A 144,179-nucleotide genomic window follows, 5' to 3' on the forward strand; every position below is an offset into this window, starting at 1 on the left:
TGTTCATTTGCCTGTTTGCCCACCTGTACGGTACTTTAAGAGCCTAAACGGCACCAGACGATACTTCAAACTGCCGACCCCATCAGCAGCGCCCACCAATATTGCTCATACTTTTGCGATTGTCAAGTAAAAAGCAATTATTGCGCATATCTAAGCACCATAACAACACGTCAATATTTTGTGTGTTTGTCTTTTACTAGAAAAGTAGTGGGATAATCATAAGATGAACAAGTGCCTTAGACTGCCTAGCCGACGTCCGCCGGCCAGTCTGAGGCATTTCACATGTTCATCGTATGATCATCCCACTACGTTGTTTCCATCTGTCGGCTCGCATCAAGATTTTGTATTAACTAGAAAAGGCATACATAAGTAATTCTAAGGGCCGTAGCGTTTATCACGCTGCGCTGACGATGCAACGCTTGCACGAAAAGGCAAGTGTTTCCAACGCTTTGCTAAGACGACACAGTAGTGGCATCTGCCCGTCGCCTTGCGTTCTATACCTTATCGCCTCCGAGACGGGTGCGCACGCTGCGCGCTTCGTTTTCCAAGATAACTGACTGCCAGATAGCGCTCATGTCTTACGTATGACGTGGCTTGATGCGCTCGTTCGCCTCCGCTGCACGCTCGAGGCTGTGTAACACAGCGCCTCCAGAAAACCATTCAACAATTTTCTTGCGCAGAACATCAAATAAACGTTTTGTTCACTCTCTCCAGGCGCAAGACTATCGTCTTTTGATGACATTTGCAGTGTAACATACAGATACGGGGCCAATTTTTATTCATATGCATGGTTGTCAATTTTTTTGGTCACAACCGATGACGCTGACACCTGAGTTTCTGCGAGACGAGCTCTTTTGCGTCATAATTGCGTTAAAATTCTGCCCGCACTGCTGCCCAGACTGTTTCCTTGGCTGCGTGACCTCGTCCACCATCTTCCGTGTCGCGAAACAATGCACTGAAAATACGTTCCCTCTCTGCCGTTTTTTTTTTACTATTTACGCGATGACAAGCTGTGAGACGATGCTATCCGCAACGGACGGCCAGAGGCCTGCAAAGTGATAATACAGTGAGTCGTCTCGTTGCTGTCACAATTTCGATTTCGCCGGACTAGAAGTTCCTCCCAGGCTCCTTTCCTAAATTCAAATATCGGTAAAGACATCCAACTCTCTCTCGAATGTTCTTAATCTTTGCAGCATTTTCTTGCGTTTGCTGTACATTTCGCTGACGGAATCATTCGCCCTATTACTCTTTTGTTGTAGTGGATAAATGCGATATTGCTTGGCGCAAGCAAGCGAATCTCGTGCTGCTCGGGACACGTACGTGCAGGCACGACACTCGTTACGTTTCAGCGATCGGCGACGGTTGACCTCAAGCGAGCTGTAGCCGAGTCTTTTCTCCTCTGATTCTTCAAGCACTCCGACACAATGGGTAAGTGCACAGCCACCTTTCGTACAATTCGTCAATCTCGACCGGCATTTTCGCGATCTCTCCAAAGCAGTAATTCAAATTGGGACTCGAGGAACAGCAAAACGCAGTGTGGCTTTCGCGCGCGGTGGTTTCCGCTTGAGGCGACGCCTTTCGTAAGCCAGCAAAGTAACATCAATTATGCCCCGGCAATGAAGCTTCTTTCAGCAGATAAGGTGGTGGACCTTTCATGCAAGGTGGAAGCTCTTCTTACAGCGCGAGTATTCACACTTCGATGAGTTCCTGGTGTTCGAGCATCCTAAAAATTTTGATAAGCAGACAGATGTCTGAATAATCACGGTGGCACATTGCCGGTGCATTCAATAAAAGCGCGTGTTCTATTGTAGCGTAAAGAGGAGGATTAAAAAGTCGATGCTCAGAGAACAACTTTTTCTTCGCCTGTGCGGCGTATGCGTCCCTCTGTTTAAGTAATTAAATCCATTTTTCACAAAGTATCGTGTCTCCGAAGAAAACAATTACAGGCAGTTGCGTGGTCTCACGCATTTTATCTGCACCTGCAATGTAAGGCGGCTATGTCAATCGTAGTAAACGCAGCTGCTGAATTAACGCTCTTTTCTGTTTTTTCTTTTCTCGTGTTGTCATCGTCCGGCATTTATGAGGGAGTTTTTTTTCATTAAATTTAATGTTACTTTGACTCATAATACATGACGTGATGAGCCTGTTGAATTTGGCGATTGTTGAATAAATGTATTTTGCGTTCTTTTAGCATACTAGATCGACGACGAACCGTCGCGCCAGTTGTTTACTTGACAAAAACATAGCCAATTTTTTTTGGGGCAAAGGGAGGGCATGGCTCAATGAACCTCTATGTATAATTGTTCGTTCTTTCTATGCGCTGGTGCATGGGCGCACATGCAAGACTATATTATTCTAGGTGGGAGGAGGGAATTCATCGTTCGTTCTTTCTATGCGCTGGTGCATGGGCGCACATGCAAGACTATATTATTCTAGGTGGGAGGAGGGAATTCATCGTTCGTTCTTTCTATGCGCTTGTGCATGGGCGCACATGCAAGACTATATTATTCTAGGTGGGAGGAGAGAATTCAACCACCACTCTGAATTCTTACCCTGCCTGTGACAATTGCGCGTGATATAAAATGTTCTAATCTCACCATAGTTCCATGCCTGTCTCTCCTTTATATTTCTTTAATTTATTCTACCGACCTTACATACTTTTAAATGCGAAGCATTTCTTAACGAACTTCGGTGACTTTGAGCGTCTCTATCTATTTATATTTATCTGTCTAGACGCTTACGTTTCGGTGCTCTCATGGTCACCCCCTTAACTTGGCGTGAACCAAAATTAGCATGGGAGGGTAAGATGGCTTGACGAATATGACGCGCTGGTCAAGACATGAATAATATCATCAATCCGTCGCGTACGTCGTCACACACTTCCCGCCAGACAGTTGCAACACCCACTGGAGGGTATGTGCCGCTGGTATGCGGGTATGTGCCACAGGTGATTGACCCTCAGTATCTACCCAGGAACGACTAGAACACACGTAAGCAATTTTAACGCGCGAGCGTTATGAAATACCCAACATCGGTAGCGTTGACCCGACAAATGGCAAGAGTAAATGTCAGGGTCCCAGCTGGAATCGAGGCCAACTATTCTGCGTGGCATAGAAGCATTTTACTACAGAGCTACGCCAGGTCTCGGAACTAATTTTCAAATCGACGCTAATCTTCATGAAACATCAATAGTGGTTGCAGTGCTACCTACTCAATTTTATAATCATTACATATGTACGCCTTCACGTCAGGTTAACGTCAATTGTGATTAGTTGCCATGCGCTGAAGTTTATTAATGTAGCAGTGCCCAGGACCAGCATCCTGGTGAGCTTCATATCAGCTTATGGTGTTGCTAATACGCATGTTTCAGTTGGCATCTTTGCTCAAGTGCAAACAACTGCTTATATAAACATATAAAACCCTTCAACAGATGTCTGTGCGTGCAAAATTTCTACATATAGTCAGCGTCATTTCATGACGTGTCGCTCAATGAAAAAATTGCAACACGATCACCTTCCCTCCACATGCTTCGCATAACGTTGATTTCCAGGTACATGGGATCTGCCTAATTTCCTTATACTTTCCACAGCCTTTGACGCTCTTTATGCCCCCGTTAATAGACTTAAGGGTCATTGCCAAACTCAGTTTCTGTACAGTTAATGCGTCCTCTGAACAAAAAAGCCGAGTAGGAAACATTAACGGCACCAGGACACTGCAATAACGGCTGTAATGTAGTTGAACGGCTTCACGGACCAATCAAGATAGCAGAGATGTGGGCGATTACTATTATCACGCAAGTTTTCCCAGTCACCTACCCCGGCTCACGCCATCATAGATTCGGATCACTCGGACACCACTCTCTCGCTGAGGTTGCTCTCTCTCTCTCTCTCTCTCTCTCTCTCATTTTGTCTGATGAGAGTTGTGCAAAGGACGCGAATAACTCACACATGCCTAGCCACGCGGTTGGAGGCTCTCCACAATATTCTGTCTAAAACTGACTAAACGGCATTGTCTCACTAACACTCGCCTTGCGTGTACAACCTTTTCTGCAGCCTCCACACCATCTCCAGATTCTTCGATTTCCCCGGACAGCGCTATTTCGGGAATCAGCAGCCCATTTGGTAAGCAAGCAAGAATACGAAGGCAGACTCACAGAATTGTGAAGCCAGATTTGACCCAGCACTGTCAATAAAACGTAGCTCGCTGCCAACTCCAATCAAACTCAATTCAGCGCTATGAAGTATTTAGGAATAGGTATGGATCATGGAGTGCCCCGCCGCGGTGGTCTAGTGGCTAAGGTACTCGGCTGCTGACCCGCAGGTCGCGGGTTCGATTGCCGGCTGCGGCGGCTGCATTTCCGATGGAGGCGGAAATGTGTTAGGCCCGTGTGCTCAGATTTGGGCGCACGTTAAAGAACCCCAGGTGGTCGAAATTTCCGGAGCCCTCCACTACGGCGTCTCTCATAATCATATGGTGGTTTGGGGACGTTAAACCCCACAAATCAATCAATCAATCAATGGATCATGGAGTTTAAGACTGAATGGGGCTTTCTTTGAATGATAACCATGAAAGAAAATTAAATTTAGTGTAGCATCGATAGCATTGGAAGAAAATTGTCATTTGAAGTTTAAGAGGCATGCATATTTGGCAGATCCGATGAAAAAGCGGGAAAATTGGAGATGTATTTAGCTATGGCTAAGACTGAAAGCCTTCATTTCAGACTCTAAATAATGCAAGCTCTTTTTATTAGGGTTAATGTTAGTAAACTATTGTGTAATCTATTGATTCTCAAGAAACTTTCTTCATTAAATGATAGTCACCTTTTTTCAATGGGTGAACAACTATTAAGCATGAAACGCTTAAAATTATCTGATGCCTGTCTGCAGGAAATAATCCTTTGGTCCACTTTCCTTTTTTTTCGCATCTATCTTACAATTACTATCAATAACACCTGCTATACTTCCCTTGACCACAATTTTTCTTAATATTCATCTTAGAGTAATAGATAACGTTTTGATTCACGATGTGGTTTTTTGTGTGTTGCAGGTGGTTCGGAGATGTCCACGTGTAAGCTTTTGTCTATATTCATATGACCTCTTTTGTACTTGCTGAAATATCACTTTACAACTGCAGAGTACATTGATGCACTCCAACGTTTAAATAACTAAAATAAATAAATAAATGAAAATATTAACATTGTGGAACCCTCTTTGTAAGTTGTGTAGGTGATGTGCAAGCGTGTAGTGAATAAGTTGTGGCTTTTCCTGGACCGTTTTTCGTTTTGGGCGTCGTAGGCATGGCACGGTTTAAAAATTTTCGCTAATGTTCGTCATCGTCTGAATTATAGTGGCCTACGATTGGGTGCCCCTGTGGTCACCTCCTCAACGTGGTATATACCAAGATGGACACAGGAGGGTATGAGTGAGCGACTAACGTGATTGACCGGTGATGAGATCAACCTTATGTTAGGTACCTTGGTCCCGGAACAACTACAGCTTGCAATCATAACTCATAATATTGCAACCATACTCAACCCGTACATACACACAACCACATTAAATAAAAAAACATCTGCGTGACAACTTTTTAAGTCATCACCCTGCATTCTTGCACGAAGTGTCATTGTTACGTTTTAGGTGTACGTGTGATGCATGCTGATTTGTATGTACAGTGCTTTCGATGCGAATGCTATGTACGAAAACACTTGGTTACCTGTCTCGTATATGTGATATTGCCATGTAAGGGACCCTGGGCCTTCGTCAAGCTGCTGCGACAGCTTTCTGCTCAGGCGTCCCTCCAGTTTTTTTCTGGTAACTAAATTGAATTGAATCGAGCGCAATGTCTGTCACGTACGGGACGAAATTCACCCTTTATTCCACTCACGTGTCGCGTACTCACGTTCTACGGCTCATAGCATGCGGCTCTGCACCGTAGCTTTTTCTATTCACATCAACGGAGGGATGCTGTAAGACACTCCGCGATTGAAGGATTAGGAAAACGTGACGTCAGTTCTAGTTGGCTATATTAATGCAGCACGTGAGCACTGACAATCTCAACAGTCGTCCACAATCATACTATCTATCAGGTAATAGAGAAATGCTCAGAATATAACCAACCACTATACATAGCCTTCATAGATTACGAGAAAGCGTTTGATTCAGTAGAAATATCAGCCGTCATGCAGACACTGCGGAATCAGGGCGTCGATGAAATATATATAAAGATCCTGGAAGAAATCTACAGGGGATCAACTGCTACCATAGTGCTCCATAAAGAAAACAATAGAATACCAATCAAGAAGGGTGTAAGGCAGGGGGACACAATCTCCCCGATGCTATTTACCGCGTGCTTACAGGAGGTTTTCAGAAGCCTAGAATGGGAACAGTTAGGGATAAGAGTTAATGGAGAATACCTTAGTGACTTGCGCTTCGCCGATGACATTGCATTGCTGAGTAACTCAGGGGACGAATTGCAACTCATGATTACGGAGTTAGACAAGGAGAGCAGAAAGGTGGGTCTTAAAATTAATCTGCAGAAAACTAAAGTAATGTACAACAACCTCGGAAAGGAGCAACGCTTCGAGATGGGTAATAGTGCACTTGAAGTTGTAAAAGACTATGTCTACTTAGGGCAGGTAATAACCGCAGAGCCGAACCACGAGATTGAAGTAACTAGAAGAATAAGAATGGGGTGGAGCACATTCGGCAAGCACTCACAAATTATGACAGGTAGATTGCCACTATCCCTCAAGAGGAAGGTATATAACAGCTGTATCTTGCTGCTACTTAGCTACGGAGCAGAAACCTGAAGACTTACAAAGAGGGTTCAGCTTAAATTGAGGACGACGCAGCGAGCAATGGAAAGAAAAATGGTAGGTGTAACCTTAAGACACAAGAAGAGAGCAGAGTGGATTAGGGGGCAAACGGCGGTTAAGGATATCATAGTTGAAATAAAGATGAGGAAATGGACATGGGCCGTGCATGTAGCGCGTAGACAAAATAACCGCTGGTCATTAAGGGTAACTAACTGGATTACCAAAGAAGGAAAGCGGGTTAGGGGGAGACAAAAGGTTTGGTGGGCAGATGAGATTAAGAAGTTTGCGGGTATAAATTGGCAGCAGCAAGCACAGGACCAGGTTAACTGGCGGAGCATGGGAGAGGCCTTTGTCCTGCTATGGACGTAGTCAGGCTGATGATGATGAGCACCGACAAGCTATAATCTATAGCATTGTTCATTCCCACATGAATTCGCCAACGAGCACTATTTAGATTTTTTCGCAATGGTGACGCCTGTGTTCTAAGGTGAGTGTCAGCGTTACGGCATGCGATAAGCTACCTTTTGGGGCCCAGTGTCGGCGAGATGGCCGGTAAGCCCAAGCTTTGCTCAGTACTCAAACCGCATCGGTCCACCTCGTATGTATATTGCTTGAAACTTTCGCACATGCAGCTCCAGCTGACTATTTCGCTTGAAATTGGTTGCCACAACGAGTGAGATCTACCGGAATTTTTCTCTGTACACTAACTGACTTGCAACAGAAATTTTCTTTAGAGACAGAGTACATCCCATAGCAGATCATGTATTATTATAATATACATCGGTCTTACGGTTTTTTTATGCATCATTTTGATTAGGTGGGATATATAACTTGGTTTCTTGACTTTTATTCCCAGCTGGAGCTGCGTAAGTTTACGACTCTTTGCTCTTACCTCGAAACAATTGTGCCTGTGTGCTTGTGTGTGTGTTGACGCAACAAACAACTAAATCACAGAGCTATTCCAGCAACTGACTGTATGTATAACCTGCTGCGAAAATTAACTACACGAAAGAACATAAGCTTGTATAAGGGCGGTGCCTTTTTTTTTTTTGTCGGGAGCTCTACCAATCTCTCAGCTCTTGCTTTCAAGCTTGCGCCACGAGTTCAAAGAAGCCTCGCTGCTGTCTTAGGATTTGCAGCCCTTGTGGGAGTCTGGCCTAAGGTTTTGGACATGCAGAAGCATGATGATGATGACAACGACGACGACAACAACAACGATGATGATGATGATGATGATGATTATGATGATGATGATGATGATGATACAGTGAAACCACTGTACCGAACTCGGGTAAATCGAATTAACTTTATATCAAACTGTTTGCGAACACTTGCAATATTTATTGTGAATTTGTCGGAAGATCTTGGGCAGCACCAACCACAAATAGCCGGAACCCTCCATACACTCACCATCGGGCAGGAGTAAAAGCGTGTTCACACTTGATCTCGAAGGGGGCGAAAGCGTAAAAACTCATGAGAAATTCGCTTGCTTCACCGCCTGAGCGGCCGTAAATTCACTCCTCCAAGCCGGCGCGAAAAAATTAGCCCGATACCAATTTTTTCGCCACGCGATAGCGGATTGCCTTTCCGCTTCACGACTTTGGCTGCCGGAACCACGTGATATAATCCACCAACCGCAAATTCAACATGGCGGCAAAGGCGTCGGCAGTGGCTCGCGTCTGTGCGCTTGCAAACTACCCGTGGAGCACGACAAAGTTCATGACCTCGACAAGGACGAGTTCATAGAGAGCTTGGTTCGGATTACGATCGCCGAGAACACTAGACGTTGAAGAACGAGCAGCATTGAGTCCCTAATGTATCTCGTTTTTGCACAGCTGGTTCAGTCCACCGCCAAAGCTGCAATATATCTGTCCGCTCGTGTCATATCTGCCGGTGTATCTCCCGAAACAGCGTTTAACAGGTGGGAACTGTTCCTTTGCAGTGCTTTGCCTCTTGCATTGCAGGTTGGTCAGCTCTTGCGTTGCAATTTATTGACAATCGGGAAGAAAAGGGGCCTTCAAGCACTGCAAACAGTGCGCCAAGGACGCAAGCCAAGCATGTCAACATGCAACACGGCAAAAAAAAAAACATTACAGGAATGTCATCTGCTAAAACAGAAGGCGGCTTCACCGCATAGCTTTGATTGCTAGCCAGGCAAGATTGCGGACCTATGCGCTACTCTGGTCTCATAGAGACCGTATACAGTTACTCTAAAATTAACCGCAGGGGCCTATGGGTGTGTCGTCTCTTTATATGCTACCATATATGACATGCCTTTGAAGCCCCGCCGCGATGATCTAGTGGCTAAGGTACTCGGCTGCTGACCCGCAGGTCACGGGATCGAATCCCGGCTGCGGCGGCTCCATTTTCGATGGGGGCGGAAATGCTGTAGGCCTGTGTGCGCAGATTTGGGTGCACGGTAAAGAACCCCAGGTGGTAGAAATTTCCGGGGCCCTCCACTAAGGTGTCTCTCATAATCGTATGGGGGTTTTGGGACGTTAAGCCCCACATATTAACCAATCAATCAATAACTAGAATTTGGTATGAGAGTTAGGGCTCGGGAAACGAGCAAAATGAAATGAATTCTGAAAGTAGCGAAGGCAACGGTGCCGCTGGTATGCACGAGGGGCTGAACGACTGTGATCATTAGGGAGCTTCACAATAACGTTTGCAGATGTTGCGGGCGTTGCTTTAGTTGAGCGTGCCATATGAGTTTTAGAATAGTATCTGCTCCCCCTAGGGAAATGTCTAGGGACTTTCACCCCGACCGGAAACCCAAATGCACAGAAGCTTCGCGGGCCGCGATTGCCGCACGCTATTTCGGATTTCCTGCGAGCGGGCCACGAACGTGAACGGCGGCTCACGTTAAGACGCATGCGCAGTGGCAGCCACCGCATGCCGCAAGGGCTCGCGGTGCGCTATTTGTCGACACGTGCCGCCGCCGTTTTCCGGCTGCTTTGGCGTTTTCGCTTCGTTTCTCAATTGTGTTGTGCCATAAATGCACCGAATGACTTAGGTAGCTGAAGTACAGCCACCAATTTGTTTAACCTGAGCGCGCAAGCATCGACTGCCTAGTCCTAAGCACCTGTTGCGGGCGTCTTGTTGTCCAATTACGGGAATTCTAAATATAGCAGAGGACAGCTGCACAGAACTGTTCGTCGCAGGCATGCACGTATTCTCGTTTATTTCACCACCGTGCCTCGTTAAACGCTGATAATTAACTGCACTGTCGACGCTCGCGCGTTTTGGTCAAAGAAGTGGGTGGTTGTGCTTTTCACGTAGGCCAACACGCGTTCCTGACTCATATATGTTAGCCCCTGCGGGGTGATGCACCAATAAGTTTTTGTGTCTATTTACGCCGCTGTGTGTATTTTACAGTTAGCTGGCGTTTGTGGCGTCGTGACATCTCCCTTTTGCCCAAATTTGCACGCCCCGGCTCTTTAAAGTGACCGTGAGGAGACAAAAGGAATGTTCGCATATGAGCAAGTTACCACTTCACAATACCTGAAAAACCATTGCTACAGCTGGAAGCGATTTGGTAAGTTTACATGTGAAGCCGCGTACGGATACGGGGCACAATTGTAACTTTACAGGACAACCTTAGTAGGGGGTGCAGTGGTTGACCTGTTGCTTCCTTCCTTTCATGTTTTTATTCCATGCACAACTTCACCCGTAAACACACAGCATAAAAAGGGCAGGTTGCGACGCGACCTTCGAATTCCCCAACCAAATGCCCCGCATTAAGCCTACTTTTATACGTGCGGACATGTTATCAGTGCATTATCAGTGAATAAAGAGAAGCTGCACTTGTCACTTGACCCTTTGCGTCCTAGTGTCGCAGATTCGTGACATACCGAAAAACTCCTGTCAAGCAAGTCACGAAATGCGCTCGGCCTTTAATGCCGGCTGTCAAACACTCACGTGGGACGTAGTTTTCATTGTGAAAAATCTAGCGCCATCTCGTGTAATGTATTTTAAGCTAGAACCACTCAATTTGTAGCTGATTACGGAGACGCCAAGTGCGTGCAAAAGCGCTCACTTCGTTTATTCTGGCTTGGCTGACGCAAGTCCTATCATCCTTAATTTTTGTTTATTCAGTGCGCACGCGATCAAGACGTGGCACATCACATGTTGCCTAGTTCTGAAGTACGTTTTCCATTTCAAGGTCCTCACTTATGTAGCATGCGGAGAATTCCCAACAGATCGATAGATATATATGTGGGGTTTAACGTCCCAAAACCACCATTTAGATAATTAGAGATGCCGCCCTGGAGGGCCCCAGAAATGTTGACCAACTGGGGTTCTCTGGCGTACACCAAAGTCCGAGCACACGGGGCTAGAGCATTTTTGCCACCATCAAAAATACAGCCGCCGCAGCCGGGATTTGAACCCGTGACCTTCCGCATCAGCGGCCTAGTACCTTAGCCACCAGACCATCGCGGAGGAGCGAGAATACCCGATATACATAAAAGTATGCCTTGAACTTCTATTTTAAATTGTGTAATTGTAGAATGATTGAAAGGTTGCGATTTAAATACGGAAAATGAAAAGAAAAAAACAATTATCTTCGGCAGTTCTATAGTTCAGGCATTAAAAGGTTAAATACACACTTGACGTACTTGCACATATAATACCAGATTTCCTAATTTGAGCTGTCTCTTTTATTTCTCTTTTTTTATTTTGCCACACATGAGAAAGGTTGCGGGATGAACTTGTGGAGTGCATTTACACTTGCCGCAGCGATCTCTACCTGTTGTCCTACTGAAAAGCAAGATGCCATCAAAAATGCTCACGTGCTCTTATATCTAAACACCGACCCGTCTGCCCAACGTACTATTTGCCATAGCTCAGTGGTATCTTGTATACCACGTGAGTTACACAATCGGCGTAGCAATCACCATGTTTCTTCGCACAGGATTTTTTCTTTTCATTGGTCAGCATACGGCAAGTCTGAGTTATAACCTACATGCTGCTGAGAACACCACTTCGACGTCATACCTGTTAGCATTTATAAAAAATTGTAGGTGAATCTGGGCTTGTGTGGCATCATCCGTGGTCTCCGTCGTTTGTTTTCCTTTCAGTAGTCAGGTACTTTTTTTTTCTATGTCCTGTAAAATTGATCCACACACAGCAATGAAAAGCGAAGATGCAAAGCCCGCACCTTCTAGATGTTGCATCTGGTTATACTGTCTGGGGTTGTGGATAGGTAGCTTTTTGCTGGTGAAGGTTTCACACATGACATCGCAATCCCCTTTGATCACGTTAGGTGTATGCGCTGTCATGATGTAGAAGACTTCTTTGTCGTGGGGTTGTATATAGCAGACGTTATCATTGTTGATGGTTGGCTTGAGCTATAAAAATTACATGCTGTTGTTACTTCGTCTCTCACAAGTAAATGTGATTCAATGGTAAAAAAAGCATGTGATTATCCCAATTATATCGTCAAGATGTGTGGTACTCAAATCGGGTAAAGCTACTAAGTAGTCGTCTGCATATTATAAAATCCTAAAGACAACAGAGCCAGCAACCCGAGAATTTACCCGCCACTCAACAGAGGCTAAAAATACGTCACGAAGTATCGGTGAATCTGATGACCCTACGCAAGCTTACTTATTTTTACTTACCGTACATACCCTGTGCGTACTTTCTTGGTATATATCAAGGCATGTACTAACAAGCCCAACAAATGGTCCTTCCGAAACGTTCCCACATGTGCCACGAACTGGAGTGGGGCCCGTGTACACTAGGATTCAGGAGGCCTTTCAATGCGTGCAGCTTCGTAGGATCACACTGAAGAGCTCTCTACATCGATACTGTATTTTTCCGCGCATAAATCGCCACCCTTCATATAACCCGCACAAGAACTGCAAAACGCAGGGAATTTTTTTCAATTTGCGTTGTCGTGACACTGACCTTTTTGAAATGTCGTAAAACATTGCCAACTTAGAGTTTGATCTGTACATTGTTGTACAATCACGTATCTCTCTCTGCCTTGCAGTGACGCAGGTTCGGGCAAGAGCAGCCTATGGGTCATAGGGGCCATTTGCATCGTGCTTCTGGGACTTACCGCACTCGTCGTATTCGTCTATCTGCTAGGTAGGAAGTTCATGCTATCGCAGTATGATAGAATGCCTGACAGTGAGACAAGAGGCGCGAGGCCTACGGTTATTACGCAGACAGATCACAGCGAAAGCTCGAGAAGTGGTCTTAGCATAGAACCAACCATTGTGGCAAATAACATCGTCATTTTGTGAAGTAGGAAAGTGCGAAAAGCGAACGTACCCACTAACATGTGTCAAGCATTATGGGAATTTTGTTGATGGGAATGATAACGATGTAGAATGAAGGGGAAGCCCTTTGCAATTAGTGGAAAGCTTTAAACGGGCCCTGAAACACTTCTTCAAGCAACCACGGAATTAATTCAGTGGTAAAGCTTATTGCCTCACGAAATTCAACGCCACAAAAATTTTAAGAACCTGTCCAGTACGAGTCGAGTTACGAAGGCTTGTCGCATGCTACCATTGCATTCTCTCTTCTCTCGTCCAGACGAAAGCGCCGGAAGCTATGCAGGGAGGAATGGCAGGGCCACAAAAAAAAAAATAAGTCACGCGTGCCTCGAGACCTTGAGCACATTTTTTTCTTTGAATGCGCGATTTTTTCAGTGTGATCGCGGGCGCACGCGTGGACAAGTAGCTCCCTCCTGCGGCGATCTCTGTAACGAGTGAGCGCGCCATTTTGAAATCAGCCAATGGCTGATAGAAGAGTTTGCAAAGTGTGATTTTGGGGCATATTGCGTGATTTGTCGAAAAAAGAGAAAGCAATTTTTAGCTGAATTTGATAATTTATTGTGAATTCCAGGCCAGGTGCTGCGCTGAAATATTTGGCTCACGTGTTGTCCGGAGCCACTACTACCGATCGGCAGCGTTTTCTGACCATGCTCAAAAATTATTGCAGGGCCCCCTTAAAGAACTTGCTCACTGTGCTATTCGCACAGTGGGACACCTAGTTGTTACTTAATTGCGACACGTTGTTAACACAATTCAGTGCCTGCGATGACTCCTTCACAAGGCCTACTTCTGGAGGTGTTTCAAGCACCGGCACGGCCCTTGCAGAACAGTCGAGTGCCACTCAGAAGTTCAAAATTGCACTCAAACTTTGCTAGCTCCGTCTGGTGTTGCCTTAAGGTGTTGACAAAATTTCACTCCAAAGCAGCGCGCGAATGGGACGCACGCGTAGCAAGGACGCGTTGCAGAATACACTCGCTGAGGCCAAGGTTACCTTACTTACCTTACTTTACCTCTTCCATAGGGCGACACCATTCCGCCGACCAAAAGCACTGTGAAGGGAAAGTGTGAGATATAAAAGGCGCATTTGTAACGCATCTAGAGAGTGCAACAATGGCGCAGTAGATAGCATGCCCGGAATATGTTCCTATGCACTGAGAGGTTGAGTGTTCGACTCGACATGAAGGAACTTCTCTTCTTTGTCGTTGTGTTCATTGCGTACATTCTCCATGCCGTAAATACATCACTCTAGCTTGGCGAAGCCCGGCATAAAGAACATCGAGTTAAAAAGCGCGGAATAAGAAGAGGCATTATCCACCCGGTGCTTGTTATTCAATCGCGTCACGTCGGGCAAGCAATCACGTTAACCTTCGTAATCCAGCATGGAAGAAACTGAAATGACAACGAGATGCCATGCAGTGCGAATCGCGTAACGAGTGGGCTGTTAAATACTTCCAACCATTTACAAAGGGCTCAGCCATGCTTCGTTTCGATTAACAGCATCAACAAGCATCGTCACTGGCCGATGTGGCCTGTGACCTGTTTTCCAACGATGCCATAAGATGACCAGACGGTATTCCGTCGAACCCTCGTCTATACCTTACAGATGTGGAGCGTGTACATCACTTCGGTGCAATATGACGAATATATTATAATCAGTGCTTCCTAACGTGACAAAAATATGATTCACAGCGTAGCAGGTGCTTGGCATGTGTTCTTCTATTGGTTGCCCTAAGATAATTTACAATTGGTTAAAAAATGCAATTACACCAGCTTTGGCTGTGCCTGCTTCGCGCAGGCCTGGTGTTTTTACCCGCTGTCCTCGCCAGTATCCCCCTCCCCTTTGATGGTCTGCTTTTATTGATTGCCTGCTTTCTTCGCTAGGATCCGAAGCAGTGGATGATACCGTCACTGAAGAGCTGCTCAAGGCTGGTGGTGGTGGTGGGGGTGGTGGCGGCGGCGGGGGTGGCGGTGGCCCTGTCGCGCCTTCCCCTGTTGTGACCCCGAGTCCTGCAACGCCAAAAGGCCCTGTGAGTAGGCGCGTTCATAACCTCTCTTTTTCCCTAGCTGTGCGCAATGACGGTTCCATTTCGCCCCGAGATCGGGCTAGAGGTGGTAGCTCCGTAACAGCTCTTGTATGGATAGGCGGCTGGTGGCACACACAGAATTGTACGCCGCGGTGCGTTTTTGTAAGCGACGCGAGCCGAATATCGGCGAAGAAAATGCATTGATTCCAGCCTACTTTTAACATATATGTCGTCCATGGCCGACTGGATGCATAAAGCTCTTCTGACGTTACTGTTGTGAGACAAACGCCATCTCCCATTGAGAAAGATGTTTGCGCTTGGCGACTGCCTGCGCTTTTGCACTGTGTCACGCTTCTTGCAGCTGCGCTTGCCCGCTCAATGACGCCAAATGAGCCCAGAGAGCGCCACACCAGACGCCGAGTATTGTCGAGGTGACCGGTCACTCTGCGGGGCTATGTAGAGGTTGGGTTCAACCTACCACGCACTGCTTCAATGCGACTTAGCTTCATGCATACTAGCCTTGATTACTCAAAAGCACAAATGAATAAACCTTATACTCTTCAGCGATAAACTATAATAACCATGAATATGCATCCACGTTTGTTTCTATTGAGTTCTTCATGAGGTGAACGTAAGACAGCTGACAAGTTTTTTCGGGAAAGCTACTTTGCTGACAGCATTTTGACGCACTTGTTTTTACTCCAATGACAGTTAAAAAAATTGGAAAATCCTTGAGCTTTGCCTTTAAGAATTGAACGCGACAGCAATATCCCGTCCCTGGTGCGTATTTCAACCACGTAGTGCATCCTTACTATTTTATGTGTTACTCGGGATATTTACAATATGGATCACTACAATGTAGTCAATGAAATTTGCTTCTGTCAGTAAAGGTTTCGCATATGGCCGCATTGTTTTCGATGGTTAGTAGGGTTTAAAGCACGAGAAACTATGCGCGGGGAATTTTTTCGAACTTGCTATGCACCCGTTACGTGGTATTGAATGGACCTAAAGGGGAACTATATATGACTTCGTTTAACTTGGCAAATTTTACTTTGAGAACTCTAATGCTACATGTTTCACTGTTGAAAGTTCATTAATACAGGAGAAAGTTAAGGGTGAAGTTTCGTTTCTAAATTTTGCGCCATAGTTTCCACGCATGACGTAATAAACTTCCACATGTATATTCAGTATTTTTGTGGAGTTGGCTCGATGAAACTTTATGAAACCTCGTACGCTGAGTTATTCACAACCACACATTACACTGTACTTATTTTTGATCGATAGGGAATTTCGTGAGACCCAGGAGGACGCCGACAAAACGTCTGACGTCATGGTGTTTAGTGCGGGATTTCGAAGTGGCGTTGCCATCCCCATTTTTTTCGCGCGTTCTCTTGCTGGCTAAGCGCCATGTCTTTGTTAAAGTGATGTTTTCAGGATTGTGAAATGGTACTTTACGAATACAAGAAAAATCAATTTTTTCTTTAGTGTCCTATTAGGGGAATACGCGAAGTAACGAGCGTGCTTTTTGTAATAGGTGGTCGGGTCTAAACCACAAATTATTTTCAATAATCACATGTTTTGACACCCCATAGCAATGTACGCTTGTACCACACAATAGTACTTCGATATTACATGTTGTAGAGGAGGGAAGCACGTATACAAGATGCTTGTATATGTAAAAAAAAACGAACGTTATTTTACTGCATTTTTCAGCAAATGAAGTACTGCCTTGCCACGCAGAAACGTAGCTGTGTATTAAAACGCCTAGGCTGCTTGCCAGACAGCTGACCTGGGTTAGATCCTCACTCGAACCCTAAAATTTTTATTTTTATTTTATTTGAATCTGTCTCGATTTTGCGGTCACCTACAAGATGGTTTTTCGCTCATAACTAACAACGCTGAGTCTGACACCAAAATTTCTGTGTTACGTACAAGATGGTTTTTCGCTCATAACTAACAACGCTGAGTCTGACACCAAAATTTCTGTGAAACGAGGTCGTTAACGCTATCGTGTTAAAAGGTTATAGACAGTTTATAGTTCAGCATGCAGCTTTCTTCGATAGATTGTCCACGTGACAGTGATGCAACAAAAGTTGGGAAGTTTGATGAGACAAAAGCTTTTGTTTTCCCACCTCTCTCGGAGGAAACTGCTGGACTTCAAATAAAGTTCATTCATTCATTCACTCTTTCATTCATTCATTCATTCATTCATTCTTTCTCAGGCAAACAGTGTCTTGTGTTTCCGTCAGTATATAACATCATAAAGGTGCTCAATATAACGTCAAAATATATATAAGTCGTGCTTCGCATGAAATTATACGACATGAATGTGAGACATGCTGCTTGGATTAATATTGACCTAATAGTGCAAATCTTTCGGCAATTTGGTGGTCCATTATCAAATCAAATCAAATTTATTCAGCCTTCGAAGAAAGGAAAGATAGGAGCTGCCACAAAAGGCTACTACAGTGAGTAGCTTGACGAGGCGACAGCGACTCTTGAGTAGGACAGCATCAGGCAGTAATAGGACAAATAATAATAACAGATTGCAAAGGTACACAAGAGCTTTTGACACATGTTATCGGAAGCTGTAAAACATTGGTATAACGACGAAAGAAAAAAAAACCAGGGTGAAATAGTTTTGGCTGTGTGAAAAAGTATTATAAAACAACAAAATTAGGTAACCCATCGCGAACCTTGATAGGATGTGTACAATTAAGGGTTATAATATTATACACAACATTTAAACTTATTTATATACATATATCGCGGAGCTCTTTCATTGATAACTTTGTAATATCGGCACCATTTGTTCTCTGCAACTGGTTTAACAGTGATGGTAGCTGGCAACAAACCATTCAAGTAACATAGCATCTAACTGCACAAGAAAAAAACAAGGACAAGACAAGAAGCGCTTATCTGTGTTTCTTTCTATTCTTTGCCCTTTCCTGAGTTGCTAAAGACTATCAGTTTGACAATCTGAATTATTTAAAGTAAACCCTAATCAAAGCACATGGGTATGCCTGCACACGTTTTGTTCAATCTCAAATTGCGCAGAACGACTCAACTTTAATTACCTCCACTTCATTCTATATGCTTTTCATTTATCGGGTAATTTAAGCACAGAAATGCTAGAATTTACTAGACCGAAATACTTGCCCGCATTAGAACCAGGACCGTGTCATAAAAGGTTATCTTTGACCCTCGTTGCACAACCGATGATCGACATCGCCGCAGTTAGACACCCAACGGTAATGCAAGTTTTTTTCTGACTGAGTCGATAAGACGCTGCACCCACGCAATATTTAATACTCCTCGTGCTCAGCACCACGCCAAGTGCACTCACAAAGTGGCACACTGAAATGGTCCTGGCTACAATACGCTGCGCTCTCGGCAAGTGCATGAACTCATCTTATTGCAGTGCGTATACAGCCGAACAAGGCCAAATGTGTCTGTACACTCTGCTAGGCAAATTCACAAGCTTAGGTTAAGCTTTGGCTAACGGAGTGGAACAAACCGCCCTTTGAGAATGAGCATGGCGTTACGCGCATATGGTACACTTATGTGTCCAGCCAACTAAGCAATAATCAATTTAAACTAGGCGCGCTTCAGCCAGTGGCCACGAGGCGGCGACTCCTCTCGACCTGCATGGGGGCGAATACGAGAACCTTCGTTACGTCAACTGCGCATCACAGACGCGCAGACATCCACCCTTCTCTGCTTCAAAATGCTGCTCTTCTGTTTTAAAAGATGGCTGTTTAGGGTGCTTGTGCCCTCGTTGGCGTCGAAGTAGTATTAGTATTAGTAGTAGTAGTAGTAGGAGGAAGAGGAGGAGGAGGAGGAAGACGAGGATGCTGAGGAGCATTAGTAGTAAGCGCCCCGCAAGTCATGTGACCCGAGAAGAAGTGTATGTAGTAATAAGTAAAAGTAAGTTACAAGAATCATGATTATTATGTATAATGATGGTGATGATAATTGGAAATGAAAATAATTATTCAGTCTTTTTGATTACTGCGTCACCATATGGTGTCATTATTCCTCGTGAAAACGTTCAGGCCTATTTATTCGAAAACAGCGGGAAAGATTTTAGGCAAACTAAATCTTTAATCGGTCATAAGAAAAGGCGTCTGCGGCACACTGGGCCACCGGACGTTGGTATCGGTACCTCGAAAAGCATCATCGAGCCACAGACAAAAAAATTTTTCTTCATTGATTATCCAATGTGGCAAACTTTTAAAAGATAATGAATTCCGTAATCACGCCGCAGGGAAATTTATATCCAGTAGTAATACAGAATGCACGTGAGAACGGCAGTAATGTTGCCTTGTTTGATCTCCACACTGGAAGAAGGCACCGCGCATGCAGAACCTCACGTTAATTTCTCCGGCAATCCTGAAACCTCTTTTGTTATAACCAACTGTTTCTCACCATTTCCGTGTCTCATCTAGAATCCGCCAGCTACGCCACCCACCCCTGAGAGCACTGCGAGACCTCACCCGCCACCTGTGACCCCTGGTCCAGCAGTGCCGGCTCCTCCACCAGGGGGTGAGTTGGTTAAAAAAAATCGGCCCCAGATATGCATGTTACATTGCAAAAGTCGTCGAAAGATGATAGTTTTGCGCCCGAAGAGTGTGAAAAATTGCCCGCAGCTTCCCTCGGGGGAACACTGAGGAGGATGCGGACCATATAATTGGTTAACGGGGTGTTAAAGTGCGACTTACTTGGGTCGATGGCTAAATTGGTTAACGTGGTTGTGAAATGGGGTGTTAAATTGCGACTTACTTGGGTCGATGCATTGGTTAACGTGGTTGTAGGAGGGGGTGTTAAATGAGTGAACACGTACACATGTATGCGAAAGGGCGGCGCTGGTCGAAGGGACGTCGATCATTGTGTTTGTGGATTCGTTGGAATTCATTTCACCGCGACCTTGGACGTCGACGCGCCGTACAAACCAACCGACGAGCGGCAACTGAGCGAGCGAGCGCCGACCTTGAGTATATATACAACTCGACGGCGCATGCACTGTCAGCTGTTGAATGTTCTCGAAGCGCGACGCCACATGCGCGTCCACTGGTAGTAGTAGTAAACAACTTTATTAAGGCAGCTGACGGTTTCCTAAGTGGCGAGGGCTGTCAGGCCATGCCTGGTCGCCACCTCGTCAGCGCGTTTGATGGCCCGGAGCTGGGTGTCCAGGCTTGTGGTCGTGAGGATTCTCTCCCAGGCCTCACTTGAAGGTGACTGTCCTAGGAGGTTTGGTGGGGGAGGGTCCTTGCTGCATCCCCAGATGATGTGATCCAAGGTTGCGGTCTGGGTCTTGCAAAGGGTGCACGTAGATGTGAATAAGGCAGGGTATATGTGCCTGTATATGTACGGGGAAGGGAATGAGTTCGTTTGAAGCCGCCGCCAAGTGATTTGTTGAGCTTTGTTTAGTTCCGGGTGCGGGGGTGGTCTGGTTTGCCTTGATAGCTTGTAGTACTGTGTGATGTCGTGAAAGGTGATGAGTGCTTCAGTTGCTTCGATATCGTGGTCCGAAGTCTGGCCCACCGCTCGGCATACGAGTCCTCGAGCTTGTCTGTGGGCGGCTTCGTTGCCCGGGTTTCCTGCGTGCGCTGGGACCCAGATGAGTTGGATTAAACGAGGATCGTCATCGTCGGTGCTGCTGGCAGTAGTGTCGCCTGAGGCGTTGCGTGCCGCTCGGGGCAGAGGACGGAGGATGCGCGCCGTGGTTGGGGAAACAGTGCCCCGGGCAAATCGGATGATAGCAGATTTGGAGTCACTGATAATTGTTTCAAAACCGGCCATTGCGGCGAGTGCTATGGCAGCTTCTTCGGCCTCGGTTGGGTCTTGTGTGCGTATGGAGCCGGCGCACCTCGTGGTAGGCTCTATATCGACTGGGGTACGTTTCGACGAGACGTTGATTGCAAAGGCTTGTTTGGGGGTTGGGTAGCTTGCCGCGTCGACGTGAGCCACTTTTGTGTTCGTACCATAGGTATTGTGAAGGTTTCTGGCGCGGGCTGATCGTCTACCGTCATGAATGCCGGCCAGCATGTTTTTCGGCAGCGGCTGCACAATGAAGCGCTGTCTGAGGAGAGGCGGTAGCGAGATCAAGTCTTGTCCGCTTGGTGACGAGGGAATTCCGATACGTTGAAGTATCCATCTTCCGGTTTTACTACCACGCAATCGTTCAATTTGTGCAGTTCGGTGAGCCTCGATAAGTTCATCTATTGTATTGTGAATTCCAAGGCTGAGGAGGTGCATGGTCGATGTGGTGCGGGAGAGGCCCAAAGCGATCTTGTGGACTGTGCGAATAAGTCTGTCTACTTTTTCTTTTTCAGCCTGGAGGAGTCGTAGGTACGGTAAGGCATAAGTTATTCTTGTGGTTACGAAGGCGTTTAACAGCTGGAGAAGTTCCTTTTCTTTCATGCCGTGTTTCCGCGCGGAGATTCTTCCTAACAGACGGGCAGTCTGAGTGACGGTGACCGCAAGCCTCTCTAGTGCGACGGTATTGCCCCTGCCGGCTTGTACGTGAAGGCCGAGTACCCGCATGTGCTGCACTATCGGTATTTCGGATCCGGCCATTCTGAGAGTGATGGTTGGTAGTGGCGGGTGTTTAACCTTACGGTAGTCAGGAGGACGAAGAAGGAGGAGTTCAGATTTCTCCACTGAGCATTCGAGACCTGCACACGCGACGTATCCGGCCACTGTGTCCACAGCACGTTGCAGTGCCTCCTCGATCTGTCCGTCGGAGCCAGTAGTGGTCCATACCGTCACGTCGTCCGCGTATAGGGTGTGTCGGATATTGGGTATGCAGTCTAGTAACTGTGGGAGTTGGCTCATTACAAGGTTGAAGAGGAAAGGTGAAAGAACAGCTCCCTGTGGCGTGCCTTTGTTGGATAGGGCAAGTCTCTTCGTGGCGTTGCTGTCAATCAGGGAAAGTTCCACAGTACGGCCTTGGAGGAAAGAGCACACGTAGTTGTAAATACGTTCCCCAGGGTTTGTTGAAGCCAAGTGCTGGGCTATCGCTTCATGTGTTACATTATCGAACGCCTTGCGTAGGTCTATGCCTAGCATTGCTCGCGTGCCCGCACGTACGGGGTCTTTCAACAAATCGTGGTAGATTTGTACGAGGGCGTCTTGAGTAGATAAGTGGGCGCGAAAACCGAGCATGGTTGGAGGGAAAAGGTCTTGCTCTTCTGCAAGTGTTTCTAGCCGAGCCAAGACCACGTGCTCAAATAGTTTGCCAAGGCATGAAGTTAACGAGATGGGGCGAAGATTTGATAAGTCTGCCTTTTTTCCGGGCTTTGGTATAAACACTATTTTCGCGTGCTTCCATTCTTCGGGTATATTTCCGGCATGCCAGCAGTCATTGAAATATTCAGTAAGGGCAGTTACTGACCTTGCGGATTGTTTTGTTCTAGGTTGCGGATTGTTTTGTTCGAGACGCCGTCTGGACCTGGTGCCGAAGTTGTGCGAAGCTTTAGAATGGCTGCATACACTTCGGCTTCTGTGATGTCGGCATCAAGAGTTGGATTTGGTTTACCTTCATAGGGTGGTAGCGGTGTCGCTGGTTGATGGGCTTGGTTGATGTATTTGTCCGCCAGTTCAATTAGTAGATCTTCGTCTGATCCGGGGTGTTGGTGGACAAGTCGCTTAAGTCTGTGCCGTGCGGCTGTTTTCGAGTCGTCGGGATCCAGTAAGTGGCGTAACAGGTGCCACGTCTTCTTGTTGCCTAGCTGTCCGTTGAGTCCGCTGCACAGCTGGCCCCATTGTTGGCGGGCGAGGTAGGTACTGTGTCGCTCAATTTCTTCAGAGAGGGCCTGTATGCGGCGACGCAATTTCTTATTGTAGCGCTGCTTCTGCCATCTGCGCAGCAGGCTGGCGTGTGCGTCCCACATGTGGAGAAGACGAGAGTCTGTGGCAGGCGTTTCCTCTGCTGCTTTACTTTCGCGCGTTGTGCGTCGCACGTGGTCGTTTAGGGAGGCTGTCCATTCCTTGAGGTTTGTTATGCGTTCTGGGGCTTCACTTTCACGGATGTCTCTAAATTTTGGCCACTCCGTGATTTGAGCGAGGGCGTTGTGTACTCTCTTGCCAGCGGACGTCTGTACCTGGATGGCAATGATGTAGTGGTCACTACCAGCGAGTTGACAGGTGTTCTCCCATCTGGCCTGCGCAATATTCTTGCAGTATGTGAGATCGGGTGACGTGTCCCTACACACGCTGTTTCCTATGCGGGTTGGTGACTGCTGCAGGTCATTTAGTAGAGTGAGCCGGAGGTCCTGACCGAGTTGCCATAGCTTCTTGCCTCGTTTGTTCGCCTGCAGGTAGCCCCAGTCAGGGTGCCTGGCGTTGAAATCGCCCAGTATAAGCAGTTGTGCGCCTCGAGAAAGCGATGTGGTTTTCTGGAAGAGCAGGTTGAAGTCGTCGGCGCGTGCCCGGGGTGCGCAATATACGTTGAGGATGAAGACTGATTGGTGCGAGCGTTTTCGCGGAAGAATTTCAACGACCGTGTGTGGAATGTCCGAGAATTCTAAGTCGTGTTGTTTCGCCGTGAGGCTCTTGTGGACGAGCGTGCCTGTACTTGGGGCTTCTTGGTTGTGCGAGTCGGTGAATTGTTGGAAAGCGATGTAACCAGGGAGTGAGACAGAAGCCATTGTTTCTTGTAGTGCGATGACGTCTGGAGGCGTTTGGCAATTGGGCAGTTGTGTTTCTTGTACGAGTAGCTGCAGGTGGGCTTTCTTTTTACGAAAGCCCCTGCAGTTCCACTGCCATATAGTCAAGTGGGTGCTGGCCATGATGCAGCAGCTGGAGCATTACTTGAGGCCGTCGTGGGTTCGCTGTGCTGGGTGGAAGAGTGAGAGGTCACTCGGTTGCGTGTGATAGCTGGTGCTCTGGCCATGCTTTGCTTGATTACTGCAAAACTGGTGTCTGTGGCAGTTCTGAGTGCTTCTAATCCGGCTACGGTGTTGTTTACGGTGGCTTCCATGTTTGAGAACCGTGTCTCTATGTTCGTTAGGCGTGAGTCTACGGTTGCGAAGGCTTCTGTTACGGCGGCACGAACGGCGTTGACGACCGTGGTTTGGACTGTCGTGCGGAGGGCTTCAGCAACGGATGCGTTGACCATTTCAATAATTCGCGCCGTCATGTCCTCTTCGGATTGCAGCGTTTCCGTGGAAGTCGTTGCTTTGCGTTTGGCTGCTGCGGGTGGTTGGGGCTGTTGAGTTGAATTATGCACGGACTGGCTGGCCTTTGCCAGTTTACTTTCTAGGGAGCGGTTCTGCGCAAGGAGCACTTCGATCTGAGCTTGTTGCGTCGCCATTTGGGATTTTAACGCATTGATTGTTTGCGTAAGTTCCTTGACGAGCGGGTCATGCGTTGAGGCGCACGGTTTCGATGGCTGCGGGGGAGATGATGGCAGCGGAGACGCTGCGCTTGGCGCCCATGCTACACTAGGGTTGCTTGGTGGTGCTTTGGATATATCAGCATGTGGGATGCGACTTGATGATCGGGTTCTTGATTTGGACCTAGAGTGGGAGGCTGCTTGACCCTGGCGAGATCGTGACTTCGATCGGCTGTCGCGTTTCGTCGGCGTTTGTGATGTCCCGAAACTGGGGTAGTTACGCTCGTCCAAGGCAGGCGGGCTATCGTCATTTGAGGTTTGCTGCGTCGCTGGTGACTCGGTTTGTAGCGTCTTTCCTGCTTGTGCTGCGTTAAGTGGTTCAGACTTTTTGGCGAAGCGGTACTCGCATCTTGAGCTGTTCGTCATGTGTCCTCCTTGACAGACGATACAGCGTGCTTGGCATGTTGGTGGCGTTCCTTGCGGCGGTGGCTCGTGGTCTTCTCCGCAACGCGGGCAGCGTCGGCGCCTAGGTTGAGGGCACACATCGGAGCGGTGCCCGGTCTTCCGGCAGTTGAAGCATGCGTCTACTTTGGGATGGAAAGGGTATACTCGAATGAGACCTCCACGGTGTAGAAGCCATCTAGGTAGGTGGTCCCCGAGCAGCGTTATAAGTAAATTCTTCGTTTTTCCCATGCGTCGGCCACCTACTATTTGGTAGTCAGGGTTGCTGTCTTGAAGGTCCTTCAGCGTCTCATCATCGGTGGGGAACGTGTGGGCGTAGAAAGAAATGCCTCGTATCGCGTCGTCTGGTGGCGGGGCGTACATGTGTAGCTCAATCTGCCGGTCTTCTCCGAGGAGGATTGATGTGATGCGTTGGTACGCGATTGCTCGGTCGGTGGTTGCCACACTAACGGTGAAAGTGTTATTCCTTGGGTGTATGCGTAGTTGATCACGCTTGGCTGGGTCCAGGTCACACAGAGATGCCGCTTTAAGCAGTGCTCTCTGCAAGTCTCCGGGTGATGTGCGCGTGAGGTCAATGGGTGTCTTGGGGCGTCCCACGATGTGGTACGTGTGCGACGGCAGTCTTGGCAAGGGATGGCGTTTCAGTTCCGGCGGCGGCCGGGGGGTTGGTGGAGTTTTGGGGGCTTTGCTTACTTGCGCGTCGTTCATTTGGGCTTGTTGCTTAAGTGCCTGGTGACGTTTCGCCTGGGCTCGGAAACCTTGAGGTGGTGTCCAGGAATCGTCTGACCATTCTTCGAGAGAGATTTCGACGCCGTCGACCTCGATTTCCATGTCGGCTAGTGTCCCAGCGGCCGCGACAGCGGCGTTCGGTGTAGCGTCGCTAGGCTTAGGCGTCCAGTGGCGGATCTTGCCGGCGTGGCGTGAAAAGATGAAAAGCTTACTTGAAAATTGTGACCAATATCTGTCGGAAAGTTGTATCCTCGGGACCGGTATGATTTGCAGAAACCATTCGTACAAGAAATCTTGAGCTATGGCACGTCTTCCTACTGAAACATCGGAAAACTCCGGAGCTCGGTGCAGACGCGTCCGATCGCGTCGATTGCTCCGCACCTTCCGCGTCCACTGGAGAATCAGGAGAATTGTAGATGTCGAACGCGGTGTGTAGAGGAGGAAGGGTGCACAGATGGTGGAGGAGTGAAGCGCGCGCGGTGTGTAGAGGAGGAAGGGATGCACAGATGGTGGAAGAGTGGGCGACGGCGCGACGGCGCATGCGCGCGCGTCAGCTGTCGAATGTTCGAGAAGCGGTGCGGACGGCGCACTACAAGGCGCGAGTATAAGATGCTCCGCATCTAAAAAAGATTTATCAAGTTTTATGTTTCGCGCAAGAAAATTGGTGAATGGTATTCTGGAGGCGCTGCGTTAGAGTGCCTGGAGCGTGCAGCGGAGGCGAATGAGCGCCATCTGGCAGTTATCTTCAAAAACGAAAGAAGGCTCGCGCACCTGCGGAGAACGATGCATGCCATTCTCGGAGGCGATAAGGTGTAGAACGCAAAGCGACGGACAGGTGCCACCACCAGGCCGTTTTAGCAAAGCATTGGTAACACTTGCCTTTTTGACATCGCGTTGCACTTTCATCGCAGCGTGTTTAACGCTACGGTCCTTGGAATCACTTGCGTGTGCCTTCTCTAGTATCAAGGCACACATACAAAACATCGATGTGTTGTTATAATATTTCAGATATGCGCAACGGTTGCTTTTTATTTGATAAGTGCACAAGTATGAATGCGAAATCTTGAGCAATTTTTGGGTGCTGCGGATGGGGTCGGCCGTCTGACGCATCGTTAAGGGCAACAAACAGGCAAATGTACATACAGACAGACAGACAGACAGACAGACAGACAGACAGACAGACAGACAGACAGACAGACAGACAGACAGACGGACGGACGGACGGACGGACGGACGGACGCACGGACCAAAAGTTTTCGTCGAAGGTCCCCAAGGAAGACTATCTTCTTTAAAAAACACGCGTCGCAATGGAGGCTGTGTAGGGTCGCGAAAACCGTTCTTCAGGCACAAAAACTGCACTAAGGGGTGCTGACAGGAAAATTTTAATTGTCGTTTTAACACAAAAGTAATTCATGCCGAGGTCCACCAAGACTTTAGTGACGCGTTTCTGTCACGTATATTACGCATTGATAAACTGAATTCCAACAGATTTCACTTTGTCCAAGAATTCCAACAAAGTGAATTCCAATTCCAAAAAAAAAAAAAAAAAAAAAAAACTTGTAGAAAGCTCTCTACCAGAATTTGAACCTAAGACTTCCTGGCCCCGACAATACGTGCCCGGCTTCTCAAGAACAAAGTAGCCGAAGCAGATGCACGTCTCTACAAAAAGGCACCTAATCTATCTTCCGCATGCGCCAATGACGTTTCGCCAGCGACTGCTTCGAGTGCGATAGCGTCTACTAGTCTGCAAAAGGGCTGCGATGTCGATGGGCCAAAGTCATGCCTTGGCGGAGAGGGACAAAACGTCTTGAACTGGGTTATTCAATCTATGCAAGAAAAATATTGCCCTCGATCTATTTAGTCTTCCCAGTGTCCTTTTCTATTCGGCTCAATCTTTCCTGCATGGAGAGAGGCTACGACCTTTAAAACGTGGGAAGCCTGCTTGCGTTCGCGGCTCAAGCAACGAAGCTCTGCCAGTCGTGTCACTGAAGCGTAGTTGTAGCGCACGCATGAGCACAGGTGTATGTTAAAGGGGTACCAACACCACATTTCGAAGGCGAGTTTAAAAACCTTCTCGCAAATCTTCTGCATATAAAAAAGGCTCTTAGTTTATAAGGGTCAGCAAATGCTACGACATTTTATTTATATATTACAATCAATTTTTTTGTCGCCCACGTATTGACGTCGATACTGGCTGAACGTCAGGCAATGGTACTGTCTATGGTGACTTCACGCAGCATTCTGGCGTGTTGAAGTGACGTCAGGTACCAAAACTTCTAGAATGGCCGCTTGCACCACCAAAACGTCCGAATTGGTCGTTCACACTCAACACAGTACACTTCAACACAGCACACTCGGCACACTTAATTGGAGTAATAGGTACTGCATGTCAAATTTGTGGCTGCGCTTTCAAGACACGGACACGCCCGCTATGCGTCCTGTCTCTTTCCTGGATATATGGAAGAAAAGAACTAAGTCCTTTCCAGAGCCTTCCCACATGCCTGGCTAATTCCTCGTCGGCACCGGGAGGTCAATCCTCTTAGTCCGGTTATGAGCGTACTGGACAGCCAGGACTTGAGAGATTTGATCGTGTGGATTTACCATCCCTAAAAACCATTCACGCGAAATGGCAGGGCCAAGTGGCCCACTGCCCGAGCACATGCTAAAGCGTGAGTACGTTTTTCTTGCATGCCTTGTGAATAGCATCCATATCTGTTATGTGGTGCTATTTTTTGTCTGTGTCGATGAGTGTTAAAACAGTGTCTGCAATTGTCCGTGCCTTCGAAAGCCCACCTCCGTCGTCGGTGTGCAGGACAGTAAACTCGTACGATGTACGGTTTTCCTTTATCCTCCTCCTCTATTTTTGCTGGTTCCCAACTATGCATATACAAACTCGCCCAAACCAAAGCTTTGCTCGACAAGCTCATTCGGTGCTATGACCACAGGGTACAGCAGGAGCCTGAAAGAGCTTTCAAAGGCATAGTGTAATTAACTTTTTCAGCGCGCACTGATGCTCATCGGGACAGAGCCTAACGTTTAATTTGAAGTGAGAAAAGAACTAAAAATTTTCGTAATCAGTACCATCTAAATATTCAGTTACTACAGCGTAAAACTATGATCATGGGTGCTAGTCGTCTCGATAGAGATAGGACACTAGGTGTCAACGTGGGTGCCTTGACGTAAAACGCTGCTATAGTTGCCAAATAATCCAATAGACATTGTACAAGCCCCGAGATATCACTACGCAAAATTAGATCAGGGTTTTGGGAGGAAACAACGCAAAAAAAAAAAAAAATGAGAAGGCAGAAGAACACTTCAGAGCATTTCAGTCGGATCAGACATGTTTTTATCGGGTTTTTTGTATAAATTGAAAGGGCGTGTCGTCAAGACCCTGAAAAATACACCCGTTCACGTGAGTGCACCCTGAAAGTGTAAATGTCGCGTGCTTTTAAGAGATAGTGTCCATTCCTATTGTATACTCATATCTCGCAAAGTGGCATGTAACCTTAAGCTGTACTTATGTGCCCCAATATTCGCAGTACGTACCCCAACGCACAAGATATTGACATTTCCACAGTTCGTGGCTTGGTTGCTGATGCACAAGTCACCACTTTGAATGTTTGAGCTGACGGACAAGGCGCCATATTTAATATTTTGCTGCCTAACATCATCACAACTAGACACACTGGTGTGCAACGTCATCAATGTTGGCACAACTTGAATCACGATAAGGTTAATGTCAGCAGATGCGCCACGTGAAAGTCGACTTTAATGCCGAAATAAAGTCCTATCAGCATTCACTCATCTTCAGACTTGCTCAGTCATCTCTAGACAGAGGAGATTTGTTGGCTGAGTAAACTCAGCTTCACATATTGGTGTTGATATCATTTCTTTGAATACTGGCGTAGAATGTAGCCAATTAATCTAAAGGGGACGCTAATTATGCTTTTTTAAGTGTATGGAAGCAATTCTTCTGAATAGAGTAACAGTTTTGAATAGAGTAAAGCGTGAGGAAAGACAGCTGGCCGCCAGCAGCGACTGAATCGGCGACTGTCACATCGCTATCGAAGCTATGTTTATTGCATTACAGCAATGGTAGTCCCCCCCCTCTCTCTCCACAGTATATTTCTACATTAGGATCACTGCAATGTAAAGAAATCGAGTATTTGGGGAGTCTTTCTACTACACAACAATAGTCATCTATTTCGCGTACTTTCCTCGCGTTATCATCACGGTTCTGGTAGATCGTCATCACGCAAGGCGTGCGCGTTATCAGTGTGACATGCATTCTCGACAGTAAGGTGGCCAGCGCCGTACTTTCAAGAAAGGAAACGTGAGCAAGTCAGGAGAAGATTAACGTTGTGCAGCGTAAACACTCTGCGAAAACTCGATTTTTTCTAGAGTGTATGCATTATTCGTAAAAGGTACAATAACGTACCTGCCTTTGCTTCGCTTCATTATGTGCTGGTTTTTGTTAAGGTTTTGGCAAGGGGAAAAACGAGCGCTTTAAACTTTCCTGAACTTCATTCCAGCAGTCTATTATTGGGGCCTGCTACACTTTTCCAAGTAGACATTGGATGGATTCACTGTAGGAGTTTATTTGTCTCTCGAATTCACCGCCGCATTTTTTTTTTAATCCGTCCAGTACGCGCGAAGTTGCACTCTGCTTCCTCTCGTTCCGATGGAACAGTTGGAGGCTAATCGGGGAGGGACGTCACGAGAAAAGAAAATACGTCTCGCGCGCCTCGTGACCTTGAGCACTTGTTCTCTCTCTCTCTTTTTTTTCTTCGAGTGCGCAGCTTTTAAGTGCGATTTCACGCGCATGCGTGCACAAGTACGGCGCAGCCTCCCGCGGTGGCCCCAGTAACGAGTGTGCGCGCCATTATTAAATAAGCCAAATGGCTGATAATTTGCCTTCGACACAGCCTTTCTTTAGTGCGTAACATCCCTTCTCGAGAGGAGAGAAAGCGATTTTTAGCTGACGTTGATAATTTATGGTAAATTCTAGGCCACATGCGGCGCTGTGATATTTCGTTGGCGTGTTCTCTGGAACCTCGACTACCAATCAGCAGCGTTTTCTCATGCCAGAAAAGTGGTGCAGGGCCCCTTGAAATGCTAGTACCGCCCCATTGTGAAAAGTAATTTCGTATGGCGTACATATAAAGCGGCGGCGGTTAACACAAAAGGTTTCTTGTGCGATAGAAACACTACGTGCTCATTTCATGAAACTGTATTAATAGTCAACATTGGCCGATATTTAGGCGAGAATTGCTGTTGATGGCATTACATGTCTGGGAGCTCCTTACTTCTGACAAAATTGACGGCTGAAATCACTGTGTATTGTCGTTCGTATATCTTACCAATTATAATTTTTTCGAACAGTAGCTTTCAGGTCCTAATACGCTACAGTGGTAGATTATTTCCTGATTTAAACGCTGATCACATTTTTTTCGTACATTAAGTAACCAACACTAACTGCTTCGGAAAGTTCAGTTTACAGATTGCCGCTCGCTTAACGCTAAAAAAAAAAAAAAACACGCTCATCGACGATGTGAATAATGACGATATGGTGACGCACCAAGCAGCATACCGGAAATCGTGTGTGAAATCCCACAGTTTGATAAACGTTTCCACGCTCTCAGCCACGGGTCTGCTTCTCGGCGTTGTCATATTCCTGCAGCTTCTCGAGTTCTCCGCTCATCAGACTGGCGGCGTTGCCGCTGAGGCACTGCATGGAGCGCCTTGCGTTTGCTGTCTTCCATGGCGGTGGCACCACTTCGGGTACAGCGCATAGAGTTAATATAAAGACAAATATAGAGTCAATATAATAACTATATGGGAGAGCGCGCCTATATACCAGCAACCACTGGTGGTATTATTCCGTGAGGGAGTTGATCGATGCGGTTGTTTTTTTTTTTTGCGTGGCACCGCGCAGATGGCGCACCCGTGCAACATCTGATTAGAGCACTAGCATATACAGTCACTCTACATCTGATAAGGTCATTATGCCAGAAGAGACAGAGTGATGAACCACGAATTAATATTTCGTTATAGTAACATAGATTTCATTGAAGTAGATGAGACATTAGGCCAACGCAAAAAAGAAAGTTTCCTTTCGTTTTTTTTTTTCGAGCTTTGTGGCGCAAATGTCACCACACCGTTATCAAGGGGACGCCTTATAGCATCCATCCATACATCCATCTATCGCTGTACATGCCTGACGATGGTTTATGAAGATACAGTTTGAGGCCTTGAGGTGCTTCGCTCATGAAATTCGGGAATAGTTCTTCGCGTCTTAAGCCTTAGCATGAAGGACTAAGTCGCATATTACAGTGTGGACCTTTTTCCAACCGCAGTACCCAGTTCACCACCAATACAGCCGCCACAGCCGCCACCACCACAGCCGCTTCCACCACCGCCCCCGGCACCACGCCCCATGCCAACGTTTCCACCGGTGATAACGACTACTGAAACGGGTGAGCTGCTAAAAAAAAAAATAGGTCAAGCCTCATTCAGCATTGGTTTGCGACAGGTGTCGGGAACATCGTAGTAGCGAACAGACCTCTCACTTCCAACGCTCTTTCTTGTATGAAAGCAATATTAATGAGAACTGAAAATGATGCCGGGGAAACTTTAGGGCGTGTTATTAGAAGTAATTGAAATGTAAAAGCGAAGAAAGAAAAGTTGACAAAAAGATCATTCGCCGCCGGCAGGGACCAAGTCGTACTGGCCATAATGATGGCGCTGACTAACACGCCCAGGTTTAACAGCACATATATAGTGGACGGGAGGATGACCGCCGCTGTAGCTCGGTTGGTAGAGCATCGGACACGTTATTGGACGGCCGCAGGATCGCTCATTAACAGTGGCAAAGGTTCTTTTCGTCCACATCCTTTCTTCACATTTACATTATATAAGTATACAATCACCATAGACTAACAACGTCGCCTGTACTTTTCTTGGTATCATTGCTTTTAGTTCTTATCCTAATAATGTTCTCACTAATTTTGTGTATAAAAAAGTACAACGAGGGCTTAAATTTCTTCTTTCATTGATATCGAGGCTAGCCGAGAGATTTCAGTTCAGCTGCCAGCTCTTAATAAGATCACGTGCTACGGGATGCCAATGCGTGGCAAACGCCTTCCACATCCACGTTCTCGCTACTAGCGGCGCTGACTAACACATCCAGGTTTACATGCGCATACATAGTTCATAACGTTCACAGGGGGTTGACCCGCCGCTGTAGCTCAGTTGGTGCAGCATTGGACACGCTGTTCGAAGGTCGCAGATTCGGAGTCTGCCAGCGGCAAGTTAATTTTCTTCGCATTTACAGCTGCTAAAAAACTTGTGAAAATGAAATAAATGAAAATGTATTGATGGTGTGGTTCCCGGAATGGCCTGCCTTTTGGTCCCCGTTTTTTCTGGTGTATTGGTGAGAAGTACACGCACAATTCATTATAACAAAACTGTATTTTACATGAAATTAAGTTCGCTATGTCTGAAAATTTGTTATAATGGTATATCCTCGGCACTATGGCCATGGCAAGACCATTAATCGTTTATTTCGTTATATCCAGGTTCCTTGTATCGAGATTCGAGTGTAGCTCATTCTTGAAATTAAACTTCAGGGCGCTTCGGCCACAATTTTCATGAAAACATTGTGTGGTCATAAGCCTATTTTTTAGACAAAAACAGAACAGAGTAGAAGTATCGGGCAAGCTTTGCGTCAGCCTAGATGATTGGAAGGGAGGAAAGGAGGGCTGTCCTTACGCCACCGTGCTGACGCCTGTGAGCACAGATGCAGATATAAGCGGATAACCCCGGCTTAAGCTGCTATATACTTACAGCGCTGGCGAAGGCCCTGCTTTAGAAAGGTCTGCAGCGAGGAATTCGTGCGGTACAGCAGAAAAGTGTTGGCGTTTGGTCTAGTGTGCCTGTTCGCAGCAGTTCCCGGTCATTCTTTTCATGCTGCTGTCCGTTCGCGTGCCGTTTTCGCGTATGCTGACTTGAGCGTGGCCTTATCGCTGAGCCCTTGCTTGTGTCTAGCCAACGCATGATGGGAACAAAGCACACTGACACAAACTGGCCTGCCTTTGTTCGCCCAGTCCCCACGACTCCGCCACCGCCGCTGCTGTGCTCGGTGGGCACGGTTGCGACAGCTGTCAAGACGCTCCTACCTCCCGACGGCGAATGCGATATCCTGATCTACGCGCACGTTCAAGTTTACAACCAGTCAGTGCATGCAGTCATCAACAATATAAGCTTGACGACGTTCTTGGCTGTCTGTGCCATCTACAGTCGCACGACATGTGGCCTGTCTTTCTCCATGCGGTGAGTCAGCGTGTAGGTCGGTGGTTCGTCTCGCTATAATGACTGCCAGATCTTGATTATATAATATGGTATGCAGATCGGTATTGTGTTTAAACGTTAAGATGCACTTAAGTGGACTTAGACATATAGGTGTTGGGGGAGGTGACAGGGGAAGGGCGGGGACCCCGTATGTCACTTACTCCCTTCGCTGCCATGAACACATCCACGAGTAGGTTTTTTTTGCGATATTAATTATATTGACAGCTTCGGCTTGTTTTTACCGTTGCCAACGTTGCCATCATGCACCGTATATGTATACGTATCTATATAGGAAAACTTAAGAAAGAAAAAAGTCACAGCTTTGCCGCAAAGGCGAAGCAATTAACGCGATACCAACAAATTGGTAGGTCACGCGCAGAATAGCAAGCAGATGGAAACGTTCCCAGTGTTTCTCACGCACAAATGACGCACAAAACGAACTCACAGGTACAGATGAACGGGAATAAGAGTCTCAGTTGGTACTCTGCTGTGTCTAAAAAGCGCGCCCTTATCGCAAGCGGAGGCTGTGCAGCAATTCCAGTGACCTTTTGTGCCCCGTAACTACAACAAAATCGTTCCAGTGCACGCTGAATGGCAGCCAAGAGGTATGATTCTCCCCACCGGTAGATAGAAGCGCGCGAAAGATCGTCCACTCCTCTCGTTTCTGCGGGCCAAAGCACGCATGAGAGATGAGGGCCGCTGCGCGCTCATGGCGCCATCTTGCTGATACTGCTGAAAATACGATAGCTCCCCCCCCCCCCCCTTGAGACACCCGCCAACAGCGGCAAGTGGTCGATATAAATAGCTTGCCGTTTTAACGTTGAAGGTGTTGTCTTCGGAGGCTCAGTGGTTAACGCATCACATTCACAACGCGGAGGTCCCTTGTTCGATTCCGTGCGCCGGTCTTTTTCTGAATTTTTTCATTGCAATAGCAATTAAATGGACACTCCCGGCTGAACTTCACCGCCGGCATCGGCGTCGATGTCATGCACCGCATATATATACGTATCTATGTATATGAAAACACAAGAAAGTAAAAAAAAATCCAGACGAAAGACTCCGGCGCACAGAATTTAAAGTGCGACCTTCGCGTCTTGAGTGCGAGGCGTTAACCACTGAGCCACCGAAGGGTTTTTTTTCTTTATTACCTGTTTTTCTTTACAGGTGTTCACACAGAAACATGAATGATAAAATACACTTGAACCAATACTTGATCCGAAGTGCTCACATTAAAATTTTTTTCCGGTTGCACAATTCCTCTAACATTGTTTGCCAGCTGGGAGGTTCTTCTTGTTGTTTATACACCTCAATGATATACCGCATATTTGCAATGAAGTTCTCCCGGACAGGACGTATGTTCTGGTCAACATGTCTGTAAGCCATTGTGGTCTGCCATATGCTGTGAAGGCTAAAATTAACATAACCATGTCGTATGGTATGCCGTCGTCATCATCCACACAGAGAAAACGAATGCCATGGCTTGTAATGGGGAGATCTTTTTTCAATGTTCTTTGAAGGATGTCCCAAGGAAAGACAGCGTCCCAGCAATGAATAAACATATGGTCTATTTTCTCAGGTGTTTTACAAAGTAAACAATTGGTTGTCCATGGTACATCGATTCCCTTGTCCACTAGCCACTGCTTTACAGGGAGAGTCCCGGAATGCAACTTAAAAAAGAAAGTTTTTGCCCCTGCTTTTACTTTCATCCTTTTGACCCTTTTCAAAACGTCCTGTCCGGGTCCTCCATTGAACATAGATCTGTACAAAGGTGTTGGGAACAAGACATCACGGAGATCCCTGTACAGATTTTTTCGCTTAAGAGTGGCAAGATACTCCAGCGAAAAGCGCACTTTCAAAAACTCAAAAGACTGCATAACTTCTCTCAAAAAACCAGTCACATATCGGCACATATCACTGTTTGTAGACACAACAAAATCTGGGATGCGTGACGGCAGCCTTACTTTTATCACTGTTTGCAGAAATTGGTTTCTTTGATCGTGAAGGAAAATAAACGGAGAGACACCTTGTCTAATAAATAAATGACATAAACCGAGTCCGCCATTGCTAACGGACTGGAATAAATTTGACCGGCTTGTACGTTCCCACGGCGATTTCCAGACAAACACAGCAAAAATCCTGTGAAGCTTCTGCACATTGACGCGTGACATACAGATAACTTGCATGACATACCAGATTTTTGATATCAAAAACATGTTGCACACAGTTGCACGTGGAATATAGACAGATACCGACCACCCCAGGCATTTGTTTTTTACCTGAGGGTTTCTGCTTCACCTTTCCAGTAATCCGCGTTGTCGCGATAGCAGTCCAAGGGTACACCGAGGTACTTTAGGGGTTTGCTTTCCCATTTTACGTTAAGGTATACCTCGGGCCTCACATCCCAATTGCCGTAACAAAAGGCAGTTGTTTTATGCCAGTTAATTACACTGCCCGTCATGTCACAAATTTTATTTGCCATGTAAACGACTTCACATATACCTTGTCTATCTTGGCAGAGTACTGCCACATCGTCAGCATATGCGAGTAATTTTATCTCCGTGTTCTGTGACCGAAAGCCTTGCACACTTAAGTTTTGGATGATTGATAAGCAAAAAGGTTCTAGGTAGATGGCGAATAACAATGCTGAGGCCGGGCATCCCTGTCTGATAGAACTTAGTATTTCAATTTCTTCACTAAGCTGCAGTCTTAGCCTAGTGGTAGAGTGTCCGCTTCGGCTGCGGGAGGTCGTGGGTTCAAATCCACGTGCCGCCGGATACTCACCGGTATTTCCAAATGGAAACAGGCGTCCCCCGGCCCGACACTCGGCTACCTACAGGGGTGAAACGTCTGGGAAAGGCAGCCTACGCCATTCAAATCCCGTCGAAACATGTGAGCACGATGAGTTGAGGTAAAACTCGCTCGTTAAATCAAGAAAATGGTAAATCAAACGGTAAATCAAGAAAACTATGAACTGCGTTACACACTGTGAATATGCCGTCTTCAAACCATCAAAAATTACGTTACCAACTCCCACATGCTTCAGCACACTGAACAATACTTCATGGGAGACACGGTCAAAAGCTTTCTGTAAATCTATCTGCATAATTGCTATTCGCTCTTCAAGGTGTCACAGATCTCTAGTGCACTTCTTACTATATGTATGTTCGTTGTGATGCTACGACCCTTTATGCCGCATGTCTGGTGTGTCCCTAAAGCTTTTCAAATGTTCTGAATTCTCCTGGCTAAAACCTTCATGAATATTTTATAATCAGTGTTCAAAAGACTGATAGGTCGATATGACGTTACAGATTGAAGTTTGCTGGTGTAGAGAGGAAGAAGAGTATGTGCCTCAGTGGGTCACGCTTTTAGCAAGAGGAGCCAAGCGCGAGCGTTTGCCCCGATTGCTGTGATTCCTGAGTCCGTTGCTGCCGCCCACTTTCCGCATCAATAGACCTACTGTGCAAGTGCTACTTGTGCCAATAAACCCCGTTTCAGAGTGGTGGAGGTACAAGTTGCACTTGCACAGTAGGTCTATTGATGCGGAAAGCGGGCGGCAGCAACGGACTCAGGAATCACAGCAATCGGGGCAAACGCTCACGCTTGGCTCCTCTTGTTAAAGGCGTGACCCACTGCGGCACATACTCTTCTTCCTCTCTACACTGGTATCATCTGTCTTCAGAATCAAGGCAGTATGCGCCTGCGTGTGTGAGCGTGGCAGTTTTTTCTTTTTGTATGCTTCTACGATAACTTCGTATAGCGCAACTGCCACGTCTTCTTTATAAACTTTATAAAACTCCGCCCCGATTCCATCTGGGCCGGGCATCTTGCCTGTACTTAGATCATCAATAGCTTTATTCATTTCCTGTACGCTGATAGGAGCCCCTAATATTTCTCGTGTATCGGCGTCAAGCTTGGGCATCGTATCAAGAAAGACATCACTAAAACCCGTGACCATCGGTACTCGTTTTCCGAGCAGATTGCGATAATGGTCCACAAACGTCTCCATTATCTGACCTTTTTCACTCCTGAGTCTGTCATTGCGTACTATTTCTCTGATTTCATTTCTTTGTGCGTATTTTTTTTCGTCACCCAAAGCTCGTTTCTTGGGTGTCTCACCTACCCAAAGTTTTTCACTTCTAGCTCTTATTATAGCGCCTTTATGCTTCTCTTTATCTGAAATCTCCAGTTTGTTTTTAGTATCTGTTATTTCATTGGTAAAGGAGCCGGGTTTCATGGTTTCTTCCTGCAAGAGCACTTGTAATTGCCTTCGCAGGTTCCTTTCTGCCTGTTCCTTCTCGAATTTATTTTTGTAGATCGTTCTATCGCCTTCATTTTAACCTCTTGTTTGATAAATTCCCACTTTGTTTCCCAGTCATCTTTTTGATTACCGTATAGTTTCGTGAGGGCTTCGGTTACATCTTTACCATAAGAATCATCTTTCAAGTTATGACTGTTTATTTTCCACATTTCGGAGTCCTGCGTTTAGCGCCAAGTGTGAAACTAATCATACAGTGGTCGCTGAAAGACACTGGTGTAACAACATATTCATCACAGCACATAATAAGGTACAGTGATATGTACGCTCTGTCTAAACGTGCGTGGCTTAGACCCTGAAAGTGCGTAAACTGAACACTGCAATTAGGCATACATAAACCAACATCTTCCAGGTCATTTTCTGCAATCATCTCATTTAAGAACAGTGCACATTTATCAAATGACAGGGCCGGCTTGGCACGTTTCTTCTTTCTACAAACACAGTTAAAATCACCAAAAAGGACTACATATTTGTCACATTCCAGTAAGTTACTTATTTCTTCAAAGAAAACTTTCCTTTCACTGTCTCGGTTCGGAGCATAAACGCATATGACACGCCATTCGAAATTCAAAAAAGAAAAATCACACAATACGTAACGTCCTTTATCGCTGCTTGCTACACTTCTTTCAACAACGCCTATCGATCTTCGTATGAAGGGCGCACACCCTCCTGATAAGCCATCAGCATGGGATACAAAAATGTTATACATTAAGCGAAAAGGTAACGTCATATGATCAGTATCTTTCTGTGTCGCTATTTTAGTTTCCTGCACAGCAATCACATCCAAGTCATGCTCCGAAAATAGCCTACTCAACTGGTACTGCCGCCTTCTTGAAGCTAATCCGCGTACATTTAAGCTGGCAAAACGCATTGCTCTTTTAAGTTTCAGGCTCATTTTTTTTTAAATACAAGTAGCTGCTCACCATACCGTCTTAGCCGAACTCCACCGATTTAGTCGTCCGGTGCACCTTCTTGGTAGAAGGCGACACAATGTGTTGTCAAGAGGCCGGTTTTCCCGCCCTCTTTTCCCCTTCTGTTATATTATGTTAGACCGCCACTCGTTGCCTCCGAAGGAGAGCTGCTTTCGGTGGCGGTTCTTGATTGCTCATATCACTTGATTCTGTCGAGGCTGCGTCTCGTGGTTGTTTCCCTCCAGTACCTGGTTCCTCGGCGTCGTGCCACTCCATGGCACCACCCTCGGCAGGTTCCTGGACACTTTGAGTAGATGATTCGCTCTCATCTGTTGCAGCGGTTGCGTCGTTTAAAACATCAGTCTCCTTTGCGCTCGTCAGTGATTCTGCGGTCGCTTGCATACACGCAGGTTTACTAGTTTTTCCTGCTTCTTTCACATTAATCACGCCTCCTGTACTGAATGTTTTTTCGCAGAAGTCACCTGTGATGTCGCCGATGCATCCGCGACAGGTTGCACTCCCCCACGGTCAGTTCACCTTGGCGGTTCTTTTTGCAATCACGTCATGCCTGCTGCACTAGGTGTTTTTCCTTCACAAGCCGTTTTGGATTTCACCGATTCTTCTACTTCGGCCTCGTCCATAGTGAGCTCGGATTTATCCATGCTCCCGGTGTTCAGTGCAGCTGCTGCATACGTCTTCGTGCAGTTCCCAGGGGCGTGTCCGAAATGCTTGCAAGTGTCACACCGCGGGACTCGACAGTCCCTCCTAATGTGGCCAATCTGCTGGCAGCGCAAACACCGTGGCGCTCTTCCGGTTGCCACAATAAGTGCGAGCTCTCCTCCAACTCGTAACTGGTGAGGTATATCGTCCAGCGTAACGTTAGCCTTTAGCCGGAGCGTCACGGTTCTCGTCATGGTATTCTGCTGAGTGTAGCCGTCAATTCGCCACTTATCCATTCCTACGTCAAGCACTGGTGTGTCCCTACAAGTCTGGTCTGGTCAGTGCATTTCGTACGTCCTCTTCTCGTACGTGGTAGAGCAACCAATGCAGCTTCAGACGGACGTCGCGGTGGCTTGGGTCGATTATCATGCATTTGAGGCCTCTCACAGTCAATTGCACATCAGTTAAAAGTTTCTTTACACCTTCAGTGCTTCTGCACGTCACTGCCCACACGTGGTTCATTTGATAAGCGCCGAGCGCAAGAACCTCGGTGAGCTGAACACGTCGAAAAAGTGGCTCGCGAAAGTCTTCCGCGTGATAAGGTCTTCCTTTTACATCCGCATGCAGAAAAACAGTGTTCTGAACCACATACCCATTCGGCAGAGGGGGCAAAATAACAGCATAATCCTGGGGCATTTCAATCCTGGAACCGCGGCTAAGCTGAGCCGCCGATGCCGCTCCTACGGAGCTCATGATAACACGTCCGCACGCTTTCGCAACCGGAAGTGGAATCCCTGAGCCGCCGAAGGGTGTCTCCTCTAACGTTCAAACGGCATGCTATTTATATCTATCACTCACTGCTGTTGGCGGGCATCTCGGGGGAGAACTATTGTGTTTTCCAGAATTATCAGCATTATCAGGAATGAGCGCGGGGCGGCTCTCATCTCTCACGCGTATCATGGCCTGTGGAGAGGAGGAGTGAACGATCTCTCGCGTGCCCTTATCCACCGGTGGTGACGATCATAGTCTTGACTGGCGTTGGGCTTGAGCTGTAATGATTCTGTGGTAGTTATGGGGCGCACAAAGGTCACTGCAATCCTTGCTAAGCCTCCGTTTGCGGAAAAGGTGCGCTTTTCAGACACAGCAAAGTATTGCGTGAGACGCTCATTCGCGTTCATCTGTGCTGGTGAGCACGTTTCGTGTGTCATTTGTGCGTGAAAAATACGGGAATTGTTGCTATCGCGTTCATTGCTTCGCCTTTGCAACAAAGCTGTGACTTTTTCTTTTTTGCCTTTTTATAAATATAGATACGTTTACATATACAGTAAGTGAGGGTGACGCCGACGTCGACGCTGATGCCAGCAGTAAAATCCAGCCGAGAGTGTCCATGTAATTGGTATCGCACCAACAAAAGCCGCCCGCGCTCGGCACGAAGCTCGTCGCGATGCGCCAACGCGCACTTACCTCCCAAGCGTACTTACCTTCCACAAGGGTCAACAAGGCCACAAAGGTCAACTTCGCACGCTCGGCAGGCCCAGTTTGCGAAAAGAGCGCACTTTTGGAGCACAGCGATATAACAACTGCTACACTCATTAGTTCGCACTCCCTGTACCTGTGACTATGTTTCGTGCATAATTTCTTTACTTAAACAGCTCGTTGATCGTCGAGCTGTAAATGTTGTTAGCTCTCGTCCTGTGTTTGTTGTTTTGTGGGTCATTTGTGCGTGAGCAGCGTGCTGCACGTTTCTATCTGCTAGCCGTTCTCAGTGTTACATTCCAAGTTATCTGTATTGCATTCGTCGCTTCAACCTTGCGGCAAAACTGTGACGTTTTTCCTATACCCTTTGCCTCGTACCGCAGCAGCCCTATTTAAAATAGAATTTTGCTCTATACATACGATATATACGTGGTACTGTGCCCGAACGAACCTTACAAAGAATGATCAAAGTTTGTCTACCTGACTAGCATCTTCACTTCAATCTGCTTGCTTTTCTCCATACATCCCCTTCTTCTCCGTCCCTTTCTGAGCCAGCATGTTTTTATCATCCCCTGCAGGCATATACGAAACCTACATACGCCTGTTTCTTGCTCCACAGCCTGCATGCTGCCTATCTTTGTCTGCTTCATATTCACTCTATTAGCGCTTCTATTAGTGGACTAATTCGGCAGTGGTGGCATATTTCACGAAAAACCCGGCACCGGCAAAGATGTGGCTCTACACAGCTGGGCCCTAGAAGGTGCTCCGGTCACAGGCGTAACTGTACGTGCTCATTTAGAATAACTGATGCACTGCCTATGGAGTGCTTGTGAGTAATATCCAGTTTCTTCTTTTATTTATTTATTTATTTATTTATTTATTTATTTGAAGATACTGCTAGCCTCACATCTTAGGCTGTTGCAGGAAAGGGGGTATCTTCAACTAGGCGTGTACATAGGTAAGGTTGAATCAGACAATGCACATGTTCTCTACATTAACTATACAGGGGCTACTAAATGATGGCAGTAATAAACGGCATATTAAAATGGAGATACATATTCAAAATAACACAGTTAAAGTAGGCACTAATATATGTTAGGTTCGACTAGACGGTACATATGCACTAGGCAACAAATTATACAATCGCTACAAAAATGACAATATGACATCCAACACACTCAGTGTAAGGCCCGACAAGTACAGCGTAATTCATGAGTCGCGCAATTTCCCGGCATTAAAAAAGATACTGAGATGTGAAACATATTGTTATTGTGTAACGCAGAAATTTCGCTTGGAGATTATAATTCTAAAGCATAGCCTGATATCTTGGAGATAAAAGCTTCGAGTGATGTGTACTTGATAGCATCGTTTGTTAAGCCATTCCAATCTCGCATTGCTCGCGGGAAAAAAGAATACCTGAAAATGTCGTTGTGAAACCTGTATTCAGCTAAGTGCTTGGTATGTTTAGTTCAGGAACTAGTTGTATCCAAGTGTAGTAAATAGTTGTTCGCATTGATCTTCATGCTGCCATTAAGAAGACTGAAAAGAAACTTAAGGTGAAGCAGTCTGGCTTGATCTTGTATGGTGGGTAAAGCGGCTTGCTTTAATAGTTCAGTCGGAGAGTCGTGACAATGATAGTTATTAAAGATAAACCTAAGTGCCTTTCTTTGTACACCCTCCAACTTTGCTATGTAATGTTTACGGAAGGGAAACCAACATATTATTGCATATTCCAGTGTTGATCGAACGAGTGACAAGTATGCTTAGCGTTTAGTATCTACGGATGCACATCTAAGCGAACGTTTCAATGTGTACAAAACGGTCAGTGCTTTGTTAACAACGTATGTTACTCGCTTGTCCCATTTGAGATCTGACGAAGTTATGACACCTAAATATTTATATTCTTCTACTCTCCTTAAGATCTGTCCTTTTAAATAATCGTGGAAATTCATGGGCGTTCTTTTATTTGTCCCTGTCATACAAACTATTTTATCGGCGTTAGACATCATCTGCCAAGTCTGACACCACTTTGTTATATGTTCAAGGGCTCTGTTTAGAATCATCCGATCTTCGTGGCAAGTGATTTGCTTATAGATTATGCAGTCATCTGCAAACATTCTCACTGTTGCGTTACAATTGGTGTGCAAATCGTTAATAAAAAGAAGAAAAAGCATAGGAGCTAGAACGGCACCTTGTGAAACACCAGACAGCACATAGCCGATATCGGAAGAGTGGTCTTTGTAATGAACATACTGGCGTCTTCCTGTAAGATAACTTTTTATCCACTTGGTGATGTTGTTATCTCCGAGGTAATGCGTAAGTTCCTGAAGCAACTTAGGATGAGAAACTACATGCAAACGGAAATATATTTCCCTATGATCGATCGATCGATCGATCAAAGAAGCAGAAATCAACCAACTAACCAATCAACCAAACAGTCAATCATTCAATGAATAATCACTTCAGCTTTATTTGTTATGAACGAATAATTTGTTATTTGTTATGTTTGAATAATGTAAGTACAAGGATTATTCTGTTCATCAAAATAACAAAGTACTAGTGGTTGATTGATTGATTGATTGATTGATTGATTGATTACAGGAAAGTATGAGTCAAAGTGCACTAAAATTTATTATGCTAAAGGTTTTTGTGAGAGAATGTTTCAAAGAATCCCTGTGCGGGAAATATCAGTGACATGATCGAGCACTGGAAATTAAGGCCCCGTCACAGCGGTCTAATGGCTAAGGTACTAGGCTGCTGACCAGCAGGTCGCGGGATCGAATCCCGTCTGCGGTGGCTGCATTTTCTATGGAGGTGAAAATTATGTAGTCCCGTGTGCTCAGATTTGGGTGCATGTTAAAGAACATCAGGTGGTTGAAATTTGCGAAGCCCACCATCACGCCTCTCTCACATATAGTATTATGGTAGTTTTGAAACGTTAAACACCACATATCAATCATCAAATCAATCATTAGTAACACAGGCTTACGAAGGAAAAGCTTTGCACATTTTCTTCCTCTTGATATTTTGCCCAGGTCACATGTCATTTCGAGATTCCACATTGAATATTTGCATTTCATTGACTTACTGCAAGACCATCGTAGTGGCCAATAGGAATGGAAAGTGTTGCTCTGCTGAAAAGGTGGGCAAAGCTGCAATGCTCAGCAAAGATGAAAGAAAAATTTAGGAGAGAGCATTGCGTGATGAAGTATAAAGAAAAAAAAGAAAGATGGACAAAACGAAAGAAAAAAAAAGAGAAGTAGTGCATAAGGCACATGGACGGAAATCTTCGCTTGCACCCACTTGACCCTAGGTAAAAAGTACTTTTCTCTCTGTCTCTCCTTTTCTTTTTCGCACAAAGCAAAACATATTTGCGACATCTGGCTGGTGCCAGGTGCAATAAAAAAGGGCACATTGTGTGATGTGTGCGTCGCCTGGAGGCTCAGTCTCGCCTGTTTGCTAATTTCGTTTTTATTGCGCCAAGTCTACCTCTTAATCACAAATCCATTATATGTATACTATCGGCTAGTTTTTTTTTCAACGCCATTGTTGTAATAATTCGCACACAGTCCACAGTAATCGCTTACCTTAGCACGTCGTTCTTTCTACCCGCGATTAAAAGCAAACGAGTGCGGTCGAGTAACGCGGTTGCAGCCGATGAAACGAGTCAGGCCATCTCCGTTGCGCGAAGTGAGCTGGCAATGACACACGCGACTGGCCTGCCGTTCAGTGCTGCCCAAGTAAAGATGAAATGCTCCGCCTGTCTTCAAGAAGCAGGAAAGGCCGCGAAAAGGGAGGGGGGAGGGGGGGGGGGGCTATGAGTTGCAGTCGCACGCACTACCTCGGCAGGCGTCAGCGTATACGGCTCGTATAACCCTCTACGGCCTGCGCTCCTAACGAACGGGAACAGTCTGCGAAATCGGCTTCGCTCCCTGGAGTGGCCATGTTATCTTACACTAGTGTTTTCTAGAACTACCCGAGATTGGATTTAAAAGTGTCAGATGCCAGTCTTAGTTCGTATGCAGCAATAGAATTTCACTGCTATCGCATTCATTTATTCATCTTTGCGTTGAGACTGGGACTTTTCCCCACGATCATTTTTTTTATCGCAGGTTGCTTAAAAATGACACGTTCAGCGAGAAGGAAGTGCAGGACTCTGTGAAGAGTTTACAGACACGCAACCATATCAACCATCTCGGTATCCTGGACGTTTACGGCTCAAGATACGAGGTCGACAATGAGTCACTCCCACTCGTGCGACATGTACTTGCCGTAAGCGATTATCTCTTCTGGTATTTTGCGAGTGCGTCATAAGAGCAACCATTGAAGTCGTTTCGCGGCCGAGCAGGAGAATGTCTGAACTACCGCCAGGTGGCGTAGCTTTGCCCGCTTCCACTCTGTGGTCAACGCTTTCAGCAACCGCCTCAGGAGGACCACTGAAAGTTTGGCATAATTTTCTTAAAAAGTATTTTACTGTTGCTTAGGCTCTACCTCGTGTCGTGCAGATGTCATCTGAATCACTTCTGCAAAGGCCAATAATACTTGAATAGAAATTTTTTCATGTCTGCATTTATGTTGAATCATGGGTACAACGCCATCAAATGATTTACATATGTAAGTATTCATATTCTTCGTGTGCTCTGGAGATGCTCTCGAAACATTGGTAGCCCTTTGAGCGGGCCATATTACTTTTTGGCAACGTGATGATTCTTAGCAGCGAAAAAAAAACTGTGCTGGAAGCCGTCAAAGCTGTAGGAAAACCTGGCAGTACCACTGGACTTCAGTGCCCACCACAGAAACCAGGAGTAATCAGAATGCACGATAACTTTGTAAGTGTAACAGAAATTTGGAAATTCAAGTGGAAGGGAATAACAATGGATAAGTTAGGGTAGAAAAATTCTGGAATCGAGCAAGGCACACCATGTGTAAAGTGAAAACCAATACAAAATAAATCACAAAGCGGAGCTATAAGATTTCATTCGACATGAAATGCATGAAGAATAAAGACACTACGACTGCTGCGGGTACTCGTAATAAACCCGATAACATATCGCCTGCTTTTCCACATGCTAAAACACAGCGAAAAACGACAGCAATGCTCGATAATCACACATGGTTAAAAGGCAGCTCTGAGACTGCCTCTAAACACACCGACCAGAAAATTACTTCAGGTCGGTTCGCACATTCCGTACGACGAGCTAGACGCGGAATTTGTCATTTTCCAGAGAAAGCGTATAAACAAAAATAAGAGGATGGTTCCACTTCACCCTGAAGAGTACATTGGAATAGCGTAATTTGGTCTTGTTCACATCACCTTCAGAACTGCATGCTGATCTTTCTCAGTACTCGGCGCATGCCTCAACCATGCCGTAAAGAAACGAACTATTTTGAGCGTTACTTTGGCGATTTCGAAGTATAACTGCATGTCTATTGCAAGCACATTTGTTAACTACCCAATGCGCCGTAAATATTTCTTTTAAGAATCGACGAAAGGCCCGCTATGCCTCCGTAAGACAACATGCGAATTTACGCAGCTGTTTACTTTGTTGACGGTTCTGCAACTGACGATGATTAAATGTGCGTGAGCGCTTCCTGATGGGTTGGCCTTTATAGCGCCCACTCGTTCCTTCATTCACATCTTTTGATGCGTGGCGCAATGGTACGCATCTTTCACTTTGGTTCGATTCGGTTTTCGCCCCCAAAGCCTGTGCTAGGAATGGTCAGCGCTGATTGCGCTTCATTTTTTGAGGAGGACCGGGATCATTATAGATTGTTCTGTTCAGAATACTCGCAAGATGTGAACATTGGAGATCATTCCAGAAGAGCTTGCCCGAAGAGCAGTGGTAAGGCTGTAATATTCAACAACACATGTATAAATGCCGTCGCGCTTCAGCGCTTGTCTGTTGATCGACGGCCGAAGCTATGTCCACCGCTATCAGTGCCATTGTCTTGCTGCTTTCCCTATTACGCGGCCTCAAGTTCAGCTCAAATAAACAGCTTAACCTGAACACTTGGTCCGCTTCCTTTGTCCGCGTCACGACCCTGTGACAATATGCGCTAAAGGAAACTCCTTTACTACAATATATTCATAATGTTTCATTTTTACGAAGCAGTTTTGCCAGTCTCGTGGCCTCGTTGTTGAACACCTGCTTGCCACGCAGTCGACTTCGGTTCGATCCGAATCATGTGTTTTAAGAAGTAATCAATAGCAAATTCAAGCATCATATAAGTTGACACTGCCAGGTACGATTAGGAGAAAGGCGCACCAATAGCAACTGACTGCGGATCTGAAGATGGTCACGAGGGGCTCTCCGTAAGCCTTCTCGATTGTCACGTCCTGTACCGAAGCCGTGGCGCTTGGAGAGCAGAAGCATAGGGAAGAACAGCAACCACTCATATGGTCTGAGACTTCCAAGAAAGGTGCGGACATTGTAAGTGTGAACGCTGACCTGTAAAAGCCATGAAATTGAGGGTACAGAAATTAACTAAGACAGGGCCGGCTAGTCTGGTGCCTAACAAACGAAGTTCTTGATGCGAATTTGAGCGGATGCTTTAACTCGAGATCTGGTGAAACATGTGGTTGTCAGCAGACCAAAAAGCCCACTTTAAGCCCGCAAAAAATATTAAGAGACCATAGGGAGTTTCAGAATAGCGCACCACGAGCCCTTGCGGTGCGGCCGCCGCCAGTGCGCATGCGTCGTAATGGGAGTCGGCGTTTGCATTCGCGGCCCGCAAGCAGAAAATCCGAAATAGTGTGCGGCGATGGCGGCCTGCATGCAGCCCGCAAACGCTGGTTTCGAGGCGACGCTGTCGCTGCGATCGTGCGTTGCAGTTTGCAGCAGGGCAAACGCTATTTTAAAACTCACATGGCGCCCGCTACATCCGCACCGCCCGCAGTGCTTGCAAACGGTATTCTAAAGCTCCCTATTTACAAAAGGGCAACGAAAAGATTGGAGTCTGCGTCGTACGCTCACCTCTATAGCCAGCTAACGACCACCGCTAACGCAACGCCCGCAACGTCCACAAGCTTTGCGTGCAGTATTCTAAAACGCTATATATTCTAGCTAACCAGTGCAGTGCACGACGTAAGTATAGCCTCCCCACCATGCATTATATAGGCGACTCTACGGACTGCCAGAAAGTACAGGCTGGAATATTTTCAAAGCTATGGTGGCTAAGCAGCATATATTCTACGTTTTACCATGATGCTCATGCACAGTCCACCGGTTTGCCGGTGATAAAGATGCTCACTTGCGGCACGGAATAGTTGGTCGAAACCCTCCTTGTTTTATTTATTTATGCCTTGGTGGGTATTATTGGTTGCTTTTGGTGCTTCTAGTTTATTTATTGCATTTAATGATTACGACTGCTGTTAATTATAGACTTCGCAAACGAAAAAAAAATGGCGGAAGAATTGCGTAGTAAGATTGAAAATGAACCAAGTGCAATCACGGGGCTTTTATGAAAAGATTGTACTTTTTGTCCACTCAAGCAAATATTATAGCACTAAATAAGGACATCAGCGAATGTAACCTGAAATGGTTGCCTAAACGGGCTGTTTTTCGATATGCAGGCTATGCGGCAACTTGTCGGAAATGACGCCGAGCACAACAAGATCTTTGTCGGCGTAGGTTACTACTACTACAACGACACAGATGCCTGGACTTCTCTTGCGAAGACCGCCCTCACACTCGTGGCGTAAGTGTAAATTATAAGAAATTTGAACCCATTTAGCGCAGGCCTTTTTTAGTTGAAGCAGCCGCGAGATAGCGATTGAGATAGCGAGATAGCGATTGATAACGACCTAATCGATATCGATCACATTATTTATATCTCTCTCATCGTTTGTACGCTCCTGATGACTCAATAAGATATCTTATCAGAAAATGTCCTTTTACGACCATGTTTTGTAGACGGCTTGACACGCAAGGGCGCACATGTCGAACACTTGTAGTGTGAACAGATACGTGCATGTGTACAGAAATGGAAACGCTTATATGGAACACTGGAGTGACGTTTACCAAACTGCACTGACAACGTTTGCTTATTACCCCTGACTTAAAAAAAAAGGCTCAAGTTATAGCAAGAACGGCTGCTTAAGATGAATGTTTCAGCGCTGGCTGTCTCGAACTACTTGGAATTGCCATGCACGAGGCCGAAATGTGCGAGAACGTACCGTATAGCATACCTTCCCTGTATTTTAGAAAAGAGCACTGACAACTTTACGAGGCGTTTGAAGCTATCACCGCAGGTACTTATCGTCGTTACTGCCGTTACGTGAAGCTTATATATTCGCAAACAACCCACTACAATTACGTGTGTCTGTTGTGACCTAGTCATATATTGTGACCTAGTAATATTATTTAGGGCAGACATACTCTATTATCGGGTACACCTTTGGAAGCCTGCGGCATCTCCTCGTAAAATTCAGACACGCCGAAGAGTAGACCAATAGACGCGCACTTTATAGTGACGCGATTAGCCAGATGACCGATGACCCCACCTTGGGTGAACATTGCCGAGTGCACGGTAGGAACTATTGTAATTGCAGAGGCGACTCGTTGCTGGGAAGCAGTCACGTGGGCGGGGAATCTGAGAAATGATCAAGTTGTACCTAAGTATACTCAATGTAAACGGACACTGGATTATTAGGTGATATGCTACTTGACAAAGGCTACGTGCTAACTCTTAAACGAATCTGGAGTACGGTATGCATTTGGACTAGTTGGTTCACTTTCATCAGCGGGAAAACACGGGAGAAGGAAAGATTCAGACCACAATGCCGGCTTGTGTCCTGTTTGGTCTCATCGTTCTAACACTGTTCTTTTATTTCTGCCCTCGTAAACTGAAAGCATAAACTACCCCACTCGTACGGAAATTAACGTTTTACGCTATGATTCTGCGTGAAAAAAAATCTCGCCCAATACTTGCGCTAGGCAGGAACCCGTAGCCCAAAAAAATGAAACGTCGATATACCGAAGGATGATTTCCCTTGCCCTCTCTACTTGTGAGTCCGACATGCAACTATCGACGCTCTATTGACCACCGGAGAAGGCGATCCTACTAAAAGTTCTCCGAAGCAACAGTGTTCTCGATATACTCATCAACAACATCAAATTCACTCATAAATGGGGAGAAAGTTCTGAAGGTCATGTCGCAAGTAGCAGAAGAAATGAACTTGTCAGTACCACAAAGTTTACTGATTGACGCGTAGGTCATGACACAACCTTCGTCAGAATGATCCTTTATTTATACAAAGGCCGTGTCACGGCCAACCATGAACACACACCCAGATATTTCTATAAAGGTACTATGAGAATTGTGGCAGCATGAAGATCGGTTTTTCTCAATCAACTGTTCAATAGGCTCTGGTCATAACGAAAAGGGCTAAGCAATGAAGACACGCCTAGCTGAATAGCCTGTGTAATTAACTCCGGGAACGTGACGAAAGCACTCTCGGCCCGGTAATCTGCTTTCGTCAATGGCCTACATTGTTATCTTTAGCAAAGTAGCGAAAATTGTCTCACAATGAAGACCTACCTCGCTGAATTACTTCCATGATTAACTCCAAGGACGTGCCGAAAACACTCTCGGTATAGGAATCTACTTTCCTCAATTGGTGGCATGATTAGCTCCTGCAACGTAACCAAAACTGCCTCGGAATGACGACCTGCCTTGCTGAAAGACATCCGAGATTAACTGAGTGTGCGCGTGTGTGCTGCCGAATGTGCTGTGTTTATTTCTCTTCCCTCTCTGCTCTCTTTCTTTCATCTCCCCCATCTCCCTCCCATGCGCAGGGTAGCAAACCGGCTGCCTATAGGCTGATTAACCTCCCTGCCGTTCTTTTCCTCTTGTTTTCCTTCCTTCCTTCCTTCCTTCCTTCCTTCCTTCCTTCCTTCCTTTTTCCCTTCCTTCCTTCCTTCCTTCCTTCCTTCCGGGTTTAACTTCGGGAACGTGATGAAACGCATTCGGCATGGGAATCTGCTTCCTTCATTGACCGGCATGTTTAGCTTCCGGAACGTAACAAAAACAGTCTTGGAATGAATACCTGTCTCATGAATGGCCTTTGCGATGAACCCCGGGAATGCGACGAAAACAGTCTGGGCATAAGAACCTGGTTTCCTGAATTGAGAAGACTTTGAGGATAGCTGGTCCTCCAATTGCAGTACTTACATATTGATATTCTGAATTCGTCGCAATAATATATATATATATATATATATATATATATATATATATATATATATATATATATATATATATATATACATATATGTATATATGTGTGTGTGTGTGTGTGTGTGTGTGTATGTGTGTGTGTGTGTGTGTGTGTGTGTGTAACGTAAGAAAGTAGCGATGGTTAGGAGTTAGAAGTAGAAGCCGAGAAAGAAGAAGTCAGAATGGAATAAACGTGGCGTATGAGCCATGCCACGTCTCCCAGTCATCATAGCATCACACGAGTCGACAGGATGAAGACCTGGTGGTCACTTCATCAACCGGCCAGCATCATCTAACATCTCAGCAAGACGCAGTGACCGAACGTGGACCACACAAGTTCATTCGAACTCTACACTAAGATCAGCATCATGACAGCCCCATCAGAGGACCTTGACATCCCCAAGTACACCGGATCAGTAGAGGAAGGACCAGCACAGGACTGGTTCAACCTGTTTGAGCTCCACGCCACCGCTGCATCCTGGTTGGAACGGGAGATGATCACCAACTTCACTGACTACATATCAGGTGAGGCATTCAAATTTTACCTCACCCACATCTTCGAGAACGATGAGTCTTGGAAAAAGATCAAAGAAGAAATGATCACCCGTTTCAAAGAATACGATGAAGATCCGTCCATACATCATCAGCGGAAGGCTTTTCAACTCACCCATCACAGTTACGCAAAGTCTTCCCGCAGTAAGCCTATTTTCTAAACGAGACCTCAGAGAAAATATACCACCACTGCACCATCATATGACTTTTCCGAAGAAACGTCTCGCATTAGAACACGGACTGGTAACTTGCACGTCGCAACAGACAAAGTAAAGCCTCCGTTTACCGAAAGCAATCTAGAATATTTCGCCAAAAGACAAAACCAAAAGCCGGCTTTCCCATGAGCAATGAAATTGGCATTTTCAACGTGTTCACTGCACCACAACACTTCACATTTTACTGAACCACCCGAAACCTTTGATGCTTCGTGTCATACACAAGGCCTAGACGGTTTCGAACGTGCGACAGAATTTACGCGTGACGAGCTGGTGAATCCTGATAATACCAGCCCATACCCTGACTTTCCGGACCAGGGTTGTTCGACAGACATTCTGAGCCTAATCACGCTGCAAAAAGAAAAACATACACCATCAGAACCACCCGAAGCCATGTCTGTTGAGCTCTCATCGTCAAGTGATAACACACATGTGAGTCGAAGCACTGCAGGAATTTTGAATCCACCAACGCCGGCACATTATCAACTGACAGAAGCATTTACAATCAATGATGACTCACAACCATCTTGGGAGCTTTTTCATCAGTCTGTCACGATGCTTTCATCGCAAGACAAGCCCAGCAGTACAGTATCGACGACCAGCTATCTACTGATCACGTCACCATGCAAAGAAAAGCAGACTCATGTTCCTGAAAGATGCCCATCTGACCAACTTTCGCCACAAAACGAGCAATTTCAACAAAGGCAACTCCACAAACTTCAGGAATTACAATGGGCACACCAACAAGGACGACGGCTCAAAGCAAGCCTCTTAAAACAAATTCAAGAAGCGAGGCATCTTCGCATAAAGGATCTGTGCCAGAAACGCATTTGGCACAAAAGATCAAGACTGCGCCTAAGATTACACATCCGAAACCTCAGGAAACACCGAATAAGACAAGAAGTCACCAGTTCTGCCACGCAAGGATTCAGACACCATCCAATTAGTTTACGACAACGAGCACGCACGCAGAGAGGACTGTGACGCCGAAGACCGATCTACTGCAAGGCCTTCAAACGGCGTCCACGCCTCGCAATATTGGCAGTTATTTCATCAGTTTCTACGCTCAAGGTGTACTTGTGTTTTCCAGAACATAACAGTCAGCCTCAGCCACCAGACCTGTACTAAGCCCGGATTGCTGCCCTCTCTTGTTAAATATTTGTGTCACTTTACGGAGCTTTAATTTATGTGCAACTGCAGCCCATTTGGACATTTTTTTGTGTGTGTTCTAAGACTGTTCATCATGCATTGTAATATGCAACGCGCGCATTCTTTCGGGGGGAGGGGGAATCCTGTACGTAAGAAGGCAGTGATGGTTAGGAGTTAGAAGTAGAAGCCGAGAAGGAAGAAGTCAGAATGGAATAATAAACATGGCATATGGGCCAGGCCACGTCTCCCAGTCATGATAGCACCATATATATATATATATATATATATATATATATATATATATATATATATATATATATATATATATATATATATATATGGTGTGTGTGTGTGTGTGTGTGTTACGGCTCGCGTTTAGTGACGAGATGTTGTAACAATCTGCAGTTTTTTTTCAAAATTTTGCTTCCACTAGGCGCAGGCACCCTAAAGCTGCGTCCTCGAATGAGCAATCTCTCTCGCAGGAAGGACGTCGACGTGCTCGTTGTGATCAGCACAATCGTGTCGGTGCCCTCCCACAGCGAGTGCATGACGCTTGCCTTGAATTCCCTAAAGAGTTCGCAGGCACTCACTCCAAATATGGTAAGCTTGCATCGAAATGTATGGACGTACGCTGGATCAAACAATTCGGCAGTACTCACAAATGCTCGGATAAATATTGTGCACAGTAAAAATTTTTGCACCCAAAAGGGTGTAAAAAGGGTGCTTTTACGAGAAAGCACCCTTTGCAACACCCTTTAACACCCATAAATGGTCGATTGAAAAAAAAGCACCCCTTTGTTTGGGTGCTTGCCTCAATAGCACCCTAAAATAGGCTCTAAGGGTGCTTTTGTGCCTGAGAAGGGTGTAGGTGCCGATTCATCAGATGGAATATGCAGCATAAGAAGAGCACATAATTATAATATTTGGGATTTTACGTCTCAAAAACCTCGATATGATTATGAGGGTCGTCGTAGTGGAAAGCTGCAGAGATTTTCACCATTTGGTGTTCTTTAATGAGCGCTCATATCGCACAGTGCAAAGGCTTCTTCTACCTTTTCGCCTCCGCCTTAATTCGACTGCCACGGCCGGCATTGAACCCGCGACCTTCTGATTGGCGGCCGAGCAGCGCAGCTACTGCACGAGTATGTGGACCTTGCGTTAAATGACGGCCTAATTGACTTAGAATGTGTGAAGGTGCTCTCCGAATACAGCAGAATATCAGCAGAAGCAAATCGCGTTTCATCTATAATGGCAATTAACTGCAATCCATGTTACGAAAGCTTTCCTTGGCGTTCGTTATAAGCTGCATGTTTGCTATGGATTATATACACACAAATAATGTTCGCCCGAGTATGGGTGGGTGTGTGTGCGTGTAAGCGCGATTGTGTGTACACCCGTGCATGTGTGCGTGCGCGTGTATGTGCGAGTCCGTGCTCGTTGATTGATTTGTTGGGTTTAACGTCCCAAAACCACCATATGATTATGAGAGACATCGTAGTGGAGGGCTCCAGAAATTTTGACCACCTGGGGTTCTTTAACGTGCACCCAAATCTGAGCACACGGGCCTCAACATTTCCGCCTCCATTGGAAATGCAGCCGCCGCAGCCGGGATATGAACCCGCGACCTGCGGGTCAGCAGCCGAGTACCTTAGCCACTAGACCACCGCGGCGGGGCAGTCCGTGCTTGTGTTAAGCGTGCCTGTGCACATGTGTGCGCCCATGCATGCGTGCGTTTACGTCGCGTGTGTGTGTGGCCGTATGTGTGTATACGTGTAGGTGTGTACGCCTGTGAATAAGTATGCGTGTGTATCAGCCCGTGCGCCCTCAAATTTCGTGTGTGTGTGTGTGCGGGGGGGGGAGGCACTGCTTCTTATTGTTTAAGGTCCCACACCTGTTCAGACTGGGAGTCTATATGGGAGGTGGCTTAAGGAATGGTGGTTGTCAACGCACTGTGCATGGACTATTCAGTACATGGAAAACAGCTGCACATTTTCGTACCTGATCGTTGCTTACGAACTTGCTGTGGTAGCTGATTAGGTCCGCTGAGGTGCTTCTACGCTCGAAAACGTGGGTTATGACTCATTCCCACGGAAAGCTGTCACTGCACTTATGCACAACCATCGTTTATATTAACAACGTTTAACAAGAACGTGCCCTGCATTTGCTACAGGTGCTTAGCTAGCTCATTGGGTAACCATATGGAATTATGTGCTGATCATGTGGTCAGCAAAAAGTTTGTTATAACAACCTCGACATGTTTCGTGGTGCGTGACAAACCTTCTAAACATCCGCGACTGTGGATTAATTTTTTCCAGCTTCGACTACTCATTCAGTGTTTGCGGCACCATACGCGGAAGTGCCAGACACAGACAATGCAAAAAGAAATTCCCCTGGAAAAAGGTGTAGCGATGCTCTCCCGCTAATGCCACCGAGGACGAAATAATTATTGTTTCTGGCCATTCCTTGGTGCACTTTGTTTTCCGCAAGTTTTGCTTCACTATTTTTCGCCCACTGCAATCGCATTCCGTCAAGATACTCAAGGAACCCGAGGCTGGTAAATAACCTGCATCGCTGTGCGACTGGCTGGAAGGAGAGTTGCCATTTACAAGTAGTCATTCCGCGAGGAACGGCCGTCCGCCGTATGCGCCATAGCGTTTGCTCTTCGGCGCCGTCCTGGTGGGTTTCCCGCTCCTCCCCCCCCCGCTCACCCCGGCCAGCATTGCTCCCACAAAGGCGGCGTAGATAAGCGAATAGTTGCGTCACCGAACACCTGCGTCGACAGCTGCGGCGCCGCTGCGGGGCTTTAGCCGCCGCCAGTGCCTCCTCCTTCTCTCTCTCAACGTCGCTCTCTCTGTCTCATCGTCTTTCAAATGCGTTGCGTTGGTCTGGGGTCTTGGTCGCTGTGTGTGTTCTAGCGAACAGGCGCATATTCAATGGTGGTCACGCATGACACCGTGTTCGAAGTGACGCTCGGATTAAGGAATATTCATGGAGTGGCGGACACGGACAACGTGGGCCTGTTAACGGTGAGTGTACTGTTTTCGTAAATAGTAATCATACAGCGCTAGCTGGGCGCCTGCAGCAGCTCTGCCGAAGTAGGCTGCCAGCCATTTACAACAGCATGCGTTCGCGGGCCTGTTGCAGATGCCCGATTAAACGTGTGACTTTACGAGTTCACACTGCTATGCGCGATGTTGTGTAAGTGCCTGCATCACTCATACAGTGAGTTATGTGATCACTTAACAAGGGCGGGATTAGTCGCTGATCGCACATTGTCTCTACACTGCACAAAGTGATTGATATTGTTTTAAGATGTGGTTTGGGTTACATCGTAATAACATTTCTATTAATACTCAAATGTGCAACGTGCTTCTGTAGGTGTAAGCGCAAAAAAAGAAAGAAAAAGCAAAAATTATGTACAGAGGCGCACTGTACGAAATGGCTTTTTTTTTTGCTTAATGACGGTATAGTTCGAGGTGCTGATATGCCGCGATGCTCCCAGCACGTGCGTCTCGGTCTTTTAAGCTATTTAGGACAAGTGCCACCAGCAACAGGGAAAGATCTAGCAGACTTCCAAAGGCGCGCTGTTGTGGCCATCGCCGTGCGTTGTTTTCCCTCGTTTCTGTTTACTGTTTTCGTGCTTCGCTTTCATCTGCGATAATGTTCGGCGTTATAACAGAATCGAGAGAGTATAGTTGGAGCTATGTGCGGTAGCTCTAGCATAAGCCATGGCTGCTGCAACGTAGTCGGCGTCCGCGCGCGTTGGTGTCGTTCGAGCGCTCTTACTTGCGTGATTGTGTTTAACTGAGTATTTAGGCACGGGTTACGTTTGTAAATCCTGTAGTCAATAATCGCTAATAGCGTGCCCCTGATTGCCATCAGAGGATGGGATTGGTTGTCGAAATATGCCAGACGCTTTTTCTGAAAGCAAGCTTTGAATTTTTTTTAACAAAAGAAGTACTTTCATACGTGCAAGGCAGTGCCTATTGCAGGCCCGCAACTCTTTAAAAACTGGACGAGCTATCACATCTTTTATCAAAGTACAATGAATAAGATGATTGAATTACGAATTTCTGTGCTAGATTAGGTGCACAAAACACATGTTCGCAGCCCTACGTCTCGAAAGCAGGCAAATAGGAAGCACAGCGTCAAATTTGGATTAGGTTCCATTGACGGAGCGTCTTGTGAGAGTAGAAAGCACGAGAAAATTGTTCATTTTTGATGCCCTTATAGAGGCAGTCAGAATTGCACTGATTGGTGACTTGTAACAATTCCTCAGATTGTTAGAGGCGTGATTAAAGTCAGCAAATCTTTTACTTTTTTTTTTGCAGACCTCTTCGCTAGTGCCACGCCCAAGATCATTTGTTCTCATGTAAAAGAGAAAGCAGAGATGTCTTCACTGTTTGTACATGAAGAGGTAAGTTTCTTGTGCATTTTGATTAATGTTACATGTTCGGAACGTTGTACTTTAGGAATTGTTTTTCACACTGGCTCACTACCCTAGAAGGAATTTGATTCTTAGGTGAGTTCAGGCTTCCGTAAGTTCCATTTTTGAGCTGTAGTCTTACACTTCACCTCATTTCGGGAATTTGCTGTATGCTGGAAAACTCTTATCTTTATCATAAGAAATTATTGGAATGTATGGGTTGTATGCTTCGAGTTCAGTGTAATGTCAATTACACGCCATTTCGAAGGATACACACTACACATTCTTTATATATGGTGCGGCCAGAACAGCACGAACATCCTTTTATGAGAAGTCATATTTGCTCTTATTACAGGATGAGAGGGTGCCGCTGACGTCCGGCGTAGTCTACCCCCCGGCCCCAGCCTAGAGCAAGCCTACTTCCTGAACCTCCACATGGATAACCGAAAAATCTTCCGTGTCAGTAATGACGAAGAAGGAGTGACAGCACTGATGAGTTGATTTTTTTTTTATTTTCAACATTGTCTACGGCCGCAAAGCTTTTAACATCCACCGTGATTGAGCGACTTTTTCTCGGCGTGAGTTGGGAGTTTATCAAAGAAGTTGTTCAGGCAGTACGACGCTGAAAATTTTAGTGTCACAATGCCTGAACAACTTTTTCTAGTGTGGTCATGGCAGATGAACAAACATTGTTATTTGTGAAAGTTATTTTGCTTAAATATAGCTGGACCATTCCATGCCAAACGTCCCAGCCACTTTGGCGACCATTTGAATTGTATTTGAAAAAAAAAGTGCTGACTTACTGCGTTGAAAACAGTGAACTGCTAGAATATTTCAGCGAGAAAAAAAGTTTTGTTCATGTGGCTGGCTTATAACTTCCTGGCATAATGCCGTCTGTGTGCTGTTTGTAGAAAATTTCGTTTTAAAACTACCGCTTATTTTTTCTAAAGCAAATTCGGTCTACCTGTTAAGTAAATGTGCTTCTGTAAGGTATTTGAAGCTCAATAATAATGGTGCAATTTTTTTGCCACATTCGCTTCCAAGAATAAAGCCAAAATGTGTTATGTTTGCATTTTTTATTGCAATATTGCACTTTGTATGAATATCTGAGCAGTGAATACTTACTCCATAGAAGGTATATTTTGAGGAAAAAATATCTTTAGACCTCTCAAGCTGCTGAAATATACGAGAAAATATCACGAATTTCACAAAATTGTGATTTTTGTCCGTATTGAGATGCAATTTGCTCCATGTTGTGATACAATGAAAACTCATCATTATACCTGAATTGTAAGAAAATGAAATTTTTTCTGTAATAAAAATCTTATCGCAACAAGGACAGTAAAGAGCGCTGTCAACTGAATTTTATTGAAGGTGCTACGAGCGTTTTTATACTGAGCACAAGACCAGGGCTCATCTGCAACAACACATGTGTGACCATGACAAAATAATTTCAACCGAGAAAAGAATACTCTTTTTTCGGAAAAGATAAGTGAAGGTGTACTGATGCATCGATCCTTGGCCTTCCAGATAAAGAGTTCTAAAATCTCTCATTTTTCTGCTTGCTTTTTTTTCAAAAACCGTGTTTTATGAAACCTAGGACTACACTTACATTCTTTACTGTGCCCGGCCATGAGACTACTATAGCACTTCTTAACATTTAAAGCATGCTGTCTTGCTTGATCATTGAAGCATTGCCCAGTTTGTCCTATGTTTACTTTTCCACGTGTTAGCGGTATCTCATACACATTAGATTGGCATTCAGTAAACCTATTCTAGTGACGAATGGTGCAAGATTGACTATTCCTGTTGCTGTAAGTACATGCACTTTTGAAAGCTTGCAAGGGGTGGAAAACAACAATGTCATATCTGCTGGCTCTTTTCCTAAAATTGTGAGACACCTTATGTATGTAGTATCGTGTGACATGCAAAGGTGATTGGTCATTCTCTTTTTCTTGTGGTCCTGTTTCCTTTAACTTTACTTTCTGCAGGAGGGTTTCGCAAACAAGTGTGATGATGCTGTTGGGGTATTGGCTGGTGCTATCAGCCCAGGAGGGCTAAGAATGTTCTGCCTTTTCATAGTGGGCATTCAAAATTAGTAGAAAGAGGAATTGATACCACATGTACCCAGGCCACCCTTCAGAAGTCATGTTAGCACAAGGGTGAGGTCAGGTTTAAAAAACAGATTAAAAGACTAAAAGATGCTGGGTATCCCAACAGAATCATCACACCCGTTTGCAAAACCCTCCTGGAGAAAGCAAAGTTAACGAAGACAGGACCAACAAAAAACAATGACCAAAACCTTTGCATGTTATACCACTTCATGTGTCTCACAATTAAAAAAATAGCCAGCAGATATGATATTAGCGTGTTGTTTTCCACCCCTTGCAAGCTTTCAAAAGTGTGTGTACTAAACAGCAACAGGAATAGTCAATCTTGCCCCATTCGTCACGAGAATAGGTTTACTTAATGCCAATTTAACGTTTGTAGAAGTATTTTTTATCAGTTAAACCAATGATCAGTGCATCACTACACGTTCATTTATCCTTTCCGAGAGGGAGTATTCTTTTCACAGTTAAGATTATTTTGTAGTGCTCACACGTGTCGTCGCGCATGAACACGGTACTTGTACTCCGTATAAAAGCGCTCGTAGCACATTCATTAAATTCAGTTGACAGTCGGTGCTCTTTCCTGTCCTTTCTGTCTCTTCCTAAAGTTGTCGCGCTGTGACTAGCACACAACCACGATGAAGCAACTCTCCCAAATTAAGCTCTTGTTACGTAACACGTAGACCGAGTTTCGTATGGAAAGAAGGAGCGGTGCTTTTAAAATAAAATTTTTCACATACAACACCTAGACGGCATTCCGGGAAGTTCCGAGGGCAGCCACGTGACCAAATATTTTTCCTCTCCTAAATATTCCAGAAGTTCAGTATTCTCAATGCAGCACGAGTTTTTCGAATACATTTGAGATGGTTGCCAAAATGGCTGGGACATTTGGCACAAAGTGACCCAGCTGTGTCATTAGCCATAATTATGCATTACCTCTTTTGTTTTTTGTGTGTTTTGACTCAGTATTGTGTTTGTTTTTAGCTTATTGTGTTTCTGATTATTGTATTGGTTTCTTAAGTATTCGCTAAAGTTATATGTGCGAAAACCCGTATATGTTTGCATGTACATCATTTCTCATAACCAATTGTTATACATCCAGGAATACAAAGCTTAATCCACTGTGATTGTATACATTTGAAAACACTATCCATATATATTTTTGTGTGCATCACTTCTTGGGAACGATTGTGTACATGAAGGCGTATATAGTGAAATCATGGTGATTGTATATATTTGAAAGAATCATAAGTATATATTTGCCTGTATTTCATTCCTATTAACCGATTGTGTACATGAAGGAGTATTAAACTGGAAACCACTGGGATTGTAGATACATGAAAGAATTATAGGGATATATTAGCGTATATTTTATTTGTAGTCTTTATGTACTTGAAGCAGTATACTAAACTGAAACCAGTGTAATTGTATGTTGCAAAGAATTGTTAATGAAGTGAAAGTGAATAAATATAATAAACATTTGAGGTGTTGCATGTGTAGCGTACGTATACGTGAACGTATATCTGGTGAAAAAGTTGTGTGGCAGAAGAAAAGATTGTTTTATTTGCCTATTAAATAAACGCAATATGCAAGGGCAGCAAGGCTTCATTTTCTGTAATGCGCATTATGCATATACTGTGAAGTATATATAGATCCAGCACAAGTTCATACACGATAGTACGCGTTTATATTTTTGCCCAGACGCAATGAATGGAGCTCGACAGGTGGCGCACCATTGATAATCAGGACCACTTTCTTCAAGTAGTGTGTAATCAGTGCATGCCGATATCTATTAGTGCAGTCTAAAAGAATACTGACACCCCTGCCACGGGCACTCAACACCCTTGTGCACCCTTCTCGCACCCTCCTCAGAGGGTGCTAAAAAAGTGATGGACATCGAAGGCACCCTTCCTTAAGGGTGTTTTTGTAACACCCTACAGTTTTTTTACATGTACACCCTATTCTAAGGGTGCATGAAAAAGCACCCTTTTTGGAAGGTGCTGAATTAACACCCTTAGGGTGTCGTCCACGGGACAAGCTCATTTACACTCTTCTGGGTGTAAAAATTTTTACTGTGATGGATTTTGCAGCTTAGTTATTTGAAAAAAAAAGTATTTCACATCAGTAAAACGCCCTTTCGCACTGGCGAAACCATCCTGCTCACCGTGAACAGACGCCAGACAAAAGAGGAACCCCCCCCCCCCAAAAAAAAATAAGCGAGTGGTGACGTAACCTTGCAATTCCCGCAGAAGTCTCTATGATGCAGTATATTTTGACGGAATCTATTAAAGCTAATGTGGTTCCTAATGAGTACATACGAAGCACGTTTCAATCTCTGAAGGCGCTAGATTCATAGCATACAAATTAAAAAAAATTCATTAGCCCGTGTGGCCGGAATACGAAAAGAACATTTTGATTTTCTGTTGCCGTTTGCAGAGATTTTGACGGGGAGTGTAAAAATGAAATATTGAGATTAATTTTCTTTACTAGTGATGGGCGTGAAATGGATAAATCAAGAATAACATTTTATAGCATAATTTTTCAGCCAAAAGTGATTTTTTGTTTTGCTCTTATTTTTTCAATAAATCTAGCCGAATTCAGTGAGATTTTGGACCATGAGCTAACTCAAGATTCCCCACAAGATCAGGCGGCCATAAATGGCAAGGGGTGCTATTCTGTATGCCCACCTGAGCAATGTCCAACTGGGAAATTTCAATGCAACACCGTAGAACTCGGCCGATGCCTCCTAGCAAATGCTTCTTTTTGTGTTACATTTGTTTTGTACCGCGGATACAACGCATTCGTATTATGCACTTCGTGTTCTCATGATTCTCTAGAGCAGTGGTGAGGACACTTGCTGTGATTGTGTGCGTGTGTGGGGAGGGGAAGCGGCAAGGTGTCAAATCTAGCCCTAACGAGCACAATTGTTTGTTCATATATTTCTGTATTTATGGGACTTTCTATGGTAATGATTACATTTCTTCCGTCCCTCCGCCAAGTGTGGAAGCGGTTCAATTTTAATGCTTCAAAATGCTCCACTCCTCCCTAGGGGACGTTAGGAGTTGGTCTACGCAGGCAGCGGTGCTAAGAACCCGCAGGCAGCATTTGTTGGCAACAAAAGGAAAGCTATGGAGGCGGAGCTCATGCACAACTGCCTTTACGAGAGAAAGTGCTCATTTTGCAACGTTGTGTGAAGTGATGGCTCCGCGCAAGCAGAATCTCATTCCGACGCAGACGCCATCTAGCCTTCGTAGTAACGCGTGCGAAAACACAAAGTGGTAAAGTATAAAGTAAAATAAGCATGACAATAAAAGAAATAGAGCTTTCCTGTGAGACTGCAGCGCGAGAACACAAGTGCACAGCTTCGCGGATAATAAAAGCAATAAAAAACTTTAGTTCGACGTTGTTACGGCCCCCTACGCTTTAAGTTGGTCCGCCGCCAGTGGAGTGGTGGACGATTTTCTTGTTTTAGTTATGGGTTTTCCGTTCCAGAGCGGGACTTTCACGGTTACAGCACCATCTGGCCAAGTTTAGCCTCGGTAAATAAAATTACAGGTCCCTTTTACAAAGTTGAACAAGTATACATAACTCAAATGTTAACGAATTATTTGGACTTGCTTTTACAATGCGCTACCAGTCCATTTCGTCGAGTAAAAATTAAGTGTCAATTTGAAGATAGCCACGCGACAGTCATCGAGGTTGCATTCCGGAGCACTAGAGAGGACGTGCGCTGCACCTCCCTTCCGCTTGCAAAAACGGCAGCAACGCTCCGCGCTTCCCTTCGCCAGGCCCGTAAGCGGAGCGTAGGCCTCGCTCTGCCGCGGAGGGCGCTGGCGCACTCGAGTTGCCGCCCCACTTAGCTGCTGAGCGGAGCGTAAACCACACAGTACTAAAGCTCTCTAATATTGAGACGGGATCGGATAAAAAGGAACGTGACGCCCACGTATTTTTAACACCCCCCCCCCCTCTTCGCCACTACATGAGTGCGCGGAATGTGACCGAGTTAGAGGAGAGGAGGCCGGGGGGGGGGGGGGGGGAACTCGTGCGCGCTTCTGTTTTGTACGTGAGCCTAGCGACCTCTGCGAGTATACTTGGGAGCCACCGTGAGCAAACCAGCTCCTCTTGGTTATTGGACGGTTTCTGCGTCTTACACAGCAAATATGGGCAAAATTGTGACACTACATTAATTTGTGGTATGATACACGCTATTAGGCTTCATTGTCCTCGTTCTGTTGTCAACAAGATTTGTTCGCCAAGATAGCTTAATATAGCTTCACTGTAAGAGCGGATGACGTGGTATTCTGAACTTGTACTGTAGAACATCTAGTACGGGCGCGACCTTCTTTCATCCTGTCTTGGTGCAAAAAAGCGGGGATGTGCAGCGCGGGAAAGTATATGTTTCATTCTGTACAGTGGTAAATTAACGCTGCGTTGAGAAAAAAAAAGATTTATTTGCGCAACTCTTCTTTGCATTCTCCTGCGGTATGCAAGCATTGCAGAGTTGTTCCAGTGCTTTAAGATATACAATATACCGTGAAATAATAGCGCTACCCTCTTACCCTCCAATAATTGCAGCAGAGTGCATTCCCGATGGCCACCGAAACCTATGGGAGGAGCAGCATGATCGTAGCCTTTGCCTTGCAAATGGGCGTGGTCATGTACAATCTGACGACCACCTACAAGCTTGCCGCGAATGCCCTCCACGCACCATGCAACGCCTTCGCTCTCACTGATTACTCGCAGGTGAGTGCCACTAGGGATCTTTAGTTTATCTGAAGGCGTCCAAATGTAGATTATTATACCTATGTCATACGAGTTCCGCCATCTTCGGCTGTGGAGTCGATATTTTTTGTATATTGCGAGGTGAATTGGTAACACCATGAAACACCGTGAACCCAACCAACCCAACCGTTTTCAGGCGTATGCGTGTGTTGGAACACTGTTCGTTTATTTTTGCAAAGCACGAAGGTTAACCGTCCGTCGTGGCCGCACTGCAACGCCTCCGTAAAATAGCCCATAGTTAAAGCTGGCGGAATACTGAAGCCGCTCTTGGCAGTAGCAGAGCAGGAAACGGTATTTTTCGGTGTCCGGTTCACCTGAAGCACATAAGAGATTTTCTTCCGCTGTCGCATCAGTCTTCTCGTCACCGCCACTATTTCACGGCACGAGTTCAGCAGGCATGCCACTGCGGTATGAGCTTTGTTTGCACCTGCTGAGGTCCCTGCCCTACTATCAGAGGTCACTTCCGGCACAGTTGCAACCTGTAGTTTACCAGTAAAGTGGCATTCGCAAATGGTGGAAATATAGACACTGGTACTATTCGCACTCACTGAACAGAGAATCAAGGTAATAAATAAATAAATAAATAATAAATAAATAAATAAATAAATAAATAAATCACATACTTACCCACCTAACAGGGCTGGACAGAAACACCCGAAAAAGTATTCCGGAATACAGATATCGAAATACACTGTTTGTAAGCCTAAAATACAGATACTGAGATACATTTGTAATTGACCTTACAGGATATTTCACAGATACTTTTGCAAAAAGACCAACAAAGTACTCCTGAATACAGATACTGCAATGCAGATAAGGTAATACTTTTCTCTATGTCGGGGATGGTCATGGACATTTGTTAAGTGCAGCATAATATTTATAATGCGCAGCGCATGGAAACTTGCATTTAAATGTATTCATTATTCTATCACCGCACTCCGAGTGCCATTGAGGCATTACAAAGGAGGCTTACAGTGGGGATAATTGTGAACAACGACATATTTACAGATATGGGCAGTTATATCAGTTGCAAAAAAAAAACTAAGACGTATGAGAGCAAGAGTCACATGCACTCTACACCAAAATCGCGATACTTGGCGGCAACACTCTCAGGTATGCTAGAAGCAGCGTAGTTCAAGCGAGCGCTGAAACCATAAAAAAGGAAATTATTTTATTCACAGCGGCCAGCATATGTCTATGACTAAAAAAAGAAAGCAAGGCTTCTGAATTTCTCGATGCCGCTGTAAAGGCGGCGCTTACTTCAACTACCTTCTACTTAGTAGACTAGGGGCTCAGGCTGTTGTGTGTTTTTAGTTTTGCTAAAGTGGTCTAGCGCGAAGCAGAAGCGGAACACATACAAAATAAAGACGACGGCTTACTTCCAGTTGAAGTTTTAGTGTTTCCTAAAAACATGGAAAAAGCTGAAGCTAGAACGAACAAGAAAAGGAATGTGAAAGAAAACTCAAAAAGACCTCCTTCCTATCGCCTTGGGGCCTCGCTGGCGTCTTCCAGAAATGATTTTGATAAAGAAGCATTGTTATAAGGTGTAGAACGCAAAGCGACGGACAGGTGCCATGACCGTATCATTTTAGCAAAGCATTGGAAACACTTTCTTTTTTGAGCATCTCGTCGCACTGTCAGCGCAGCGGGATAAACGCTACGGTCCTTAAAGTTACTAGTGTGTGAATGTTCTAGTATAAAGGCACACATGCAAAACATCGACGTGTTGTTATGGTGGCTCAGATATGCACAACAATTGCTTTTGATTGATTGGTATGTGGGGTTTAACGTCCCAAAACCACAATATGATTATGAGAGACGCCGTAGTGGAGGGCTCCGGAAATTTAGACCACCTGGGGTTCTTTAACGTGCACCCAAATCTGAGCACACGGGCCTACAACATTTCCGCCTCCATCGGAAATGCAGCCGCCGCAGCCGGGATTTGAACCCGCGCCCTGCGGGTCAGCAGCCGAGTACCTTAGCCACTAGACCACCGCGGCGGGGCAACAATTGCTTTTTAATTGACAATCACGCAAGGATGAACGCTGAAGCTTGAGCAATAATGGTGGGTGCTGCGGATGGGGTCGGCCATTTGGTGCCCTTTGAGGTATCATTAAAGTGGACAAACAGACAATTGTACAGACAGACAGACAGACGGACAGACAGACAGACAGACAGACAGACAGACAGACAGACAGACAGACAGACAGACAGACAGACGGACAGACAGACAGACAGACAGACAGACAGACAGACAGACAGACAGACCAAAATTTTTTCTCGAAGGTCCCCAAGAAAGACTATCGTCTTTAAAAGGGGAAAAAATCGGAGAAAACAAGCACTGCTCGTTTACATGGCATGAGGGAACACATTTTAAAAACGATGCTGCAGGTTGGCGCCCACTGTGCAGTATTAACTAACCCGGTAAATGGAAAGTCTTGCACTGATAGCGGCAAACGGAGCCTCGGCAGTCGATCAACTGACAAGCGGCGAAGCACATCGGCATTTATACACTTGTCATCGTACATTCTAGCGTTGTCACTATCAGCGACGTTGGTTCCAGAATAATCTGAAATGTTCACGATATGGGCGTAATATTAAAAAAACTATCTACTAGAGCCTCGAAGCTTTTCAAACATCGTAGGTGCGGTTTCCCCTGAACCTAGTCTAACGGTGTGATGAAAAAATTTGAGGAAATGAACGTAGCAATACTATCGCGAAACTCTTGTATCACAATACTGACTAGGCCTGCCGCCTACCTACTCAACTGTGACTTATCAGACAGAGATTTATCAGATAAAACTAATTCACTACCTGACATAAAGTTCGAAAAACTCCATTGCCGAGAAACGTTACTCGTGCACTGTTGTCACTCTACAGTCCCTTGTTTTTTTTTTTGTCTATTCTGTACTTAAGTGCAAACCGGAAGTATACGAGTGGAAAAAGCAAGAGAACAGCACAAACCAGTACGAAGTGCAACCGATTTAAAAAAAAAAGCTATGGGCCCACATCATATATTTAGGTCGGCTACAAGATTTGCTCTGTAATCGACTGAAAATGTATAGTTTTGCAAAAGACGACGATGGCAATGAATCGTTTGGAATACGAGCCCGTAACGTAGTCAAGGACAACTCAGAAACGGACGAGCGCTTCCTATCAACTGAAAGTTCAGTCGGAAAGCTGTACAACAATGTGTACTGAGAGATAAAAGTTTCCTAAGCACATACGATAACGACACACCACTAGCCAAACATAAGTAAACTGATTAAAATATATTTATCAGCTCCAGCTTACCAAAGCCCACCTTGCTTACAGCTATTCCTGAGAGGGCCACTCACCAGGCTATCAAAATACAAAACACGAGCGAAGTATTCTCGCCCAGTGTTTGTTTTCCATCCTCCGCATTTCGTTGACGCTGACAGTAGTTCCCGTGACGTGTACAATACATGCTTTCGATTGGTTTGTATACGTGAAATATCAAATGCGATTTGTCTTAGGCACTGCTTTTGCTTCATTTAGTGTGTTTACAACTGCGCCAGTGGCGATAACGGCATGTAGACGAGAATCGTGATATGCTGATAGACTCTAGTCGACTTTGTACACGTTTATTTTTTTAAGATCTAAAGGGCGCCCCGCTGTGGTGGTCTAGTGGCTAAGGTACTCGGCTGCTGACCCGCAGGTCGCGGATCAAATCCCGGCTGCGGCGGCTGCATTTTCGATGAAGGCGAAAATGCAGCTATGTGTTCAGAGTTTGGCGCACGTTAAAGAACCCCAGGTGGTCAAAATTTCCGTAGGCCTCCGCTACGGCGTCTCTCGTAATCATATGGTGGCTTTAGGACGTTAAACCCCGCATATAAATCAAGAACTAAGGAGCTAGGAGGATGCAGAGCATGTGCGAAGGGTAGCGAAGGAGAAAAGAAAACCACCCCCTCGTCTCTGAAGGCCAGGTGATATGTGACTGTCCAAAAACGGAAGGACCTAATCGGACGCGCTCGTATTTCGTGCAATCATGAATCACCAACTCGCCCAACAAGTTCCGACAAATTACTCTGAACTTCGTGTTTTTAAATGCGAAGCATTTCTTAGCGAACTTCGGCGACTTTGAGTCTATCTATCTATCTATCTATCTATCTATCTATCTATCTATCTATCTATCTATCTATCTATCTATCTATCTATCTATCTATCTATCTATCTATCCACCTCTAACTTTTAGCTCTCCTGGCTGTGTCGATAATTATATCGATACCGAAATCGGTGTGTCATAACATGACTGTCTGACTAGTGCAATTGAATAGTCATATTATGAAAATCATGATATGTTTGTCATGAATGTCATGATTTACATTTCATGGCCTTGCAGTTCTTGCTGAGGTATATTTTACGTGACAATTTGCAAAGCTGCTATGGTATGATATGAGTGCATAGCGAGCATAAGTGAGAGACCTTAACATCGGAATCATGACATGATTGTAATGATCTTCATGTTAATACTTGTCAGTACCACACGCCACGCTCATAGTGCGCTCGCGGCCGTTTCGCTAACATCACATATACAAAATTTGGTGTTACGTGGTGTGTATGGACAACGAAAGTAAATGAAACGTCCTAACCTGATGATCATGATATGAGTGTCAGGTAAAACATGACTACCTGCTACACTTATAGTGTGCTAACGGCCATTCCGCTTGCTCTACATACACCAAATTTGGTATCACATGACGTGAATAGACAACGAAGAAAAATGCCACGTCCAAATATAATAATCATGATATGCGTCTCATGTAAAGGATGACTACATGATATGCTCATAGCGTGCTCGTGGCTGTTTGGTTAGCTCCTCATATACGAAATTTTGTATTAGGTGACGTGAATAGATGACGAAGGTAAACGACACGTCCAAATATGATAACCTTGATAAGCGTGTCATGAAAACTTGATTACATGCTACGCTCACAGCGCGCTCGTGGCCGTTTCGCTAGCTCCACATATACCAAATTTGGTATCACATGACGTGAGTAACCTAGCCGTGGTGGTCTAGTGGCTATAAGGTACTCGGTCGCTGACCCGCAGGTCGCGAGATCAAATCTCGGCTGCGGCGGCTGCATTTTCGATGAAGGCGAAAATGCTGTAGGCCAGTGTGCTCAGATTTGACCACTTTAAAAAACCCCTGGTGGTTAAAATTTCCGGAGCCCTCCACTACGGCGTCTGTCATGATTATATGGTGGTTTTGGGACGTTAATCAATCATGACGTGAATAGCTAAATGGCACCTCAAAACCTGATAATCGTGGCATGGAAGTCATGTATGGCATGTATTACATCAGTTACAAAACCTTGGGCTGATCTTAAGGCGATACATCAGTCTTCCTCATTCGTGCTTCGCATATCATCGATGCTCTCAGCACGTGGGGTCTGCCTTTTTTTGTTTCCTGACTTATTATTTTGGTTTTGCAGGCATGCCAGGCTAAGGCTGTGGAGGTGCGTGCGGAAAAGTCAATGGTCGCCATCAATAGTATTGATTCGGCGAGAATTTTGAACAAAACCGTTTTCCAAACTTTTGACACCGTTAAACTGATGAAGTACAAGGTAAGTGATTCAAAAATAAGTCAATGGTGCTCTAATTAGCTTTTTGCTATGCGGGGCATTACATTACCAGGTTTCTGTTTAAACACGGATGTTCTATTTAAAGCACAGTCATATTCAGTGGCACAGCCAAGGGGTGGCACACTGGGCCCGCGACCCCTCTCCCCTCCCCCACCAAAAGTTTTCCTCAGCGTTTCGCCGTGGTACACACAAAGCGAAATCAAGGAGGTGCCCCCCCCCCCCCCGAAAAAAATGGCAGCATATCCATGGAGTGAATGATGGAGAGTGGGGCGAAGCATTCGTCCGTCCATTCGTTCTTGCTTCCGTCCCTCCATGCGTCCGTCTGCGTGAACGTCCATGCGTCCATCCGCCCGTTCGTGCGTGGGTCTGTTCGCGCGTCCGTCCCTGCGTTCGTCCATGCATTCACCCCTGCGTCCGTTCATGCGTCCATCCATGCATCTGTCTGTGTGTCAATTCGTCCATCTATTCAACACTCCAAGTACCACCATCTCGCATCTTTTCATCATATATTTCCCATATAGAAGCACCGCCATCCAGCGGACATTCCAAGGACTAAACGAGAGGTGGCACACGCACACTTTCTTACGGCTTGCGCTTCGGGTCTAATTCCCAACTTTAACTACCTCGAGTTCATGGTATATACTAGTTCACTGTATTGATTGCACTGCGGCCCAACGCTTGTTAAACCTTTCTAAAGCTAAGGGGGTTACGCCCAGCGAGTATAACGTAGCAACCCTTCCTTGTCAGATAGTGCTCAATGTACATGCCAATGGCTGCTAATGGGAAATGAGAGACCGGAGAATTCGGCTTTTACTTTCTTACGGCTAGCGCTTCGTATCTACTCCCCACCTTTAACCACCTACTAAGTGGTTCTTAAGAGAGAAAGGAAGGGAAAAGTGATCCCCGTAACTGTCTGCTTCAGCGAGCGACACCTCAACAGTAGCTCACGAGGGATGGGGGTGAGGAAGAATTAAAAGGGTAGGAGTATTGGTATATAAAAGGAGAAGAGGCGTGAGGTGGTAAGCCAGAGAGCGACGACAAATCGAGGGGATAGGAGAGATAGGAAAGATGGAAACACGGTCACAAGAGTCCTAGTACGGGAGTCCGAGTACTTGCGAGAGCTCTTGTCGGCGTCAGTAGATGGCGTAGAGCAAGTCCAGTTGATCTAAGCTACACTGTCGTTGAAGGTCGTCGGCGTCAGGAGATGACGTAGGGCGAGCCCAGTCGGCCAGACCTACGCTGATGCCGGTGATCGCGAGGGCACATCTGGTCTGCACGGAATCCAGCAAGCGAGTCACCCTTTAACCACCTCGAGTTCATGCTATATACTAGTTCATTGTATTCATGGCACTGTGGCTCAACGCTCGCTAAACCTTTCTAAAACTAAGGAGGTTACACCCAGCGAGTATAACGTAGCAACCCTTTCTTGTCAGATAGTGCTTAATGTACATGCCAATGGCTGCTAATGGGGATTGCAGTATGCGTGTTAACTAAAAGCCGAATGCTCCTGTCTCTCATTCCCCCTTAGAAGCCATTGGCATGTACATTGATCATTATCTTTTATTGTTCAACAACGCACAGAACAGATCTCTCCGCCGGCACTACCCTAGAGGTGAAAATGTTATACTTGTTACATACTACAACAACTACGAGGGACGAACGGGTACCGCTATAAAGAGTTTTGCCCCTAAAAAGAAATTCTGTTAATGCTTTCGATCCTATATTTTGAGGCATAAGCGACGCGTATTTTATGTATCTTATTGTCACAAGCTGTGGCGAACAAGCAGGGATGCTCCATTGATGGGATGGAGACGCCGATTTCAGCAGCACTCGCGTTGTTCTTGTTCGTGTTCTGTAATCCTGGCTGAAGGTCTCCCCGTGAACTTTGTCAATACATTTCTTTCCTTCTTTTTCTATTTTGGATACTCTCACTCACGTGACATTTTGGGTGGCGGTGCTGGGTATGAACACGGTATAACGGAGCTTCGTAGCGCCCGACCCTTGATGTAACCCACGATGGCTGAAGAACATTCAGCCCCTGCGGTGGCCACCGCTATAGAGTTTCTCAATATTAACTAGAGGGCACTCTGGCGCTGCGATCGTTCAGCGACCATGGGAATGATGGGCAGTACACACATTTGCCTAGTCTTCGTACTTGCGGGTGGCGAATCGTACTTGCGGCTTCGTTTATTGCTGTGTTTCGATTTTGTTTTGAAAGAAAGATTCAACCCTTTTGAACTTCGTGACCCAATTTGAAAAGGTAATTCTAAAAAAGTAGGGGGGTGAAGCGCAATCGCTGAACATTTGCTGATTTTTGTTTCGTGAGAAAACAGCTTCAAGTTACACGAACACACACGGAGCCAAGACCAGGCCAGAAGTACGAAGCTTAGACAAATGTATGTACTACCCATCCAGAAGTACGAAGCTTAAACAAATGTGTGTACTACCCATCATTCCCATGCTCGCTGAAGCACTGTGCATTGCAGCTCCCATAGACACTAGCGCCAGAGTTCCCTCTAGTGTATATTGGGAAACTCTATGGCCACCGCAACGACGAAAGTTGTCCTCCCACATCTGAAAGACCTTGGCATGTTCTGCGGTGCAGACAATGTTGGCATCGAATAATGATTGACAATGTACGAACGCACCAGTAAGAATTATCACTGGGGTGGCAAGGTCATGTTGGTGAACGCCTTCCTTTACCTGAAAGGAACAGCCCGAATGTGGTTCGATAATAACGAAGCAGACAATGGCAGCTTGGATGCACGCTGAAAACAGATGTTGTAATGAATGGATGAAATTCGGGGTAAAGGGATGGATTCTCTACTGAAAATGAAAGTTCGGTAATATGAGCCGCATGCCGAAGTTGCTGCAGTGGGAAAGTGTCAATGTCTAGCAATGAAAAAAAAACAAAGAGAGTGCTCCTTGGTGGCTCAGTGGTTAACACCTCACATTCATGTCTCAGAGGCCCCGAGTCCGATTTCGTGCCCTGGAGTCTTTTTGTGGATTTCTTTTCTTGCGTTTTCATATATATAAATATGTGTACATATACGGTGAGTGACGGCGACGTCGACGGCGAAATCCTGCCTAGAGTGACAGTATCAGTGCTATTGCAATAATGATGGCTTTCCAGATTTTGTGTGCACCATCATCCGTGACAATGTAGTATGCTTATTTTGATGGCGGATGGGTGGCCTGAAGATGCAGAGTGAAAAGCTGAAGGGAAAAAAGGGCCTGGGACACGAGCAGTGAAAAAAAAAACTGCCAAGTCTGTGCGGAACGCACAGCACAGTCAAAGCGAAAGCAAGAAGAGTAGCCTCTGTAAAGCTTTTTTTTTTAATCATCTTGGAGCAACCACTACAAGCGTATTTGCCTTGTACCTACTGCGTCACAGATCACAAAATTTCGGTGTAGTGGGGGAGCGTCCTCTATGTCTTTATTCCATAAAGAATAATGCCTGAAGCTTTTGTAACGGGCTGCAGCATTCAACGTTCTATTCGTCACGCAGTCCGCATTGTCTGACGCCTAGTTGCTGCTTTACTGTTCTAAAAGAGTTCAATACACGCGTTAACGTGATTCCTTCACCACAATGAAGCATGCATAGAGTCAGTTTGCAACGGAGTTTCAATCTCTAAGAGAGCCTCAGGGGACTGGTTATCGAAAACTAGAAGCTCTTTGGTTTATTTCAGCTACTCAAGTCCTCGCCAAGTAAGACGAAGCCGTATAGTGGCTTTTACTTTCCAAGGCCAGCATAGTGACATGGATCTTGCCTTGGAGTCTTTGGATGTATCTGAATAGAGTACGGTTACAAGGTGGTCGCTCAGTTATAATGCTCATGCTTTTGTTCTAAAATAATTTTGCCACTGTTGACACCTATCATTTCGACACGTGGCAGCCGCATGAAATGAGCGTGCAACTGAATGCTGACGTGCACTGGAAGGCAGAAGCTCAAAGCATTGACCTTATGATCAGTGGCATGAATGCCACGAGAACCAAGTTTGTATGGAGAGTCCCGAGAACCTTAGAACCCACAGGATGTACAACACGAGTGATTTGTTCCTGATGGGCAGCACGGCTTTGTTTCCTGGCTGTAAATATTGTGCGATGTGGTGTCTCTGTCTTATCGGAGTGAAGCCAGTAAAAGAAAAAAATCGCAGCATATCCACGGTTTGAATGGTGATGATCGGGGCGAGTCGTCCGTCCGTGCGTTTATCTGTCTTTCCGTGCTTCAGTTTGTTAGTCCGTGCGTGCTTCCGTCCTTCCGTCCATGTGCCCATCTGTCCGTTCATTCATGCGTGCGTGCGTCCGTTCATTCTTCCGTCTATGCGTCCGCCTGTGCATCTGTCCATCCTATTGTACATGCTTCTCTTCCATCAACGCCACCTAGGAAATGAGACGAGAAATGGGGATAAAACAGCGCCATCAATTATACTGTTCAGAAGATACTGCCGGTTACACCTGATGTAGAAAAAGAGGGGCTTCGCCCCAAAAAAGATGATGCTCTTTACGCACTTCAGATATTCAAAAAGCATCAAGTTTTTTGGGTGCAACCAAGGACTTCTAAACGCGCTACTTTGACTTTGACCTTCAAGAAGCTGTAATTGAAGATTAGCAGAGAGCTACTGTGAAGTGCAGTTCAACTGATTCAAAAAACAGCGCGAACTGTTGAATAAGTATGATGCAGCCACTAGAACAAATTTCAAGGAAGTGTCGGTATGTGACATACGGCCCGTATGTGGCGTTCGCCTACAATTCATCTCGTCACAACACTCCCGGCTATTCACCCTTCTATCTCCTATATGGCTGGGACACAACTCTACCCTTAGACACTTTACTACCTGCGGCCACTGAATATGACGGGGAAGCCATTGCCCGCGCCGACCACGCGCGCCAAGTCACCCGTAATCGTCTACATGCTTCACAGGCGCACCAACAACAGCTCTACGGTTCTCAACATAGGGACGTGCACTTTTCCCCGGGTTCTCTCGTGCTCCTCTGGTCACCTACTGGGCGTGTGGGACTGTCTGAGAAACTGTTGTCGCCCTACACTGGACCATTCCGCATCTTTCGCCAGGTGACAGACGTCACGTACGAGATTGTTCCAACCGATCCAACAAAGTCATCGTCAGCTCCGAGCGACACCGTTCACGTGGCTCGGCTAAAACCATATTACCCACCTTCGACATCATCTGCGTAAATTTAGCCCCGGGACGGTGCTTCTACCGCCGAAGGTTATGATACATAGCAGCCGCTAAACACCGCTGCATGAAAGAGGAGGACGAAGTGTGTTTTCGTTTGATGCTTTACTGGCGCCATCTTGCTCGTCGATTTCTGTGCGCTGTAAATAGATCATTAAACACGTTACTCGTAACATTATTATTATTATTATTATTGTTATTATTATTATTATTATTATTTTGCGGATATTCACGTGCCAAAATCATGATAAGAAATGTTGACCATGTAGTGTTTTTTGAAACTCGAGATCACACAGTGCATGGGTTTTTACCGTTTCGCCTCTATCGAAATGCTACCGCCGCCTCCGGAATCGAACTTACGACCTTCGTGTCAGCAGCCCATTATCCTAGCCACTGATACACTGAGGCTGACTTGGTAATGATCGCGAACGAACAGAAGAAAAATAGGCAGTGGGACCACAAGCTGACGTCAGAAAGGTGATCTTAATTGCGCCTGTAGGCAGCCTAATTAACTAATGTCATAAATTTCTTACTGGCATTTTTGTACTGAAGAGCTGTAGATATATCTTGTCTCCACACAGCTGCACTTGCAAAAGTTCTTCGTCCACGTTCGGGGATATTGTGGTTTGCCTGATTGCGCACAGGAATGGCGCAAAGCTTTTTCATGATTGATACATTCATGATTGATACATTCATGATATTTCATGATTGCGTGCGGTGTTTAATGTGGCAATTTAATGCCGCAGGCACTTAAGAAATACTAGTTTGCTATCGGCTGGCACGTGACACCACAGTGAAGCTATAGGGTTGGTCTGGACTTCCTTGGATGCGTAACGCTGCGCAAAAGAATGAAATTTCGCAGCCGGATATTTCGACGCATGGACGTGCGAAAAGATTGCTCATAACAAGTGGAGCTGTGTAGAAAGACACACGACTGCCTACAATCTTTCCATTCAATCACTACCGCTCATTCCAGCGTGCTGATTCTTCCCAATTACTTATGCCGAGCCAGGTTCTGTTGCGCAAAAACGCCGTTACAGCGAACACAAAAGCAAAGCGTTGGTGCCGTGCAACCTCTTTCAAATCATAATGCGGAAGTATTTTTTCATAGAACTGATGCTTGCGCTGAATGCCATGTTTAGCATGACTTACAGATGAAGGCCACTTTGTTTATTTCCAAGCGGGCGTACTATTTCAATGGTTCCTTTTCACACCACCACATTTTCTTTCTTTCCCCTGTTTTACTAGGCGCAAATAAGAAACACTCTTCTCCTAAAACTGCAATCGGATTGTAGATTTTTATACCATGGTTAAGTAATGTTTTCAGCTGCTTTTACTTCGTAGCGTGCGATTTCCGATTTTTCACTTAGAAGGTAAGCGGGCAGGATGACTAAAAACATATATAAGTTTTAGTCGATAGTTACACGAAGGAGACACTGGGACCAGAGTGGTGGTGTTGTGATTTATCGGTGCATATATGTAAGAAAGTATTGCGTGCAATTATAGCCCTTATGTGCGTCTTACAGCAAAATTAAATTGTGCTTTGTGTAAATTTCAGTATTTATTGGGTTCCCTAACTCCTAAATTCTTCACCGTTACAAACACGTGACAGAGTAGAAAGGGCGAGAAGACATGCATCATTCAAGAAGTTGTTAACAGCTTGGTCCACTGAGAGAGATGCTTGCAGCAAAGCAAAGTCGAGGGAGGCGTTAAGTGAAAGGAAAAGCATCACATAAGTCCAGTTAGGAAAGGGAAAGAAGACAGCCACCCATTTTTAGCATGAAGCCGTAATAAAATCCATACGAATTTTCACAGGAAGAAAGCATGCTTAGTTGCCGAAAAATTTGTCCTGCTCCGTGGTTTAAACTCGGGACTAACACTTTTCCGGGGCGGTCGCTCTGCCAATTCAGCTAACCAGGAAGCAATCAATTGACAGTGGGAGGGCAAATTCATCGACAACTGTATGCACACGAACGCGAGTATTTCAAATGGAATCTGCGGAAACACGCAAGGTGGTGGAGGGGTAAGGAAAGGAAAAGAAGACAACCACCCTGTTTGTAGCACGAAGCCACAATGAAATTCGTAGGAATTTCTCGGAAGGAACAGCTTCTTACTTGCCGGCAAATTCCACAAGTCCAGTATGGGAAGGCTAAGGGAAGCGATGATGTAATGGGTGATAGTGAAGGAAAGGGAAATGGTGAGGGTGAAGCAAGGTGATTGTGCGTCAACGCAAGGAACGATCGAAACGAGGGAGAGGAGGCCGTTAGCTAAGCTTGAATTCTGCTTTGCTAAATAAAGCACGCTTTTATTAGCCACATGCCGAAGCTTTCCCTCTGCACGCTGGTCACTGATGTTTGCAAACTGTATCTCGTTTTGTTTGCCAGGCGAAGGTGATCATGAACAGGCCCGGCAGGAGAAGCAACTTCAGTTGGTTCCTCTTCAACGTGGAGCTGACGGACGTGACGGGCGAGTGCTTGAAAGGGGGACCCTTCGAACGAGTCAAGGAGTTCAAGAAGTTTTACGTCGACGAAGTACCGAAGGGGCCGGCGGGTTAGCGTGGCGCATTGTACCACCGTCAGCCGTGCTATAGGAAATCTACAAACGGCTCTTTCGTCTGCGTTTTGTATTTCATCATTTTTATGCCACGTTCACCAATGCTTTTTGCATCTTCAGAGCTAGCGAAGACGCAAAATGATTTCAAAGTTTAAGGCGCAGAATACGAGAAACAGGACATATAGTGGATACACGAACACAGTGCGTCTTCCTTCAAAGTGTGTCTCCACTTTGTGTCTTTTTCTTTTGTTGCGCTATGAACAATTAAATGGATTGCCAACAACTGGGCCACGCTTGCACTTTTTCACGCAAGACAGTGATGGCCGCTGTCTGTGTACATTAGAGAGATTCTCAGCATTCGTCATTGCCTGCGCTGCAGCTAAATGGTCCTTAGTTGCTCGTGCAGGGAGATTTAAAGGTCGCTTACCGTGATCTCTTTTTGACTCAACAAAATATGAAATATCGGTGTATACAACCAAAACGTACCGTAAACCGAGTCATATGCTAGTGCTTACGCATCGAAAACCTTTCCTCTGTGTAACATTAGAGCCATTCAATGCTGCTTGTCACTGTTCCGCTTTGGGGTATTTTAATACGCTGCCAAAAGCTGCCGCAACGCTGTGCTACTACGCCACAAAGGTTAGAAGAGACGCTATCGTTCGCGTCTGCAAACGGTTGCGTGGTGCGATACGAGCTGGTGGCTTTAGTGCATATCTCTCGATGTGCAAATAAAAGACGTCTATCTATCTATCTATCTATCTATCTATCTATCTATCTATCTATCTATCTATCTATCTATCTATCTATCTATCTATCTATCTATCTATCTATCTATCTGTCTGTCTGTCTATCTATCTGTCTGTCTGTCTGTCTGTCTGTCTGTCTGTCTGTATGTTTGTCTGTCTGTCTGTCTGTCTGTCTGTCTGTATGTCTGTCTGTCTGTCTGTCTGTCTGTCTGTCTGTCTGCCTGTCTGCCTGTCTGCCTGTCTGTCCGTCTGTCCGTCCGTCCGTCCGTCCGCCCTTCCGTCTGTCTGTCTGTCTGTCTGTCTGTCTGTCTGTCTGTCTGTCTGTCTGTCTGTCTGTCTGTGTGAATATGCTGTGCTGGCAAGGGCGGAGGGATGAACTGCCCTGGATCATAAGGAGCTTCACCCCTTAAAGAATCTCCCCGTACTTTCATTTGGCTGAAAGTATTACGTCATGTGAGAGTCTCGAGTCGGCGAGCGCCACGCTCTTGGAGTGAACAGACACAGTAGACGTGGTCGCACCGAACCAAACAAGAACACATTTATTTAACTACTTTGGATTGACGATATCATCAGCCAAATTATTATAACATCAATTGTGATCAACATGCTAAGACATACTTGCACAATATTAAACAACGCTCAACAACATGACAAACAAGGCGGTGTCGCTAACGCCTGACTCCCCACGTGGGTCCACCGCAGATGGCCCGCGGTGCCTTCCATTGCAGGCCCACTGCTGGAGGCAACCATCCGCGCTGCCGCCCCACACCAAAAGGAGACTCACTCAATTCTCTCTTCCGCCACCAAGGCTTGCCTTCCGCCAGAGTTCACCACCGGCGCTATTGATCTAACAACCATGATGATGATAGTGGGGGTCACGGATGGATGGATGTGGCTGTACCCTTTAGATCGGGCGGTGGCTAACGCCACATAGCCTTAATATTTAGTGAACTAACCACTAGATTTATCTTTTTTTAATAGTAAAGTTCAGGACTGGTACTTTGCACTGAAGGGTTGCATTTTCACTCGTGCTTTGACTTTAGCCACCATTCAGACAACCTTCTTCTAGTTAATTCCACCCGCTTGCAGTCTATTTTGCCCTCCCTGTCTCTGAACCCCGGTGTTTTGAAAAACTCTGCGCCATCATCTTGAAATATAGGGTAAAGCCCTTTACAGAACATCCTTTCTTGCTTGTCTCTTTACAAATGGTTCTTTACAAGAGCCGCTTGTAAATAGAGAAGTATTAAGTGTTCGGTAGTTTCTTCTTCCTCTTCACACGCACTGCATACCGTGTCTACCCTTTCGTATTTCGCCTGATATGTCTTGGTTCGTAATACTCCCGTCCTGGCCTCAAACAGTATAGAACTACGCCAAGAATTATCATAGATCCTTTCCTTGGCAATTTCCTGCTTAAAAGTTCGATAGATCTCTAGTGCGGACTTCTTAATCATTCCGATTCTCCACATATTGGTCTCAGCTTCCTTCACCTTCTTTTTTAACCGATAATTCTTTTTGATTTGGCCCCCTGCTGTCTTCTAAGTATTTACTACTCGATTTTCTGGTTCGCTTCCTCCATTTTGTATCGACATTCTTCATGTACAAATAGCTGAATACCTTGCTAGCCCAACGCTCATCCCCCATTTCTCCCAATCGTTTCTCGAATAGTATCTTGCTGCTAGCTTCCCTGCCCTCAAATGATGTTCATCTCATATCACCTTGTACTCCCTGATTTGGTTTATTCCCGTGAGCTCCTAAGGCAAGCCTACCTATTCCACGTTGCTTAATTTCTTATCTTGCTTGAACTTTTGATCTCATGCACAAGACCGCATTGCCAAACGTGAGACAGGAACCATAACCCCTTTCCATATTCCTCTCACAACATCATGCCTATTGTAATTCCACGATGCCCTGTTTTTCATCACTGCTGCATTCCTGTTACCTTTAGTCGTCACGTATATTTCGTGTTCCCTCAGATACTCGGTCCCATTGCTTATTCATACGCCCAGATATTTGTATTTATCTGTTATCTCTAGCATGACCTCCTGTATTCTAAACTCACTACCTTCGTTATCATTAAAAATCATGACTGCTGATTTTTCCTTACTGAATCTGAAATCTAACATATGTCCCTCATTACCGCAGATGTCCACCAATCTCTGCAAATCTTCCTTGTTGTCGGCCATTAGCACTATATCATCTGCGTACATCAATGCTGGTAGTGCCTGTTCAATGAGCTTTCCTTGTTTGATGAAAGAGAGGTTGAACTGCTCGCAAACACAACGCCACCTATCGCTCAATAGTTGTGACCCCCGAAACGTGGCTTCTTTGCGAAACGAACTCGCCACGCGGCGCAAACGACATTACAGGGGGTGTCAGCACCACCACAAATTGAAATTGACCTGGAGCCTCCCAGTCCGCCGTGCTGAATATTTATACGATGATTATGGGGTTTGAATTCGTAAACAATTGTGTACTTGATGCTGAAAGCACTCAAGGGACATCTTGAGCGAATTACCTTTTAACCCGAGTGTTCATTTCCGACGCACTCACTCGTGTGTTGTGCGTTAAAAGTATTACGTGAAAGTAAGGCAACCATGACGAAGTTTAAAATTCCAGAACACCGAGAGGTTCTTCCCCACACAACTATAGCGAAAGCAGCATTCTTGTCGCCTCTCACGTGCAGCTGCGCCTCTGGCGACAGCCGCTGGTCCTATGTGAAACTGAGGCGGCAGTTTCGTGACAACAAGAAGCATTGAATGTCTTCCATACTACGTATGCCAACTTCGGTGAATGGCACTTAACTACAATAGCTGACGCTAACCGGACATGTCACCTGTATTATGTAATGTACGCACTATTAGTGTCAAATGAAACTCAAACAGCGGCAAGCCTTCGCGATAGTATAGTGCACACCATCCAGGCGCGCGCGTCCTGTTCCGCAGGTCTGCGCATATATGCGTGCCTGTTCTTGGTGATAAGTGGACGGTACGAACTATACCATCACGGAGACTTGCCGCTCTTAGGGTTTCATTTGATGCTGATAGTACGTAATGCATATAAAGGCAGTGCAACACGTTTCACCGGCAATACGCCTGCGTATATGGTCTTTCTTTAAAGCAGATCTGGCGGGGCTGTGTGGTAGATTTCCACGCAGAAATCTTGGGTTGGATTCCTTGTGGGACCCTTATATTCTTTACAATCATCGAGTCAATTCAATCGAAGGCAGTTTTTCTTAACCCTCTGCTTATTAATCATCAATGTCCCTTCCCACCATTCCCAGGTGTCACAAAACGAGCGCTCAAAAAGGGCACGCCGCCGAATTCTCGCGACGAAGCGCCGGAGGGACGCCTCGAGGTCAACGATAAAAAAAAGAAAACAAGCATCCAAAGACTCCCCGGGCGCACGTCCCTCTCCCCTCGGAAGCGTAGGTTCGCCGACGAACCTCCTCACATCGGCGGCCGAGCAAGCCCTACAAAGTTCTCGATGGAAAGGGGCGTGGTGATGCAGGGTTGCGTCATCTTTCGCGGACGGCCCTCGTACCGTCTTGCGCTTTTCCCAGCCTTCGCTGCGTATCGCGCCGACGAAATGATGAGAACTTTCTGGAATCTCGCGCGGAAGGTATTTAATCGAGCAGCAGAGATCAGAGGTCAGAAGAAGAAGTAAGTTAGCGCCAGTGTGCGTGGGGTTATTCCGCCGCGTCTGTCGGGGAAGGTTTTGTCCTTAGTGAAAAAGCAGGGGAAGAAGAAAGTATGCGCCAGAGTGCGTAGGGTGTTCCGCCTTGTGGGCGAATCCTTTTGTCTTCCGTAACAAAGGAGGAGAAGAAGAGAATTTCCACCTGAGGGGTGAAGACTCGAGCTACAGGCAAGAGTGCGTGTCTACCGCTATCGAGCGAAGACGCGTGGCAACAGCTGCGTGTGTGAAGCCGACTTGTTTCCGGCGAAGAAGTTTGGAGCCTGGAGAGCGGCCAATTGAAGACGCGAGGTTTCCTGGAAGAGAAACTTCGAGGCAGCGGAACGACAACAACGCTGGACTTTGAGTGAGTGATTCTCGGAAGAGTATCATCCAGACTTTTGTTCCAAGAACTTTGGAATTAATAAGTTTTCTAACTCTTTAGTCTTTAAGTGTCTTGGTTGTTCGATGCATGCGACTGCATTGTAGTGCGTATTGTTGTCTGTGTCCGTTGTTTCGAGTGTGGCTGATGGTACTGCGTAGTACGTTGTTTGATTAGTGACATATTGTATTCAACTATTATCAAGTGTGCATACTTGTGTATCGTTTTTATCTGCCATAATTGAGGATATAATTTTGTTTTAATTATCGACTCTCGGCTCTGACTTGTTCTTCGGGCCACAGCCGGCGTCCGCTGGCGCGCCAAGTAGGACCACTTCTAAATTGTCCACGCTTTCGTGGTGCGGTTTGAGGGGCCGATACTTCGGCCCTTGGAATTAGCCCGGCGATCGCCTCCCAAATTAACGGGACCGGTGACACCAGGTAAATATGAACAGCTACCGATGGCGTATATTAGCGTACCGTGGCCCGCATCGTTCTTTTTATCTTTTTTATTCTCCTCTTACCTTTTTCTTCCTATCCCTTTTATTCCCTTTACCCCATCCCTGTGCACTACTGAGGTGTACTCCCCCTCAGAGACAGTTGTGCGGTACACTTTTATGTTCCATTCCTATTCAAAGCTCTGCGAATATATGCCTGCCTGTATGTAGTGATACGTGGACGGCGCAAACAATACCATCACGAAGGCTTGCCGCTGTTCTGATTTCATTTGACGCTGATAGTACAAGCAGGCCCCGGAAACTCGGCACTAGTTTTGGTTTCAAGGAACATGCACGCTCGTTGCCGGACATCCTAATATCCCGTTGAACAGAGTGAGGTTGGTGTGAATGTATACGCATCGATTGGCTTTCACAAGTTTTTACTAATAAAAATTTTTGATACCACTGTAGAGAACTTCTCTTTTGCTTATATGTGTTTTCTTATTTCTTATTCTGTGAATTTTTAATCTGGCCAAGAGCGGGAAGTGATTGACTTGAGTTTGTAGCACTTGCCTCCTCCCCTCCTCGCCCCTCGATCAGAGATATAAGAAGCTGGGTCGCGCTCAGTTATTTCATTTGGTTGGCGTGCATGCCAACCTGCATTATTGTTTCTGAACTATTTTGCTGTTCGTTTTCCTCTATTGTGATGGCATAGCTTTTGAGGGACTGATAGTGTCCTTTGGCCTATACCTGCAGTGGGTTGCAGCAGCTTTAGGTGCTGTTTTATGTGTTGTGCATCATGCAATTTGTTTGTATTACTAATTATTCCATGAAGGTATTCAGTCATGTGCTCTTCTTGATCAAACTATAAAAGCTGGATTTATCTGCATCTCTCACGTACTGTTTGTTTGAACAGTTAGTTACCTGTGAGCTTCAAGAGCATCTTTTGGTTAGGTGTACCTACAAAGTGGCTTAATTTGCATATGCTGACAGGTCTGTACACTACTTGTAGGAGTGTTTTAATTTGAATCTTGGGAGCCTTAATTTTTTATACGTGGACGTTATGCAACTGGACGATATGCATGGGTATGGTTCTGTGTTCAGACTGGAACATTTCACACACTGAAGAATCATAACTTCTCGATTCTCGCCGGTGCCTAAATGTGCGGGGTTTCAGTACAGGCCCTTGAGAGAGCAGATGACTAGTGAACACATTTCGTGAGGACTGTAAAGTTGATTTTAATGTTTTACATATCTTTGTGTTCTGGTAAAAGGCGATGTGTGTGTAATAATCAAATTGAGTTACTCGAATTGCCAGTATTACCCTTATTTTGAGAACAGGATCAGGTGTGTTCGGATGATCACATTCATAGAGGAGCCCAATCTAGACGATCGTTTCATGGAAGCTTTATAGTTTCGTTAGGTTCTGATTGCAAATAATGCAGCATCCGAACCTGTAAAGTATAATCGAAGCCTTTGTCGGACAAATCTAAGCCTAGTAAAGGAGCATGTATATCATCCTTGACATTATGCGCAAAAGGCATAGCATATTTATTACATACTCTTATGAGATATTGTGGATTGTTCTACTTGTGTTCCATAACACCAACCTGAAATAATACTATTATGAACACTATGGCAGGGAATACGGAAGTGCATGGCAAATAGACTCGAACACGCTGTTGCATTGTTCATGGCAGCAGCTGATGGAAACGTTAGAAAAGGTTTAAATCGAAGACATCGTTTGTCGATGAATAGGTTTTCTGGACGAATAGACTTGGAGAGATCAAGCAGTGAGTCTCAACGCTGCCATTTTTTCCAGTCAAAAAGCGCAAAGATCTTCGTGCCACGTTTCATCCCTCGTTTTTCTGTTTTTTAGCGTCCGCTACGTTCTCTGTTTTTAACAAAGAGCATCATGGTGCTACTAAGCCTTGCCACTGCCGCCTTGCTAGTGCTGATACAAAACAGCAGCTAATTGTATCTCTAGCTACTTGTGAATTTAATGTGACAATGAAGCATAGTGCAGCGACAGCCATTCCTATCCACTCGTGTTCTCTCTCATACTGCTCACGATAATACACTGGTGCTCTTGCTCTCTGCCCCCATCGAAATGCAGGCAGCATCACAAGAAGCAAAACTTTCCTCGTGCTTAGCAGCACAACACTTGGCCTGCTAATCTACCCAGACACCGATGTTACAATCATGAGTACAGTTGTCAAAGAGTCTGATACAGCAAGCAATTATTCTAGGTTTTCAATAATGAGTCATGGAACATTCCAGCACTACTTAGGCGTTTGGTTATGTACTGCACTATTTCCATTATGCTTGTAATCGGTATCACCCTTTTTCCAACCACACTTCTTGCCGGAAGCAATAAAAAAATACTGATTTTTTTTTCATATTTGATTCCATGTGTCTTTATAAAACAAGCAAATTTTTTGTGAATGTGCAGAGGATTGATTACACTTTATTGCGCCACAGAAAGTGCCTTACAGTCTCCAGACATCAGGGCAGAAGATGTCCAACCAAAATTTTAAGAAAAATGTGCAGGGAGCAGCGAGCCAGTGAATCAAGCCTGTGGCGGTTTGTTTACATCTACCAGCACCAACTAAAATTTAAAGAATAATGTGTAGGGAAAAGTGAGCCAGTGATAAAAGCCTGTGGGAGTTCGTTTGCATCTACCAGCATCCACTGCGGGTAGAAGTTAAAAATCAGTGAGAACTTTAATCATAAAGTTTAGAAAAAAAGGCTATTCTGTGTAGTTAGAGCCACACTCTCAGCAGAAGGGAAATTTGCTTTTTCACAACACTCGGGGAAGCATGCGTCTTATAATTCCCCTTTTTCTAAACATAGCTCCAGCTATTTTTATTTCGCAGTTGCCATAATTCATTCCTATCTTTATCGAAATGCACGCTTTGAGGGTATTTCTGTTGAACGCTTTGAGCGTATTTTCAAGCACTGTTTGAAAAGTTAGGTACCTGTGTGGTTCAAGTACATCTTTTGGTGACGTGCAAGTACTAGGTGGCTTAATTTGCGTGTGCTCACAGGTCTATACACTACTTGTAAGAGTGTTTTAATTTGAATTTTGGGTACCTTCATTTCTGATATGTGGACGTCAATTTGAACTGGACGACGTGCATGTGTATGCTTTTTGTGTCCAGACTATAACATTTCGCACATAAAAAAATCTTAACTTCTCAGTTCTTGCAGGTATGTAATTGTGTGGGTTTATAGTACAGGTATTTGTGAGAGCAGATGTCTTGTGAACAATTATTTGGTGAAAACTGTGAATTTGTTTTTAATGTTTTACATATGTTTGTGTTGTGTGTGTAAGCATTCAATTAGGTCATTCGAATAGCTGGACTACTATTCTTAGTTTGAGCAGAATCAGGTGTGTTCGGATGATCACAGTCACAAGGAGCCTAATCTAGACAGTCGTTTCACGGAAATTTTGTACATTTATTAGGTACTGTTTGCGAACTATTCAGCAGCCGAACTAGTAAAAATATAAATGAAGCCTTAGTTGGACAAATGTGAGCCCCGTAAACTAACATATCATCTGGGACATTATGCGCAAAAGCCATAGTATGTTTATAATGCGCTGTAAAGGAATATTGTAGATTATTCTCCTTGTGCTCTTTAACTTTAACGTTAACATTAACCCGAGATAAGTACTATAGTGAGAAATATGGCAGGGAACACGGAAGTGCGTGGCAAATAGCCTCAAACATACTGTTGCGTGGTTCGTGGCAGCAGGTGATGGAAACACTGAAAATGGTGTAAAATACGAAGACTTCGTTCGTAGGTGAACAGGTTTCTAGCACGAATACGCCTGGAGAGATCAAGCAGTGCGTCTCAACGCTGCCATTTATTCCAGTGAAAAAGCGCCAAGATCCTTGTGCCACGCGCCATCTTAGTTATTCTGTTCTTCTAGCGCACGCTATGTTCTCTGTTTTTAACAAAGGGCACCATGGTTCTATTAAGCGTTGCCATTGCCGCTTTGCTAGTGCTAATTGTATCACTAGCTGCATGTGATTTCAATGTGATAATAAAACATAGTACAACGACAGCCATTTCTCTGTTCAGTCATTTGTGTTCTGTCACACTGTTCACAATAGTACACTGGTGCTCTTGCTCTCTGCCCCCATTGAAATGCAGCCACCATCACCAGGAATCAAACCCATTTCCTTACGCTTAGCAACACAACACTTTGCCTGCTTAGCTACCATGACACCAAAATTACAGTATGAGTACTGTTTTCAACAGTCGGATATAGCAAACAATTATTCTAGGTTGTCATTATTGAGTCACAGCACATTCCAGGACTTTTTAGGGGATTGGTTGTGTACTCTGCTGTTATTACCATGCTTGTAATTGGTATCGCCCTTTTTTCAACCACATGTTCTGCCACAAGAGATACAAAAACACTTGTCTTTTTCTTATTTCCATATTTGATTCCACATGCATTTATACAACAAGCAAAATGTTTTTTTGTGAATAGGTAGAAGATTGATTTCACTGCAGCACAGAAAGTGCCACAACGTCTCCAGCCTTCAGTGCAGAACATGTCCAGCTGAAATATTAAATAGTGATGCACAGGGACAAGCGAGCCAGTTAATAAAGCCTGGGAGGGGGGAGGGGTTGTTTACATTTACCAGCATCCACTGCTAGTAAATGGTAAAAAGCAACGATAATCTTAATCATAAAATTTAGAAAAAAAACTCTATTCTGTGTAGTTGGAGCCACACTCTTAGCAGAAGTGACATTCGTCATTGCACAAAGCTCTGACAAACATGCATTTTCTTTTTCTAAATGGAGCTGCAGCTATTTTGAATTTACAGTTGCGAAAAAAAAGGGATTATAGAAAAGTTTTATGAATGGCAACATAACCCAAAGGGTCGGCGAATTTGAAAGGAGGCACGAGCGTCTTCCCCTTGTATACGAAGTGGGAAAGAAGGGCTTCCACGGCAAACCTCCTCCTCTCAATTTTTCGTCATTTCCCTATATTTGGCGACCTCACCAATGACGCCATAAAAACGTTTTTTTTTCTGTTCGCGATTTATTTCTAGTAGGACGCTCGGCAACCGCCAGTGGTGAAAGTGGCGCTGCCACGGCGTATCAGCATGCGAGAGTGAATACATGGAAGGTATAGGGAGTTTCCGCGCCCTAGTACAAGTTCTATGGGTGTTTAACGAATATAGCACCACTTTATGTGCTATATTGACGCATTGCGGCAGATCTCCGCCCCAATAATTGACGCCCATGATCATAATTGCGGCATTGTCGTTGGTGCAACTGTTATTATTGCCACGCGAGTTCATTTTCGCACTCTAATTTCATTTGGTTTTCGCCCACAAAGCATCTCAGAAATGCCTCAGCGCAAACTGTGCCTCATTGTTCTAGAAGGTGCGCGATTATCGTAGAACGTTATGCTAAGATTGCGCATGACACACGAACACTAGGGATTATTCAGAGCTTGCGCGACCCCCACTGATAAGGCTGGAATATTCGGAGGTTCATGTATTGATGCCGACGCACTTCGCCGGTTGTCAGTTGATCGACGGCCGACGCTCTGTCTAGCGGCCATCATCATCGACGGCCGCCTATTAAGTGTGAATACACTTTATAAGCGCCCCCAAACCATCCACCGGCGTCGGCGGCGTCCGCAGTCTTCTCTCTATCTTTAAAAGAAAGAGGACTTGGCGGGCCGCAGCGCGACGCTCTACCGAATAAGCCACGGACGCGACGCTGATATCGGTGTCGTGCCTTATACCCCCTTTCCCTTCGCTCGCTCCTCCGCTCTCCTTGCTCGCTGCAGCTGCGCGCGCACCCCTCTCTCTCTCGCGCCCGCCTTCTCTCTCAGTCTCCCGTCGACTGTGGGTCGTGAGGGGGAGTACAGTTAAAATCCGTTGGCACTCGCCAGTTAGTTAAAGTAAACTCCCCCGTGTGATCAAATTGCGATTCCCAGGAACCATTACACCATAAAGGCACCATAGTGTGATTAATCAGTATAATAGTGCGAATTAATAAATACCCCTCATAGCATAACCCGTGTATTCGCACTTAACCATGTTCACCCTCGGGGAAATGCTTGGGAGTTTTTTCATTTTGCCCGCTCAGGCACATGTTTACGACCCTGCGCTTTCTGTTCCTCGTGCGGCGTGCTCCGCGGTTCAAAGAAAATAAAGCTCACTTCTGCTCCTGCCGTCAGCCTGAACAGGTTCCCTCTGTTTTCGCTTGCAGCCACACGCATGGCTATAGAGGACCTAACCTCAGTCCCTATACTCTGTTCGCCGCTATCAGTACCAGCGTGAATCACTCTAATCTGCCACTCCATTTACTGGTCGCCAGTTAGGCTGACTTAACAGCTTTATTTTAGCCAAGCCGTCACTTTCTTCGTCAGTGTCACGGCCCCGTGATCTGGACACTGTACATAGTGAATACATCGCTAAGATAGCCGCAACAAACCCGTCGTAGTAAGCACCGGTACTCTGTGTGCATTCCTTCAAAGCATCCCCAACCAGGTAGAGAAACGCAATGCTCGTCGTTTTTTTGCCTCAAGCCCGGCTGTGATTTTTAACAAGGTGAGCGCAGAACTCGGTGCGACTGCCAGGGGAGTGTAGGAAAGCTGTATTTTAATGTGCATTAACGTTGACAGAATTATACTTCCATTGGAAACCTGTCAAATGGGATGGTGGAAGCAAGGACACTTTGTCTGAGCTGATTGCTGAAGTCACGCATAACTTGTCTCTTTCTTTTTCTGGTGCCGACACCACCATGCCATTAACAGCACCGTGAAACATGAAATGCACGTTCGTGAATCCTGCTTGATGGTCTTGGCAGCGGCGTATTGTGTTACCCGCCAGCCAGCCGTCGTAGTGGACCAAAAGGTCATAGGTTTGACTACCAGCAACAGGACATGTTTTTTATCACGTTTTTTCTTCTTTGCCGTTCGCTTTTATGACGTATTTCCCTGACATGAATACGTCATCAATGTTTTGGTGGACCTTGGCGTAAAACTTTCGTGCTAAAGAAAAAACGATAACCTTACTCGTTAGAAGCACAGCGGATATCCCAGCTTGAAAGGCTCACTAAAACTAAAACGGGAAGAAATATAATGAGTAGATTAGGAATCATGTACCATGCGCAACATGGCGTCAAACGTGACATCCCCAATACAATCAGAGTTAAGATCGTCTCTAACCCGATACCGAAAAACATGAACCCCATAATCAACACGGACCGCAGACAACACCGAGCAAAAGCACTGCTCAAAGCACACGTCACGAACAGAAAATCGCTTTTTGTAGGAGCTAGCCCATACCCTGAACAAAAAACTCACACTGCTGTCTTGATTGACACGTCCGGCATTTGTATTATTGCGTGCTCTGTCATAACAAACAATATAGAGTAGGCTGAGGAGGTAGCCATAGCCATGGCTATCACCTCCAACAAACACTCATTCATACTGAGTGATTCGCAAATAGCAATCAGAAATTTCACGCAAGGACGGATTTCACATCAAGCCCTCAGAATCCTCTTTAATAACCAAGAACTACACAAAGTAGACGAACCCAAATACCTCGCATGGTTCCCGGCGCACACAGAGAATGATACACCCAATCCTAACGAGCTGGCTCATGAGTTGTCGCGACCCGCCGCGCAACCCGACCACACCACTCGGTGATCATCGCTGGCGCCACCGACGTAACACACAAAGACCGATTTACAAGCTACGCAGAATACATGCAACACTACAGAGAAGCAAGGCGCGTCTTTCCCGTACCTCACCCAAGTCTAAACAGGCAGGAAGCATCGGAATACCGACAGCTAGAGACGAACTGCTACCCGAACCCTGTGCACCTCCACAGGAGCTATCCACACTTATACCGGGACAAAAAATGTAAGCTATGCGTAACAGAAAAGGCGTCTTACAAATATGTATTATGGGAATGCCGCAACTTATCAACAAGTTCTTCTGAGGTCCTCCGGGAGCAGTGGCGGCTTGTGATGCTCAGCTCGGAGGTTCAAGATCAAAAATGGGCTATCCAGCAGGCCAGGGAGACTGTACAGAGACAAGGTCTTCCGGTACCTCCTTGTGCGGTCTAGACCGGACCACAAACATGCCGGATACGAGAATAAAGTTTATTCATCATCATCATCACTTTATTCGTTTCTTGATTGCCCAGTATCCAGGGGTGGTTTGAGTTATTGATCTAAGTCATCAATATCATTATCAGCTCTACGTGTCCCATGGCGCCAATTCCTGTTTCTTCGTGGTGCTACTGCTCATTCGCACATTCCCCTAACAGAAAAGTCACGATATGTGTGTTTATCTCAGAGGCCTTCGTTCTCGCAAAATAGGTAGTCCTGTTTTTTAATGCGACATATACTTGCCCCTAAAGCATAATACGGGTAGTCACACCCCTGCAAGTCTTCTCCAGTGCGCCAGCTGTGTACCATGTGACGTAACTTCTCCTCTGGCAAACGCACTACGGCTCTCGATAAGCCACGCGAAATACCAGAAGGGCAGAGTCCAGCACAAGAAATAACTTGGACGACCCTTGCGCTCCCCTTTCGAAGTGATAGCGTTCGACACTCGAAAGGCGGCAGCGATTAGTAGGCTGCGTGATCGGGCCGCATTCCCGTCGCCTTCTCAATCACTATCCTCGATTTGCATCTCGGTGTGCATGCCAACTACTTGTGCCGCTGGGGAAGAATCGTCTGTGCGCAAAACAATGCCCATTTCAAGCTATCCTGAATGCCTACTGCAAGAGCAGCTTCGGAGGGCCCACTACAAGGGGTTGCCATGTGAAAAAAAAAATAAGCAGAAAAGTTTTAGGAACTAGTCAAAGTTTGGTCAACTGTGAGTGAGTGCAATGAACTTGATAATCAAGATGTAGTTTGTTGTTTGTTTTGTTGTTGAGGTTGCTGATTGTGACGAATTTGAGGCTGTGCTTGAATTGTAACCCTTTATCTATTTTATACTACGACAAGCTTGCCTATATTGCTTTCTATTTCCTATTGTATATATCTGACATTTCCCGTTGTCTTTTTACTTGAATTTTGTATTGTGTATATTCACTGTCTATATTGAGAAACCTTGTTATATGTTTGTACCACCCTGCTACAGCCCCTACCATTGGGGTTAGCAGCATTGCAAATAAATAAATAAGTAAATAAACTTCAGCCAATGGTCGTAAGCGCAGCCATCAGTAGCCACGCGTATATAAAAACTGCTTTTACATTTCCATATAAAGTGTCACTGAAACGATTTTTACACATTTCGTTTTTGATTAGGCCACTCATAGATCAAATCATTGGCACCAGAGTTCGCTTGAAACACCCATTATTGACGGAGCGGCAAGTACAAAAAGAGTACCCACCTCCTCCGCTCCACTTATCACACTCAACTGCCCTCAACTCATATTTTGAGCGCTCGGGGCTAAGCTCCGCGTTCACGGCGCCTACGTCACGATGTGGCGTGAGACCGCATACGCGTAAATACCGCCACCAATCCGATACCGACAGTTTGTACTGCACGTTGCACAACCAATCGGATCTGCTAGAACTGATGATGTCAATGGGGCAGAGCATGTCGCTTGCTGTGTGGGGGGTTGAAAACACGTTTGGCCGAGTCGCTGCGATCTGCAGCGATCTGAAGCGATTCGCAGCTTTAAAGCGTTGTAATAAATTACACAGTTTACGCAGATAGCTCAAATTGGTCTCAAAATGGCCCTTGGAACTTCGTATACCGGCCAAATGTGTTTTAAAAATTGTCAAAACCGTGTCAGGGTTCCTTTAAAGTACTAAAATAAAAAGACTTTCGGGGAAAATAAAAAACATGTACAGCCCGAGCACTTATTTAAAATTTTATTTCTTGAGATTTCAACATAAATTACTGACATAAGCAGCAGTTTTATACACAAAGACTCGGTGTTTGTACTGTTGAATGATGACTTTGCAAAAATTACGCCAATAAAAAGTAGTGACCCTGCTCTTCTATATCGAGATATATGGTAAAGAAGAAGTCGGCATATTCACTAATTCAATACTATCCGTTCACTTGTCACATAAACCACTAGCATCCTAAAAGCGAATGTAGTGAAATGCAGGTGACACCGTCAACGATAGAGGTAAAGAGCTAGTTTCACAGAAGTGCCGGCGTTGGCATCGTCTGTTGGGAGCAAAAATCAACATTTTTGCGGTACCGAAAAATTCAAATAAAATAATAAAAATTCTGGGTCTGAGTGGAAATCGAACACGGGTCGTTTGCGAGGCACGCGGGTTTTCTCCGACACAGCCATGCCTCTTTTTTTTTCTTTTAATGCATCTGGTTCTGAATATAGTGAAAATAGCTTCATCTCTTTGGAAATGCAGTGAAAGTAACGTTCATGCTTTACAAGCACGCGCGCCCCGTGTACATATTTCACAATACAACATGAAGTACTGTCGTAACAATGCATGGGACTAGGGTACATTGCCATCGGGAGTCAGAACATTGAATTATCATGACTTCATAGTGTCTGCTTCATAGCTGCTCGGTTCTGTTGCAATTCATAGTTTAAAGCCAGTCACCCACTGTACACAAAAGGCGCACACGCTTGCACCCTGAAGGCAACGTAGCGCTTTCATAGCAAGTTCGAAAACATTTCATACTTTAAGCGTTTGAAGTGCCCCGCCACGGTGGTCTAGTGGCTAAGGTACTCGGCTGCTGAACCGCAGGTCGCGGGATGAAATCCCGGCTGTCGTGGCTGTATTTTCGATGGAGGCAAAAATACTGTAGGTCTATGTGTCCAGATTTGGGTGCACGTTAAAGAACCCCAGGTGCTTTAATTTCCGGAACCCTCTACTTCAGCGTCTTTCATAATCATATGGTAGATTTGGGACGTTTTACCCCACACATCAAATAATCAAGATGCTTGGTATCTAAAAGCGATGTCTTTGTCACTCCACAGTAATCGTAATCTGTATTGCGATCGTTTTCTTTGCATTATCGCCGGGTGCCTGGCACTTTGAGGTCACCGATGGCGTGTGCGCTATCGACTCGACTTATCGTTTTTGATATGAAAGCGGCCAGCGCTCAATTCAAAAAAGTAAGCGCAAGCAAGCCGGATAACGATTATCGTTTTGAGACAAAAAGACACCCTTTTTACTCGATCTTTTTTTAGAGTGCAGCAAAGAAAAACAGTGAATCGGTTCGGTTTCATAAACGGTGCTCTGATTTCACTAATACCACTATTTTCGCCATCATAGGCAAAAATCGACACCCAAGTTTTCAAGATCTTGTGCGGGTATCGCTGCTGGTGACATCACGGTATTTCGAATTAGTTTTGTTCCTGCTTTAGTTACATTAGTTCTACGAAATACTTTGAAAATTGGTATCCTAAGTCACTGGCCTACTTGTACGAAAATGGACTCATCATTTACCGACTAAGGGCTTCATAGGCCCGAATATAGATGCCGTCGAAATCGATGACGTAACGGCTATTGATGCGGAAACTTCTATCCGGCGTCACCACCCACATTTTATATTTGCGTTCTTTATCGCTTGCGAATGGACTTGTCGTGGCAAGCGTGGTGATCTTAGTGTTCAGAAGGAATACTTTACCGATACTAATAAAGTCTTCTTCTTTGGTGTCCCTTCGAACCACGGCAGTGCCGAAACGTTTCCTCAGCTGCGGCTAAAACTCCCCCTCTTCCCTACAGCGCCGTTTGCAGCTCCTCTTCCGACGGAAGCTTCAGAGCTGCAAACTCCCGCTTCGCTTCGCGCAATAGTTCGGCGTCGCTGAGCAGATCGAGCGCAGTCAGTGCCAGGATCTTGGCCGCCCTCAGCGTGGGCGGCTGGGAGTCGGCTGCGTTGGCTACGGCGGCGAAACCCCGCGTGTGGTTCACCGATCCCTCGTGGGCGCCGAGAGCGAACAGCGGGTGAATGGTGGGCACCCGGTACGACACGTTGCCACAGTCCGTACAGCCTCCAGAAGGCGGTATGTTCTTCAGGACGTCATCCAGGAAGGACACGCCTGCACGGCAAGGAACGAAACATAGCTTTGTATAAACATACTGTTACCGCAATCGAAATGTCTATCAAATACACACACAGGCAGTCAATGTCAGTCTGGGGCTATAGACTGGATTATAGGCACCTAACAGTGGACCAGGGGGCGCGACAAAGCTCTTTGGACTAAGGTCCCTAGATGAAACAAGGGACCTTACTCTAGGGACCTTACTTTGGGCCGCCTCAGCATTGTTGGTACCGACCGCTAGGGATTCTAACAAAATGGAACGCTCACTGAACACAGGGACACGCTGAAGTGTCAGTGCCCTTTCTGGCACGTTTCCAAAGAACGCTTCCTGGCGCTTGCATTATCAGCCGTGACGGCTTGCTCACAACTAAAAAAAATTACGGCATATTCACGGGGTGAATGATGATGAATGGGCGAAGCTCCGGAGGGATTCATCGGTAAACTGTGAATCTTCCGTGTAATTCGCCCAGTCGATCATCATGTAAAGACGTGAGAAACGCTGTGTGTGTATATACACAAATCAACTTTTATTTGTTCTTAGACGATGGATGGCTTGCGATGTCCCTTGCCTCGCGCGCTCGCACATCGGGATTCTGTCTGCGAGCGCGCGCTGCTGCCGCCTTGCGCTCTCTCCGCTGTGCAGCCTTATCCATCCGGTGACTCCGAGCGCGCGCCAACAGCGAACGGATTTTATTACAACGCTCCCCCTAGCGTACGTCGCCGCACTAAATCGAACGATTGCCTTCAACCAATGACACGCGCCATATGTGACATCATTCCTATTTTATAAGATCTCGCGTCTTTCATCAACTACAAGTACCGCTTTCTAGTTTATAACATCTTGCATCTTTTCATCATCAGCTACAAGTACCACCATCTAGTAAACACTACAAGAACTAAACGAGAGGTGGCTACATGCAGGAGACGGTACCGCCATCTAGTGAACACTGCAAGAACTAAACTAGAGGTGGCTACATACAGGGGACGGTACCGCCATCTAGTGAACACTGCAAGAACTAAACTAGAGGTGGCTACATACAGGCTACAGGGGACGCACAGCCCACGCCCTAAGGAGCTTCGCCCCTAAAAGAAAATTATGCACGTGCAAGTTTGGTTTTGCTGCGTCTACTCGCTAGGCTACGCATTGAAAGACTCGGTTTTGCTGCGTCTATCCGCTACGCTGTGTGTTTTGGCGCTATCATCAGATCTCGTAAACTGCAACGCCGGGCGCCTATAGTCTGATACATATTGAGACGTCCGGAGAGGCCCAGCCCATATGACCGAAGCACGGCCGTCGATCGCATCAGTGACTAAAAAATAGCCCTGCTCAAGCACCGGGAACTGTACTCAAAAGCGTGGCGATTAGCCGCCTTTCTCGTGACGTGAATCAGGAGTGCGAGCCCACGGAGGCACGGTCGCGCGCATCAGCCTTTGTGGAGATACTTACAGGGACTACTGGAGTTATACGCAACTGTAGCGTGGACTAAAAGGCAGCCACAGTGTTATCGACCGACAGCTCATTTTAAATGTTGACAACAAGTACGCATTGTGAAGAAGTTATATCTCTGCAAGCTTGTAGTATTTGAAAAGAGTGGGACAGCTGTGAAAACCGTGGAAACACGAAGGGTACACAGGAAAGGATTTGCTTCTGTGTGTTGCTTTTGTTGTGATTATAGTTCCCTCTATCGCTAACGCCCCTTCTACACAATCATCAAAGGTTGGTGCCTCGTTTGCCTCATACATTTCGAATGTCGGACCTGTTTTGTCACTATTAAATAGGCGGTAGTGTGTTTAGCCACATTTTCGATGGCAATGACACTCCAGGTGTCGTTGCGGTGTCTTCCGAGGGGTTTTGCGGTTATAAGAGTTTTGAATTAAGCTTTCTAACACCTAGTCTGCCAAGTTTCGAATAATTCGACTGGGCAAAAACCTAAACTGCGACATTCCACAAGGGTGGAACTTTGTAGCTACTGCCGCACCGCGCCACTCGTTCAGAAAATACGATCGCCTCAGCCCGTGTTTTGAAGCGTGGAAAACACTGTCACGACACGGTCAGAGGACCTGACGCCACATCGTATGGAACAACTTGCGTTTCTGCGTGGTATTTTGTAACATTTCCGTAGCCCTTACTCGCCAAGTTATGTGCTCGAGGACATGAGCAGACGTCGTTTCTTCGCTCTTTTTTATTTTCTTCGTGCGTTTTTGTATTTTTGGTATTTCATCCGTTATTCGATACTTTTGTCCGTTGTTCGGTTTTATTGCATTCGATATGAAATTTCACTATTGGCACACCCCTGATTCCAAGTGCCACTCACTCCCCACCTTTGCTCCAGAAATGTTGGGGTTCAAAGGCAAGCCGCCATGAGAAATAGCTTGTCTCTTTATTATCATACTTGCATTTATCTGCAGTGCATTTTTTCTTGCAGACTCAACCAATAGAAGCGGCGAAAGGGGGAGACGGAGCGAAACCTCTTTTGCTCCTAATGCACAACCCTCTGCGTACCTATACCCTTCGTTGCGCACAGTAGGGCTCGCTATAAGTATGAAAGAAAGCAAGAAAAAACAGCATATATCCACGGAGTGAATGGTGATGAGTGGCGCGAAGCGTCCCTCTGTCCGTTCGTTCTTGCTTGCGTCAGTCCATGCGTCCGTCCGTGTGTCTGTCGGTTCATCCGTCCGCCCGTCTGTCCGTCCGTCTGTCCGTCCGTCTGTGCATTCGTTCGAGCATCCACGCGTCCATCCGTGCGTCCGTTCGTCTGTGCTTCCATCCATCTGTTCGTGCGTCTGTCTGTCTGTCTGTCTGTCTGTCTGTCTGTCTGTCTGTCTGTCTGTCTGTCTGTCTGTCTGGCCGTCCGTCCGTCCGTCCGTCCGTCTAGTGAACACTCTGAGTACCGCAAATTCGCATTTTTTGTTATATAATCATCATATACAAGTACCGCCATCCAGCGGACATTCCGAGGTGGCTACCTACTGTTACTCATCCTCCTCCTACTACTACTGCTACTACTACTTCATACATTGGGGACACACGATCCACGGCCTAAGAAGCTTCCCCCCTAAAGTCCACGAATCACGGCTGCTCCATCAAAAAAAAATTGCCCGCAGCTTCCCTCGGGGGAACACAGAGGAGGATGCGGAGCATATAATTGGTTAACGGGGTGTTAAAGTGCGACTTACTTGGGTCGATGGCTAAATTGGTTAACGTGGTTCGGCCTCTCGTCGCCGACGCTTGCACTCGGCTTCCCGTTTTCGAAAGTCCGGGTCCTCTTGTCGACGCTTACGTTTCAAAGCTGCCGAATCTGGTGCTGCTGCTCGACGCTGACGTCTCTCAGCGGCTTCACGTTCTCTAAGTTGAGAATCTTCCGCTCGACGCCGACGTTTACGTTCGGCGTCGTGAGCTCTTCTCCGCGCTGCCTTGTCTTCGGACGACGACTTGGTTGCGGTTCCGCCAACACTTTGGCCGGCGCTGGTCGAAGGGACGTCGATCATTGCGACCTCGGACGTCGACGCGCCGTACAAACCAACCGACAAGCGGCAACTGAGCGAGCGAGCACCGACCTTGAGTATATATATACAGCGCGACGGCGCATGCACTGTCAGCTGTCGAATGTTCGAGAAGGGGGAGAAGTGCAACGGCGCATGCGCGCGCGTCAGCTGCCGATGTTCTCGAAGCGTGACGGCGCATGCGCACTACATTATACAGCTAGCGAATGTTCGTGAAGAGGAGAAGCGCACGCGGTGTGTAGAGGAGGAAGGGTGCACAGATGGTGGAGGAGTGAAGCGCGCGCGGTGTGTAGAGGAGGAAGGGATGCACAGATGGTGGAAGAAGGAGGAGGAAGCTTGCGGACGGCGCCGCACTACAAGCCTCGAGTATTAGATGCTCCGCATCTAAAACACACGGTGGGGTCTGCAGCAGGGAGCGGATACCGCAAGACGCGCCTATGTCTCCGGGCTGCCGCTGCGGCGTCACCAGTAGGGGAAGTCTCTGCGGAGACCGAAAGCGAGTGTGCCCTAGTTATTGCGGCGGATGCAGCTTGACAGCGCAGCTGCTATGCGCTTGCTAGTTTTATTGCGATAGCAATTATATGGGCACAGTAGATAGGATGTTGCCACTGGCTTCGCCGTTGCTCACCGCATATGTATGCGTATCAATATATATGAAATGCAGGAAAGAAAAGTACTCCTGAAAAAGACTCCGCCGCGCGGTATCCAACGTCCAACCTCTTGTTTGTGAGTGCGTGGTGTTAGCCAAGAAGGGACACCTCTTTCAACGTTTAAAGGGCAAGCTATTTATATCTACCACTTACCGCAGCCGATGGCGATCACGGCGGAACTATCATGTCTTCAGCGCCGCAATGAGCGCGCGTCACCAGATCATCCAGACGTGGCGACGTGCGCTGGTCCGTTCATCTACCACGCGTACTTTGCCCTGTGGAGAGGGGGGTGGACGCTCCGTTCATATCCCACGCGTACTTTGCCTGGGGAGGGGGGGGGGGGGTAGACGCTCACGCGTGCGCGCGCTTATCTCGCTGTGTGAAGAATCGTACGTCTTCAGCTTTTACTAGAACGATTCTGTGAGCCTATTACATGTTCTCGCTACAATTCTAAACCTTTTGTATTTCCCACAGGCAGCCTTCTAATCTGTGATGATATTCGGTGCGGCTTTTTGCTCCCTTCCCTCCTTATTTGCCAGCGCGATTGCTATCTCCTCCACTTCTGTAACGGGGGCTTGAGCTATGAGGGCACAGCTTGTAATGCCTCCTTTTTGGTCTCAGACCACGGCCACCATGTTATTTTTGTTTGACTGATATGGTCAATCGTCTGCAGATCACACCATATTCAAATATTTTGTATTTTCACGGACGTAGGCTTCTCTTGCTGTAGTGTACACTTTAAACTGACAAACGCCGCACCATGAACAACACAGACGAACAATTGGAGGCACTGCAGTTCAGCTCGCCTTTGACGATTAGATTTGGCTGATCCAACGGGCAGAAATGAGGACATGGGCTAGCGGAGTCCTGGAATAGGGTCCATATCATTTGCAATGCTCCGCGCGAAGCGCAAGTAAACTTTCTTTCTCTTTCTTTGTAACAAGCGCCTCGTGACGTCAAACCAGATGTCGGGTTCATCCAGCATAAATCAATCACTTGTTTAAGATTATTCTAGTTACTGGAAACACCCTTTAAAAAACAATACAGGCTTTACCTCTAGAAGTCATGACAGTTCTGTTTGGTGAATATTCAACTTAGATAATGAATGGACATAATAGAACATTTAGTGCATCTGTAAAGAGCACACAATTGCTTGTGGAGACCTTCATAAGAAAAACAGAGAACTAGGTTTTATGTTCTCATTCCCCTTATCTAGGAAACATTCTTCCGTGTTTTTTTCTGTAATTATATTGCGAACTCAGTTAAGATCTTTTACCAAGCCTCAAACAGCATTTTTGTTACTGTTCATAGTATACAGTAGGTACGGCCAGAATGTTTTTCCTTGAACTTCACCTAGGCGTAACACCAATCTCAAATGAAATAGACATATGTAACAAGAATGACGCAAAATATGACAAAAAATAAAGCAGAGAATGTTTTTATAGCTGCAGGTTTCAAAAGACCTACCACAATAAACAGACAGAAAAAATTATGACCAACTCCTCGAAGGGAATCCTGGGTGGAAGCACAGCAGCAGCGGTGCGCACGGCGTTCGCCCGTTTGAAACGGGCGTCAATGCGGGTGCTGGAAGAATGGTTTCAAGCGACGATCAGTTACGGCTTAATACCTCTCTAACTAACATTTCAAGCTGGTGTCAAGAATGGGGAATGGAAATAAACGTAGGAAAAACCTCGTATATGCATATAACCCGAAAGAGAGCACCCTTAAAATTTGCGTATAATTTAAATTGACTACACGTAGCAGAGGCCGCTTCGGTGAAATATTTGGGCGTTACCATCACAAACACAATAAAATGGGATGTTCACGTTAACCAGACGTGCACAAAAGCGTACAGACAGCTGAGATATATTCGCAGGAAACTCGCTCTAGCCCCTTCTAAAGTTAGACTAACAAGTTATGAATGCCTTGTACGACCAATCCTCGAATACGGCAGTGTAATCTGGAATCCGCATCAAACTTACCTTCTTAACCAGCTGGAGGGAATACAAAATAAAGCGCTCCGATTTGTGTATTCTCAGTATTCTCGAGATGTCAACATAACCGCGCTCCGCAATAGGGCAAGCATTCAAACACTGGCGATCCGGCGACGCATAGCTGCATTAAAATTTCTTTATCTGCTTTATCATGACAACATTAACATCAACAAACACGAGTACTTCAAACCACCATATCAGCGCTCCGCTAGAACAAACCACGACAAGAGTATCAGGCCTTTCATCTCCCGTTGCAATTTATTTAAGTATTCCTACTTTCCGTCAGTAATAGAAATATGGAATAACCTGCCACGTGATATAGTGTCCTCTGAATCTCTCGAATCATTCACTGCCAATCTTGAAAAGTTTTTGGATCAGTAAGTTGCAGCGTTGTAGAATAATGGCACAACTTTTCATTGAATGTACGTTTTGATTTGTATGCCACACGATGTTTCAATTCTCAGATCTGTGTCTAATATGCACTCTTCCCTGTTAGCCTGTGGTGTTTTATTCTGTTTTATTTCTTGGTTCTTCCACTATATGTACAGTTCTAACTTGTATTTGTTTAGAGTAGTCTGTACTGTTCATCCTTATTTTTTTTTGTTCTGTGGTCAAATGTGAAGATGACAATCTGTATAATTTCTTCCCACTCCTGTATGAGCCTGTTAAGGCTTACAGTATCAATAAAATAAAAAATAAATAAAAAATAAAAGGTGGTGCAGCGTTTACTCGACTAAAGGTTTGTTTGAAACACAGACACAGCAGGTGGGTCGGGTTTCATGTAAATTTCATCGCAGATAAACGAACTGAAAGAGTGGGTCCATTCGACGAGCGGTCGTGCGTTGCGCGCGGTGGAGAGGGTTAAGCGAGAGAAAAGTGTGTTGCGAGTGGGCGGAGGAGCTGGCAGCTACAGGCGCTGCAGCGAGCATCATGCAGGTGAGGGAGAGAGCGGTGTCAACGCGGGCCTACGAGGGAAGTGTGACGTCAACGCGTGCCGTGACCTACTTGGCGGCGCTGCAACACCTGCGGCGAGAAGAATGCGCTGCAGCGCGTTCGTACGACCGCATGTACGTATGGCGTTACACATGTGAGTCAAATATCTGCTTCGCATCTAAAATATAATACACCAATATATATTCTGTTAGGTCAATCCTTGTTCTATTTCATCTAGCATCGACACCGATAGTGCGATAATTTGTACAGCCCCATTTCCGTGCAAATCAGTATTACCACGCATAAATCACACTTGTATCTAGGATATCTTTCAGATAGCTTTTGTGCGAAAACCGTAAGTCGTAAAGCAACTCCATTCTTGTATTCCCAGGGCTTCCTAACGAAGCACCATGCAAGGGATAGTACGATAACGACAAAAAAATTGCATATCCCACGTACTGTAGGTGTCGATCATATGCGAAGCACGAGTGAGCAAGGTTGATATGTCACTCTGAAATGAGCACAACGTTACTAGGTGGACGTAAATTATGCCGTACATGACTTCCGTGTCATGATTATCATGTATGGAAGTGTCATTTACCTTCATCGTCTATGAACGTCACGTGATACGAAATTCGGTATATATGGGGAGCTACCGAAGCGGCCGTGAGCACGCTTTGAGCGTAGCATGTCATGTTTCACATGACACAGATATCATGACTATTATGTTCGGACGTGTAATTTACCTTCGTAGTCCATTCACGTTACGTAATACCATATTTGATTTATGTGAAGTCAGTGAAAGGGCCGCGAGCGCATCATGAGTGTGACATGTAGTCATGTTATTACATGACACTTATCTCGTGATTGTCATGTTTGGATATGTCATTTGCGTTCATCGTTCATTCACGTCCCGTAATACCAAAGGTGGTATATGTGAAGACAGTGAAACGACCGCGAGCGCACAGTGAGCGTGGCGAGTATTCATGACTAGTCATAACATGAAAGTCATGACAAGCATGTCATGTTTTCCGCGTAAGGGTCTGTTACTTATGTTTGCTCTGCAATCATGTAATCCCATACCAGTTTTGCAAAATGTCATGTGACTGAAACCATCGCATCAGCAGCAAGACAAGGAAATATAAATCATGACATTTATGGCATACAAGTCATTATTTGCATGTTATGCAAATAATGCGTCAGTCCATGGACCGACGTCATCAGTCATCAGGACCGACATACATTTCACATCGCACAAGCCATCCACTTCAAGTGTCCCGTTATCGTAACAGAACTGCCGCTTTTTCCGCTTCTTTTTTTCCCCGCGCCGTCAAGGATTGGAACGACCTTCCCCGCTCCATTGCTTCAACCACCTGCCCATCATCCTTCGCGACAAATCTTACGAATCGCCTATGCTGCGAAAACTAACGTGTTCAAATGTTCTCTTTTCCTGTGTATCCACCCCTTATGTAATACCCCCGAGTGGGGTCCTTAAGGAAATAAAAATGAATGAATGAAAAAATGATAAGTCAATTACAGTCGTCATGCGATATCAAGTTTGGATACGGGCAGGAGAGCTAAAAGTCGTAGGCGGCTAGATAGATAGATAGATAGATAGATAGATAGATAGATAGATAGATAGATAGATAGATAGATAGATAGATAGATAGATAGATAGATAGATAGATAGATAGATAGATAGATAGATAGATAGATAGACAGACAGACAGAAAGACAGACAGAAAGACAGATAGACAGACAGACAGACAGACAGACAGACAGACAGATAAATAGATAGATAGATAGATAGATAGATAGATAGATAGATAGATAGATAGACAGATAGACAGATAGATAGATAGATAGATAGATAGATAGATAGATAGATAGATAGATAGATAGATAGATAGATAGATAGATAGATAGATAGATAGATAGATAGATAGATAGATAGATAGATAGATAGATAGATAGATAGATAGATAGATAGATACGGTCAATGTCGCCAAAATTCGCTAAGAAATGCTTCGCATTTAATACAGAGCGGCATCAGACTTTGTGCGAAAGAGGCAGTATAAATTGGAGCATGCAGAACAGCACAGTGGTTACGAGTCAGTGTCATGGCATTGATCAATTCAAAACAAAAATACCGAGAAAACGAAAGGCCCAATGCGGGTAGACGTTTGCGCACTTTTTGTTCAGATTGCGTGAGTGCTCTCAGGTGACTGCTCAACCACTAGTGACGCGCACAACTCAACGCCTTCCCTCGCAAGTGGCTTAGTGTCCGCAGTATCATATCGGAAGAGCGGAGTTGAACCAATGTCATACCCAAAGAGAAGACAGTATGTAAGATCCGTGTATCTTCGATACTGCCCAGCCCTGGTCAACAGCAAATGAGCGATTACGTACCAAAAGCGTGGGCGTGTTTCCGGTATGTTTCAGCGATGACGGAGTTTTGCATCACGTTCATGTACGCCGGTTTCCTTTCAATGTCCAGCGAGCAGCCAGTCGCGTCGGCAGCCGCGCGAAAGCAGGCTTCTGCCCTCGGCCGGAGCTCTATCAATCCCTGGGCGTCCTGGGCACGGATGGTGAACACCATTTCCGTCTTCTCGGGGATTACGTTGGGGTACTTGCCACCTTCCGTGATGACACCTGCGTGGCAGATATCGCGGGTCTTTAAGCAGCACTTGTAATTTCATACTAGGTAAAATATTGCGCTGGGTGATCAGCCGAGCATTGAATGAATTTATCAACAATGATACTAAAAGTGATGGCAACAAAATACCCTTGCTCTATACAGCGTTAAATCTGCAGAAACAGCGGAGGTGCGGTTATTTTGTGTTTTCTTTGCAATTTTCTTTGATCACTGCATGGCTGGCGCTTCGTCCGTGACCGAGGATGTCCCGCCATCAATGAGTGCATTTGTGAACCTGTGCGTCACGTGCAAGTACTCTTATGTCGTCAGGCGCCCCCAGCACAGGTTTACTACTAAAAGAATCTCCGCCCAGTGAGAACCAAGCCTAGCATATACATACAATGAAGAAACTATTGGGTGCAAGCCTCAGCTCGTTTAATACTGAGTTACCTCTACAGTCGTCAGGTATGCACAGCCACATCCTTCTACCAACTACATTCCGCTGGTATTTACACTTTAATTGATCATGCTAGTTCCGTCTTTATGTCCCATCTCTCACCTCCCAAAGGTTGCATAGTTTTTCTGCGAGGTGTGGGATTTCGCTTTGCCAAGTGCGGGTAACAAACTGGATATTTATTTTCCGGTAAACCTCCCTGCCTTTCTGTATTACCATTCTAATTCTCTCCTTCTGTGTTTTGCATGATTATATGGTGAAACTTTAACGTTTAATTCGCCAGAAGTTTCATGGTGCCATCAGATAATGGAATAACGTGCTTGACAATATTGATTGATTTTTTTTTGGTGAACCCTGACACATTTCACCACCGCCAACTCACTGGACATTTTCAGCGAAGTAGTTGTTTGAGATGGCTAAATCTATACCTATATTTTATGATGCTTGGTGGAAGTCTATGATTGTTGCCTTGTACGTTGTGTTCACATCTTGTGTACAGTCTATAGTGGTTTGTTCTCCTGTTTTTTTATGTTTATTGTACAAAATGTGATTTTAGCACCCCCCCCCCCCCACCACCGCGATGGTCTAGTGGCTAAGGTACTCGGCTACTGACCCGCAGGTCGCGGGATCGAATCCCAGCTGTGGCGGCTGCATTGCCGATGGAGGTGGAAATGCTGTAGGCCCGTGTGCTCAGATTTGGGTGCACGTTAAAAACCCCAGGTGGTCAAAATTTCCGGAGCCCTCCACTAAGGCGTCTCTTATAATCATATCGTGGTTTCGGTACTTTAAACCCCACATATCAATCTATGAATAAGAACACCGGAGCATGACAGAACGTGAAGTCGAATAATTTCAATGATCACTTCCCTATAAACACCGCCTTCTTAGAAAACAGACGATGCGGCGAATATGTGCCACACGTGATTATGAGCCACTCAGCAAACACTCGCAGCGAACACGCATACTCAGCTCAGCACTGTTAGTACCGTGAATCAAGGTGTTTGGCTTCAGCTGCTGTCGTAGGAGGCTGACATTCGTGTAGGCAGCGACGGCAGCGTCCAAGGCGTTCACGCCTTCCCACGGCGTCGCTCCTGCATGAGCCGCTTTGCCTTTGAAGTGGAATCTCAGCTGTAGCGGGAGAGAGAAAGAAAAAAGAGAGATAGACAAGGAGGTTAGGCGAACGGCAATTCATTAGACTTGGTAGCACACAATGAGCGGACGCCACAAAATCAAAGGGTCTCTAGAAAGTTCGGACGATTCAGTTGTTTTGAAACTTCAGCCTCATTTTTCTTGTCATCATTATCATCATCATCATCAGTCTGACTACGTCCACTGCAGAACAAAAGCCTCTCCCATGCTCCGCCAGTCAACCCGGTCCTATGCTTGCTTATGCTTGCTGCTGCCAATTTATACAGGCAAACTTCTAAATCTCATCTTCCCACCTAATCTTCTTTCTCCCCCTAACCCGCTTGCCTTCTCTGGGAATCCAGTTAGTTACCCTTAATGACCAGCGGTTATCCTGTCTACGCGCTACATGCCCGGACCATGTCCATTTCCTCTTCTTGATTTCAACTATGATATCCCTAACCCCCGTTTGTTCCCTAATTCACTTTGCTCTATTCTTTTCTCTTAAGTTTACACCTACCATTTTTCTATCCAATGCTTGCTGCGTCATCCTCAATTTAAGCTGAACCCTCTTTGTAAGTCTCCAGGTTTCTGCTCCGTAGCTAAGTACCGGCAAGATACAGCTGTTATATACCCTCATCTTGAGGGATAGTGGCAATCTACCTGCCATAATTTGAGAGTGCTTGCCAAATGTGCTTCACCCCATTCTTACTCTTCTAGTTACTTCAATATCGTGGTTCGGCTCCGCGGTTAATGCCTGCCCTAAGTAGACATAGTCTTTTACAATTTAAGTGCACTATTACCTATCTCGAAGCGCTGCTATTTTCCGAGGTTGTTGTACATTACTTTCGTTTTCTGCGAATTAATTTTAAGACCCACCTTTTTGCTCTTCTGGTCTAACTCCGTTATCACGATTTTTGTTGTAATCGTAATTTTTGTTGTAATAGCCATTATATTGGCACTCTCAGGGGGTTTTCGCCGTCGCCGTCACGTACCATCTATATACGTGTAGGTATACATAGGCAAAACTGACAAGTAAAAATAATTCAGGAGAAAATTTTTGTGTGTGCGCAACCGTACTTTAGAAGCTGTGATTCTTTCCTGCACAGCGCACTGCCTTAGCGAGTTTTGCCTTGCTCCATGTGTTATCCTAGATAGTAGAGAGTTTGAGAACTCGGGCCCATAAGCTTGGGGAGCCAAGAAGCTTGCGACGTGCGAGAGCGCATGCGCAGAACCCAAGCCGATTTCGATCACGTGTTTGTGTTGACTCAAGGCCCAAAAATAAAAAAAAATAAAGCTAGCGTGGGCAGCCAAGGCGTCTTTTGTCTCCAGAGAAATGAAGCAGACAAAGTGTGAGCCACAGTGCCGTATGACTCACGTCTCGCATAACTCTTAATTTGGCCACGGGTGGCGCCCACTGGTCAAACGCAGCCTGCGTTTGACCCAGTTCTAAAACTCTGCTATCACCCGAACGCAAGAGGCCCCTACGAAACGCCGCTTGGGGACTCAGTGTCTTGGGCCCCCAATTCTCAAACACTCTACTAGCGGCAGTATACAAACGCAAGGGGCTTTGGGTGAAACACACAAGACGCCACACATGGCGAAATTAAAATATTCTGGACTGGGCCATGCTGCGTCGTTGTCCCCGCTGCATTTGTGTCGTACTGCTGGCGACCCAAGCTAGTTTTCAATTGGTTGTAGCACCAGGCCACTCGTGGTCAATCGGCAAGGGAAAAAATCACAGCATATCCACGAGGTGAATGATGACGAGTGGGGCGAAGTGGACGGACGCGTGGACGGACGAATGCACGACCGGACGCATGACCAGACAGGCGGACGGAGGGACGCACGAACGGATGGACGGATGGATGGACGAATGGATGGACACTTCACCTTCACTCATGATAATTCACTCCGTGGATATGCTGTTCACCCAGGCCCTGAAAAAAAAGAGTAGGCGCCGTCATGAGGTGCATGTCATGTAACAACATGACTACATGCCACGTTCATGATGCGGTGGTGGTCGTTTCACTAGCTTCACTTATACCAAATTTCGTTTTACGAAACGTGAATGGATGACGAAGGTTTGATACTGGTGCAAACATGATAAACATGAGATGCGTGTCATGTAACAACATGACTACATGCAACTCTCATGATGCGCTCGTGGCCGTTTCGCTAGCTTCAGATGTACCAATCTCGGTATTGAATGTAAAGATTCGACAGAAGTCTGTCTGGTTGCGTATGAAACTGGGAGATGATTTACTCCAACCAAAAGCTTTGAAGAAACCCGACGTTTTGAAACCGACTTGGTTCCTTCCTCAGGGGTGACAGCGGAGGCTACGTAGCTGCGGCGTCTTCGAAGCACTCACGGGGTTGATAATGACCCCCCCCTCTCTCTCTCGTTTTGCCGTGGAGCGCAGTCCATGCACATGTGTATACACTGGGGGAAGGGTTCCGAGAGAGCGGTTGATGTTATCGGCGGTCCTCTGTATGTGCCACGAATCGAGTAACAACCTTCTCCTCCAGTTCGGCTCGCTTTCAAGGATGGCCATCGCTTCGAAATTTATCTGGTGATCCAACGTCTCAGCAAGTTCGGTGACTGTGCTGCGCTCTTTTTAGAACTTCCGCACATCGTTGACGTATTTCTTTAGTCGTTCCAGTAGGTTTTTCGTCTCAAGATATACGACGAGGGATACTCGGCACATGGAATTTCGTAAATGACGCTGGGGGTCCTGTCCATGTTTGCCGGTATTTTGGGCGGGGGAGGAGGCGGCCTAGCGTGCACGAAGGCACGTGCGCGATGCGAACCCCTTCCTTCTTGAAGAGCCGGCCCGTTGCACTTTCTTGCCACCTGGACATCGATAAAGGGCAGGCAGTGGTCGCTTTCACACTCGGCCGTGAATTGTATGACTGGGTGCACGAAATTTAGGTGTTCTCTGAAGTTTTCAACTTCAGACGTCTTAATGACGCAAAAGCAATCGTCCATATAACACTTCCTCAACATCCACGTGGCAAGAAAGCGCAACGGCTTGGAGTTCTCCGCTCATAAAAAGCCAACGCACACTGGCAGCTACCTTCTATTCGATTCTTCCCACCCCGCCTGCCACAAAGTCTCAGTTGTGACCACGCTACTCGAGAGAGCTAGAAACTTATGCTCTAATTAGACAGAGCGAAAGAAAGAAGAGGCCCGCGTAATTGCAGACCTCAGAAAAAACGAATACTCAAAAAAATTCATTCGAGCAGCCACCCGCCGCGCAGAGCAACAGAGGATACAAAAACCCCAGTCAACCTTAATTGGCAGCCCCCCGAAACGCGCACTGGTTCCATACGTTCAGGGAACCAGCGAAATGTTGGCCCGGATCTTCAAGATGGAAGGGGTTCGCATCGCGCATGTGCCTTCGTGTACGCTGGGCCGCCTCCTCCTCCGCCTGAAAGACCGGCTAACAATGCACAGGACCTACGGTGTCATTCACAAAATTGCGTGCGCCGAGTGCCCTTAGGCGAGACGAAAAACCTACCGGAACGACTGAAGGAACACGCCAACGATGTGCGGAAGTTCTAAAAAAAGCGCAGTGCAGTCGCCAAGCATGCTGAGATGTTGTATCACCAGATAAATTTTGAAGCGACGGCCATCCTTGAAAGCGAGCCGAACTGGAGGAGAAGGTTGTTACTCGATTCGTGGCACATACAGAGGACAGCCCATAACATCAACCGTTCTCTCAGAACCCTTCCCCCGTGATACATATGTTCACGGACTGCTCTCCACGGCAAAACGAGAGAAAGGGGGGAGGGGGTCATCATCCACCCCGCGAGTGCTTTGAAGACGCCGCTGCTACGTAGCCTCCGCTGTCACCGCTGAGGAAGGAACCAAGTCGGTTTCAAAACGCGGGGTTTCTTCCAAGTTTTTGGTTGGAGTCTAAATCATCTCCCAAACTCGGTATTACGCGACGCGAACGGACGACATAGATAAATAACACTACCAAATATGATAATCACGACATGCGTGTCGTGTAACAACATGACTACATGCCACAATCATCATGCACTCGCGGCCGTTTCGCTAGCTTCACATATGCAAAATTTGGTATTACGTGATGTCAATAGATGACGAAGGTATGTGACTGGTGCAAACGTGACATTCAGGAGATGCGTGTCGTGTGAGAACATGACTATGCCACAGTCAAGGCACCAATACATTTCGACGTGACGCGGTGCGTGTACTCGCCGGCGTTCATTTCGGCGCGTCACGCCGGCGTTGCCACGCCAGGCGCCGGTGCTGCCATATGAATGTGAGAATGAATGTATCACGGCAACGGTACCCCTTGCAAATAGTGTAACACAGTCCAACTCGAGCAGCACTTCTCGCAGGAGCTGACGTCACTGCAGTAGCTTCAACGTCATCATCAACTGGAAGAGAAGTGGAAGACAAGGCTGCGAAGCAGAGAGCGCATGAGGCCGAACGTAACTTGAGCTACGTGAGCTGCCGATACCGAACTCCGTGCTCAGCACGCCCATTGGCCCATTACTAGGCCGTGTACTCTTGGCGTCGCATTTCCTCACTATTCCCTTCGGGGAGGTGGGGGCATTTTTTTGAGGCCCTTACCTTCTTGGCTACCCGATACTAAAGCTGTCCAGCGTTTGGCCGAAGGTGGGCTGAGTGCTTCCGACTTGAATTTAGCCCCTGCTGGCGCACTTGCTTTCTGAGGGGGAGATTTCTTCGGCTTGTGCTTTCCCAACTAAGTTCACGTTCAATCTGACCACCGCACGAATGTCAGTTTATTTTTATTTATTTATTTGTCGTACTGTTAACCCTCACTTGAGGGTCGTCACAGGGAGGGTGATAAATTGAGTTGCACAAATTTAATATTTGAAAAATCGTAAGATGAACTCTGTAACATATAGCATAATTATATGAGAAACACAGTGACATGCTTCAACACAGTTCCTTCACTGCAGTGGTGGTGTTTACGAAAGGAGTGAGAGCTTGCGAGAGGAGTCCAAGGAAAGGATAGTTCAAGTAACAACTGGGACGGTTAGCTCCCACTTGTTCTGCGTATACTTAAATGTACTTTTTGGGCATCCTTGTTTGTGTTCGAGCTGCGCGCTAGCAGTGTCCAGTTGTGACAGTTGTTAGTTCGCACTCGGCTTGTGTTCTTTTCCAGCGTCCTATGTGCATATATGAAACCAGCAGCAAGTTTCAAGCTCGTTGCCGCTCTTAATATGACGTGCGAATTCATTGCTATCGCATTCATTTCCCCTCGCTTGGAGTGAAACTGTGAGATTCTGCCGTCTCTGTCGCAGATATGTCCCGAAATAAAGTGCGAACGGATAACATCGCTACATTCGTCTTGTGTTTTATGTGTGAGTGAGAGAGTGAGCTGCAAGCCTTACTCTGTGTAACACTTTATGTCGCATTCATCGCTTCATCTGCGCGAGGACGCTGTGAAATCTATACAAATTCACCGATCCGCCTAAAAGTGTGGTGAACCTGGCTACAGTAAAACGGTCCGGCTTGGTTCTGAAATGTACTTTTGGAAGTGAGAACCAGCCTTCGTCCAGCCATGACTCTGTCGAACTTAGCGTAGTTTACTGAAGAGCCTCCTGCTAAACTCTCAATATTACTTACTCGAGCTGAGCAGGAGGCCTTAATACTGAACAAGTGTGCTGTTTTTGAGCATTGTTTATGTTTTTTGGTGCAGTCATGCAGTGTTTCATTTTTCTTGTACTTGTACTGATATCACAGCACGTCTAAAATGTTGACGGTTGAAAAAGCAGAGGCAAATCCTAACTTTACAGTCTTTTTACGCTGTATATATCTCTTTTTCTTTTCATTAGTTCTGCAAGTTTTTTATTTGTTTTGTGTTTCTCTTGTTCGGGAAAAGGTTTTCTTTTTACATCTTCTTCTCTTATTCCTTGCTACGCTAGCATATTTTGAACCGGGGATGCCTTACAACATACACAAGCGAGAATGTCATATTGTGTGGGAAGATTTGATTGTCTGCTTGTTGATTCTGAAATCAAATCAACATGTAAAAATCACAATTTTGCACTTTCAGTACCGTTATTAGCTGTTTTGCATCTGATTACACGAACATGTGGATTTTCGCGCACACTGGGGCGGTTTTATCTTTGCACGCGCCTGCGCGGGCACCTACCTGCTGTGACGCTGAGTACTGTATTGTCAGGATGTCCGATGGACACGGGTGCGCCATCAGTGCTGCGTCGAGTCCTTCCAGGGCGCCCTTCCTTATCAGCAGTTCCTTGCCGCATCCAGTCTCCTCCGCCGGTGTGCCCAGCACGACCAGCTGCAGATCATCGAACAGTGCCCGTTAAGAATATCAGGCCGCTTCAACTTTCTCGATGTAAGAAAGCTACCGCTGAACTCTGCAGGCTTTTTATTCATCGGTGGTTAAATTAGGCAAAACTGACTTTTTGCTTATTAGTAACAGACTATGACGCTTAGAAAAGGAGGAGCTCGTGGGGACACCACCGACTGTCGATTTTAGAGTTTGGCGAAGCACCGAGGGCGTTCGCTGGAACAATATTAATTGGTGGTGTTTAACATCCCAAAATCAGCATATGATTTAATTGAAGTGTATTGATCCCGAATTCTTGCAGTATCGGGAGCAGAGAATAATTCGGGCAAGCGTTTTTTTTTATTGCACGCTCAACTATTTTAGAACAAACAAGAAAAACAGATATTTATCTGTATAGTTGGTCAATCGTCTTCTGTCCCCACGTTTAATATAGAGCATAATCTCTCTATTTTTAAGCGATCCGGAAAACTGCCACTTTCGGACATTCACTCTACTATATAAAGGGTTACTGGATCTATAATGTGAGCAACGTATTATTGCGAAGCATGTCTTAGTAAACTTAGGCGACTTAATTTGAGCGTGCTGGCTATCTGTTTTCCCCACTACAACTTGGCGCTCTCGAGATGGTATCGTTAATGGGATTTTATATGGAGGTAGAGCCCTACGGAAGACTACCGGACACCAGAATGACCGCGGGCGTCGTTTACAGGAAGCGCTACAGCTCCAAGAGTGGCACTGACAGTGATGACACCGAACCCTACAACATCAGCAGTGATAAATCATGCAACAGACGACAACTTCGACCTCGTGAGAAAACACAAGGGAAAGAGACGATTTCTGAGCACGTCACCAATTCGAGTGAGCCCACCATGCGATATTCGCGGAATACCGAGGTATTAACCATCCTTCTCATGCCAGTTCTCGCTAGTGACAACATGACATGCCTTAACCGGCAAGCTTTGTCTGTACAGCTAGAGGCACCGGTGCCGAGCGAAGTAAAGGAAGTTAAAGTGAATAGCCGCAAGAACATCCAAGCGATTGACGTCGATCATGGGACTGCGCTTGACAGATTGCGTGAAGTAACGGAACTTAATGTGATGAAAGTCTGCTCTTACATACCGCTGGGCAAAGAAATGAGCACTGGGTGATATGTGATGGTGCCGAAACCATTACCAACTCGCACCTACCAGTCTTGTTTAAGCCGACTTCGGAAGATGTCATCATTACAAGTATATGTCGTTTCGGGACATCACGATGCGTAAGAATTACATTTAAGGGCGAATCACTTCCATCACACGCAAAAGTGGGCCACTTCCGACACGCAGTTCGCCCTTTTATACCGAAACCACTTCAGTGCTGGAAGTGCATGAAGTTAGGTGGCGTAAGTGGTGTGTGCACGAACTCGACTACCTGTTCTCGATGCACTGAGCACATCAAGGACACCTACCAGGCCACGACTCTGAAGTGCTCAAACTTCAATGGGCCACATGATGCCTCTTCGAAGGACTGTCCTTTTATTCGAAAAGAGCTAACAATGCTGAAGAAAAGGGCCAGACATTACATCTCATACCGAGAAGCAGCTGCATCAAATACGCGACGATGGTCCCGTCGCCGGCGCTGCACCAAAGCCACCAAAACCACGTTTTCTCACGAAGCACGTAAGAAACCACCTCTACCTCCCCCACCCTGGCCAAGCGCTGTCGGTTCTAAGAACAAAGTCGCTTCTGCTAGCATTGGAGCTGACACCTCATCCTCATTACCCAGTCAGAACGCAGCCTTTTTAAAGGAAAATGATGCCTCTACCAGCTATGCAGGTGACACTTGGCCCGAACTCCCAAAGATACATGCGCCTCATGAGAGGCATCAGATTTTGATCAGTACCTCATAACTTGATGGACGAAGGACAACTTATCGGCATGGTTAGCAACCTGGTCAATGTTATGCGCGTGGTACTGAGCAAGATGCAGACACCGACAGTTCCAAGCGTGTTGCAACTGCTTGACACCATCACACCAGTTCCCACAAGCTTTCAGAAGTCTGCTGCTTGACAACGCAAGCGGCACCATCACAGCTTCACCATCGGCAAGATTTTGGGTGCATGGGACCACGCATACAAGTTAATGCAACGAATGTGCTCAAGTGATTAAGACACAGATGTGACTCACCGTCTGTGATGTTACGCACGTAACTGCCATTTTATCGACGGCATGAGTGACGTTTCTCTCCTTCTCTCTCTCTCTCTAACTTTTATTCCTCTTACCCTCTTCCCAGTGCAAGCTAGCCTACCAGGCTCAGCCATGGTTGACCTCCCTGCGTTTCTTTCATCCTTATACTCTACTATATTAAAATTGGTGCGGCATATTATGACTGTATGGCGTTCGTAAATTACTGGTCATATCGTAAAAATCATAACTTTTTTTATTTACATAAAGAGGTTTTCATCATATGTTCCCTTCGCATACTTTAGATCAGTGTTCTACTTATTTGAATCATTTTCAAACTCTCACTATGCCTTCCAAGTTCCATGACTGAACAAATGCGTTGTAAAGTTTCTTTTTCTCATAATCAGTTTCGGTAGCCTTTCATCACTCCATGGCTTTTTTGCACGTTTTGGTTTCTGATTCCACAAGGTCATTGCAAATGCTTGATTATAACACACTCTAGCTTTCTCAAAAAGTACCTCATATGCTTCATTGCGGTTTTCTTGCTCAAATACGCATGTCCAATCAATTGACTAAAATGCGAGCGAAATGCTTCCAAACCTGCAGCATGGAATGCTGCAAGATAAGGCTTCCACTGAGGCTTTGCGCTTGGCTTGCATACTGGGCAGTGCGCAAAATCTTAATATGCGGTCGCTTACGTCCACTGTTTGCAGTCCAGTGAACAGTCCCATGAAAGACCCTGTACGCAGCGGTGGTTTTGGGACGTTAAACCCCACATATCAATCAATCCTGTACGCACTGCTAGTACTCACTAATATTAATACTTTAGCCACCTTTAGTTAACGTTACATCGCCTGGACATTAATTTACAGGTAATTTACACTTGATGCTGATCTGATTACCCTAGTCAACATGCGCTTAAACTATATTAACCCTAATTTACGCGTGATTTTTTTATATCACCTTGATTAACACTTGATTCTCTTCATGCTTCCTCTGATTACGTCTAATAACCTGGCACTCGTTTTCTGCACCAATTAACGTTTAATTCACATTTGTTAATGTTTAATTCTCACCCGGTGAATGCGCGTGTAAACTACATATGTCATTTTGTAGCACTCGTGTTGCCAACGCGCGACTCTAAGCTTTTCTTTTTTTTCCATCTTTACTCATGATCTACACAAGACATTTTCTTCGATAAAAACAGTTTCATACTTTGCCACGAATGTCTGTGTTGCTCATCAAGGCCTCACGTACAGCCAGCGCAGCGCCCACGGATGCCTCAGCGATCAGGTTGTGACCGCAAGCGTGGCCTATATCAGGCAGAGCGTCGTACTCACACAGCAGGGCAATGCAGGGTCCTGCGTAAGCAAGATAAAGCGAGAGAATACACGATACTGGGAAGCTGCATCGCGTCAGCATATTCAGGGATAGTGCAGATGGCTTAATGTCTTCCTGTGCTTCTCAAATGACTTTACGAGATAACAAAAGGATATTATTTGTTTTGCGAGTATAATATCAATATTTCATCGGAAGGGCGCTGGAAATGGGGCTCTTAAGTTTTTTGTCGTTATCTTTTTTTTTTCAAGTACGCCTGCGATGATCGGCATAAAACTAGCCGTTCTTTGCACAATGTCTGGAGCTCTGACCTGATGGAACCGAACGCTTCAAGCTGCTTTGAAGACGTTGGTAAGGCATGCGACAAGAAAAGAATTAGAAGTAATGACGTGATCCGCGGAGAACAAGCCAGAAATAAGGAATAGGAGAGGTTGACTCAGGAAAACTTGCGCACTGTAGGGGCACATGGCGAGTGCTGCGAACAAAAGTGGAAGCTGTGAGTGAGTGAGTGAGTGAGTGAGTGAGTGAGTGAGTGAGTGAGTGAGTGAGTGAGCCAGGCATTCAGTCAGTCAATCAGTCAGTGAGTCAGTTGGTCTCTCAGTAGATCAGTCAGTCGATTCGTGAGCCAGCCAGTAAGTAAGTGAGCGGGAGAGAGAAGATGAGTGAACAACCTAGTAAAGTAAGAAAAAATGTAAGCAATTATGCAATGACACGTTCAGCCAACAATTGGTAGTTTTCAACGAGCACTAAAAGTGGGAGGTCTATCACGATTGTGCATGTAAGAAAAGTGGGCCGTGAAAGAATATTTCAATGCAAAACAGGCAAGCCGCTGGCTGTATGTCCCACCCACCACCGGTGGCCGCCATTTTGCCGTGGCACATGTGACGTCACGTGCAGCAAAGGGCGGTGGCGTCTTTTCCTGCCACTATTTTAGTCGCTGCAAACCTTTGCTCTAATTCACGTTGCATTTAAAGAGGGCGTTCTTGTTTATGTTGCAATCTTTCCGTTGGAATCTTTCTAACGTTGAAAATTGTTATGTATACTATTGCGCCGCACTCAGCCTGGGCATGTGTCCGAGTGATTTTGTAACTAGCATATGCGCGCAGAACTGCATCAGGAGCAGAAGAGACCGCGTGGTCTTTAGTCTCTGCATTGGTTCTGTACGTAAACAGAATAAGAATATGATTATTCCATATGATTTTTCTTCAGGTAATTTTCATTTGTGCGACATGGCCTAATAAGTTATTCACGGCACATCCATCACAAAAACTTGGGCAGTGTGGTCGTAAACCGAAAACTTTAAAGCGAGGTCTGGTTCAAGCAACCCTCACGTATGTTTACGCGTGTGTCCGCATTTTGCGTGTACACATGAAAACTTGAAAGTTTCGGCAATTTGAACGCCCCAGCTGAATTCTTCCCCACTTACTAAGCCAATCACGAGGACAGATTGCGACTCTTACTTCGGGCTTACAAAAAACTACAAAAAATAAATATGAGCCACTGCGAACTAACAGTGCGAAGACTGAGAAAGTGGCAGATCTGGGGAAGTTGCTCTCCTTCTTCCTCTCGTCCCCATCCAAACTTCCCCTTCCCACTCTCTAGTACGTCTCGCAAGACTGCTAAACTCTCGTCCTTCCCACTTTCCCTCGTCCTGTTCATTACTTCCTTCTCGTCATTTGCTATACTATACAAGACTGTGCTACACTTTACCCCCTCACCTTCTCTTTTCTCTTCTCGTCACTCCCACGGCCCTGTGCTTTTCCACTCGAACCTCACTATTCTATACATGAGTGTGTTTGCTGTCTCTTTCTCGCTACCTCTTTTTTTGTATGTTTCTTTGTATATCTTCCTCTCTCTTATTCTGTGACTTTTCATTATTTGCTCCTTTTGCTTCTCTTTCTCTATATATATCTCTTCTTCTTTGACCTCTCTATCTCCCTACTCGTTCTCCCACCTTCTAACTATTTGTTTATTTATTTTCGTTTGTATCGCTAGTTCCCTCATAGTCTTTCTCTGATTCCTTTTTTTTCTCCGCACTCTTTCGTTCGCCAAACCGAGGTAATGCTATCCCCTTCGGACGAATCAGCCCACGCATTCAGGGAGTGAAGAAGAAGATGAAGAGGAGGGCGAAGAGAGCATGTGTCGGCTCATGATTACGACAGTTTTCCGATTCGGCAGCTACATTACGACCGGCTGAAACAGCTCCATTGTTACAAGTGACAGTTTCGCCGCAAGCGCCAAGCAATGAATTCAACAGCAAATAATTCGAATGCTATATAGATCAGGCTAACAGACAACACCTTAAAGACCGAAACCTGTGTAGTTCTACAAAAAGGCAGGTTTTCGGGAATGCGCCCCTTCCCCGCCCCCCAGGGAGTGAAGTGGTTTCAATCTGTCTGTTGTTTCAACCCGAAGTCGGGTGGGGTGACACAAAACGTACAAGAGCAAAAGCGATGCACTAATTTTTATCGAGGTACCATGCGCGACCGCGCACTTTTGATCGAAGTTTGCATTTACCGCCCTCAGTGAAGCAGCCTCTCACCGGCAGCCTTTCGTGCTCCTTCACCCGGTGGAGCTGGTTGGCGCGCTTTGTCTCTGCTTGAGCTGTGCCCGTCTTCAACATTCGCATGCTTTCGCCCGCGCATAGGACATACGCATAGAGGTATGTAACCGATTTATACTTCTTTTACGGAACATGACAGTGATGTCGAAATTCTCGCGAATAAAGTTTTTTTTCATTCTATATATTCTGTGATGAAATCCGCATTAATAACAGTTTATACATGATGAGCCCACACTATGTGTCACATAGAAATGATCACTAAAAAAAAAAAATCCACGAGGTCAGCAACCATACTGGTGCCTTTGCAAATTCTTTTTTTTTTCCCTTTTACCATTCGCGAATGAAATAGTTTGAATACGTGTGCTGTTTATCTTTTATCTGATGCTTTTTGTTCGTGACTACAAGATTTGTGCTTTTAGTGAATGCTCAGGAGCTGCTGCGCAAGCGTGCACTTTGTTCGACTGTAATACTGCTTTTTTTTTTCCTCGCCTCCCCTACAATAATGCCCACTTGGGCGATGTAGGTTGCACTAATAAATAAATAAATAAATAAATAAATAAATAAATAAATAAATAAATAAATAAATAAATAAACAATTAAATAAATAAATAAATAAATAAATAAATAAATAAATAAATAAATAAATAAATAAATAAATAAATAAATAAATAAAGAATGGCATAAATGCGCCTTCAGTGTCGATATAATTGCTGGAGCGTTGAAAGCATCACCTGACAGTACAGAATCCTTAAAGTACTATTCTACGTACTCTGATAAACACTCTTTCGAACAACTGTTCAATTCTTGAATTCCATTAGGCACCAGCCAAGCGCGAAAAGGAACGGAGCGTACCTTGTGTGCCACCGGGAGCTTCGAATGTGGCTCTGAAGGCCGTGTCCAGGAGGTAGCTACGGGTCACCGTGAAGCCGCGTCGTTCCAGAAAGTCCGTGAGCCAGTCGTGACACTGGACCTCATTGAATTCGAGCTCCGGGTGCGCCCACACGAAGCGACTAAGTTCCCACAGATCCTGGGAGCTTGACTCCACAAAGCTGTGCACTAACTCCTTGAGGTCTACGGCCATCTTTTTCCGGGATGTAAGAAGAAATTGAGGATCGTGCAGTGCTTTGACGCGCGCTTACGGCTCAATGGACTTTGCTGCACTGCTCCGAAATATCTTGGTCCCAGAAAGAAAATGTTCCCATTGTTTTGCGATGCTATCAGCCTCTACGGCTCTTCTCTTCCCGCCAACAACAGCAATAACAAGAGCGTTTTGCATAACATGGGAGTACGTCATTTGCCTACTGTGCAGATTAGAGGTCTCATCGCCATCGCGCTTTACGTTTACGCAGCGTTTCGTCACAATACATATCGGTAGATTAGAAGGGTGCTAGGTTGGGCTTGTTGGCGTAGCAATATTACCGATGAAGGGGAGGAGTGTGAAGCGTTAAACAAACGTCGTGGACAAGCGTGGACACACGTTCGTCCACCTTTGTTGACGTCGTCCGTTTCGCGCTTTGACCCCCCTTCCCCACCTCCTCTCACGGTTCTAGGTCAGTGATGCGACCGACAAACTGCTGACTGAAAGGAGATAGCTTACGTTCGATTTGACGGACTGTCGCGAGTAGGACTGTTTTCATAATGAAACGAGCGCAGAAATACGCACACTCAGAGAGGACACGGGCAAGCGCTTACTAGCAACTGAAAATTTTATTTCGAAGTGAACACTAATAAATACATCACACGCATGTACGTCGTTGCCGACTTCCCCTGTCATCATCAAAAACGTGATGTAACAAGATATGCACGCACCCACAACCGGAAGCAAACACGTGTCAAGAACTAAGAAAGGTAAGCGTAAAACAGAAAAAAAACAAAAAACAAAAAAAGATAACACTGAGAAAAACATTGGGTTATGTAACGTCCAAAAAAGCAAATTCCGCATCTGTTAGTAGAACTCACGCTTGACTGACGCCAACCGAAATTTTCCGACACACGAATAATTGACACACACAACAAGCGGACGACGAGAGAAATAATGGAAGCGTATAAAATAAGGAAAGAAGGGGACAGTTGCGTCAGTCAAGCGTCAATTCTACTATAACAGATGCGCAATTAGCTTTTTTGGACGTCACATAACCCAGTGCTTTTCTCTGTGTTACGTTTTTTTGTTTTTTGTTTCTTTGTTTTTTTTTGTTTTACGTTTTCTTTTCATAGTTCTTGGCACGGGTTTGTTTCCGGCTGTGGGCGCGTGCATATTTTGTTATATCACGTTGTTGATGATGACAGGGGAAGTCGGGAATCACGTACATGCGTGTGATGTATTTATTAGTGTTCGCTTCAAAATAAAATGTTCAGTTCCTAGTAAGCGCTTGTCTGTGTCCTCTCTGAGTGTGTGTATTTCTGCGCTTGTTTCATCATGAACCTTTGCCAACGCGCTCAACTGGCAGTCATCCTAAAGGACTGTTTTCTTTCTTTTTTTTATACGTAGAAACATAGGAAACTAGGCCTACGTTAGAGTTGGCTGCATGGAGATTCCCATTTTTTCACTGAAGCAGCAAATAAAAATCAGACAGGCTGTGCTGAACTTGACAGCCACGTAGAACAAGGTGCTGTTAGTACGATTGGCTCATGAAGTATGAGTTTGCATAAGTAATAGTGCATAAATAACGTAGGGGACTGTATTTATATTGAATATAGGTACATTGTTGAAGTAATGAAACGTGGCAAATTCGGGCTTAGAAACGCAGTTCATTTCTTTCCATAATCTTAAGTTTGCGTCAACTCGGCGAAATACATTCACCCGTATATTCGCGCCAGCGTTAGTATGACATTTACTTCATCAGACTTGAAGGGGCAAGCCCTGTTTAATTATCACGAGCATGATTTCTAAAAGCGGGTTCCGTGGAATCTTGAGGTTGCGCGGGCCCCTTCTTATGGTTCCACGAGCCACTGATAAATTATCTCTGGTTCCACTCTCGCCAAGTAACTTGAATGGCGAAACCAAGGTGTGATAAACATAAGAAACTTTTTATACTCATGCCCGAGTGTCAATGAGCGCATCTCATTGCATAACAGAAACGCGCGAGCTACGCTATGAAATTCGCCACCAGCCTGTAGCCAGGCCGAGTCCGAATACGAGCCGCATGATTAAGCTGTTACACCTGCATCTCGGAGGCCTTGTATGACACCATGTGCAATTCTCTAGTTTTAACGTGGGTGCCGAAGATGAGGCAGTGGACGTGCTCCAGCCATGTTTCAAGAAGGAGGGGGTTTATTGGCACTTGGTCTAGCTTAGCCGCGTTCCCTTGTACCAACATTCTTGATCTGGAGGCACCACTTATACCTGAAAGTCCTGACTTCTCTTTCGATTCTGAGAGAAAAGCGTAAGTACACGAAAATTGGCCAATATCATAAAGGCGTTCAAAGACGAAGGAGGGGTACAAACGACCGTGCTGAATGATCACTTAAGTGTTTGATAGGAACAAACAGCTATTTCAACCTCGAATCAAAAACTGTATCGCGTGACACGGGAGCCTGAAAAACTATCAGTCGAGATTACGAGACCTCATTAAGCACCGAGAGCATGCGCATGACGAGACTGTGATTCTTTCAATAGAGTTAGTGGCGCAGTTATATTGTGTGATTGTGTGTCTTTCACTTCATAAGTAGACGTTAAAGCCGTTTCGTATGTGTGCGACACCCCAGTAACTCTCAGTTTCGCGACTATTCACTATTTTTTGCTACCAAGTATTTATTACACTATTTTATGCAGTGGAGTTCACACTCAAAAATACACTTTCTAACCTTGTTTGCTATATCTGATATTTTTATTCATTTTTATTCATTACAGTATTAAATAGTAGTGTATAACCATGCATACTCGACGCCCGGCCACCACTGCGCTCCAAGAAAAAGCTACGGAAGAAGAAAAATCAATGCCTCTCCACAATGTGGATCACGGTGAGTGGGCGAAGATCTGGGTATTTTATCGGTCAGTAACCATTGGTTACCCGAGCGTTGCCTCATATAATGTAAATTGAGTGACATAGAGTGCATCTAGGAATGCAAATTTATTTCCCTTTCCAATTGTAATGAGGAGAATTTATAAAATTGCTGGTGGGGAGGATATGCGTCAAAAGTCAATCTAGTAAGCAGCCATCTTACTGGTGGTCAGATACCATTGTAATATGGGTAATTTGTTGGTACCTAAAGTGCTATAGTGCTTGGCGTGTGTCTTTGAGCTATAGGTTTTCTTGAGAAGCCTCAACATCAAGGCGAATTTGAGTACAGGTCAACTCATCAATACTCTTCCCGATAGGTTATTTTTGATGGAAACAGCAATATATTGCCTTATAATTAGCCTATGTCTACGTTGAAGTCTATTATGAAACATTTGTTTGTGTATCATTTATGTTTATACTATAGCAAATGTCTTATACAGTTACCACAATGGATGACAAGGTTACGTTCTGAAGTGCTTCGCCCTTAAAAATCGATGGGCCTCTTACGCATTAGCTTATAAGACGTTTTCAAAGCGAAAATTACTTTTCATGTGTGAAATAAATTTCCAAACGACTGGAATGCGAAAGTAATTCTCTTCTACAATAGTATAAATAATGTGTATTGTTGAGTAGCCTTTATGTAATCCAGCTTGGTTTTTTTGGTTGATCAACCTCTAAAGTCGTCGTAATTCTATTAGCGACCATTTTTGTAAATACCTTAAAGATGACATGCAGTAAGCTGATCGGCGTCTAATTTTTCAAGTCCTTGGTGTCCCCTTTTTCATGCATCAAGATGATGTTGGCATTCTTCCAAGATTCGAGTACCTTCCACGTCAAGAGACACTCCGTATACAGGGTGGTCAGCTTTTCTGACTCAATCTGTCCACCGTCTTTGATTCAGTCTGATGTCACCTGATGTACACCAGTGGCTTTGCGGCTTTTCATTCCCTCTAGGGCTCGCTTTAATTCCCCTGTCAGACTGGTTTGATGCCTGATTCCTCTGGGCGGCAACGAATTCTGACATTATTTTCCAGATTGTATCGGCTGCTGCACAGAACGCCTCTCCTACAAATGCTACCTTATCTATATTGGTATAGTGACTTCGCCTTCCTTCTTCCTTAAAGCATACATCTTAATTTTGCCTATGCACAGTTTTGTCTTCCGAGCCTTGACGCTTCTTAATTCCGCTCTTTAGAGCATGCTCGATTCTCGTAATGTTATACCTTTTTATGTCGGCTACATTGATTAACTTCGAAAGCTCCACCAGATCTATTTTGTCTGTTACATTGGAGGCTTCCATTGTTTGACGTTTCTTTGTGAGGTGTTTTGTCTTCTGTGATAGCTTGCCAGTGTCCTTAATGATACTTATCATATTGTCACTTGTTGTGTCAAAGCTAACGTTGGTTTCCTCATTTAGAGCCACGAACCTATTCTGAAGCAAAACTCCGAATTCCTCGACTTTCCCTCTCACCGCTAGCTCATTAGGCTTCTTGCGTGTCAGCTTGTGCTGTTTCTTTCTCAAGTCTATAGGTTAATATGAGACCTTACTATGCTATGATCACTTTATCGGGTCTTTCCAACCACCGTGACATCCTGTACGATTCTCGGGTGTACACACAGAATGAAGTCCATCTCATTTTCAATTACGCCATTGGGACTCTTTCACATTCCTTTACGGTTATCCCATTATCTGCAGCAGATGGTATTCTAGATCCCTAGATTATGGCGTCCTGTGAACTCGACTAGTAACTCCACTTTGGCATTTCTCGAACCGATGCCACATTTTCTTTCTGCTTCGTCTTCAGCCTACTTCTACCTTTAGTATTCATCTTAACGCGGTCGTTAAAGCTGGGATTCGATCCTGCTACCTTCGTGCTACCAGTCTAGCACTGCCACTAGCCCAACGCGGCGTGTAAGCAAACCCTCCTTTTGCGTACACATCGTGCCCTTATCACCGTTTATTAACGTTAAAATCACGGGATATCCACGAAGTGAATGGCGGTTAGTGGGCGAAGCAGTGGAATCGTTCGGTGTTACCATAAGCCACCCATGACACTCGACAACTCGCGCATGTGAAAGAGTGGCAAAGCGGTGTACAGCTATGTACAATGATTATTGGTCAGAACTCAGTAAGGTTGAAAATTCGTTTTGCCTACTGCTTTGTAGATTGGATATATCCTGAAGTTCGGGAAGACATTAGGGTCTCTGCTCGTTGCCGTGGAGGTTATTGGTTCTTTGAAGTCATACACATTGCATAGTAGAGCATATCGAGATGTCATATACTGCACAAGCCAGTCCTTGTGCATGCTCATCATTGTCATGATCTTCATCGTCATCAGCATCATCATCATTTCATGGCGTATAATGGGTAGGAACCTCGCATGTGCTTTTTCGGGATTGCAGGAGTATATGGTATCGTCATCGAGGGATGATGGTGGGCATGGCTCGCGCCGAAAGAACTTTCACTTTATAGATTTATTCTGATTCGGTTTATTACAGCGTATACTGGCGTTCCTTTGGCGCTGGCGTAGGGATCAAGCCGGTAATTTAAATAGCGGCTCAATCCATAAAAGTGGTTCGTGCAGTGCTTATTCCATCCCCGCATTGAACGATTCAAAACCTATGTAAACAGTGACTGATTGATATGCTGGGTACGTCCCAAAACCACCATATAATGATGAGAGACGCCGTAGTGGAGGAGAGCGGAAATATGTAAACGATGACGTCAACGTGATCTGTTACATGTCTAGTGCAACCTACCACTCCCGGGCTGTCATCAAAGAGCTTCATTAAAGAGCGGCACATTCCCAGTGGCGCATTCGAACAGAAACGAAAGACCATTTTTAGACAGCGTTCTGATTCCTCTTACGGAAACAGTCAGAGTAAACGTGGTTAAGCTTGTCGAAAATGTTGCCTTAGGAAGCACCCCATTGAGCTGTACTGGTCCAACGCCTCCTCGTGAGGCGTTGACTGGTCACTGAACTTGATTTTACGTTTGAATGGTATCAACGATACGCAGCACGTACTATGGATCCTAGCGGTCAGCTTCAGTTGCTGTCAGAGCACGCTGACCTTGTCGTATGCGGTGACGGCAGCGTCCAGGTTGTAGTGTCCTTCCCATAGCGTGCACCGGCGTGCGCCGATTCGCCTTTGCAGCGGACAATCAATGGCAATGCGTTAAAATAAAAAGTCATGCGGAATTTCCTTCGAGAGTTTTCTGTAAAAACTTTCTGTGCTGCAAAAGGTGTAGTTTTAAATTATGCACCTAATGCACTTCTTCTATGCGTGAAATCCGAGGAAGTGCCTAGCATGAGCGACCTAGTGATCACCCTGGTAATGGTGGACTTGCTGAGGCGGTGGCGCCCTCTCTTGCACGGCGTGGGTACCATCCACAAACTTCAGAGTTCTAATGGAGTTGTGCGAAAAAAAAAGAAGTACTAAAGGAAGAAACCTGGACACAGCGTACAGTCCCGCAACATAGTTAAGAAATATTACCAACTTGCCCAGCAGTCTGTGCTTCTCTAGTTCGCTGTGTCCAGGTGCCTTCTTTTTGTACTTCGTTTTTTTGGCGCAACTCAGTCAAGATTAATCACCAACTTGATCAACAGTCCGTGCTTCTCACGTTTCAGAAGCGTGTTTTTGAGATTTTAGTCGATAATTGTCACCAATTTTTGCTTTGTTCTTTCGCGTCTATAACCTTTGTTGCTTTGTTTTACACCGACTTCGAGCCATCGATTATTTATTATTTATTTATTTATTTATTTATTTATTCATACTGCAATCCCTATTACAGAGATTTTAGCAGGGTGGTTACAGATATAATTTTCACAATGTTGGCACTCAAGATTGCATAAACCAAACAAACAAACAAAAAATAGAACAGCATGATGTAAAAAATCAGGTCAAATTTGCTGCAAACAACTCTAAGGACGGCTCCATCACTTGGTTATTAGTTAATCCATTCCACTGAGTTACTTTACTGTACGAGGAAAAAAGGAATATTTGAAGCAGTTATTTCGGGACCGGAAAGGGGTTATTGTAAGTTGATGTCTTTGGCGGGTGGCGTACCCAGAAGAAAAGGAAATGATGTTGGAAACATCAAGCTTATAATGCCCTTTAATTATTTGGTAAAGAAATTGTAGTCGTATTAAACGATTTCTTTCGGTAACTGAAGGCTCATTGGCACGATGTAGGAGTTCAGTTATAGAGGTGCGTCCAAAGCTATTAATTATAAAGCGGACTGCCTTCTTCTGCACGTTTTCCAATTTAGTTATGTTAGCTTTAGTGAAGGGGTCCCAAACAATCACTCCATATTCTAACACTGGGCGAATGATAGTCCTGTACGCTAGAGTACGCACCGTGGAATTAGAATGTTTTAGAGCTCTTCGAAGAAAGAATAGTTTTCGGTTAGCGTTTGTAACTACGGAGTCAATATGTTTAGTCCAGCTAAGGTCATTGGTAATCCAAATGCCAAGATACTTAATGTTAGTTACCTCAGAAAGGGTGAAACTTGCGGTGGAATAATTAAATAGTAAGGGTTTTTTTCTTGTGAGTTATTCGCATAAATACTGTTTTATCGAAGTTAATTGACATCTGCCATAAATCACACCACTTCACAATGTTATAAAAGGCACTATTCAGAATGATTTGATCGGTTACATTGGATATTTCAGAATATATGACACAGTCATCTGCATACAACTTGATTTTTACAGGAACTTCATTCACAATATCATTGATAAAAATTAAAAACAAAAGGGGTCCAAGAACCGTACCCTGTGGGACGCCAGAGTCAACGGTTGCCTCTTCTGAACAGCATTCGTTAAAAACAACAAATTGTTTACGGTTTATAAGGTAGTCTGCTATCCATTTTATTAGGCGCGGATTTTTAAGTGTTTTCTCTAATTTAAAAAGTAATTTCTTGTGTGAGACTTTGTCAAACGCTTTTGAAAATTCCATAAAAATGGCGTCAGTTTGTGTCCCATTGTTAATTGAAGTTGCGAAATCGTGAATTGTCTCGACAAGTTGCGTACAGGTTGAATAGCCTTTTCTGAATCCGTGCTGGTGTTTTGTTAAAATATTATGCTTACTAAGAAACTCAGAGATATGCGTATGTATTATGTGTTCTATAAGTTTACAGGTAGTTGACGTTAATAAAATAGGACGATAATTTGAGATAAGTTGCTTTTTACTCGACTTATAAAGAGGCTTGACTCTGGCGGCCCTCCAATCATCTGGTACTCGACCTTCGTGTAGCGATTTTGAAAATAAAACATACAGATATTTGGCGACCCACCCGGCATAACGCTTTAAAAATGCGTTTGGAATAGCTTTCTTTTACGCCTGCATTGACCACTGCGTGACTTTACGACACGAGACAGTGAATGGGCGAAAAGCCAGGCCTCAATGAGAGGTCAGTGGCATAGCCAGGGAGTGGAGCGCGGGGTCCGTGCCTCTCTCTAAGGGGGGTGCCAACCTCCCCTTCTCTGAACCTTAGATGCGAAACAACTTAGGGTTGAGCTCAATCCCTACTGCGCATGCGCGTCGACTCCTCTTCTCTCTCCTCTTATAGGCTTTCCCCCTCTTGCCTCGCACCCGCAGGTCGCGGGATCGAGTCCCAGCTGTGGCGGCTGCATTTTCGATGAAGGCGAAAATGCTGTGGGCCCGTGTGCTCAGATTTAAGTGCACGTTAAAGAACCCCTCGTGGTCGAAATTTCTGCAGCCCTCCACTACAGCGTCTTTCATAATCATATGGTGGTTTTGGGACGTTACACCCCACATATCAAAACCCATCTCGCCTCGCAAAGCCAACGCAGGCAGCTGACTTACGCTCGCCGCCCCCTCACCCGTACCCCTCTTTCTCCTCCAGGAACTTCTTCCCGTGGAGTTTACACTCCCATTGCGCATGCGCGTCACCTCCCCCTCTGTCTCCTCTTCTACGCTCTCCCCTCTATCACCTCCCACGCCAAAGCAGGCAATGTCTGCTAGCGAATTTTTTTATTGAAAAAAAAACGACTACTGGTGCTGCACAACCGTTCCCTGGCCACCCCTGTATCTTGACCTCCAAAGAAGTTCCGTAGGGAGACTTCTTCCGCGTGTCGTTGAACAATAAACATTCGTAGTGTGCGCGATAACTAAAAGCGGAATGCGGCCCTCTGTGTCCAATAGGAGTCGTCTTTATCTCATTTACCATTAGCAGCTGTGGACATGTTCCAGTAGAAAACACTGGTTACTTATGTGGTTATGAAAGGGAAAAGAAGGGAAAAGTGAGCCTTGTAACTGTCTGCATCTGGTGTGACACCTCAAAAGTAGCTCACTAGGGATGGTGGTAAGGAGGGATTAAAAGAATAGGATTGAAGGTATATATATATATATATATATATATATATATATATATATATATATATATATATATATATATATATATATATATATATATATATATATATATATATAGAGAGAGAGAGAGAGAGAGAGAGAGAGAGAGAGAGAGAGAGACGCAGCGACCGCGAGCGACGACGGAAGTAAAGAGAAGCTAGGAAAGATGAAACATGGTCACTGGAGTCTGAGGACAGGGCACCACCGGCGAGAGCTCTCTTCGGCAACAAGAGATGGCGTATAGGGCTAATCTAGTCGGCTAGAGCTACTCTGTCGTCGGAGATCGCGAGGGCACAACCGGTCGGCACGGAATCCAACTAGCGAGTAAAAAAATACAAAAAAATACACTGGTTCATCACTGCATGCTATACGCCTCCCCAGTTTTTTCTCCTGTGCAGCACCGCGATGAGAACCAGCGTCAACATCGCCGCCAGTGTAAGCGTTAGCGCCCGCTGCTTTACATCTACACATGATTGCCTTTAGTGGGAGATGGTGTAATTTATTCTGTGCCTCGGCATACAGAGTACATACAAAATGGCACTCAACCACGTTCGCCTGCCACCCCCCCCCCCTTAGAACAAGCCGACCTTTTGCCGTATCCCCCGTAAAAAAAAAAAACTTTCTGCCGACACACCTGCCTCATGTGCTGTGCACTTCAAGCGATGTGTAATAAGCGTAGCGTTCTGACGTAGGCAGTGGCCGACCTTGGAGCGCCTTTCTCGGGCCGTGTTCGAATGGCCTCCTTCACCTTTTCACTATAACTCGGACCTGCCGAGGTCCTCCGAGCCATGTTATACAGCGGACTCGACACGTCTCCAGAATCATCCTTAGAAGCCTGAGGAATTCTCTCTCTCGTCAGTTTCTCGAACGCTGTCCTACGGCACACGCACCGCGCTACCAGTAGAACGCGTGTTTTGCATCAAAAGTTCGCAAAAGTTGCATTGGGCTGCTGTGTACAGTCACTTCTGTCATATTTGCATCTCATACACTAGAGGATCTTTATTCCATGTCCAGAAGTTTTGACGAATCTTCCATAGTCAGTGTTATCTTTATACATTTTTTTTCTAATTCATTACAACGCATTCATTTGCATTTGTTTAGGTCAGATATATGCGTATTTTACAAGCATCAATTTTTCAAGATTCCTTGAACCATGTGTAATTATGTATATTTCGCGCATGCGAGTATGAAGTTATGAATTCTGTTGAAATGGGTGACATGTTTCAATGGCATCGCAGTTAAAAGGAAAAAAAAAGGTATTGGCCTGGTGGCTGCTCGAAGTAATTTTAAACCCTGTGGTTACGTATCGCGAATTATACACTGACGCGTGCGTGCATCGTGGACCCACCTTCAGCCTCGCAGCGAAGTCAATAGCCACGACGTCTAGTGGCAATGGATGCGCCATAATCGCCGCATCGACTCCATTAATTTAGGGCGCCCTTTTGTGTCGACAGCTCCTTGCCATAGTGGCCTTCGTTGGCGGACGTGCCCAGTACTATATCACCTGTCGGGCGGTACAAGTGTGGCGAGAGAGAAAGTAAATCTGACCTTGCATCTGCGTGCTTCACTGCAAATGTCGTCGATAGAAAATAGTCATCTGCCGGCCTTCTTTCGAGCATAGCTTCGCATTTTCAGCGCAGCCTAAGAGACAATAGGATCTTTAGAATTACATATCTATATATTTTCTAGTAACACCACATGCCACTTAATACTTAATAATGTTGCGCCTCATGTATGCATCATATTTGCGTTTTGATCGACAATGTTCACAAGATCATTACCATCAGTTCAAGATGGCTGGGCGTTCAGCAAATGTCTAATTTTTGGCTGGGTGGCCGATTCGTGTGATAGACAGACAGACAGACAGACAGACAGACAGACAGACAGACAGACAGACAGACAGACAGACAGACAGACAGACAGACAGACAGACAGACAGACAGACAGACAGACAGACAGACAGACAGACAGACGGATGAACGGACGGGCGGACAGATGGACGGACAGACGGACCGATGGAGGGACGGAAGGACAGACGGATGACGGATAGACGGACGGACAGACGGATGGACGGACAGACGGACGGACGGATGGACGGACCTAAGTGCCTGCGTTCAAGTATCCCAAGAAAGACTATCACCTTTAATACTTTACTTGCGGAACGCTCAGTCCATGGCCTTCACGATGACGTCTGTGACGTCCAATGCCCGGTGGGCAAGCTAGATCCAGAAATCATGTTAAGAAATGAGGAAGTAACGCCGGTATTCGCAAACCTACGTTATACTCATTTCATGGATAGATGACAAAGAGAGAGGACCAAAAAAAAGAGAAGGAAATAACCAATCAGTGCGCTGATACGTATGTGGCGGTGACACTGCACAATAGTCCCAGACGTTTTAGGGTACATAAAAATGGTAACAGCGTAAAACACTGTAGGCAATGGTTGCTCTCGTTAACATTCGTTAACATCGCCCTATAGATCCATATATGTGATTCTTGAATGCGTTGCTTTGCCCCGCCACGGTGGTCTAGTGGCTAAGGTACTCGGCTGCTGACCCGTAGGTCGCGGGATCAAATCCCGGCTGTGGCGGCTGCATTTCCGATGGAGGCGGAAATGTTGTAGGCCCGTGTACTCAGATTTGGGTGCACGTTAAAGAACCCCAGGTGATCGAAATTTCCGGAGCCCTCCACTACGGCGTCTCTCATAATCATATGGTGGTTTTGGGACGTTAAACCCCACAAATCAATCAATGAATGCGTTGCTTTGAAATGTTATGTCCAAACTCTTATGCTAAATTTTATATCGTATAGGCTCTGGACTTGTTACGTCTGGAGACTTGGACCCTATGTTCTCTATGTTAGCCAATGCCAAATTTGTGCATGAACATCTTTTTACATTGCATGGCAAGATTGATTTGTGCATGGTTTTTTTAATACAGGCATCATATATTTATTGAACGTTCTAAAGGCGCTAAACCAATAATGCAAAACGAGAGCTGAAGAAAAAAAAAAGGTAGGTTTGTGAAAGCGGGCCTGAGAGATGTAATTCACAAGAGTGGAAGGTTGGGCTAGTTGGCTTGTAGTTATATTTGCAAGTTTGTTCAGCGCGGTAACATATTAAACAACGGGACAGGGTAGACATAAAGAGCGCTGTAAAAGACAAACAGCGTTCTTTCTGTCCACCCTGTTCCTCTTTTCCTCGGAGCTTCTCGCAGCACGATTCTCCGTGTCTCCGAGAAGTAAATGACATTTAGGAACTTGAACACTGTATAAGCTGTGTTCCCCATCCCGATAGAACACTGAGCTACACCGAGATATACTATAATGAGAGAGATAAGAAAATTAGAAGGAAATGCAGGGAGGGTAACCAAGCTTTGAATCGGTTTACTACACCACACTTGGGGTGGGGAAAGGGAGATAACACAGAGGAAATAGATAGAGAAAAAGAAGAAGTGTGGGAAATAGATCGATAAATAGTCAGCTCCAGACTACACAGCACGGCTTCGCAATGTTCGTTCACAAGCGATCGTGCAGTCCTCAAGAAGCACAAGAGTGCTTTCGTGGCCATGCGCGCATGCGAGACAGTCGGCCAAGGCCCCAGAATCGTCTGCATCAATGGGATTCATACTTATTGTAAGGTGGTGGCAGAATTGAACATTTATGAGTCATTTGCGATCACTGGAAATAACTGATCGTTCATTTTTTCTCGTTTTATTCTTCGTAAATGGTAATATAGGTGAGTAGTAGATATAGTGTCATTGGTGAACGCGACGAAGTGCTATATTTTGATTCTGTGAAACGGTAACAATATGGGAAGTATAGAGGTGACGTTTAGCATGCTTAAGTATTGTTCAAACATTTGGGGTAAAGTACTTATTCAAGAGCTTCATACTCAGTTATGCGGCTCGTTATGTACCAACAGTCTTGACACACAAGTAGAGAGAAATTTCCGGCCCAGATTTCCCGGCTGTCTCCACCGGCAGCCATATTCAGGAGTTTTCTGGGGGTGTTTATCTGTAGAAGGGCTAACTTTAGGCACTGGTGATCGTTGTGAAGGTATGCAAATACATAAGTGTCACCCGAAAAGGTAAAGCATGAAGAAACTTCGGAGAGTTTCAGAACCCTCTCAACTCCCCCCTTGTTGCGGACCTGGAGCTAAGCAAGCCTAGAGCAAGCAGCAAGCCAACCAAAATGTATTGTTTCGTTCATTGCCACAAATTCATTACCATGACAACAATAGCATTTAATACTTTCCCTCGAATGTCCCTGTAGTCTTTCATGGCCTCAGTTATAGTCAGGGCGGTGCCCACGGATGACTCGGTGATCATGTTGTGCCCACAAGTGTGACCTATAACGGGAAAGGCATCGTACTTGCACAGCAAGGCCACGCAGGCACCTGCTTATACAGATAAGATAACAGAACGAGATAAGGCACGAAGTGGAATGCGTCAACTTAGAAAAGAGTGATAACATAGGGCGAGTTGCTGCGTCCGTCTGAATTACTCGAACTGGCTTAGAAGCTGACAGTACCTTTATTTTTATGTCAATGATTATGTGGCCGATATCTTAGCGAGAGGAGAAGGCGAAGGAACCCTCTTAAGGCTCCTTCATATTTTCTATGCCTTTTCTTCACAATTTTTTTCGCTGAAAGGCTCTTTCTTAGCTTAATTATTGTTGTACGTTGTGAGCACGATCCGCGCATGTATTTAACCATGGAATCGTGTTTTTTTACGGTGTTTTTTATTTCCGAGATTTAATGTACTTTTTCTGAAAAAAACTATCCGACCGGTCATACTCGGGCTTTGTCAGGGAACACACAAGTCCTTTCAAAACAGCATGAACTTACAAGTTTGAAAAGCTTTTTAAATTAAGATTAGGAAAAAGAAAAAAAAAGCTATTGATTAGAAAGTCTCTCACGACACGAGACAAGTGAGGACAATATTTTCTTTCTCGTGAGGTAAATCTGAGAACCTTCTTTTATATGTAGGGAATAATACCCAACATTTTTAGTGAAAGTGCCAGCTTCTCACGGTGTTGCTCTTTTCCGTTTTTTGAGAAAAGGTACGTTTAATTTCGGGCTGCTGCCTGGAATGTGGTACTGTCGAGATGCAAGTAACGAAAGCTGCGAGGTAAAAACGCACTGACTGAACGCCACAAGCTCTCTTACTGAGCACGCAAAATTTAACAACTAATTACGGTAACGTTCCTGAGATTTAAAGCTGAAACCAGGAAATTGTGTTTACACTGCGTTGATGTGTGTTTAAGGCTCCTCCCCCTTGTACACAGGATCTTCCGATAATAGAACATTGGTCCGAGCTGCTCTCATAGCTTCGTATTTCTGTGCAGCTGATTGTCAGAACGCTTGAGAATGCTGTTCGATGAAAGTAAACAAAACAGGTGCCTCAGTTGGAGGTTCCGTTGTAATATTTACTTGTTTTCGTCAGCGCATGCAATGGCTCGTACTCCCGTGCACTGCCTGGAGACATTTTCTGTGGTTGCACGGATAATAGCGAGTATTGCGCATTCACTCGACCGCTTCGACAGTGGTAGCCTGAGAACAGCTGGTCCGCACACATAATGGCAACGCTGTGTCCTTTATGCCGGGTACCAACACAGCCACGAATAAGTTTAAGCTCATTTTTTAGTATATTTAGCATTCTTTTTCAACAACATTGTTAATGTACGCGATCATTCAATATTTTCAAACAATTATAATAGTCAACAGAAAAACAGTAAAGCCCGAAGAAGCGTAGTTGATTATCAGCACTTTAGCAATTAGTTTTTTCAAGTTATGTGATATGCCGCAAGCCTGAGAAAAAGTTCCCTTGCTCTAAACACAGAGAGTGGTTGCACTATTGAACTGTTTTGCCCTTACCAATGTTGAGGGTATCTATGTAGGTGAGCTCTCGAGGTGATGGCATAGGTTTTAACGGTGTCTGCTAGGGACAATATAGTTCCTAATACGTTATAACTTGTTAGAAATTAGCCTGAAACCTAACGTTGGAAGCTTCGAGAAATTTATGAGCCAACATGTGGTTTAAAACTTGTGCCTGGAAGGACCAGCAGGACTCTAACACGTGTTGTGGGCTTGTAGTATAGTTGCCAGAATGATAGCAGTTGCTACGGGGACCATGTCGTAAAGGTGGGCCGCTGCACTGGGCAGCCCATAACTCGTCATCCAAACGTGGCCAGTCCAGCCAGCCCGCGAGGTGGTGTTGAAGCAAGACCTTGGCGTTCCATCGTGAGACACTTGAGCCCAGGTCACATTAAACCTTGCCGAAAGTTCAATGAAGTTGTCAAGTATTTCATATGTGGCCAGTATACGAGAGGCAAAAAAAAAGAAGACAAGTTTCAGATACATGACGTCACATTAGGCAACATTTTGAAAAAAGGTCTTGTCACCTTGACAAGCTGTCCTGCAACCGCATTGGAGCAACCAGAGCAAAGGGGGGAGGGGGTTCCTTTTCTTTTTTCAGCGACCGAAAAATTTCTGGCTACGCTTCAGTGTTGTCATCTTCAAGTCAGAATCAGAATAAATTTTATTGTAATTAGTGTCAAGGTTACATAGTGATAATATACTTTAAAAAGGCACCAAAGTGAAAGACTGCAACGCCAACTCGCCTGTCCACAGGGGAGTCGGAGAGTTAGCATTTGGGCCCCTGGACAAGAGCTGGACAAGAGTCGAAACATTCATTCTCCAACTGCTTTTGTCTGAGAATTTTTTACGGCATCACATTGACATTCGGGTTGAGAGGTTTCAGCATGAAATTCGGCGAAGACACCTGGACCGTAGCTTTTGTTTTTATTAATAACCATATTATGATGAAATTAACTCTAGATGAGTCTTCAAAGAGTAACTTATATATCTAAATATATTGACTGCTCTACTTTTAAAGTGCGTAGTGTTTGAGTTAATTACATTACAGCCTGTAGCTCTTTTTCCCGCGGTAGTTTCAGGGCGGCAAACTCCCGCCTGGCTTCGCTCAGTAGCTCGGCGTTCCTGAGCAGATCGAGCGCCGTCAGTGCGAGGACCTTGGCCACCAGCAAAGTGGGCTGCTGCGAGTCCGCAGCGTTGGCTACGGCGGCGAAGCCTCGCGTATGGTTGGCTGAACCAGTGTCGACGTGGATGCGGAACATCGGGTGTATTGCCGGCACCCGGTACGACACATTGCCGCAGTCAGTGGCACCTCCCAGGGGTGTCAGGTTCTTCTCCACGTCGTCCATGAAGGTCATGCCTGTTGTGTAGAAGGAATAGAGGGAAGCGGGGTGTAGTTTAATAGGATACATACATACATACATACATACATACATACATACATACATACATACATACATACATACATACATACATACATACATACATACATACATACATACATACATACATACATACATACATACATACATACATACATACATACATACATACATACATACATACATACATACATACATACATACATACATACATATATACATACGTGCATACATACATACATACATACGTACGTACATACATACGTACATACGTACATACATACATACATACATACATACATACATACATACATACATACATACATACATACATATATACATACGTGCATACATACATACATACGTACGTACATACATACGTACATACGTACATACATACATACATACATACATACATACATACATACATACATACATACATACATACATACATACATACATACATACTGTCAGAATGCCTTTGGTTTGTCAAGAAATAATTTGCATGTCACAGCATAAGGACGGGCTAAATGGCAACTTAGAAGCTCTTGTCCCATCAGAGAAATGGGATATTCGAAGCTGGGCTTGAGCGTACCTGACGTACTTTTCTTTCTTTCTTTCCTTCTTTCTTTCTTTCTTTCTTTCTTTCTTTCTTTCTTTCTTTCTTTCTTTCTTTCTTTCTCTGAAAAGAGTCTACAAGAGGTGGCGTACCAAAGGCGTGGCCGTGCTTCCGGTAGGTCTCCGCGATGGCGGCGTTGTGGACGACGTTCATGTACGCCGTCTTCCTTTCCAACTCCAGGGAACAGCCCGTGGCGTCTGCGGCAGCCCGGAAGCAGGCCTCCACTCTCCGCCGGAGCTCGATCAGTTCCTCGGCGTTCACAGCCCGGACACTGAAGGACATCTCCGTCATCTCGGGGATCACGTTCGGGTATTTGCCGCCCTCGGTGATCACACCTGCAAATCGTCCGATGCGTAAACGCTTTGCGTGCTTTTAACATCGTGAGCATCGCGAAAGAGGGACAATTTAAAAATAAATATGGTTGATCTCTTCATCGTATAAATCGGTACAACACGAAAGTAAAACGAGTCCTTACATGCATATACATATATATATATATATATATATATATATATATATATATATATACCGGAAGCACGGCCATGCCTTTGGTACGAGACCCCTTGTAGACTCTATTCAGTGAAAGAAAGAAAGAAAGAAAGAAAGAAAGAAAGAAAAGTACGTCAGGTACGCTCAAGCCCAGCTTCGAATATCCCATTTCTCTGATGGGACAAGAGCTTCTAAGTTGCCATATAGCCCGTCCTTATGCTGTGACATGCAAAGTATTTCTTGACAAACCAAAGGCATTCTGACAGTATGTATGTATGTATGTATGTATGTATGTATGTATGTATGTATGTATGTATGTATGTATGTATGTATGTATGTATGTATGTATGTATGTATGTATGTATGTACGTATGTACGTATGTAATAGCTCAGTGGTTATAGTGGTAATAGCTCAGTGGTTAGAGCATCGAACGCGTAATTCGAAGGTCGTAGGTTCGATTCCTGATCACAGTTGGTAATTTTTTCATCCACTTTTCTTTCTTCTTTCTTCTTATTTACATTCCATTGGTTCTAATAACTTCCCCTGTACATTCCTTGGCATTACTGTCTGTTATATCTCATTAATATTGTGTTAAAACACGAAAAAACGAGCCCTTAGGTATACACTTCTTTCCCTTATTTCATTGAACGAGGGTCTCGTACTGGCAGACTTGGTGTGTTTAGGTTGTATAAGAGGGACAATTAATCAGCTGCCCGCTCATAATAAGTTCACGTGCTACGTGACGCCAAACATGCGCATAAGAGTGTTTTCACACTCGTTGTTTCGCTTATAGATGGCGCTGACTTTCGCTCCTACTTCTAAATTCACAGATAGACCCAAAACAGTGGATGGAGGGAGGGCCGCTGTAATAGCTCAGTGGTTAGAGCATCGAACGCGTAATTCGAAGGTCGTAGGTTTGATTCCTGCTCACAGTTGGTAATTTTTTCATCCACTTTTCTTTCTTCTTTCTTTTTATTTACATTCCATTGGTACTAATAACTTCCCCTGTACATTCCTTGGCATTACTGTCTGTTATATCTCATTAATATTGTGTTAAAACACGAAAAAACGAGCCCTTAGGTATACACTTCTTTCCCTTATTTCATTGAACGAGGGTCTCGTACTGGCAGACTTGGTGTGTTTAGGTTGTATAAGAGGGACAATTAATCAGCTGCCCGCTCATAATAAGTTCACGTGCTACGTGACGCCAAACATGCGCATAAGAGTGTTTTCACACTCGTTGTTTCGCTTATAGATGGCGCTGACTTTCGCTCCTACTTCTAAATTCACAGATAGACCCAAAACAGTGGATGGAGGGAGGGCCGCTGTAATAGCTCAGTGGTTAGAGCATCGAACGCGTAATTCGAAGGTCGTAGGTTTGATTCCTGCTCACAGTTGGTAATTTTTTCATCCACTTTTCTTTCTTCTTTCTTCTTATTTACATTCCATTGGTACTAATAACTTCCCCTGTACATTCCTTGGCATTACTGTCTGTTATATCTCATTAATATTGTGTTAAAACACGAAAAAACGAGCCCTTAGGTATACACTTCTTTCCCTTATTTCATTGAACGAGGGTCTCGTACTGGCAGACTTGGTGTGTTTAGGTTGTATAAGAAGGACAATTATTCAGCTGCCCGCTCATAATAAGTTCACGTGCTACGTGACGCCAAACATGCGCATAAGTGTTTTCACACTCGTTGTTTGGCTTATAGATGGCGCTGACTGTCGCTCTTACTTCTAAATTCACAGATAAACCCAAAAAAGTGGATGGAGGGAGGGCCGCTGTAATAGCTCAGTGGTTAGAGCATCGAACGCGTAATTCGAAGGTCGTAGGTTCGATTCCTGCTCACAGTTGGTAATTTTTTCATCCACTTTTCTTTCTTCTTTCTTTTTATTTACATTCCATTGGTTCTAATAACTTCCCCTGTACATTCCTTGGCATTACTGTCTGTTATATCTCATTATATTGTGTTAAAACACGAAAAAACGAGCCCTTAGGTATACACTTCTTTCCCTTATTTCATTGAACGAGGGTCTCGTACTGGCAGACTTGGTGTGTTTAGGTTGTATAAGAGGGACAATTAATCAGCTGCCCGCTCATAATAAGTTCACGTGCTACGTGACGCCAAACATGCGCATAAGAGTGTTTTCACACTCGTTGTTTGGCTTATAGATGGCGCTGACTGTCGCTCCTACTTCTAAATTCACAGATAAACCCAAAAAAGTGGATGGAGGGAGGGCCGCTGTAATAGCTCAGTGGTTAGAGCATCGAACGCGTAATTCGAAGGTCGTAGGTTCGATTCCTGCTCACAGTTGGTAATTTTTTCATCCACTTTTCTTTCTTCTTTCTTCTTATTTACATTCCATTGGTTCTAATAACTTCCCCTGTACATTCCTTGGCATTACTGTCTGTTATATCTCATTATATTGTGTTAAAACACGAAAAAACGAGCCCTTAGGTATACACCTCTTTCCCTTATTTCATTGAACGAGGGTCTCGTACTGGCAGACTTGGTGTGTTTAGGTTGTATAAGAGGGACAATTAATCAGCTGCCCGCTCATAATAAGTTCACGTGCTACGTGACGCCAAACATGCGCATAAGAGTGTTTTCACACTCGTTGTTTGGTTTATAGATGGCGCTGACTGTCGCTCCTACTTCTAAATTCACAGATAAACCCAAAAAAGTGGATGGAGGGAGGGCCGCTGTAATAGCTCAGTGGTTAGAGCATCGAACGCGTAATTCGAAGGTCGTAGGTTCGATTCCTGCTCACAGTTGTTAATTTTTTCATCCACTTTTCTTTCTTCTTTCTTCTTATTTACATTCCATTGGTTCTAATAACTTCCCCTGTACATTCCTTGGCATTACTGTCTGTTATATCTCATTAATATTGTGTTAAAACATGAAAAAACGAGCCCTTAGGTATACACTTCTTTCCCTTATATATATATATATATATATATATATATATATATATATATATATATATATATATATATATATATATATATATTTACTGTGCATTGATTTAAGAGAGTAGTAGAATGTCTGTTGGTATTTGACAGCATTAGCACCAGTTAACGTAGATGCACCCTCCACGATGCTAAGTGATACGTCTACATGCCGACGACCAACCTCCAGGATTAATGTTTAAAAAACTCCTTGTGCTTGTGGCAGCTGTAGTAGTTAACGGTGTAAGCGGAATCAGACAACGTGGTGTGACTCCCAAAAGACCGTGACTGATTGGACGCCGAACTTAGGCTAAGTTATCCTTCTCCCGGCCGGGGAGCCCCGCTTCAAAAGGTGCCGAGTCGGCCTTAGGGCATGTGGGCCTGTCCACGCGCTACCTCCACAGTCACTACGCCCGTTGTTGCGTAGCCACCCCCGAATCCCACCGATGCCACCACTGTTGCGAACGACGGACCGATCCCACCGCTGCCACCACTGTTGCGAACGACGGACCGATCCCGCCGAAGCCACCACTGTTGCGAAAGACGGCGACGCCAACACGGCCCCGGAGGCGCCACTGCTTTCAACTCCGCCGGGAAGGTCACCAGCCGTTTGGTAGCGTATGTTTATCAGCTCGCGACTGCTTCTGCGCAGAGCCGATAAGACGAGCGGACGAGACGACGGTGAGTTAAACAAGGTTTATGTACAGCATATTTACAGAGGCGTTACAATTTCGGCACTGGGGCCGACAGAGACTCGAAGAGCCGAGCTCTCCTCTCTAACACATAGATCAGCCTTTCGCCTAAGACCGCTGACTCACACACATGTCGGCTCTCCGACACGGGGACTCCCTTCTCGTAGGACCGCCGATCGCGACGCGCCGCAGGGCTTCTTTTATTTACACCGGGTCCAACCAAAATGTCCAATCAGAAGCGCCGCTGGTCGTCAGGGCAGATTCCGCCAATGGGGGTCGCCGCGCCATGCGTCAGACTACCAGACACGCGGACGCCGGCTCGCTGTCACGCGCGCAGCTGACTCAACGCACGTGGGCCAGGGAGGCGCCGCGCGTGTTCACTCCGTCGAGTTGATCGCGCCAGGCGACTGCGGGCTGGCCTTGACCCAGATTGCCTTTTTCAGAGGCACGGTCGTTTGACGAGGACTCGCTGGCATAACAGCACCCCCGCCGCCAGACAATGCACCGGAAAGACGAGCTGCTTCCACGGGGCTCGGATGTCAGGTGCGCTCGTTCGCCAGGTCCCTCCAGGTTCGCCTCCAGGGCCATGGGGAGAATACAGCTCCAGACTGTTCCGGGAACACATCCCATTTTTGACGACGGATCCCAGCTCCACTGGCTTGTCGCCACAACTTGTCGACCAGCTTCACTCGCCTCTTCTGACCATCTTCGGTTTCAGCACTTGTCGATGGTTCTGCAACTTGCCAAGAACGGTTCGACAACAGACAACACACGACACAAGCAAGTGCCCTCGGTCACCCAACAGAACACCAGACAAAGTATAGTACAACATATACCTATCTACGTGTCTATCGGAATTTTGTTCCCTCTACATCAAGAGGCACATGTGGGACACAAGACTCTTAAAATGACAACTCCAATTTTTTTTTCCACGTACAACAACGTAACGAATTAGAATACCACAAAGTTGGCCCCTTGAGATCACTCTGAACGAGAGCGCTCAGCCCAGGTCGTGATGAGGTCAAAATTTTGCCCCGAATCGCCAGCCAGAAACCGAAAGGTTGAGAAGTTACTAGCTGGAACGCACTGCTCAATGCACCTGCATTAGCGTTTACCTTTCCTTTATTTTTTTGATAGCGAACGTCAAAGTTGCGCTGTGGAGCAACATGCTCCACTTCAGTAACCGGCCACGTTTAGGCGACGATACCTATGCGGCACCAAGAGTGGCTCACACTTGCGACGTTGCACAGGGGAACACCGATACGGCTTGCTACGGATTGACTCCTCACCGCTTAGCTCGATATCGTGTTCGATCACCCTCATGTTTCCGGGGCGGTCCGAAAACACGTCTTCAAACTCGGAACCAATCTTTCTCAGGTCCTCTTTCTCAGGTCCTCCTTCACTTAAGCTAGGCTCTAGGTTTATCTGCTCCCGGATTACTTTCGATCCCCCTTCAATTACCTCACTAGAACTCAAAATTTCTGCTTCCTCTTCCTTTGAAGCATTCAACAACAGATTTACGACCGCTTGATGTTGAACGTATGGTTTCATCAAGTTGTAAATTTTGTCCGGCCGCCTTCCTAATTTCACTTCATAATTTGTATCGCAAGGCTTCGATAATACTTTGGCGGGCCCTTCCCAATCAACCTCTAGCTTGTTCTTTTTGAACGGCTGCGGCAGCATTACCTGACTCCCTACTTCAAAGGCACGCTTCTTCACCGATTCCTCGTAGTGCTCCTTCGACAGCACTTTTGCCGCGTTTTTCTGGCTTTCCACTAGCGCTTCAATTTGGCTTTCCACTAGCGCTTCAATTTGGCTTTCCACTAGCGCTTCAATTTGGCTTTCCACTAGCGCTTCAATTTGGCTTTCCACTAGCGCTTCAATTTGGCTTTCCACTAGCGCTTCAATTTGGCTTTCCACTAGCGCTTCAATAGAGAGATCCTCACTCTGCTCTCGAATGAGCGTCTCTCGATCAACTCTCGGCAGCTCGCTCCAACTTTCCGCTACAGGCGAGAGCGTTGCAGCCCTCTCGCTCTGACTCAATGGCGCCATGTCGTCTCCCCTTTCTCCGGAAACCGCGCCGGTCGTGTCGGCGACGGGCCGCTCGCGTGACTGCTCACATGACTCATGCGGAAACTTTCCTTTCTGGGGTTCCGTCGACCCGCCGACAAGGTCACTTGAGAGTTCACCGCATGGAACCAGGTCCAGCTTCCGCGAAAGCTTTCGCGCTTGCGATCGCGTGAGGGCCATGCACGCAAAGCTGGGGAAGAACGATTTGCCCTGCTCTTTGAGGAGCTGCTCCGAGTTGTTGGAGAAAAGATAAGGAAAACGATCGTTCAGCGCGGCAGACACAGCCGCTTCGGTGCGAAGCTTACCGAACGGGCCTTCAATGACAACCGTGGCGATTGGTAAGCGAACACTCTGCTCCTCGGCGACTTGCCTGATCCACGCGCATTCTCCTGTGAAGTCATCCGGAGACACCAATGAAGGATGGACAACGTCCATGGTTGCCGCTGAGTCTCTAAGTGCTCGGCACGTTTTCTCATTCACCCTAATTTCTTGGAGATACGGCTCCAACAACCGAATGTTTTTTTCTGATTCTCGGATCGTTGCGAAAGCAAACTTTTCCTGACAGTTTCTCGCGATGTGTCCTTCCTTTTTGCAGTTGTAGCAGATTAGCG

At 45.5% G+C, this 144,179-nt stretch overlaps 3 protein-coding genes and 1 long non-coding RNA gene across 4 annotated transcripts in view; 2 read left to right on the plus strand and 2 right to left on the minus strand.

Annotated features, from left to right (window-relative positions):
* The first annotated feature begins 7,359 nt into the window (after positions 1-7,359).
* Positions 7,360-78,454, plus strand: LOC142765951 (uncharacterized). Its single transcript, XM_075867755.1, has 11 exons — positions 7,360-7,366; positions 14,983-15,128; positions 19,574-19,670; positions 32,010-32,129; positions 33,759-33,984; positions 45,477-45,636; positions 48,938-49,062; positions 53,981-54,098; positions 64,608-64,775; positions 70,271-70,402; positions 78,003-78,454. The coding sequence occupies exons 1-11, from the start codon at positions 7,360-7,362 to the stop codon at positions 78,171-78,173; spliced, it is 1,470 nt and encodes a 489-aa protein (XP_075723870.1). The 3' UTR covers positions 78,174-78,454.
* LOC142764833 (uncharacterized) lies at positions 56,333-58,453 on the plus strand. Its single transcript, XR_012883916.1, has 3 exons — positions 56,333-56,524; positions 57,830-57,915; positions 58,280-58,453. It is a non-coding gene; the product is annotated as an uncharacterized LOC142764833 (long non-coding RNA).
* Positions 78,455-93,260: 14,806 nt separating the features above from the next.
* LOC119168070 (xaa-Arg dipeptidase) lies at positions 93,261-120,358 on the minus strand. Its single transcript, XM_037419502.2, has 6 exons — positions 119,961-120,358; positions 116,423-116,568; positions 112,884-113,033; positions 106,587-106,728; positions 104,921-105,163; positions 93,261-95,427 (listed from the first exon to the last, which is right to left on the minus strand). The coding sequence occupies exons 1-6, from the start codon at positions 120,187-120,189 to the stop codon at positions 95,108-95,110; spliced, it is 1,230 nt and encodes a 409-aa protein (XP_037275399.1). The 5' UTR covers positions 120,190-120,358; the 3' UTR covers positions 93,261-95,107.
* A 15,650-nt stretch (positions 120,359-136,008) lies between these two features.
* The window catches only part of LOC119167459 (peptidase M20 domain-containing protein 2), an 18,102-nt gene continuing 9,931 nt past the window's right edge, over positions 136,009-144,179 (minus strand). The window contains exons 5-6 of the mRNA XM_037418934.2: positions 137,456-137,698; positions 136,009-136,722 (exon numbers count right to left, since the gene is read on the minus strand). Coding sequence (XP_037274831.1) covers positions 136,403-136,722; positions 137,456-137,698 — 563 coding nt within the window. The 3' untranslated portion in view covers positions 136,009-136,402. The remainder of the gene's footprint in view (positions 136,723-137,455; positions 137,699-144,179) is intronic.

The sequence above is a fragment of the Rhipicephalus microplus genome, chromosome 6 (genome assembly GCF_043290135.1).
Source record: "Rhipicephalus microplus isolate Deutch F79 chromosome 6, USDA_Rmic, whole genome shotgun sequence".
NCBI classification, from domain to species: Eukaryota; Metazoa; Arthropoda; class Arachnida; order Ixodida; family Ixodidae; genus Rhipicephalus; species Rhipicephalus microplus.

Coding starts and splice junctions, on each gene's coding strand:
- LOC142765951 (XM_075867755.1), top strand. Junction 19,671..32,009: donor GCCGGCTCCTCCACCAGGGG/GTGAGTTGGTTA, acceptor TTCCAACCGCAG/TACCCAGTTCACCACCAATA. Junction 49,063..53,980: donor ACCGCCCTCACACTCGTGGC/GTAAGTGTAAAT, acceptor TCTCTCTCGCAG/GAAGGACGTCGACGTGCTCG.
- LOC119168070 (XM_037419502.2), bottom strand. CDS start 120,189: ATGGCCGTAGACCTCAAGGAGTTAGTGCACAGCTTTGTGGAGTCAAGC. Junction 106,729..112,883: donor AGTACTCAGCGTCACAGCAG/GTAGGTGCCCGC, acceptor CTCCCGCTACAG/CTGAGATTCCACTTCAAAGG. Junction 95,428..104,920: donor GAAACACGCCCACGCTTTTG/GTACGTAATCGC, acceptor CTTGCCGTGCAG/GCGTGTCCTTCCTGGATGAC.